This window comes from Syngnathus typhle, linkage group LG17 (genome assembly GCF_033458585.1).
Source record: "Syngnathus typhle isolate RoL2023-S1 ecotype Sweden linkage group LG17, RoL_Styp_1.0, whole genome shotgun sequence".
Lineage (NCBI taxonomy): Eukaryota > Metazoa > Chordata > Actinopteri > Syngnathiformes > Syngnathidae > Syngnathus > Syngnathus typhle.
In genome coordinates, this window is record NC_083754.1 from 9,644,432 (window position 1) to 9,787,409 (window position 142,978).

A 142,978-nucleotide genomic window follows, 5' to 3' on the forward strand; every position below is an offset into this window, starting at 1 on the left:
CCTTTGTCACCGATTCTGTTCATAATTTTTATGGACAGAATTCCTAGGCGCAGCCGAGGCGTTGAGGGGGTCCAGTTTGGCCACCTCAGCATCGCGTCTCTGCTTTTTGCAGACGGCGTGGTGCCGTTAGCTTCTTCAGGCCGTGATCTCCAGCTCTCACTGGAGCGGTTCGCAGCCGAGTGTGAAGCGGTCGGGATGAGGGTCAGCACCTCTAAATCCGAGTCCATGGTCTTCGGTTGGAACAGGGTTGAATGCTCTCTCCGGATCAGGGATGAGACCCTGTCCCAAGTGGAGGAGTTCAAGTATCTTGGGGTCTTGTTCACGAGTGAGGGGAAGATGGAGCGCGAGATCGACAGGCAGATCGGTGCAGCGTCGACAGTAATGCGGACTCTGTACCGGTCCGTCGTGGTAAAGAGAGAGCAGAGCCAAAAGGCAAAGCTCTCAATTTACCGGTCGATTTACGCTCCTATCCTCACCTATGGTCACGAGCTATGGGTCGTAACTGAAAGAACGAGATCCCGTATACAAGCGGCTGAAATGAGTTTTCTCCGCAGGATGTCCGATGTCCGGGCTCTCCCTTAGAGATAGGGTGAGAAGCTCGGTCATCCGGGAGAGACTCGGAGTCGAGTCACTACTCCTCCACGTTGAGAGGAGCCAGATGAGGTGGCTCGGGCATCTCACCAGGATGCCTCCTGGAAGCCTCCCTGGGGAGGTGTTCTGGGCATGTCCCACCGGTAGGAGACCCCTGGGACGACCCAGGTCACGCTGGAGAGACTATGTCTCTCAGCTGGCCTGGGAATGCCTTGGGATCCCCCGGGATGAGCTGGATGAAGTGGCTGGGGAGAGGGAAGTCTGGGAGTCCCTCCTGAAGCTGCTGTCCCCGCAACCTGACCCCGGATAAGCGGAAGAAGACGGATGGATGGATGGATGGATGGATGGATGGATGGATGGATAAAAGTACATCTCAAACCAGCAATCTAATGTGAAACTGCATTCGATATATTAGATAATATTTAGGCATATCTATGCATACACGTTATTTAAAACCTACTATAAATAACTTGTAAATCTACATTCTGGCTTAGGTAGTTCACGCCAGGAAACGCAACATATTCACTGACTAATCCGTTGATGCACGGGAAGGCAGTTTACTCATTGACTCGTTCGCGAACGAGAAAGTCAGGATTCGTTCCCTCACTGATCCGTTCTCACTATGAACTGGAAATGCAAATCACTCACTCACTGGATCGTTCACTCACAGATTCGTTCATTGGTGAACGGGAAATGCAATTCACGACTCGTTCAAGAACGGGAAATCATGTCACTGACTCGTAAAGTCCCTCCTCCATCTAACGCGCGCTGGCGCTGCTGATTGGTCGTTCACGAAGATTCACGAGTGAGTGACAGTTTGGTGAATTCTCTTCAATGTTCTGCTGGTCTCCAAGATCAAACGGTGGATAGGTGGCTGGCTCAGGGAAGGAAAACTTCAGTAACACACGGCTGATTGTGGAAAGATTATATTCAACCAATGTCAGAATCGAAGTGTCTCTCTCTAGCCAAAAAAAGAAGTCGCCCTACCCCGCACCCCCCCCCCCCCCCTTACTCGGGCGCACGCACACGAGGCCTGCTGGATGTCCTCTGACCCCCCAGCCTGCCTTGTTGATTCCTGGTGTCTTCCTTCCTGGCCCAGGCCCCATAAAATCCCATACGTGCATAACCTAGTCACCTCTAAGCTTAGAAAGGAAATATACATTGCATGAGACCTAAATAAAAAAACACGGCATATTCTCCCTGTTAGGCTACGGATTTTAGTTATTGATCTGACTCCAAATTGCGATCAACACTTAACACATGAGTTGCTATGTCCTAATCCACACACCTAACAATTTTGCGAGTTTGTTCTGTAAAAGAGAAGTCCAGTAGATCAATTAGACCGAATTTACCAATTGTTTATTCCTGACAAAGCAAGCTAATACAGGCGCCTGGGTCCCGGGTCCCTCACACTAAAACTCATGTGTTCTTGTGACCATCAAGAGACAACACATTCTTCCAGGTTGCCCAGTTATAAAGAAACACAATATGAATATTCAAGCATGCAAAACATTGTGTGATGATTGGTCGATGGCCATCTCCTCCCCGTCTGGCTGTTATTGCTGAGTGCAGCTGTCCGGCCTCAGCTGTCTGGCGGTTGGGTCCGACCACCAGGACGGGGTGTTATTCTCGTTCCTCACCGGCCTCGAGGTGTCCTCCCTGTCTGGGCCGTTGATACATCCTTGAGGTGTTCTTGTCAGGTGTCCACCCTAACACAAGAGTTCTTGTATCAAGACAATGTTGTTTTACTCAAGTGAAGGTTTATTTGAAAGAATACTGACAATACTTGAAATGTGATGCTTACATAGAGCAAATTAATCACAGGACACAACACACTTGCCAAGTAGATAAACAAGAGGCTATACATTTCAAGAATCGCAAAAAGCAACAACAAAAGAGCACCATTTTTATCAAAAGTAAAATGCAACACTTTTATTTGGAGTATCAACACACACACAGCATAAAAAGACACTTCATGATACAATTGCTGAGTTCCTTCTGGAAGCGCCCCTTTTAGCATAGGCGCATTATACAAGCACTTAAACAAAGACGAGAAAGCCTGAAGCGTAATATCTGGCGGACACACAGCTGCATGCCGTGTGCAAGACACATGCACGCTTCCTAACAACAAGTGAGACAATGTGAGCAACACTATGTACAACAAAACATGGATAAATGCTATAAATATGTCTAAAGGCCACAGACGCTGCTTCGCAATGGCATGACAAAAGCAGTTTGGACACGCGTTTGGGCCGATGCGCTCATCTGCGTGGTGTTGGTCTGCGGGCAGTAGGCCCAGTGCAACCCCCCCTCCTTCACCTCCTTCTCATCTTCTTTCACCCTCCTTCGCCATGCACGCTCTCCCTCATTCCTTCTTCCTTAGCACAATGTAAATGAGGCCGCTGATGAGGCAGAGCGGGAAAGCGACCCAAGACAGCACGTAGGCGTAGCCCAGTTGTGACGCAGGCAAGTCGTCCGCTCTCATCACCGTGTAGATGATGGCCCCGCACATCACAAACAGACCTGATGCAAGGAGACAGGCCATTGCATTTGCATTCATGCGAGCCTTGGTCACAAAGGCCGCACGGTACATCTACGCCAAACGGAGATGACCGAATAGGACAAGCGACAACTCACTGGCTAAGATCTGGAAGATGGCGGTGAAGAAGAAGCGGCCGCCCTTCACCAGTTTGAAGAGCTGGAACACAAAAGCCGCCAGCGAGAAGAAGCAGAAGAGGACGGCCAGGATCATCAGAGCCTGCACCGCCTGGATCCAATCTAGTACACACACAACGCATGTGGCATAATGGCATGTCCACATGGGTGCAATCCTGTTTGCCTTTTCACTTGCAGACCTTCGTTGCTGGCCGGCGTGCACTGGTAGGCGACATCATTGCTCAGGCAGTTGTACCACAGGTCCCGGCTGACGTCGCCACCCACGGTCCAAGCCTGCTCAACATACAGAGGGAGACCGTTTCAAGAAGCAGCAGCGGCGGCGGCAGTAGCAGCGCAAGGAGAACCCCGTCGTGTCGTGTTAGCTGACTCTTGCAAAGGGTGGCGGCGGGGAGGCCAACCTTCTGCCTTTTGGCTACGGGGCAGCGTAGTGCCGCCTAATCAAATCCAATTCCAATAATGCAATATATAGTAGATACTGGTACCATATATGGTATACCAAATATCTTGAATAATCAAGTGTCAATGTTGCATTTTTAGGGATAAAAAAAAATCCTTCGTCCACACAATATGGTAATCTCAAATAATGTATAAAATAATTAAAAATAAGTGTAAATAACATTTTCTTTTTAAATTGGAGGAACTGCGGTGTCATAACATAGCCCATACTGAAATGAGATCATCATTATAATTAAAATGACATATTTAAAGGATTTCTTTAAGCAAACGATTATTTTGAAGGAAATGTGGCACCATAATAAAATATAAGATGCAGTGGAGCATCAATAATAACAAAAAACGGAGAAATATGTAGATAAACAATTCCATTTTAAAATACAGGACACAGAACAGCGGCGCAATATCATCAAATCGATTTACTACTAAGAATGAATTGTATATTTAGTTAATACTTTGATTATAAAAATAACACAATACACAGAAGAGAGTAAATGAACTGTTTCTTTGAGCCATTCAAAATTGTCGACGAAAGACACAGTTACAAACTTACGCTTGCTGCTGTGGACACGATGAGAAGGATGAGGATGATAACGTGCAAGATGAGCACTCCGAGCAGGATGGGCAGCATTTTCAAGTGGTTCTGTTGGGAAACGAAGAGAAAGACAAACTTGGGAAGACATTGAAACAAATACGTACTGTCGGTGGGAAAAAATGTTCAATGCACTGCGGGCCTTCGACGTTAGTCAGCGACATTTCCTCACTTGTGGCCATCAACCGCAATGTTTACGTCTGCAAGTATCCACTTACATTGCCGACGTAAAAATGGCAAACTACGAGGAAATGTTTCAAGCGTTACTTTCCACCCGGACTCGAGCGCCGAGGTGGGGGACATAAGCTGACGTCGTTACTCCCTCAAAAGGGAGATCGAAACCAGAAAAAGTTTAAGTTAGGAAGCGGAAAATAAGTGACGGCGCCCGCCAAAGTGTCTTCTAAAAACCGACGATGCAAACTCTTCACTAACTTGATGAAATATATACTCTACGGTAAAAAAAAAAAAAAAAAGCCCCTTCCATCACCCGTCTAGTTTTTGGACATGTCCAAAACGCTCGAGTTGAAATCCGGAGAGAGGAGGCGAAGTTACTGCTGCATGGTTCCGAGACGACGCGTAGGGGTGGGGGGTGGGGGGTGGGGGGGGGGGGGGGGGGGTATTCGGGGGGCAACAACAAAAGTAACAAATCAACGCAGGAGTTAAAACAGATCCTACAGTCCAAACTTACAAAAGGTTTCCTTAAAAGCGGGAAAAAAAGAGCAAAATAGTTGAAGTCTTGGCTTCTCACGAACTCGAGCGTCTTCCTCGCTCGCTGCGATTCCAGATGTGGCTCTCACGCCCCAGTCGGACTTTTTCTGGGTCGGAGAACACCGCCCCAAACGGGCCCGCACGTCATCATCATGAGCACTCCACTCCAATCCACAAGCCACGGCTTTGCTCTGCTCTCTCTCGCTCTCTCTCTGTTTCTCCCCTTCTCTTCTTTTCTCTCTTTGTGTTTTCTTTTTTAACTCGTGCTACACATCTCAGTGGTAAGCCAATTTGCATGCATGGTGTCGAACTCAAGGCTCGGGGACCAGATTCGTCCCGCCACACCATTTTATGTGGCCCGCAAAATTAAAATCATTAGTGTCAACTCAATGTTTCTTGTTAAAATACCAAAACTCAAAATTGTCTTTCCTTTTAACAACAATGTGTCACGTCTCGTCTTTTGCTATGTGTCTAGGTTACCATAGTTTCTGTTTGTGTCGCCCCTGCGAACAGAATCAGGCTCCTGCAGAACGTGAGGATGAACTGATTATTTGAATCAGCTGTGTTTAACGAGGGAAACTTGGAAAACATGTAGGAATGCGGCCCCCGAAGACTGGAGTTTGAGACCCCTGCCCTACAGTCTTCATTGTTACGCGTGCATTACAAAAAGCATCAGTCATGCAGTAGGTGTGCCTATTTGGCTCCTTGGATCCTCGGTTTTCGAACATCCCAGTTTTCGAACAAATTGGTATTCAAACAAAAAATTCGAGATTTTTTTGCTCCGAATGTCAGACGAAATTTCGGTTGTCGAACCTCGCAGGATGAGCCGAGAGGACCCGCATGCCAACTGACTCCGTTCGTTATTACATTCTCGTTACTCTGAGGATTGCATCAACTCCAATCATGCCTCCAAAGGAAGCAAGTGGGCGCAGTAAAGCGTATGGCGAATCTTTTGAGTGAACTGATTCTAAAGATTCAGTTCACCTAAAAAAACTGGAATGCACATCTCTAAAAAGTACACACTACTTCGTCTTCTTCTTCTTTCAAATTCAAAGTCTGCTTTGTCAATCTCTTCACATGTCAAGACACACAAAAAAAACGAAATTACGTTTCCTCTATCCCACGAGACATAGTACACGATAGACATACAAGTAAACGACACAAACTAAAAAAAGGAAGGCACAAACAATAAATAATAAGTGATGAATAAATAATACCGTTTTTTCCATGTATGATGCGCAAAATGTAACTAATTTATTGTCATAAAATCTGGGGTGCGCATTATACATGTGTACAATTTATTTTTAATTTATTTATTTTTTATTTAAAAAAAAAAGTTTTTTGAAGAAAATCATGGTACAACAATTTTTGAAGAAAATCTTGTCACGGATGGAATGTGGAAAGGAGCAGGGCGACCAAGTGCAGCTTGGACCAGGGTTCATTGGAGGAACTCAAAACACAGACTTGGTAAACTAACATAACTCTCTAACAAAACCAACAACAGGACTGACCGACAAAGACGTGGAACAAAAAGACAGGGTGACCAAAGACAGGAACAGAAACCTGTGTTATTGTCAAATATTGTTTGTTTTTTAATCTCCATTGCGGACTGGACGTCATACGGAGGCAGTATCACTGCGCATGCGCACTATGGATCCGATGCGAATAGTCCTATTCTCTTCTTGACTGACAATGATTGTGATAGTTTAATACAATCAGCAAATAACAAAATGCGTATTACAGGTAATATTTTATTTCACAACACTTTGCCTTGTTCCTTTCGTCTCTGCTGTTCACTTCAAACACGCTCCATACGAACGCAATGCTCTCGTATCAGACGCTTGCTCGATCACCTGCTCGTTTGCTGTCACAATGTACCCTACACAAATCCGAAACATTTGTTGCGAAAAAAAAAAAAAAAAGCCCCTTCCATCACCCGTCTAGTTTTTGGACATGTCCAAAACGCTCGAGTTGAAATCCGGAGAGAGGAGGCGAAGTTACTGCTGCATGGTTCCGAGACGACGCGTAGGGGGTGGGGGGGGGGGGGGTATTCGGGGGGCAACAACAAAAGTAACAAATCAACGCAGGAGTTAAAACAGATCCTACAGTCCAAACTTACAAAAGGTTTCCTTAAAAGCGGGAGAAAAAGAGCAAAATAGTTGAAGTCTTGGCTCCTCACGAACTCGAGCGTCTTCCTCGCTCGCTGCGATTCCAGATGTGGCTCTCACGCCCCAGTCGGACTTTTTCTAAAACCTGTGTTATTGTCAAATATTGTTTGTTTTTTAATCTCCATCGCGGACTGGACGTCATACGGAGGCAGTATCACTGCGCATGCGCACTATGGATCCGATGCGACTAGTCCTCTTCTCTTCTTGACTGACAATGATTGTGATAGTTTAATACAATCAGCAAATAACAAAATGCGTATTACAGGTAATATTTTATTTCACAATACTTTGCCTTGTTCCTTTCGTCTCTGCTGTTCACTTCAAACACGCTCCATACGAACGCAATGCTCTCGTATCAGACGCTTGCTCGATCACCTGCTCGTTTGCTGTCACAATGTACCCTACACAAATCCGAAACATTTGTTGCGGCTCCGAGTCACGACGAGGGGCAAGTTTTGGTTTCCAAGGGTGTTTTTATTCGTCTTCAACTTCTCTCCCATTCAGAGCCGCCTTTTTCACATGTCCGCACTTTTCATTTGAACCAAACTGATCGTGGTGGTGCCTTTACGGGCAGTCGGAGAAATCAACGCCAACAAAAAAAAATACATCCAGCCTAGTTAAGACCATACCAAAGACTATAAAATTGGGACCCATTGCCTCCCTGCTTGGCACTCAGCATTAAGGGTTGGAATTGGGGGGTTAGATCACCAAATGATTCCCGAGCGCGGCGCCGCTGCTGCTCACTGCTCCCCTCTCCCCCAGGGGATGGATCCAAATCACACGGGGATGGGTCAAATGCAGAGGACAAATTTCACCACACCCAGATGCGTGTGTGACGATCATTGGGACTTAAAAATAAATAAATTATACATGGGTACAGGCTTTTTTACAGCATTGACATGCCATTTTTAGGGTGCGTATTATACATGGGGGCGCATTATACATGGAAAAAAACGGTAAATAAACAAATAACACAATAAATAAGAGGAGCAAAACGGAGCAAGTGTGCCTACAGCAGACAGTAAGCATAGCGCAAAAGTACAGGACACTACGCAGAAACGGGGAGAGAGTTCAGGATCCTAACAGCCTGGAGTATGAAGCTGTTGGTGAGTCTGGTGGTGCGGGAGCGCAGGCTCCTGTACCTCTTCTCAGAGGGCAGAAGATCGAACAAAGAGTGAGCGGGGTGACTCACATCACTCACAATCGTGGTCGACTTGCGGGTGAGATGGGAGGTGTAAATGTCCTTCAAGGAGGGGAGTGTAGCACCAATAATCTTACCAGCTGTGTTCACTATGCGCTGCAGGGCATTCATGTTGTAGTCAGTGCAGCTGCCACCCCAAACAGCAATGCAGTTGGAGAGGACGCTCTCAATGGTGCCACTTCTTCTTATTATTATTATTGTTGTTATTTTCACGGTGGCGCACAATTTATGCACGTGTCTGCCCCTAGCGTTTCGAACGAAGCAATACAACATTGCTCGTACAAATTACAGCTGGTTTAGGGTTCATTATTTCATATTTGATGGATTTAATTTTGGCATCTATATGAGGTCTATGGAATAACCTAATATTGTCTTCTATATCAGGTTACAGATATAACCACACTTCACACGGCTCATTGGTTGTTTAAAACAAAGCAATGCAACATCTGTACATTATTTGTACAGCTTATAGCTGGTTTAGGGTTTAATATTTCATATTTGATGGTGGGGACAAGTGGTATAGAAAATGGATGGAGCGATGGAGGATTGATGGATTGATGGCTGGATGGAAGGGTTGATGGCTGTGCGTGTGTCAGAGTTGGCGCGGGAGTTTTGCATGGAAAAATCGACAATAAGCTCGATCCTGAAAAACAAAGACGCTCTTAAAGGAAGTGATGTTGCGAGAGAGGCGACTGTGCTTACCTTTTTGAGATTAAGAAAACGTTTTTGCTGTTTTCTTTCACATGATCTTTAAAATGTTGTCTTTCATTGGTAAAAAAAAAAGAAAATGCTTTGATGTGCTTTCTTCCCCCTCACAATTTAAAAAGATATGTTTTACTATTAGAATGAAACACACAAGCGAGTTGCTACAGATACGGCAATACATTCCCCAGCCTAGCCTACTCTATTAATTCGGTTTATTATTTCTATTATTTATTTATACATTGCCTACTCACTTATTTATGCAGTTTATGGTGTAGAATAATGACAAAAAAAATTTGAAAAGCGTGTTTGGGCTTGGAACGGATTAAATGATTTCCATTATTTGTAATGGGAAAACATGAATGGTTCCGCGCACCCCCACGCGGAAGACCGAAAATGAAGAATCGAAAAAGCTCGATTTTTTTCAACCGGGGCGCAGGGAGTCCTAACTGGGGCGCCTCTGTACCCCCCACCCCCCCAACCCCACTGACTGACAACACAATTGCTCCAAAGCAAAACACATCTAGAATTAACCAAAGTTGGAGTCATTGTACGGCGAAATCTGAAGCGGACACGCCTTAACATCCTGCAGGGGGCAAACTGCTGATTGTGTTGTTCTTTCTCTCGCTCACTCATTTTACTTGTGCTAAATTTGCATTGAAAAGATGACCCCGAGCAAAACAGCTGAGCAAAAAATGTCCAAAGCGTTCTCTGTGAAAGTCCAAATTGGACCGCTGCTCAGTGCCCTTACTGGGAAACGTTGCAACTCCCAATGGTGTCGGACTCTTGCTTGAAGGCACACAAGTTGCGGGTTGAGCCGAGTTTGGCTTTCAGAACATTTAGCACACAAGGAGGCAATGGCAAGACGTTGCGTGTCTATTTGGAGATTGCGCATCTGCATCAGTCAGACGGCTTTTAAAGGAATTGAGTGGACACTTTGGAATTGGGCTGTAATTATCCGAGCAGAACAGCTGGGAATGACGGAATGAGGTGGCCTCCCTTCACCTGCCAGGGCCCCGCCAAAGCCTCCTGCGGTCATTCTCGGGTCATACCGATACGCTGCAGCCATTCGCCATCCAGACGACGTAATAAGTTTTGCATCATCTGGTGGGACTCCACATGACCAACACAGTCAATTGCGCACAGAATCGCCGGGTGTGGGATCCGGATAATCAGACGTCCGTCGCGCCACAAGCGACGTGCGAGAGGCAACAAGTGTTGCGATTACCGGCAGGTACGACAAAAGTCGTTGTAGAACAAGTAGGGCTGTGGACTCGGACTCGGGGACTCGGACTCGGTCGGACTCATTTTTGTCGGACTCGGTGCTGATTTCGACCGAGTCCACCGAGTCCGACAATAAAAAAAATACGTTAAATTTTATTTTCATCATGCTGCTGAGTATGCGCGTAGGAATACTGTCCACAGCCCTGCTTACGATCAATGCGGCCATGTTGAGTTGCACTTAGGCTAATGTTTACATTATGTACCAATGTCAAGGACGATTATGTCACCCAGCTTATATCATTGATGTGTTTCGATAGTTGTGGGGTCGTCACTAATTATTTGTGTTTAGATAAATGTCTGAGCTATAATGGTGTAATTAATGATTAAAAAATATTATCTTACATTTCCTGTGTTTCAGAATGGTTATTTAATTGGGCGAGAGTGTGTTTTTTCAAGCGTTTTGCCTCATGGCAATGGCACTCAGGGCTAAGGGTGGGCTTCAATGACTATTTTTGTAAAGCCACGCATTTAATACCATGTCAAATAATATATTAGAGCAGTGGTCCCCAACCTTTTTTGCGCCACGGACCGGTTACATGTCAGAAATATTTTCGCGGACCGGCATTTATATAAATAAATAATACATTTATATAAATAAATAAATAATACATTTGGAATAAATATATAAATACGAATAAATAAAATGATACAACTGACATAAAAACAAGTACAAATGACAAAAATAAAACTCACCATTACGTTGAATTAGTGGGAGCACTGAGTTTGTTTCTCAGAAACGAGCCGGTCCCATCTAGACGTAATCGGAGACAATGACACCCGAAGTGATTAAGGTTTGTCTTTTATTGCAGAATGCTTGGTCTCCATGTGTTGAAGCAGTTTTGAATGCTTCATTGCCTGGTTAGTTAGCCTGTCGCCACATATTAGCTTTGCGGGCTCGACTGGGGAAACATGTCACGTGACCTTGACCTGAATTAATTGATCGTCGATATTCTTTTTTTTCTGTGCCGCTTGGCGGCCCGGTACCAAGTGACCCACTGACCGGTACCGGTCCGCGGCCCGGTGGTTGGGGACCACTGTATTAGAGTGTAGGTTATGTTCCAATGTATCCACTTCTATCGGTTAAATTGTCAACCGTACATTTATGACTACGCCATGAGTGATCTACGTTATGAACTAGCTGAACTCCGGTAGGGCAGGGAAAATGTTATCGATCCGACGTCCGATTGGAACGTCGCCTCACTTTTACGTCCGCGCTCTCACCAAGGGATCCTATATAAGCCGAACCAGCCAGTGTGAAAGCAGTTGCGTTCGTTCTGCATATATAATTAGCTATTTTGTCCCTCGGATAATCATGGCATCCAGAAAGAGTCATGTGTGGACGTATTTTGATGTGCAAGAAGAGAAGGCCGTGTGCATCGTAAACGATACATATAATGCACAGTTTTCGCTGGGTTCTGCTGGCGCAAATCAGCAGGCCAACCTGAAGCGCCATCTCAAGAGGAAGCACCCAGAGGCATTCGCGAAGGTAAGCTTTTGATAAGTGGATTACAATTGATTTCCGGTATAATACTGTGTTGAGATTACTATAGTCGAACATAACAAAAATTCATGAATTTCAAACTCAAATCTGTCCAAAGGTGGAAGAGGAGAACAAAAAGCCGAAAACGACGGCGACACCTGGTCCATTGGAGTTGTTAGTTGTTAGTTGGCACTTGGTCGAATGAAAGAGAGCCCATTTGTTACAGCTGATCGTTATCAGTCCGGCCTCAAGGCAGCGACTCGGACACTAACAGCAATGCCAATCAGCCAAGTCAGCGTAGAGCGCCTGTTTTCCGGGCTCAAGTATATCATGGCTGATCAGCGTGGCGCGATGAAGGCTGACTTGGTTGAGGCGATTTTGTTCCTAAGAACAAACTCAAGTTGTTGAATTGAAACTTGAAAGTATCGGTTTATTGTATTTGTTTATATGTTTAACAAAGACAAAGCCATCAAAAAACTGTTGTAATTATTTAGATTTTGATCTAAATTAGCCTTGAATAAAGACTAAGCAGTCACATGAATTAACAGAAAAAATGGACAGCCGGACTCGGAGGTCAAGAGGCCGGACTCGGTGCAAAAATCCGACTGAGTCCACAGCCCTGACAAGAAAGAAAAAAAAGCTCAGCTTGGACTGGAAGCTAGCGTCACGCTAACAATGCCATGACCAAATGACAAGCGCCGGCCATTTTGCAAGATCTAAATGGAGATTTCCAAGACCTTTGCCCGGTGTACCTTCATTGATGAAGACAATTGCAGATGTCGTCTTCGCTTTACATCTACTACCTAGGCTCGTGCTGTCTCGCCACGCTACTTTTGGAGTGTTTTGCCATTTTACGGCTATTGGATAACATCCCACAAACCTTCTCTCTCTACAGGGCAGCGGTAGAATTTGTGCTTAAGGGGTCGGACTGCGGCATTGTGAAGCTCATGAACACATGGCGAACAATTAGAGCAGGGGTCCCCCAACTTTTTCCTGTGAGGGCCACATAACTTTTCCCTTCTCTGATGGGGGGCCGGTGTCAGTTTGTAACAGAAAAAGTGTGACGATCGTAGGGGAGCTTAAAAAATTTATTGTTTTCCAGAAAGCCACACATAACCAAATAACGGTTATTTAATAACGCTTTCCAGGTTCTTTACAGAAAAAGTCAGGAAACAAATAATAACACTATTAATGAAATAAATAATAACTAAATAACCCTCTCTGAGTTCTTCACAGAAAAAAAACAGGAAATAAATAATAACTAAATAACTCTCTCTGGGTTCTTCATAGAAAAAAAAGCCATGGAACATTAACTTTCTGTTGTGCCATGCACAATCTTAACAGATAAAAGTTCAGCTCAGTTGCCAGAGCAGAATCTCTCTGAAACATTTGAGCAGTCTCTTAAAGTTCTTGTGTTCCTTCCTTATAATCCTTTTGTAGGTTCCAGTAGGCTTGTAGACACCGCTGTCTTTTTTGTTAAAGTTTGCTAGTGCATCATAGTCTGGAGTAAAATTTGTTGCGGCAATTCTTAGGCGAGATCCGAGGTGTTGGTCCGTTTACCTCGATCTGTGACGGGTTGATGTTGACGTTCATGTGGCTGAATGTAACGTCGCGTACGTCGCGCCAAATTGGCCACTCTCTTTTAAACGCTCGGCACTGTGTCCACCTTGCTTTTCCTTGGGCGACTCATTTTAATGGAAGGATTCCAGGGGAAGGTTTGTGGGTGGCTTAAGCGCAAAACTGCATCTGAAATCTCAGCGCGCAAATTACAAGAATGCTGTCGTCACAGCCCACGCTCTAAATTCGGGACTGATACAAATAGAGCGCGAGTGCGCCCTGTCCGTACTACTGAGTACGTACACGCACTTGTGAGTGTGCACCGAGCTTTCTGACACGGCTTCCGGTAGTAAATGCGCAGGCGAGCGCTTCCCCATCTACTGGGGAAACCCAGTCATTGCAGGCAAAATGACCAGAAAAAAAAGTTTAATAATACAATTTGTTCAGGGTTGGCGGGCCGGATTAAACGGTCCCGTGGGCCGTATCCGGCCCGCGGGCCGTAGTTTGGTGACCACTGAATTAGAGCAACGGCAACGAGAGCTCTCAAGCAGCAATTGAGGATGAGGAGCAGTTTTCATTTTTCTCAGCTGAGCAAAGACGTGCCCTTACCAAGGCACGACAACACAATAAATGAGACACACGCCGCGACCGCGTCTTCGGGCTGATCCGGCACATGTGCCGGCTGTTAGCCGCCAGCTTCCCGTTTGAGGCCGTGTCATCCCGTCAGGGCCGTGAGCTGACAATGCGGTGGCTGCCAAGGAAGGAATCAAAGCGGCGCTCCTCTCTTCTCTCTCCCCTCTCCCATCCTAGCTCTCTTCAACTCCCAGGGAAGAAAAAACAGCTCTTCTTAGCTTGTTCTGTCTTTCTTTGCATTCCAGCAGCCTCTCCCACTCATGCACCTCTTCTTTTGACAGCAAACAGCCGTACACCCATCATTGACATTTATGTGTATTTTGCACAGAAATTGTTCACCAGAGATGTTTGGACACCCTCGAAACTTAAGCAGAACCAATTAAAAGCAGAACTGATTCTCCTCCGATAATTAAGTCAAAGTAAAAAAAAGTCCAGAATGTAGCATGGACTTGGTATCGACAAATGTACTCAGCATTCCTGGTTAAAAAGAAACAAGAATTAAATTTCTCCAGACGAAAACACTAATTTTGGTCCAAATCCAGAATTTCCTTGAAAGGATTTTGCAGCCAAATGTCCTCTTTTGCATGCCAGTGATGGAGTCTTTAACCTGTTGCTGAGACGGCACACGATTCAGTTCAGCATGCCGCCTCCACGTGCGCGCGCGCGCACACACAATAGCAGCCCAGTGTGCGGCCGTGTCCAGCGGCATTGCTGAATTCCGCGGCGGGGGCACAACAAGTGGACGAATGTGTTTCCAAGAGCTAGCACATTGATGGAGCGCTTTTACCGCCTCCTCATCCGGCCTATCGGTACGCACACCCCATTCCTGTGTCCTCGCCGAAATGCAAGTCCCTGACGTGGAAAACAAGAAGCTCCCTCGCTCGTGCGACACATTTTGGGTAATAGTCGCCGGAAGGTCAAAGTAATCTGCGGCGGGCATCAAGTGTCGGTATTCCCTCGTATGAATTTGACAAAGTGTTTGGCACACTGCATGTGTGATAACCGAGACTTTTAAGTGCAAAAATGCTAGTTTGAAGTCAAATACGGTGTGTTGGTGGCAAATTTCCCTAGGCAAGTGTGTGCAATCTGTCAACCCCACCCCTCCCCCGACCACCTCACGGAGGCGTTGTCCATTCCGACAAGCCGCTCAGTCAAGTCAAGTTTTAAGACGACCTTTATTCGATCGCTCTTGTGTTTGGACAGTAAACCTACAAAAATAACACGGCAAAATGGGAAAATGTTGCAGATTGCCTTTCAAGGTTTCAGCATTAACAAAGCAGCTGTTGGCGTTCATCGCTCGAAATGTGTCCAAAAGGGTGTAAAAAAGCAGATGGCGCATATCATCGCCTACAATGCTGACGAAAAAAAAAAAAGAAAATCGTGTCGGCGCCCGCGGGTTGATATGTCCAATGTAAACGCGCGTGTGAAGAAGCAACCGCCGGATGCGTGCATGCACACGGGCTCACCGCGCCCATCCCCGCCGGTCAGCCGGCCTATGCATGACGTTGGGGTGCTTTGCGATGCTTGATGCATTCCAGATGAGACCTGAACGCAATCCCGCCCGCCCCCACCCTGCTACCCCTGTTCCTATTCCCGCCTCCGCCTAACATGTGTCCCGCTTGAGCTCCTCCGAGGAAAAGGGTGTGGCGCTCTCTGACGCGTCATGTTACAAAAATGCGAAGAATTATGGCAATGGACTTGATGTCGATCCCATCAAACTGCCGTACACTTACACTACAACCATCGATGTCCCCAGATTGCATTATTAATCATATAAGGCGTGCACTGTTCTGTTATACTTGTGGAATTGTTCAACTCAAAGATTCTTTTGCTTTCATTGCAACTTGACGACATTCTAGAGTGCGACTGTTCGCCTTGATGACAATCCAAAATGCCACAGGCCCGTTTGGATCGTCATCTCTCGGCATTCGAACAGGCTACGTGTGATACGCCCCAGCTGGTGGAAACAGTAGAGGCTTTGTAACGGATGCGATATAATGTCAGTAAAACAGCCCATGCAGCGCCAAAGAATTCATTGTTACCATGGCAACGTGCCCTCAGATCTGGAGAGCACCTTTTTCAGGGTACAAAGGGCGCTCAGAAAGCCCTTTCGAGCTTACGATCAGACTTGAGGCTAAGCGTTTGCTCCTTCTGCCGCATCCCTGACGTTTATAAAACAGCCCACGTGGACGAGGGACAAACGTGCACATGCAGCAAGATGCACTTTGGCACAGTCTTGAGGCTCTAACGCTGCCTTCCAAATTATGCAGCGTGCATGCATGCGAGGGCTGTGGCTGCATGGCGAAAGAAAACAAGGAGATGGCCCAAGACGCTAAGACTTGAAAACAACGGCCGGCCCGAGTGGAGCTGAGCGGGCGTCGCCCCTCTTTTTTTTTTTTTAATGGCTCCAAGCGGATCAGTCATGGTTCCCCTTAGGCCCAGCTGGACGGGTTGGGAGGGGGTCTGGGGGGCGTGGGCGTTCCGGAAGATCCTTCTAGTTGACGCAAGCCGGTCGGAGCAGGCCCAGTATCGATGGCTGCCATGTGTGTTTGCGCTCGTCGTTGTCCACTCCTTCTTTAGTTGCGTGTCGCTCTCGTTAGGGTTTTAAGGCTTTGCAGGTTGGAGACATCCGATGGAAAAACACATCGGCCGGCCCAGACAAGACTTCTTCGGGTAAACAATAGTCCGCCATAAATAGCCACCCTTTTTTAGGGACTGCGACGAAAGTTTATTCCAGTGGATTCAAAAATATATATTCCTTTACATCCCTTCTTCAAATGTTAGCACGGGAATTACAATCAACAGTGCAAATGCACAAATTCAGTGATTGGTCGGGTTCGCCCCGTAACGTCATGGGAAAAGGGGCAAAGACGTTGACGATGGCTTTTCAAAGTAAGAGCGCAGGTTGGCGAGCGGACGCAAAAATTGTCCGTCTACATCTAAATCCGTCCCTGTGCTGAGTTTCTCAAGATAGCCGACTTCGCTTCACAGATTTTTTTGCTTTGACTTGACAGCAAAAATTAAAACTTTGCAAATATGCTCCATGAAAATGCCCAGTTAGAAAAAACTTTGCCGATGCCCGCATCCAAATCGGGAGGGCCCGATTTGCCATACCCAAAAAGTTTGGTTCCACGGTCCCACGATGTGATTGTGCGAACTAACAAGATTCACATTATGGGTTCCTGATTTGTGGCACACAACGACAAGTCCTGAACACACTGCGTGTGTATGCACATTTTTCTCCCTCAAGAGTGATGAAATCCAGAAAGACACACGCATGCACTCGCGCACGCACGCAAATACAATTTTTTGCCGTTTGTGGACCATTAAAATAAAGGCCTTGCAAAAATGCTGCCGAAAACTGAAAAATAAATTAAATGCTGGAGTTGTCTGGGGAGGGGTCGGCATTTTGTGTGCGCCTGAAGGAGGGACGAGTCACGAAAAAAAAGACAGAGCAAAGCCAGGCAAAAAAGGCGGTATGCAAACAATCCTGGATTGGGTTTCTCCACCGCCCCCTCCCCGAACTTTTTCACTTCCCGTCTCCTTTTCTCTCCGTCATGTTGTACCCACCCCCACTTCCCACCTTCCTCAACACAGCAGGCAGGCAGCCAGGCAGGCAGGCAGCCAGGCAGCCAGGCAGCCAGGCAGGCAGGCAGGCAGGCAGGCAGGCAGGCAGGCAGGCAGGCAGGCAGGCAGGCAGGCAGGCAGGCAGGCAGGCAGGCAGGCAGGCAGGCAGGCAGGCAGGCAAGCAGCGGGCAAGCAGGTTGTTTAATTCTTTCCAGATTGCGCCATGCCAGAGCCGTCGGCCCTCGTTCCAAGGGCTGCCGAAGGAATTTAGCGAAAGAAAGAAAGAAAGAAAGAAAGAAAGAAAGAAAGAAAGAAAGAAAGAAAGAAAGAAAGAAAGAAAGAAAGAAAGAAAGAAAGAAAGAAAGAAAGAAAGAAAGAAAGAAAGAAAGAAAGAAAGAAAGAAAGAAAGAAAGAAAGAAAGAAAATAAGGCTGCTGACCTAATACAGCAGAACCACAGGAAAGTAGGGCCTCCTGTTTGCGGTGCGGGGGAACTACAGCCCAAACTGAACATTTTTTGGTTACTTGAAACAGCTGCACGCTGCGTGTTCTCGGGTTACAATGACTCTTTTCTTCTTTTTTTTAAAGGAAGCACTTGTAAGTGTGAAGAACAAATTGTTGCCTCATACTTGAACTCAACGGCGTCATTTGCGTGTAGACATTTTACCCTGTCAGCCATAGACATCTATTAGACGTCTGGTCTATGTATAGAACTAATTTAGACGTCTACAATTGGTCTCGGTATAGACCTCAAATAGACGTCTAAATAAAAAACATCAAATATGATCATATTTCGAAATTGTAAAGTCTCAACCATGTATAAATAATGTACAGCAGTTGTTTAGATTTGTGTTTAACAAGCATATTGATCCGTACCTGTGAATTGGCTATTTCTGTAACCTGATATAGACGTCTATTTTAGGTTATTTTATAGACCTAAAATAGACGTCTAAATTAGGTCTATATATAGACCTAAATTAGACGTCTAAATTAGGTCTATATATAGACCTAAAATAGACGTCTAAATTAGGTCTATACAGTGGAGCCTCGGTTTTCGAACACAATCCGTTCCAGAAGGCTGTTCGAGAAGTGAATCGTTCGAATTCCAAATCACATTTTTCCATTACAAATAATAGGGAAAAGAAATATCCGTTCCAAGCCGAGGCCTTTTTTTTAGCATTAATTTAATTTGCGGATTTTTGTCCAATCGCGCAACTGCAGCGTACCGCCGAAAGCGCAACCGTAGCGCGTCGCCGACCGCGCAACCGAACCGCGCTGGTCGCATTATTGTGACAGAGCCGTCGCTGAAATTTAGAAAATATTTTTAAAGTCCTAATGTACTTTCCAAAATTTAAATGGACCTCAGTGCGCAGGGAGCTTAATTTGGTCCGATCACGCAACCGCAGCGCGCCGGGCGCTCAGTGTCGCATTGCTTTAGGAGCGTCTTTGTGTTTTAGGAGGGCTTTACTGCTTCCTTTGGAGGCATGAATAGAGTTGATGCAATCCTCAGAGTAACGAGTACGTAATAACGAACGGAGTCAGTTGGCATGCGGGTCCTCTTGGCTCATCTCGCGAGGTTCTACAACCGAATTTCGTCCGACATCAAAAGCAAAAAAATCTTGAATTTTTCTTCGAATACCGATTAGTTCGAGAAACGGGACGTTTGAAAACCGAGGCTCAACTGTATATAGACCTAAAATAGACGACAAATTCAAATCCATTAAATATGAAATATTAAACGCTAAACCAGCTGTAGGTTGTATAAATAATGAACAGAGTATGCATTGCTTTGTTTTAAACAACCATTGATCCGGGTGAAGTATGGTTATTTCTGTAACCTGATCAATGTCTATATTAGGTCTATATAAAGATCTAATTTAGACGTCTTCTTTAGGTCTACACATAGACCTAATTTAGACATCTAAAGTCTATAGATTGACCTCAAATAGACATCTATTTTAGGTCTATACATTGACCTAAAATAGACGACAAAATTAAATCCATCCAATATGAAATATTAAACCTAAAACCATTCTGGAAGTTGTATACTGTTAGGGTGGTGCTCACTCTAACTTATTTTGCAAGAACCACACTGGAGACAAGTTACCGTTTTTTTCCGGGTATAGTGCGCGAAATTTACCTAATTTATTGTCCTAAAATCTGGGGTGCGTATTATACATGGGTACAAAGAAAAAAAAATTTTTTTTTTTTTTTTTTTAATTTTTATTTATTTATTTATTTATTTTTTTAAAGAAAGTCATGGTACAACAAAACCAACAACAGGACTGACCGACAAAGTCGTGGAACAAAAAGACAGGGTGACATTACCAAAGACAGGAACAGAATGACAGTAACACATGCAATGATCCAACGGTGAGCGAGGGGCAGACAGGACTTAGATACAAAACACGTTACATCGATTGAGGTGACACAGGAAGAGAGGGGCGACGCGAACAGAAACTATGGCAACCTAGACACATAGCAAAACTGGGGACGAGACATGACAAATCTCCCCCGAAATAAAACTCACCTTTCTTCTTGTTTGTTGTCAATCGCGCATCGCATTCAGCCATCCTGGCCAACACACTTAGTCAGTAAAATACATAATTGACGACACATCGTTTGATGCGATGGTGCAATCCTTGAGGGTGTGTTATTGTCAAATATTGTTTGTTTTTAATCTCCATCGCGGACCGGACGTCATACGGAGGCCGCCATTACAGACGCGCAGAACAGATGCGCAAGACACGTCAGCTATATTAAGAGCGAGAGTTGTTTTCTTCCTATTAGTTTCAATTCACAGTTTAATTAGCAGTTTCAATCAGCAAATAACAAAATGCGTATTACAGGTAAAATTTTATTTCACAACACTTTGCCTTGTTCCTTTGGTCTCTGCTGTTCATCCTAAAACACAAAGGCGCTCTTTAAGCAATGCGACAGTGAGCGCCCGGCGCGCTGCGGTTGCGCGACCGCACCAAATGAAGCTCCCTGCGCAGTGCGCACTGAGGTCCACTTAAATTTTAGAAAGTACATCAGGACTTTAAAAATATCTTCTAAATTTCAGCGACGGCTCTGTCACAATAATCGACCAGCCCGGTGCAGTTGGGCGGTCGGCGGCGCGCTACGGTTGAGCGTTCTCTCTTGCGCTCTCTCTCTCGCTCTCGCACACACGCGCACACGCGCACACACGCAAACCGGATATCATACGGAGGCCGCCATTACAGATGCGCAGAACGGATGCGCAAGACACGTCAGCTATATAAAGAGTGAGAGTTCAGTTCTCTACCTAAATCCGTATTACAGGTAATATTTTATTTCACAACACTTTGCCTTGTTCCTTTCGTCTCTGCTGTTCACTTCAAACACGCTCCATGCTCGATCACCTGCTCGTTTGCTGTCCCGTGCGCGCACGGAGCGCGGTGGTGCGTTTACGGGCAGTCGGAGAAATCAACGCCAACAAAAAAAATTACATCCAGCCTAGTTAAGACCATACCAAAGACTATAAAAATGGGACCCATTGCCTCCCTGCGTGTGTGACGATCATTGGGACTTAAAAAAAAAAAAAAATAAAATAAAAATTTAAAATTTTTTTTTAAAAAAATTCATAAAAATTGGGTGCGTATTATACATGGGTACAAGCTTTTTTCCAGCATCAGCATGCCATTTTTAGGGGTGCGTACTATACATGGGGGCGCACTATACACGGAAAAAAACGGTAGTCGTTTTAGACACCTGCAGGTGGAGAGTTCACTACTCGTCGCTGTGCTTACAGCGATGGTCGAATGAAGTCTGACTCAGGCCTTTTCAGGTGCATATTTATTGAGAGAAACAGAGTGGGGTTGAAAGTGGGGGTGTGGGAACACACAGGATAGGGTGAAGACGCTCCCCTGCTGATCAAAGCATAGCAAGGGGCCTTTTACGACTTTCTGTAAACAAAGCTAGTCAATCAGTTGAAAAGATCTTAGCACTTTGGTCAACTACTTTTGTCTAGACAGGACAAGCTAGTTAAATTATTACAGGTTACATTCCAACATAATCATACGATGAAGATATTCTGCAAACCCAAACATATCCCTCCTGTTTTATCATATGATTATGTCAACCCCGATCAGGCAAACATAAGTAAGAAAATACAATGAAAGCAATAACTTCCAGTGAAGATGAGGTTTTCCCTCAATACTCCAGTCCAAAGTATGTGTGTAACTTAAAAACCTGCGGCCAGATTAAATGCAGGAAAAGAGTTACACGGTCCCTCTGCCTTAGGCGACCAGAATGTTATCAATCAAGATAAAAATTGCTCGTGATTGTTCAGCCGTTGGGGGCTTGGCACGCCCACTGGTGGAGGGTGAGCACGATTCTCACCCCCTTCGCAGATCTGCTCCGTCCGGGAAGAACTTGGAAATATCTGCTGCGTGGTCGTTGTCTTCAGTGGCTCAGGGTGGACTACCTGGCCACCAAGGGGGAAGAGGATTATTCTGTCTCTGTTTGTACTGGGGGCGGGGACGCTGTTGATGGCGGATTTGGTTCCTTGCAGGAAACCTTTACCGGGGCGCACTGGGACAGATGATACCACGTATCTCCTTTGCCGGACAGCCGGACGGCATGGGAGATGGGCTCATTCGAGATGTTTCTTCTGCTCCTCTCATCACTGTGTGTTGAATTCTTACGTGTCCTGTTAAGACTCCAAAAACAATTACATTTGACAAAACATTGAATCTTACAGTAGATTAAATTATTCTACTCCCCCACCGTTTTGACACATTCACGTAATGCAGTGCTTCTCAATTATTTTCTGTTACGCCCCCCCCAGCAAGAAGAAAACTATTCGCGCCCCCCCTTCCCCACCGTGACTATCCTAACTTGTCTTGTAAGTCGTAAAATGTTGCACTGTCGCAAACGTCACAGAAGTAACAATGAGAGCGCCACTGCCCCCTGCTGTGAAGATTCGCAATTACACTTTATTCTAGTACTGCCAAAAAAAAAGCCTGTTCCCCAGGGTCACACGCGCCCCCCCAGGTATAGCACCGTGCCCCCCACTATTTGAGAAGCACTGACGTAATGTGTCAATAGCGTCGTTGGGGAGCGAAAAGGACCAGCAAGGTGTCCCGGACACATTATCATACCCATCCCAGCTGGACTAGATGGTCCTGTCTTGTCCAGCCACAGGAAACGGGCCTTCTCCATTGAACCATTTGACGTCAATGGTGCCCCTGAGTAATCATCGAATCCTATTCATCTCAATTCGTACTACACTGACAGGCGAGAGGGATCTTATCTTCAATTGTGATCACGTCGCCTCCACATCAACCTACCTAGGCCATTCATATATGCGCGCACACACGTACAAACTAACAGACACAAAGGCACCCATTCATTCACCATCACATCTCAACCCCTGTCCCACAACATTTAACTTTATGATGGCCGTGAGCAGGCAGACATTGAAGTCCACCAGACCTCAGTTACAGCCGTGCACATCCCATGTCGTACATGCATTCCCTGTCTGTCCTCATTCATTCTTCCATCATCCTGCCGTAATCTCACTTGCTATCACGCCCTCAGCACACACCTGGAGTGGGTACGACTCCATTCCGCGCGCAGCCACAGCAAGGGAAGTAAGAGGGGGGCGCCCGGCATTTCCATACTGATTTATCCCAGCCCGGCTAGTACTGGGACAATCAATGCCGTCGTCCCCCACCCGCGCCAACCCAGCAAATAGCTACCCGCAGAGTCCAGAGCCCCACACCTACATCAGTCTCCCCCACAATCAAATTACAATACCAATCACCCCACTCACCTTCCAACTTCCGTGGAGACAATGGAACAGAACGGTCCATGTGCAACACCACAGGAGCCGTCTCCCACAGCCTTTTCACACCACAATACCACACTCCCCCTTCCACAGTCCAGTCTCAGTGGAGACAATGGAAGGCAGGAAGGCACAGGTGAGACACTGGAGGCGCAAGCTCCTGCAATCCTTCCACAAACCAATTACAACAAAAGCCCAAATCATTTATTTCTGTTTGGGAGGATCACAACGGCCAAATTTTACAAATGACAAACCTCAAGACAGGTCTTGGAACCACATCGACAACCGCCAAACGCAAATGCCAGGTCAAGGACTGTTCTTCGCCTGTTCTTTGCAACTCCTGTAGTCAATTTTATTGCCCTTTTGAACTGGGCAGATAGGGGTGTTTGCGAGAAGAGTTTGAGCACTTCCTAATGATTCCCCCTAACCAAAGACCATTTATGACAGGGGCTATCCCATTTATCGCCTCCTGTTTTAGAGGAGATTCTCTGGTCTTTGTCGGATCTGGGCTGGGGGAATGGATGTTAAGTCCTGTAGCAAATGGTTCCTTTGATCAGTCCAACAAATGTTGATTAGCCTAAGCGCGTGCCCTTCCAAACACGTACACCACTTCCTCATAGCTTCTTCAGTCATTTTTCAATCATCTTCCAATTTTCAAAACGCTTCTCAATCTCCCAGTTCACACATCTTCTGCATGTGTTACTGGTTCTCCAGTTTTGTCTCTAGTTAATTATCACTCCAAAAGCAACCTTTAATTTTCTTTTGTCTGTTTTTTTTTTCTTTTCCTCTTTCTAAGCATTTCCTGATAGAACAATCCACCAATCCAAAAAAACTCAACACACACGAAAAAAGAAAAAATTGCTGGCAAATTAATCAGAATTTTTTCTTTGTTTTTAAATTTGAAGAACTCAATCTCTCAGGTTCAGCTCGCATATAGAAGTTTGTATAATCTTATAACACAACCAGTCAACTATTTCTACTAAATGTCAATGTCTTAAATTCACAATTTTGATTCTTCCAATTCCTGAAAGCATGTTCTGTCGTTTCTTACTTAACATGCACTAGTGTGGATCAGTTTCTGCTCGCAAACATATTTCTCTCCTTTCCTCTTATTCTTATCTTTCAATTGTTTCTGTTCTGCGGTGCAAATTGGATAGACCACAGTCTAGCAAATTTCTTTATACTAAAAGTTTAGCCAAATTTCATCATTTTAACACACATGCACAGCTCTCGCGCATGTAAGGTAGATCCCAGCACCAATGATTCGTCACAGGCTGGCCATTTCCTGTGGTCGATCATGAGCTAGTCCCTCCCACGCACGCGAGGACAGCACATTCTAATTTTTCATTTATCTTCTCGAAGCAAGTTGCATTTATTTACCACTTGATTTGCAAATTTTAACTTCAGTGTACACACACAATTTGATCTCTGGTCATTTGTCATTGGGCATACAACAGCATTGCCATACTTCTCGTATGGACAGGAGCTCTAATAATCTAAAAAACTTTCTAATAATCTGACAATGACATGTTCTGCTGTCATATGGACATCTGTTACTTCTTTCTCTGCATGAGCATGAGGGGTCAAAGTGGAGGAAGCTTGTCATGCTGTAAATGTGACTTTTCCTCTGCCCCTTCCCCCACCCTTTGATTGGTTTTGTCTTGCAAAACGACACGCTCTTGCCAAGTGTATAATGACCTCTAACCTTTGCCCAGTCTTTTCCCAAAGAAGACATTGCAGCTTCTCCTGCCTCATGCCCATTCAGTCTATAGGAATGTATGATTCCAGCCATGTCTTCTGCCCATTTATCTGGGTCTTCAGCAACAGGGGTAACACCTTCAACTGCTTTTCTTGCCTCTTCCAAAGTCCATGGCCGAAGAACATACGTATGTGGAGGTTGGCCTTCCCCTACAATAGGGTTTGGCACCTGTATCATTGGGCACACATCAACATTGTCCAAATTTTGGGAAAACCTAGCAGCAGTGGTCAAACTTCTTGTTTGTACAGGACTTCTAGCAATGTGACCCTGGCTTTTTTTTCTGTTATATGGGGGAGGGTGCAGGTCTGTTAAACCTGGATACAAGTTTTGCATACGAGCGGAAGATCCCTCTTGCTGCGCTTGAGCTGCATTCCCAGCTGCGGCTGGAGCCGTGGCCGGGACAGTGCGCCTGCGCACTGTGGCCTCATTGTCTTCCGGCCTGACAAACATAGACGCAGCCTCATCACTTTTCAACTTTCTATCTTTTGTCTTTTGGATTTGTTCTCTTCTCTCTTGCGAAGCATTCAACCACATTCTAGCACAATTCAACTCTCTCTCTTTCCTTTTCTTTTTCTGTCCCTTTGTCGTCCTATCTACACTCTCCTCCAAAACATCAACCACTATCTTCCACACTTAAACTTTCAACTTCCCTTCTACTCCATACTTTTTCTTCCACTTCGGCATGTGGAACATACAATTAACAAATTTACTCACCATGTACTTCTCATCTCCGTCAAGAGCTAGGGATTTACCGTTTTTATTTCCCATCTTATTTGGTATTTTAGGTTTATACAATTTTTTATTTCTTTTTTCTTTTCTTTGAGGATCCTCAATGCAGGTTTAAATCGACCTTCCACCAAATTCTCTTTGCAGTCAATTTATCCTACCAGTCAATTCAACCACACAAATTTCATGCAAACAGCTTGGAAAAACGGACAAAAAAAAAAGAACCTACGCCCTTCCTCAATTAGGAGAAAGAAATTATTTTTATTTTATTTTTCTTAGCCCGTTCCTTCCACTGGGACTAGAATCCCAGCTGTTTCATAGCTTGGAAAACCCAAAGCCGTATCTCATAGCTAGGACAAACCAAAGCCGTATCTCATAGCTTGGACAAACCAAAGCCGTATCTCATAGCTTGGACAAACCAAAGCCGTATCTCATAGCTTGGACAAACCAAAGCCGTATCTCATAGCTAGGACAAACCAAAGCCGTATCTCATAGCTAGGACAAACCAAAGCCGTATCTCATAGCTAGGACAAACCAAAGCCGTATCTCATAGCTTGGACAAACCAAAGCCGTATCTCATAGCTAGGACAAATCAAAGCCGTATCAGCGCTTTTTTCTATGACTTACTTGTCCCCTTGGTCAGCTGCACTGCCGGGTCCCCGTCAATCCACCTCTGACAGACGAAGGCAGACCTAAGATGCTGGCCCAGCGAAGAATTTCCTTCCCAGGTCTTTCTTTACCAGGTCCTCCTAATGGACGCTGGCCCATCGACGGTGTACAGCGTGTCGTCCTCCGTCAGCCAGATGGCGGGTATGAGCGTCCCGGGTTTCGGCACCAAAATGTTAGGGTGGTGCTCACTCTAACTTATTTTAGAAAGAACCACACTGGAGACAAGTTAGTCGTTTTAGACACCTGCAGGCGGAGAGTTCACTCGTCGCTGTGCTTACAGCGATGGTCGAATGAAGTCTGACTCAGGCCTTTTCAGGTGCATATTTATTGAGAGAAACAGAGTGGGGTTGAAAGTGTGGGTGTGGGAACACACTGGATAGGGTGAAGACGCTCCCCTGCTGATCAAAGCATAGCAAGGGGCCTTTTGCGACTTTCTGTAAACAAAGCAACTTTGATTGCTTCCTCTGCGTCTAGTCAATCAGTTGAAAAGATCTTAGCACTTTGGTCAACTACTTTTGTCTAGACAGGACAAGCTAGTTAAATTATTACAGGTTACATTCCGACATAATCATACGATGAAGATATTCTGCAAACCCTAACATATACATAATGCACAGAAGTTGTGATGCTTTGTTTTAAACAACCACCGATCCGTGTGAAGTGTGGTTATTTCTATAACTAATATTAAATCCATCCATCCATCTATCCATCCAGCTATCAATCCTTCCATCCAGCCATCAACCCATCAATCCATCCATCTTTCCATCCATTTTCTATACCACTTGTCCCCACCATCAAATATGAAATATTAAACCCTAAACCAGCTATAAGTTGTACAAATAATGTACAGATGTTGCATTGCTTTGTTTTAAACAACCAAGAGCCGTGTGAAGTGTGGTTATATCTGTAACCTGATATAGAAGACAATATTTAGGTTATTCCATAGACCTTATATAGATGCCAAAATTAAATCCATCAAATATGAAATATTGAACCCTAAACCAGCTGTAATTTGTACGAACAATCTTGTATTGCTTCGTTCGAAACGCTAGGGGCAGACACGTGCATAAATTGTGCGCCACCGTGAAAAAAACAAGAAGAAGCAGAAGACGAAGTAGTGTGTACTTTTTAGTGATGTGCATTCCAGTTTTTTTTAGGTGAACTGAATCTTTAGAATCAGTTCACTCAAAAGATTAATTCAAACGAATCGCTCAATGAATCCCCCCCAAACACACTGATCTAGCTTTTTTACATTTTTTTTACAACATCCAGTGGAAACAACCCATACACATCAAACAGTACAACTACACCCCGCCCCCTAAATTATTATGTATAATAATAATTGGCTCGGGTAATTAACACATTTCTTTCTATAATACAACACTTACACACTGATCCGTTGGCAACAGTCTCTCACCCGGTCGTGAACGGGAAGTTGAAAAAAACCGTTATGCCGACATTTGTTAATTTTGGGGACACCAACTCATATAACAACGTAAAACACATAGCGTTTTTTTCCATGTATAATGCGCCCCCATGTAAAATGGAAAAAAGTTTGTACCCATGTATAATACGCACCCAAATTTTGACTCTTAAGTCCGTAAACGTAAAATTATTTCAGAAAAAAGATCATCTTTGGGAACAACCGGACGTTATTCTGCTGGTCAGTATCACTGCGCATGCGCTAGCAAACTCAATAGCGAAGAAATGTTTCGGATTTGTGTAGGGTACATTGTGACAGCAAACGACCGCAATGCTCTCGTATCAGACGCTTGCTCGATCACCTGCTCGTTTGCTGTCACAATGTACCCTACACAAATCCGAAACATTTGTTGCGGCTCCGAGTCACGACGAGGGGCAAGTTTTGGTTTCCAAGGGTGTTTTTATTCCTCTTCAACGTCTCTCCCATACAGAGCCGCCTTTTTCACGTCCGCACGCCTTTTTCACATGTGCGCACTGAGCGCGGTGGTGCCTTTACGGGCAGTCGGAGAAATCAACGCCAACAAAAAAATTACATCCAGCCTAGTTAAGACCATACCAAAGACTATAAAAATTGGACCCATTGCCTCCCTGCGTGTGTGACGATCATTGGGGAAAAATAAATAAATAAATAAAATAAAAAAAAATAATTCATAAAAATTGGGTGCGTATTATACATGGGTACAGGCTTTTTTCCAGCATCGACATGCCATTTTTAGGGTGCGTATTATACATGGGGGCGCATTATACATGGAAAAAAAACTGTAATAATAATAATAAAAGTACATCTCAAACCACCAATCTAATGTGAAACTGCAGTCGATATATTGGATAACAACATTTAGGCATATATATGCATACACGTTATTTAAAACCTTCTATAAGTAAATCGTAAATCTACGTTGGCGGCTCGGTGGCGCACTGGGTAGCACGTCCGCCTCACAGTTAGGGTTCGATTCTACCTCCAGCCCTTCCTGTGTGGAATTTGCATGTTCTCCCCGCGTGGGTTTCCCCGGGCACTCCGGTTTGCTCCCACATCCCAAAAACATGCTTGGTACGCCGATTGAGTTCTCCAAATTGTCCCTAGGTGTGAGTGCGAGTGCAAATGGTGGTTTGTCTCTGTGTGCCCTGCGACTGGCTGGCAACCGGTTCAGGGTGTCCCCCGCCTACTGCCCGTTGACGGCTGGGATAGGCTCCAGCACACCCGCGAACCCCGTGGGGACTAAGCGGTTCAGAAAAGGGATGGATGGATGGAAAATCTACATTCTGGCTTACATAGTTCACGCCAGGAGACGCAACATATTCACTGACAGATCCGTTGATGTACAGGAAGGCAGTTCACTCATTGACTCGTTCGCGAACGGGAAAGACAGGTATCGTTCCTTCACTGATTCGTTCTCATGGTGAACTGAAAATGCGAATCGCTCAGCGAGTGAGTCGCTCAGCGAGTGAGTCGCTCAGCGAGTGAGTCGCTCAGCGAGCGAGTCGCTCAGCGAGCGAGTCGCTCAGCGAGCGAGTCGCTCAGCGAGCGAGTCGCTCAGTGAGTGAGTCGCACGTTGAGTTGCACTTAGGCTAATGTTTACATTATGTACCAATGTCAAGGACGATTATGTCATCCATCTTATATCATTGATGTGTTTTGATAGTTGTGGGGTCTTTTGGCTCCTCAGAGCTAGCTAGGTAGCTGTGTTGATAACTCAAAGCTAGCTAGCTGTTAAAAAGCTGCATAAATCCTTTTCCAGGTTTCATAAAAAACATCCAGCTATTGCGGTGGCCAATATACTCAATGTAAAAAAAAAATAATCCGAGAAAACCATTCGTCCAGCCATTTGTTATCTGTACTGCTTGTCCCCAGGGGGGTTGCGGGCGTGCTGGAGCCTAGTATATCCCAGTAGTCATCGGGCAGTAGGCGGGGGACACCCTGAACCGGTTGCCAGCCAATTGCAGGACACGCAGAGACGGACAACGCACACGCACTCACACCTACAGGCAATTTGGAGTACTCAATCAACCTACCAGGCACGCCCGGACTGACCATCGGGAGAACCGGGAGTATTCCCGAAGCGCCGGCCTAGGATTGGCCTGAGTCTCTCTGCGTCCCCTTTTTTTTTTTTTTCTAAGTCTGCTGGTGCGGCGTCTCGTCTATTAGAGACACAAGCCAGGCCACTCAGGCCAGGAGCATGTGAGGAGGGAAAGACAATTGGTTTATATCAATTAACACCCACCCCCACAGTCCGTATTTACCACACAGAGCGCGTGTGGAAGAAGGGGTGTGTTACTATGTCAGGTGCCGGCTGCTGTAGCTAGCAAGCGGTGCAAGCAGAGGCGTAGCCAAGCCGGGGCGAGCCGGGGCGGCGCCCCGGTTAGGACTCCCTGCGCCCCGGTTGAAAAAAAATCGAGCTTTTTCGATTCTTCATTTTCATGCCGTTTTTTTCTTTCGGTCTTGCGCGAATGTGCTTGCGCTATTCAATGTGCGCGATGTTATCCATTCACCGTTTGCCTCCCGGACCCGGATGTTGTTTTAGCGATCAGCGAACGCCGTGGGTGATGATAGATTTTTTTTCCTGTGGGCGTGCGCCCCTACTGGAAAAATTCCTGGCTACGCCTCTGGGTGCAAGTGAGAATAATGGACTTCGAACGTGGTAAAAAGAAGAGGGTAGGTGGTGCGGAGAGGCACAAAAAAAGGCACCGGAGGAGGATGCAAATGCCGAAAAGTTACGTATTTGTTGGTCCGTTTACCTCGATCTGTGACGGGTTGATGTTGACATTCATGTGGCTGAACGTCACGTCGCGTACGTCGAGCCAAATTGGCCACTCTCTTTTAAGCGCTCGGCACTGTGTCCACCTTGCTTTTCCTTGGGCGACTCATTTTAATGGAAGGATTCCAGGGGAAGGTTTGTGGGTGGCTTTAACGCAAAACTGCATCTGAAAGCTCAGCGCGCGAATTATAAGAATGCTGTCGTCACAGCCCACGCTCTAAATTCGGGACTGATACAAATAGAGCGCGAGTGCGCCACGTACGTACACGCACTTGTGAGTGTGCACCGAGCTTTCTGACACGGCTTCCGGTAGTAAATGCGCAGGCGAGCGCTTCCCCATCTACTGGGGAAACGCAGTCATTGCAGGCAAAATGACCAAAAAAAAAAGTTTAATAATACAATTTGTTCAGGGTTGGCGGGCCGGATTTAACGGTCCCGTGGGCCGTATCCGGCCCGCGGGCCGTAGTTTGGTGACCACTACTCTAAACTTTGTAACTGGCCCTGGCTAAATTAATATTAAAATATACGTCTATGTTTCCTATGCAAAGGTGGAAATATTGCCAGTTTTGGTGCTTCAGAAAGAAGTCCCAGTACTAGCTCAGAGCAGCTGACAGGTAAAGGACAGTCAGAGGCGTAGCCAGGAATTTAACCCTAAACTAACGTTTCTAATCATGACTGAATGAGTTGGCCGCCACACGTTTTTTGTGACACTGAGGGACTGAGATCACATCAACATAGCAATGGTTAGAAGCTGGATTTTGCTGGGACACAGATAAAAAAAACATATGACTGGAATTAAGGTCGTGCTAAAGAGTAACAAACAATTTGTAAGGATTAGCAGGTGCAACTCACTCTGCGTACACCAGGGGTCACCAACTCCGGTCCTCAAGTGCACCAATCCAGCCTGTTTTAGATGTATCCCCCCTCCAACACACCTGATTCAAATAATCAGGATCGCTATCAGCCTTAATAGAGCTTGCTGATGAGCTGAGCATTTGAATCAGGTGTGTTGTTGTAGGGCTGCACCTAAAACGGGCTGGATTGGCGCCCTTGAGGACTGAAGTTGGTGACCCCTGGCGTACACGAACTCATACTTACTAGCAGGCACATTCGTCAGGAAACTGCAATAACAACAAAAAGCTGCAGTTGCCAAGGCTTCAGACAAATGTCCCGTTTTCACTGAGACAAAATCTTAAAACAACCTGAATGATGTACCAAGTGTTGGGGTGATTTGGCGATGACTCTGTTGAATGTAAAACCTATTTGGAAGGGACGCGCTCCCATTCAATGTTGGTGAAACAACAACATTTGGGCACATTGCATGGCGACGGTAAAAGGAATTGTTGCATTTTTGGAAACATGGCGCGAAATTCAAACTGTGATGACTCCAGCAGTTGCACACCAATGTTTTCTATTGCTGCTTCTGCATAGAGACGAGAGCAAAAGTAACAAAGACAGGTTTGCATTTCATTGGGCCCGCTGGCGAGCCTGAAGCGAGATGATGATGACAACAATGAGAGACAGTGACAAGTCACAGCGAGCAAGTAGCACCAAGTTACACTAACTAAAAGTAGCACCAAGTTATACTAACTAAAAGTAGCACCAAGTTACTGGAAAATGTCTTACGTGGTGCCAGTACCATTGCGGCCGATGTGCCCTTGAACATGACAGCTACAAAGAAGTTGGGCAAATTAACGGGGACACACCCTCATTACCTCATCATCATCCTCATTCAAGACGTTCATTCGCTGGGGACGTGTTTTGGAAGGTGTTGCTGTTTTGGTTAGCAATAGAGTTACTCAATGTCTGTAAAGTTAATAGTTGTGTGTGTCTGCGTGTGTGTGTGGGGGTTCACCGTGACAGAGTCAGGGTGACATTCGGCTCTGATACAGGCACCCCAGTTTTTAATCGTTTGCACGAGCCGCTCAATGGCTATGAAGCGACTTACTAAAATTGGATTGGTAGAAAATGCGTCCAAGCAGAGGTTCGAACATGATACCCAGATGCGCGCTCAACTGTGAGGCACGGTGACATCAAATACTGGCTCGTTTTTTTCCTTTCTGTTCTCGGAGGCCCTCTTCTGGAATGTTCCGTATTCAAAGAGTCCGAGGAGACAAAAAGGTTGCTCGCGACGGCCGCTCTCGAGGGTTGGTCGCATTCCTCATACGCGGATCTCATCATCTTCGTCGTTGAAGAAGGACGAGAAGTGGCTCTCCTCTTCAGGCGGGGCGCTGAAGCTGGTGCTGTCCTTGTCGGCTGAGTACAAGCGGGCCGCCGAGCCCGACACGGAGCGGCTATCCGGGTGCCGTGAGTGTTTGGGGAGGAACTCCGGGGTGCGGCGGCCGCTGTGGGGCGCTCCCATCTCAGTCCTCCAGCACGCTTCCTCCTCTTTCTCCAGCACCGTCATACTCCTCCTGTTGTCTTCATGGTGGGCGCCGAGCAGTGGGGAGGTACGGACCTCGCCACCCTTGTCTTGCTCGACGTCAACGTCCTCCTTCTCCATCACAACCAGGATGTCCCCCAGCATGGACGGGCCCAGGTCCACCTGGAAGGATGTGACCGACTCGGCATGCTTCATTCCGCGCCTTTCAGGGAGTTCCTCAGAACCTGGCTCCACCTGCTCCGGGAAGCGACTCCCGGCGGCCGACGCAGCGGCGGCTCCGCTTCCGCCAAGCCGCTTTAGAGGACCCGGGGACAGAGTCTCGGCCGCCGTGCCATGGCCTCCGTCCTCGTCGTTGAGGAAGGGCAAAGACATGGCGCTCTTGACATGAGGAGACGATCCTTCTGAGAGCAGCAGGGACAGCTCTCGCTGCTGGTCCACGCGGGTGGTGGACTGGGAGCGCTTGCTGCTGCGGAAAGCGCGCGACAGCAATCCCGGACGGGGGGAGCCGGGGAAGGAGGCCGAGTCAGTGGTGGGCTGGCCTGAGCGCGTCCCCAGGAAGGAGGTGTCTCCAAAAGCGTTGCCGCTGCGGCCCACGTGCATGGTGTGGCGGAAGTCACCCAGCGGCGCGCTGATCATCTCCCGGCTCAGGTTGCTGCGGGAGTGCCGCTTCTTCTGGGAGAAGCCAGACGCCGGTTGCTTCAGGATGGGCATGGCGGCCGCGGCTTTGCTGTTGCCCGAAAATCAACGATCCTCAACGCTCACCGCGAGGACCTGAAATGACAACATGACGGGTAACACCAAACACACTCCAGTTTGGGCCATGCTTGGAAGCACATAGGCCACAACTCTCATCTGGACCTGCAATGACAACCAAAGAGTAAACCCTCAAAATGAGGACCGCACTTTACCGCCTTAAGCGCACATCTGTCTCGTGTAGTGTGGGACTTGAGAATTTGGCTGCTTCCAACCAAAATGTCAAAGGCTCACCATTCGCAAATCCTTGCGTCTTGTGTTGCTCCAAAGTCCTATTTGTGAGCAGGACCTATTTTCGTACATATTGACAGAAGGCAGGCCAAATCATTTGAAAAAATGCCTTTTGACTCACACATGCACAAGTCAAAAGCCCGTGGCATGATGGGAAAAATGTTGTCGCATTGAGGTCCAAGTACGTGTGAAGGCGAGTACATCAGAAGGCAGTCAAAAAGTTCACATTGGCAGCTTTACTCTTGCGTCAAGTACCAACACTGGTTTCTACGGTCGGCTCAAATTCCTCTGAATGGATATGCTGCAGAAAACGTCCAAGCAATAGCTTGAATTGCCTATATAATATGGACTTCCTATCGATCCGCTCTCACTGAAAGGTGCCGTCTGGCGTCTCAGTCTCTCAAATCTTACATCGTAGCGTTTTGGTCCCATTCGTATCAGGCGAGCTGGTCTTCTGACATTCCCTCATCAAGCAACGCAAGATGTCTCGCTTTAATTCCGCTGACTACAACTGTGTTGCTTCTGAAAATATCTAAAAACAAAACAAAGTTTCCTTGCACCCGCAAGCTAAACCGTACATGCTCCATGTCTCACATCCCAGGAGGCGCTAACCGTTTATGTTGGTATTTCCCGGAATGCGAAAGAACCGGACGCCACCCACACTCACCGCCTGCAACCAGCACACGAGCGAAAAAAAAGCCAGAAGTGACTCACGTTTACGTACAAGCACCGAGCCGAGGCGATTTGTAGCGGAAGACGAGGAAACCTGCGCAGGCTGGTTCGCAGGCTAAACCCACGGGTCGGCCGAGCCTCATACATTTAAATGCGCGGCGGCCACTGAGAAGTGACGTCAAAGTCTGCTTTATTGTCAATTTCTTCACATGTCAAGACATACAAAGAGATCGAAATTGCGTTTACTACTATCCCACGGTGGAGACAAGACATATTACACCCAATTGGTCCCCAGACAAACGTCCCCAAGTGTGTTCTGAGGACCCAAAGGTAATACGGTAAAGGAGGCCGAGAGCATTGTCTCCCGGTGGCGAGGCGAAGCGTCGACGGAGTGACGAAGCGCATCAGCTGAAACACGGCCGCTCAGACGCAGCGAGAGCTCTCACTCACCAAATGGAAACTTCTCTGCTAGCCAAATAGATTTCCCAAAAGGCCACGTGGGCTACATTTACTTACTCTACTGTAATCACAATAGTGCATTAACGCCTCCCAATTGATAAGAAATTGGCACACATTCCATTTAAACCGACAGACCGACGGAAGGATTTTAAATGTACGACACGACGTGCAAGCATGAAGTGTGCAGGCAGAGGAACAATAAGGGGATCCGCCACTAGGGATGGGCGGATCGATACTAAAATATCGATATATCGATCCAGGCTGCTGATTTTTGAGTATCAATCTCCCTAGCTAAAATATCGATACTTACAATTATTTAATTATATTTTTCCTCCTTTTTTTCTGCTCCAATTTGACAACTTGCACTCATGCTAGCACTACTTTTCCTTCCGCCTGCTGCACCGGCGTGTCCTGCTCTGTTCTGCTCCCGCCCCCTTTTCTCACAAGCCAAGCCCTCCTCCTCCGCCTCCCGTTCCAATCCGAACACAAACAAGCATGGCCACGGCGGCGGCCCAGTCCGAACGTAAGAGAAGTCTGGTTTGGAGGTATTATATTTTAGTTAATGACAACGAGGCAAGATGTGAAATATGTCACAAAACGATTAAATATTGTGGCAACACCACAAACTTAACAAAACATTTAAGTAAAATTCACCCCACGGTTCATGAGGAGCTGCAATTGAAACGTGCCGCAGACACTAAGGCAGCGACGGAAAACCCTGCAGCCACACCGAGGCTAAGGTACCAAAGTACCTTAGAAGCAGCGTTTCAGAAAGGCAAGACATATCCAGTAGGGGTGTAAATCGCGGGTTTTGTCACGATACGATATAATATCGATACAAAGAACTACGATACGATATTTGCCGATATCTTAAAGCCTGCTGCGATTCATTCACGATATATCGCGATATAGTGCTCTACGATCCATTTTTTTTTTTTTAATAAAAAATATAGAACAATATCCTGATTTATAACAATTCATTCGCAAAATCAACAAGGTACTGCAAACTCTTTATTTAGGAAATTACAAGAGTATTGCAGTATACAACGTGCTTATTTTAACACTGAACTTTGATGTCGTGTTTTTTCTTTAAATGTGTGGCGAGATTTGTGGTCCCTGAATATTTGATCACCGCATGGCAGGATTTACAAACTGCACGTGTCTTGCCGGTTGAGCCATCTTTTCTTTGGAATCCAAAGTGCTTCCAAACGAATGACTTGAAGCCTAAAAGGTAGCAAATTTCCTCGTCTTTTTGGACACTAGCCATAGCACCAGCCCAGGAGCCGCGTACTCGTTGTCGACTCCCCTTTCACGGAAGGAGGAAGCAAGCAACAATGAACTGGATTTCAAAATAAAGTCGCGTCTAATGTCCGAAGTCAAACACGGCGATATAAATCGATGTTTACGTTTAGCATCGATGCCAATAAATCGTAGAGCATTATATCGATTAATCGATGTGTATCAATGTATGGTTACACCCCTAATATCCAGGTATCAGGTGCTAACCAAAAATTGTAAGCATTTGTGGTTGATGTGCTATTTGAAGCAATAATTACTGCACTTTAGTCAGTCATTTATAAATAAAGTATTCCCCTTTTCAATTTGTGGTCGAACGCCATACGTTTTATTTGTAACTCCACTTCCTATAAACAACACTAAAGTATTACAATATTAAATGTAAGTATCCAGTGGTTTAACAAATCGATAGTTTTGCTGCTCATGACGATTAAGCCCTGCATCTCTATTGGTACCATGTCTCTTTTTACAATATACTAAAAGACAAAACTTTTTCCCAACAACAGAGAGAGAGTGAGAAAAGTAAAGAATAGCTCCTTTTAATTAGTTATACTATTAATATGCATCTTCCACTAATGTTTTTCTAAAAAGGTTAATAATTAATGTACATGACGTAATACTTTTTTCTACAAAATTCAATAAATGACTCTCCAAGAGCAAGAATGCCACTGCATTTAAATTGTTATATTTTATCCGGGATTTACACTTCCGGTATCGATGTCGGATCGATATCGGGTATTTTTGGGCAGGAAATACTTGGTATTGGATCGAATCCAAATCATTGGTATCGCCCATCCCTATCCCCCACAGACGCATCAGCTGCCACACGCACACGCGCGCACACACAGGCGCGCATCAGCTGCGTATCACCCACGCGCGCACGTGTACGCGCGCGCACACACACACAAAGCCCCTTCTTCAGGACCCAAGCTATCAAACCCAACACTTCACATCATTTTAAAAAAAAACTGTCAAACAGCAGTTTTAATGCTAAAAAATGAACACTTACCTTAGCATCCCATTGCTACGTTGAGGCCCCCAAAAGATTGGAAGGGAGGCTTGCACGCCTCCTGCCTGTCGATCTGTGAAACGAGACGTTAGAAAAAAGAAGCACAAAATGGACACTGGGAAGAGGAAGCGATGCCGCGTGGAACGTAAGTGGCTTTCTTGGCGGAGCTGTCACGTACCCCAGGAAAAGCACCGCCGCGGTAACACCAAGAATTCAAGTCGCGCTTTTGAGTGTGCGTGCGTGTGTGTCGCGCGTGCGTGAGTGTGCGTGCCAATGTGTCGCGCGTACGTGAGTGTGCGTGAGTCAGCATCGCTTGGCCGTGCCCCTCGGACCGCGCCTTAAAGATACAGAGCCCCGGGAATCAAACGACGTCGTATTAAGTAGACAAACGGCACTTGAAGTACGTAATATTGCCACGCAAAGTCAATTTTATGTCGCTCGAATGTAATACACTCACTTGCTGGTGACCAAAAAATATAATTACATTTTTATTGAGTAGTTTTGGAGGGAAAAAATGTGTAACCTTTTGTACCATTTCCTACTATATTCTCACAAGTCCTCCGATACAGTATCTGTAAGTTTGACATGGCCTGCTCTGCCGTGACTTGTGCTTTTACTCTTTCAGTCAGTGTCTGTGATGAATATAACGGCTAAAAGACACACATCTTCCTAAAAAGTTAGAGTTGCTATAACTATCTTCTGCAGCTGCACACAAATCAACACAGATGCCCAGCAGCACCATGTCCCAGAAAAAACAGCAAAAGGCACCACCATGCCTTGATGTGACAAGTCAGCTCAAGGCGTATTCGTATAAACAGGCGCTAAACAATCAGAGACAAGTACATAGCCTAACCACAATGATCAGGCCAAGTGAGAAAACAAGGGGGTCAAGCAGGTCACAGTTTTTGTTTCACACCCTCGTGTGTCCTTTTTATCTTGTGTCCGCAAAGCTCTCTCTGCATTTCAATGGAACCTTCTGGAGTGACAAGTCAAATTCTTTCCATGAACCAAACATCACATTGATGAAGCACAGCACAAACACACACCGAACGCCCGCTTGGCAGAGGAGAAAGACGCCTGCCATGTCAAAGATGAGAAACAAAAGCAAAGAGTGCTTCTTGGGGTGGCATCTTGTCAGACCGCGTCAAACAAAAGAGGAGAAGCCGGCGGAGGGTGGCGGTGGCGAGTTGGCGGCGCAGCCCAGGCTGCTGGGGGGCCGGTAGAGGGCGGTGTGCTGGCTGGGGGCTTCCAAGGACAGCGGGGTGGGAGTTCGGCTTCGTTTGGGCCTGAAGAGGCCGCCCTGGCCCTGAAGCTGCGGGGACGGGAGCGGAGGTGGAAGCGGGGGCACGGGAGGCGGTTGCTGTGGCGACTCCTGCTCCGCCGGGGGAATGGCCCGCGAGTAGCTGTACGCCGGCGGCTGGGACACTCCCTTGGGCTGACGCCGCCACGAATTGTAGTAGGCGGGGTCGCTGATATAGTGGCTGACGAAGGAGTGCGTCTTCTGACGGCTCTGCTCCATCTCGTACTCGCTGTCGCTTCCCTGCAGCGTCGAAAGTACAATGCCCATTTGTGTCTGGTCCTCCAAATTGGTGGGCTTCAACCAACTAACCCAAAAGAGTCGACTCAACCGACACAATAAAAAGTGTTCAGCTCTCGCTGCGTCTGGACCCGATAGTATATGAGTCTATGTTGCTGAGGGCTCTCCCACCCAACCCATGCCATTGCCCGCTCAGTAGGCGTGCTTCCTGTAGCTCACCTGAGAATCTGAGATCTCGGAGGGCTTCTCCGTCAGGCTGCCGCTCTCTGCCGGAACGAGGTCGTTGTATTTGGCGCTCACATCCTCGTCGGAATAGTGCAGACTTCCGGGACTGGGCCTCGGCGGCGACCTGGCGTGCGAGAAGGCGAGTAGGCAGACGGCGGGAAGACCGAGCGGTGCGGCGCGGATATAGTGGCTCATATGTAAAATGGGATCTTGCCATAATCCTCCTATTCCTACTCGAGTAGCACACATATAAGTCGGTTCTGCAAGAGACAGCGCTCACACATGACGGATGAAAGGCAAGATGCATTGTTAAAGCAGAGCGGCTTGACCGCCATGGAAGGCAGGGACTCGACAGTGAGCGTAAGAAGCTGGACACCACAAAGGGACGTCTCCTTTTAGGGCAAAGGGATGACTCGAGTGGGCAGACTGAACACGGCGGAAGATAAGCATATGGCAAGATCATGCCACAATGTGCCACCGGCAAACTCTGAATTATTTAAAAGCTTCGTCTTGGTTGGAGCATGCAGGAGCTCGCGCGTCTGTCCCTCCCCCCTTTCAAGTATCCCGTAGGGAGATCCCCCAACCCACCCCAGGGAGCCCCGCCCCCTCTCTCTCTGTGTCTCTTCCTCATTAGCAAAGAGTACAGCAGCAGGCTGGCGCGCTTTAAAGTGCAGTGAATGAGGAAATAAGTTCAAGCGACTGACCGTGTGTAGATGCCGTTCTTGCGACAAAAGGAGTTTTTGACCGAGAGGCGCCGGTTGTTGCGCTCCAACGAGGGGAAGCGGCGCTCGTCCAGGCGCACCATCTCACCATGGCTCAGTGGCAGCGTCGTGCAGTTGCCTTGAAAAAGAGGAGGAGGGGGGGGTAGCTGGATTGACTGTGTGACTTGAAGAGCGTTCTCTTCCCTGCCTTGTTCACCCTCACGCATACTTTTGGGGACTTGATGAACACCGCACCGCGTCTACTAGAAAGCTCAGAAAGCGGGCGGGCAAACCGGTTCAAAGTGGTTGCCGGGGCAGGGTGGACGGTGGGTTCGAGGTCGGCCATCGTCCCGTCGTGTTTCAAAGCTGCCACCATCGTACCTGTGCCGAAGAAACCCGCTCCGTCCTGCTTCAATGACTACCGCCCCGTGGCACTTACGCCCATCATCATGAAGTGCTTTGAGCGGCTTGTCATGGAGCACATCCGATCCGTTCTCCCCCCCACCACTGACCCCTTCCAGTTTGCGTACCGAGCCAAGCGGTCTTCTGAGGATGCCATCTGCTCTGCCCTCCACTCGGCCCTCACCCACCTGGAGAGGAGGGACTCGTATGTGAGATTGCTGTTTGTGGACTTCAGTTCTGCCTTCAACACCATTGTGCCACAACGCCTCATCAGCAAACTTGACGCGCTGGGCCTCAGTACCTACCTCTGCAACTGGCTACTGGACTTCCTCTGTCAGAGGCCACAGGTAGTACGTGTTGGCGACAAAATCTCCGCCAGCATCACGCTGAGCACGGGGGCCCCCCAAGGCTGCGTGCTCAGTCCGCTGCTCTTCACCCTCCTGACGCATGACTGCACTGCAACCTACAGCGACAACCGTATCGTGAAGTTTGCTGACGACACGACTCTGGTGGGTCTCATCACCAAGGGAGACGAGACTCAATACAGGCTGGAGGTTGACCTTCTGACCACGTGGTGCAGGGACAACAACCTCCTGCTGAACGTCGACAAGACCAAGGAGATTGTTGTGGACTTCCGGAAGGGTCACACCCAACACCTGCCGCTGACCATCGACGGTGCTGTGGTGGAGCGAGTGAGCAGCGGCAAGTTCCTGGAGGTGCACATCAGTGAGGATCTCTCCTGGTCCACCAACACCGCATCACTGGCAAAGAAAGCCCGGCGCCGCCTGTACTTCCTGCGGAAACTCAGGCGAGCGAGCGCTCCTCCGGCCGTCATGACTGCATTTTACCCCGGCACCATTGAGAGCGTCCTCTCCAGCTGTATTGCTGTTTGGGGTGGCGGCTGCAATGACTACAACTTGAAGGCCCTGCAGCGCATAGTGAACACTGCTGGTAAGATTGCTGGTGCTTCGCTCCCCTCCTTGAAGGACATTTACACCTCCCATCTCACCCGCAAGGCGACCACGATTGTGAGTGATGCGAGTCACCCCGCTCACTCTTTGTTCGAGCTTCTGCCCTCTGGGAAGAGGTACAGAAGCCTGCGCTCCCGCACCTCCAGACTCTCAAACAGCTTCATACTCCAGGCTGTTAGGATCCTGAACTCGCTCCCCCGTTCTGCGTAGCGTCCTGTACTTTTACTGTCTGAACTGTCTGAATGCACACTGGCTCTTATTATTTATTATTTGTTATTACTCTTATTTATTGTTTGTGCCTTTTTGTTTATGATGTGTTTTACTTTTGCGCTATGCTTGCTGGCTCCGTTATTTATTGTGTTATCTGTTTATTTATTATTTATTCATCACTCTTACTATTGATTGTTTGAATTTTTGCCGTCTTGTTTTTATATTGTGTCGCGTATATGTATGTCTATCGTGTTATGTGTCTCGTCACCGTGGGATAGAGAAAAACGTAATTTCGGTCTCTTTGTGTCTTGTGACATGTGGAGAGATTGACAATAAAGCTGACTTTGACTTTGTTTGCTAGCGGAAATGTCGAGGAAGGACTATGTTCCCGCCGTTCCGGCCCGCAGTTGATTTCTCTCCAATCCGTCATAAATGGCAGAGATGGGGAAATTGTTGGCAAGTTTGCTTTTCAAGACCATGCATTTATCCGCCGCCACAGCGGCCACTCCGGTGAGCCTCTCCGGCTGACTTTGAGTGAGGCGGACACACACCGCACACGGATGTGCGTGGGCGCTTAGGTTGAGGCTCCGGGGTTACAGCGGATGGTAATTGAGCGACTCCAAAGTTGGAGAAAGGTGAAGAAGCAAGGGCAGAAAGGTGAGTGAATTTTTACCTGAATCAGTCTTCTGACTGTATTTTTGACTCTGTCCGCGGATGATCAGGACAAAAACCAGCAGTAGGATGAAGATGAGGCCCACCAGCGCGATGACCACCAGGAACCACCACTCCTCGTAGAAGGGCGACACTTTGTGGGCTGGAAAACAATCAAGGTCCAACAAGGTTCACGAGATGAGCTGCCTGCCACTCGGGTCATGCGGCTTGCCTGAGACGGAGGGTGAGGGCAGGCTGGGCGAGCCATAGCCGTAGTCATTGACAGCGATGACACGGAAATCGTAGCTGACGCCTTCTCGTAGCAGGTCCAGGTTGAGTGTGTATGATGTGACTTCTTTTGGGATGTCTTTGATGAAGATGTCCCACAAACCTTCATCTTGAACACAACATCCATCATATTTGCTAATGGTCAAACACACGCATGTTGTTGGCTTTTCTAGGGCACAGGGCTTGCCAAGGAACTACGCTGCTGACCAATTAAATTATGGCAAAGCCATTCTTTGGAAGTCCCTTGTCTTACCAGACGGCCTCGATTCAATGACATATCGTGTGATGGGCGCGCGGCCTTGATCGCCACCGCTCCAGTGCATCGTGAGGGCGGAGCCGTAGCGGGTAAGAAAGGGTTCTCCCGGAGGGCCCGGTGCACCTTGGGGAGGAGGGGGGGGGGGGGTTTATTTGAGAACATGCTGGCAAGACCTTTTTGTTTTTTCTCAGAAAAGGCGGGATACCCTCTCCGGGCCCCGTGGTGATGTTGGCCTCCGCCTCGGGCCCGTAGGTGAGCGTTTTGGCGCGGATGCGGAAATTGTAGGTGACGGCGTCAGCCAGGTCCTTGATTTTCAGCCACAGGGGGCCGCCGCCTTTCACGTCCACTGTCACTATCTTACTGACACCTGGAGAGCAAGCAGAGGAGTCTGGAGAGGCTGCGTTCTGCTCAAACGTGCGCAAGTGATAAGCACCCTGTCCGGCGTGCAGCCCAGTCTCAGCTACAGTAGTTGGTCGTCTAAAGAAGATTATCGTCGCCAGCTATGGCTTCAGCGCTGCTCAGCTCAGCATTGCATCTCTGCCCCCAAATGAGTTTGCAATCATTCCTCACCATCAACCGGAGCGCATGGCTCGTAGACCAGGCGGTAGCCCTCCACAACGCCATTGGCCCGCTCGGGCTCGCCCCATGACACGTTGACTGAAGTGGTGGTCAGCTCGCCAAAGTGGATGAAGCTGGGAGGGCCGGGGGCTTGCAGAGGAGACAATCAAAACATGGTGAGCAAATATCAATATTCAACCAAGTGCACCCATGCACAAAACACGTTTTGGTCCATGAGCTTCAAGGAAACGTATGAGAAAAGTCCACGATATTGATCATTGAATCCAGGCGAAAAGTGCAAAAGTGACTTGGCTCTCTGGAGCGTGTGAGCCAGTCAGGCGTGAAAGGACACGAGCAGATCAATCCTGCCACGAGAGTCACCTGCTTGCTGAGTGCGCCCTCTAGTGGGCAGCGAACGGGGCCCATCGCCAGCCGCGTTGAAGGCGGCAACGCTGACCATGTAAGTGGTGTAGCCCGTCAAGTTCTTCAGCTTCACGCCCAGCTCAGGCACAAAGAGTGTGCGCAGGCGCTCGGTCTCGTTCTGCAGCGGAAACTCCCAAAAGTAAATCTGCCGCCCGTCAAAGAGAAGAGGCACAACAGGAATCGGCTGGAAAATTGCTCTTCAATTTCCTTGACAATTTCCAAAGCTTGGCATACAAAGAAACGCTAAATTTTAGCAAACCAAGCTCCAAATCACAGTTCCATTTCAAATGTTGGAAAAGATTTTGCTTCTTACAAACTTCGAGAAGTCTTCATAAGAAGAACCCTGACCTCAGAAGCCAGTGTGTGCCGTTCGCAACAAATGTTGCGAGCCAAGGAGGGAACCATGCAAGATGGCCAATTTGGAGCCGAGCGTGGAGCTGCTACCTTGTAACCTTGTAGGTCGCCATTCTGCGTATCCGCCAGTGGAGGGTCCCACGCCACATCCAGCTGGGTGGCAGCGGTGGACTGGACCACCACGTTCTGGGGCGACGCTGTTGGGACTACAACATTGCGCAGTCACAAATGTGCAAAGGGGAAAAAGCATGATGAGAGAAGACATACCTGCTTCGCCCACAAAGACCTCCTGCGGGGTGCTGCTCGGACCCTCCCCCACTGTGTTGTACACGCTCATTCGGATCTCGTACCGCTTGTGTTGACTCAGATCTATGAGAAGAGCCGAGATTAAAAAGGTTGAGGTAGACTGGCGATATGGGTTAAAAAAATCATTGGAAAATAATGACAGCGCAGATTGTGGAGATTAAAGTCCCGTACATGAATGAGAATCAACAACTGTATAGGCAATGAGATACAGTCGACAGCACGTAAATGGACGGAGGAGGGGGGAGGGGCGGGGATTTCAAACTTACGGTCAAGTTCGTACTGGGTGAGGGAGGATTGGCTCAAGTTCCTGATGCTGTAGGGAGCTGCGGGAAGAAGAAGAGAACAAATATACTTGACCTGCTTGCTCACAAGGTTGTCAAAATGTGGACTTCTTTCCAAAGGAACCACTATGGGCTATTTGGAGTCATTTCACCGCCTTTAGCCTCAGATGGATTCTCTCCAAAAGATGATCCTGTGGTGCGTTACCTCCCCGAATGGCGAAAACCTCCCCCCAAAAAACAACGGGTATGTCCAATGATCACGTTCAAGATTTGCAATTGGAATACCGACGATTGAAGCCAATTTCTCCCTTCGGATCGACGTCAGCAAGAACTTGTGTAAAAGAGCCATGTCAGCTGTGTTCAGAGTGAGTTTCTTCCTCCGTTTCTGCTCAGAAAACCTTCACGTAGCTCAAAGGTGTCATCACAAGTTTTGCATGACTTGATGTTCTTTTGTCCTTGTACCTTTGAAGGCTTGCTCACCGATGAGATGGGCCCAGCTGGGGGATGGGCTGTTGGCGGCGTGCAGCGTGAAGCTTTGCAGGCGCTCGTAGCGCAACTCTCTGTAGCGGAGCCGGAATCCCAGCAGGATGCCGTTGATGTGATCCTCAGAGGGAGACTACGGACACACAGCATCGCCATCACAATCCGAAATTAAGGGCTTAATTACGACTCGCACTACCTGCCAGCGGAGCAGCACGGATGTGGTGCTGTGCGGTGTTACGGACAGAATAGTCGGGGCTTTGTCTGGTGCTGCATGTGTAAACAAAAAGAAAAGAAATGCTTATCACTTTGGGGAACCCTGTTCTGCTTCTTTTGCATGTCATTTGAAATTCATTGGTGCCAGCCAGAACGGCAATCTTTCTCTTGGTGAGGACCACAACGGCAGCGGTCGATGCGGGCTCTCACCATCCTGCAGCGTGGTGACGGCCTCGCTCTCCTGACTGTACTCGCTGTCTCCAATGTCATTGGTGGCCTTGACGCGAAACTGGTACGACGTGAAGGGCTTCAACCTTTCAAGAAGAATTTCATTCAACTCAACTCTACTCGACTCGCATGCAGCAATTTGTCATTAGGAGCAATGCCAAGACAAAAAAGACCTCACACCATGACAGCTTCTTTGAATTTACCGTCCGCCAAATATGAGAACAAAAGACAACGAGGCACCTGTCCACTGAGTAGGCCTTGATCTGGTGGCTGACCGAGGTGGAGTGCATCGTCCAGTTGTTTCCCGGCAGCTCTCGATACTGCACCGTGTAGTAGCGCACTGGGGAAAGCCCGTCGCTGCCCGGCTCCCATGTCAGCAGCACTCGGCGAGCGCACACTTCCCGTTGCGGCGCCACGGGCCGGCCCGTGGGTTGGGGTCGGGCTGACCGGAACACCGGCGTGAGTGAATTGCGCTCTTCCTCTCTTTTGGAAGCTGCAGGAGCTCACCTCGTTTTTCCGTGGTGACCACCAAGGCCTCAGCGGTTTCGCCCCAGCCCTTCCGCGTTTGTGCGCTGAGGCCAAAGATGTACGCCGTTTCGGGCTTGAGGCCCGATGCCACGTACTGCCGCGCGCTCAAGCTCAGTACATTGACGGTGGTGTCGCTGCTCACCGACGAGTTGCCTCTGTATGTGATCTGATAGGCTGCAAGGACCAGCAGAAAGATCCTTGAATAAACATGACTTTGTTCCCTCATTCAACATCAACATCAAAGTCCAACTTCCATCCATCCATTTTCTGAACCGCTTAGTCCCCACGGGGGTCGCGGGCGTGCTGGAGCCTATCCCAGCCGTCATCGGGCAGTAGGCGGGGGACACCCTGAACCGGTTGCCAGCTAATCGCAGGGCACACAGAGACAAACAACCATTTGCACTCGCACTCATACCTAGGGACAATTTGGAGTCTTCAATCGGCCTACCAAGCATGTGTTTGGGATGTGGGAGGAAACCAGAGTGCCCAGAGAAAACCCACGCGGGCCCGGGGAGAACATGCAAACTCCACACAGGGAGGGCCGGAGGTGGAATCGAACCCGCATCCTCCTTGATCTTTGAAATTCTTTGATTCTACTTTATCATTTCTTATAGTTGCCTTGTGTATGAAATGGGCAACATAAAAAGCTGCCTTTCTTCCTGTGAAGATTGCAACTTTTTTTGTTGAAAAGAAATGTGACAAAATTCATTCAAGATGTTATTCTTGTAACACCATGACATTTTCCTCTTTGGCAGCTTTGTAATTCAGGCTGAGGAGACGTCCATCGTTCCTGGACAATATGAAACAGCACACCTTTCAAATAGAATGTAAAAAGGCGAGACCTTTGAGCTCACCCAGGATGATGCCATTGGGTTGGGAAGGGGGTTGCCAGATGAGCCTAACGGAGGTGGTTCTCACTTCGGGGAAGAGGATGCCGACTGGGGGGCCTGGCACTGCAATGCCACAAAGACTCATTGCGGTCATTATGGTCGGACATTCGCAACGAGCGGTCATGAAAACGATGGCCTTCTACGGATGCGCTCAGCAGACATCTTGATTGACATGGCTAACCACATAGTGCGTTTTCAAATGAGGGAGGGGAGCATTTTCAATGACCGTCATCAAGGGTCCTTTCCAAGATGGACGGCGCGCTGCTCCTCCCGTCTCCGATGCGGGTGAAGGCGAGCACCCGTATCTCGTAGAGCACATACTTGCTCAGCCCCGTCAGAAGAAAGCTATGGCTGCCATTGCCCTCCACCGTCCAGAAACTGGGAGCTGAGTCAGAGTCCTTCTCCTTGTAGAGAACCTGCCAGCGAACAGGAGATGCGCTTGGCCAAACACGTGCCAATTTTGGCTGGTCATAGGCCGGGTCAAAGCGGCAATATTAGCTGACCTTGTATCCGAGGATGGGTCCGTTGCGATCCGTCTCGGGGACCTGGCCCCAGCGCACCAAGATCCTGCTGGAGGTGGTGGCAAAGGCCGACACATTGGCGGGACCATTGGAAGGAACTAAAGCCAGAAAAGGGCAACTTTAGAAAGTCCAGTCCAAAACTTGGCGTGCACCACACCGCCCGCTCACTCTTCCTCACCGGACTCCCTGGTTCTCCCGTGGACCGGCGGGCTCCAGGGTCCCGACCCGATCCCATTGACGGCCTGAACCCGGACCTCGTACTCTGTCCACTCCTCCAGGTCCTCAATGGTGAACTCCCTCTCCAGCCGGTCGGCAATCATGTGCAAGAGGACACCTCCTTTGGCGCCAACTTTGGAGTACTGTACACGGTAGGCCACCAAATGGGGATTCCCGTTGTACTCCCACTTGGGAAGCGGCTAAGACGAGGAGCGTTTTCGGCATCATGGCGTACAGAATGTCAGCAAAAAGGATGAGCTGAGCGGTGGCAACTTACCAGCCAGCGGAGCCACAGACTGGTCTCGCTGGCCGTACGCAGGCTGATGTTGGCGGGGGAGACGTCCGGGAGGGCCTGCAAGGTCTGGATCTTTCGAGAAGGCTGGCTGGGGGGGCTGCTGCCCACAATGTTCACCTGCCGCATTCTGAACCTGCGTCCAGGACACCGTGTCATCAGGAGGCACAAGTGGAGGCAAAGCTTCCTGCAAGGTGCAAAAACGCAAAGCACAGCAGCTCTTTTCACCTGTAGAAGGTGTAAGGGTTAAGATCCAGCACCTCCATGGCACGGGCGTCCGGCTCATTCACCAGCTGTTGTACCATCAGCCACTCTTCATCATCACCAATGATGCCGATCTGCAATGCGTGTGGACAAACTTGTTAATGTTGGCAGTTTTCTGTCCATGTGACATCAGCACCGTGCGGGACGGGACAGTGCGGGTCGGAGCGGCCTACCTGAGCTTCCACCTGCCAGCAGGAAATAGATGTCTTGCCGTCGTAGCCCGGCGTGAACTGCAGGCTGACGGAGCGAGCGCCCATGTTGGAGACGGCCAAGTTGGTCGGAGGGCCGGGCAGCTCTGCAGCGGCAAACGACACGGGGGACAGCAGAGGAGGCGGGGAAAAACAAAACACAACTTATCAAGGCTACTGCCTTGAACTGTTCCCGTTTTTGTCTCGGTTCACCTCCATTTAGAAAGTGTCTTAAAGGGGACAGACTTTCTGGCAAGAATAGTCACATAATAAACTTCTCTCATCTGCCCCTTGTTGTCATGGAAACAAAGGCCAGAATTGCCATCTGGCCAACAGTAAACGAGGGTGGGCTTGGAAGGAAGCATGGCATGTGTTCGGTGCGTGCGCTGACCTGGCGGGACACCCGAGGAGATGGTGGAGGCGGACGGCTGGCCTTGTCCCTTGGCAGTCATGGCCGCCACCTGGATGGTGTAGGTGGTGAGTGCGGTCAGGCCCGTGACCTTGTACTCCTGAGTCAGGTTGGGCAGGTAGTGGGTCACACGCGTGTTGGTCCTGTTGAACTCCTCCCACGAGATGCGGTAGCCTCCAAAAACAAACACACCTCGTCTCAGGAATTCAGAGAGCGCTAGAGCGCTTGTCTTCCAACCCGGAAATCGGGGCCCAGTAAGACCGCATGAAAGCTTCCTTGAGTGAGACACTAAGCCCCCGGTTTGTTGCACCTCACGGCGTGTCATCGAGGGAGCGCAGTGAAGTGCTTTGAGTACCAATGGGCTAGACCAGTGGTTCTTAACCTGGGTTCGGTCGAACCCTGGAGGTTCGGTGAGTCGGTTTCAGGGGTTCGGCAGAGCCTCCACTGCAGAGGTCCGAACACACCTGATTTATTCCGTTTTTTTCCATGAATAATACGCCCCCATGTATAATACGCACCCTAAAAATGGCATGTCGATGCTGGAAAAAAGCCTGTACCCATGTATAATACGCACCCAAATTTTGACTCCTACTTAAGTCCGTAAACGTAAAATTATTTCAGAAAAAATATCATCTGTCAGGGTTTTCCAAAACTATCTTGATCATATGATTATGTTGGAATGTATGTAACCAGTAATAAATAACCTTGGTAGATTAGTTTTATGCTTATGTTGGTGTGTAACCAGTAATAAATAACCTAGCTTGTTCCATCCTACACAATGTCGTAAAACATCCCCTGCTCTGCTAATCTAGAGGTCAAGGGCTTTTTAACTTGTCTATTCAGTCTACTGTCACCCCCACCCTTTTTCTCTTAATAAAGATGCTCTTGTGGGAAGCGAGAGTCAGACGTCATTCGATCATTGCTGTACGCACAGTGACGAATGGACTCTCCGCCTGCAGGTGCTCAAAAAGACTTAACTGTCTCCCATGTGGTTCTTGCAAAATAAGTTAGAGTGAGCACCACCCTAACATCATCTTTGGGAACAACCGGATGTTATTCTGCCGGTCAGTATCACTGCGCATGCAGTAGCAAACTCGATAGCGAAGAAATATGTGAGACTCTCAACGGGATCACCAATATTTGAGTGATGTTCCAGTTATTTATCACAATTATTTATTATTATAATAATAATATATATATAATATATATAATATATATAATATATATAATAATTATTTATTTATTATTCACAATTGTCATGGTGATCTTTCTGGTGATTTCTTAACTAGGCTGGATGTATTTTTTTTTGTTGGCGTTGATTTCTCCGACTGTCCAGAAAGGCACCACCGCGATCAGTTGGGTTAAAATGAAAAGAGAGGAAAGTGACGTGCGGACATGTGAAAAAGGCGGCTCTGTATGGAAGTTAGAGGAGAAGTTGAAGAGGAATAAAAACACCCTTGGAAACCAAAACTTGTTTCGGATTTGTGTAGGGTACATTGTGACAGCAAACGAGCAGGTGATCGAGCAAGCGTCTGATACGAGAGCATTGTGTTCGTATGGAGCGTGTTTGAAGTGAACAGCAGAGAAGAAAGGAACAAGGCAAAGTGTTGAGAAATAAAATATTACCTGTAATACGCATTTTGTTATTTGCTGATTGAAACTGCTAATTAAACTGTGAATTGAAACTAATAGGAAGAAAACTGAACTCTCGCTCTTTATATAGCTCACGTGTCTTGCGCATCCGTTCTGCGCACACTGTAATGGCGGCCTCCATATGATATATGGGGTCTGCGATGGATATTAAAAAACAAACAATATTTGACAATAACACACCATCAAGGATTGCATCATCGCATCAAACGATGTGTCGGCAATTATGAATTTTACTGACTAAGTGTGTTGGGCAGGATGGCTGAATGCGATGCGCGATTGACAACAAACAAGAAGAAAGGTGATTTCAAGTTTTATTTCGAGGGAGATTTTCTTCAAAAATTGTTGTACCCATGTATAATGCGCACCCCAGATTTTAGGACAATAAATTACCGTTTTTTTTCATGTATATTGTGCGCAAAATTTAACTACCGTATTTTGCGCCCTATTAGGCGCACCGGGGTATAAGGCGCACCTTCAATGAACGGCCCATTTTAAAACTTTGTCCATATATAAGGCGCACCGGACTATAAGGCGCATAAAATAGAAGCTTTACTGCAACAAACTGAGGTTGACTAGGGTTGCGGTATGCACCCACTAGCCAATAACCAACGAGCCCTCTGTAAACAATTGCGTTTCTCAAACGATCTCCTATAAAATGATTGGAACTGACTAAAGTTCGATCTAACGCATTGGTACTACTTACCTATGTTTCCCTTCCATATCGCTCCGTAGATTTACTCGAAACATTCACAGAGCAGCCTATTTTGACATGAAATAGCCTCGCGCGTATAGCAGCTATCATTATAGCATTAGCCATCCGCAATTTCCTATGAGCCTCAGCTCGCAATCTCCCATGAGCCTCAGCAAAGTGTAAACAATCGGGTTTCTCAAACGATCTCCTATAAAATGATCAGAACTGACTAAAGTTCGATCTAACGCATTGGTACTACTTACCTATGTTTCCCTTCCATATCGATCCGTAGATTTACTCGAAACATGAACAGAGCAGCCTATTTTGACATGAAATAGCCTCGCGCGTATAGCAGCTATCGTCATAGCATTAGCCATCCACAATTTCCTATGAGCCTCAGCTCGCAATCTCCCATGAGCCTCAGCAAAGTGTAAACAATCGCGTTTCTCAAACGATCTCCTATAAAATGATCAGAACTGACTAAAGTTCGATCTAACGCATTGGTACTACTTACCTTTGTTTCCCTTCCATATCGATCCGTAGATTTACTCGAAACATAAACAGAGCAGCCTATTTTGACATGAAATAGCCTCGCGCGTATAGCAGCTATCGTTATAGCATTAGCCATCCGCAATTTCCCGTGAGCCTCAGCTCGCAATCTCCCATGAGCCTCAGCAGAGTGTAAACAATCGCGTTTCTCAAACGATCTCCTATAAAATGATCAGAACTGACTAAAGTTTGATATAATGCATTGGTACTACTTACCTATGTTTCCCTTCCATATCGATCCGTAGATTTACTCGAAACATTAACGGAGCAGCCTAATTTGAAATGAAATAGCCTCGCGGGTACAACAGCTATTCGGTGACGCCCCCTGACTACAGTTACCGTAATGTTGGGAAGCGAACCTTGTAATTTACTAGTCGTACTAAAACGTACTAAAACATTTTGGCAGAGCACTGTGTACAACCAGTATGGATCAACAAATTCATCAATTGATCCATATATAAGGCGCACCGGACTATAAGGCGCAGTGTCAACTTTTGGTAAAAATTTAGGTTTTTAGGTGCGCCTTATAAAGCGGAAAATACGGTACTTTATTTGATTTTTTCTCTCTATTTTTCATGTTTTGAATATGTTCAAGATAAAGATATCAAAGCATGTGAAGTGATCAACTATACTAAAAATAGCATGTGAAGTGGTCAACTATACTTGTAAGTAAGTGATGTGTCAATGATCAAGTAAACATTTATGAAAAAAAACATATATAAGTCGCTCCTGAGTATAAGTCGCCCCCCCACCCAAACTATGAAAAAAAAACGCGACTTATAGTCCAAAAATTACGGTATGTCATTTGTTGTGAATTCATGCATTCTGTTGGTTTTATTCTTTGAACAAGGTGATGTTTATGCACGGCTCATTTTGTGCACCAGTAAAAACATCTCTCTCTTGAAAAAAAAAAAGAATTCACTAAAAAGGGGTTCGGTGAATGCGCATATGAAACTGGTGGGGTTCGGTACCTCCAACAAGGTTAAGAACCACTGGGCTAGACAAATGGAAGCCCATTTACTCTTATTTAAAAAAAATAATAATAAAAAATAAAAAATACTCAATCACCTGTGAGAAGGCCGTTTTTCTCCCGAGGTTCCTTCCAGCTGACTTTGAGGGAGGTATCCAAGATGTCAGTGAAGCTGAGGTGTCCCACAGCACCGGGGGCTGGCGAACATTCAGAAGAGCGATGCCAAAATGACCTGTCAAGTCAGGACGCAAGCGAGCGGGCACCCTTACTGTCCTCGTGGGTGCGTAGCTTCTGAGGCGGGCTGCGCGGGCCGTCCCCCGGCGTGGTGAAGCACAGCACAGACGTGTAGTATTCTGTGAACTTCTTCAGGCCCGAGATATAGCCCACGTGGATGCTGTCTTGGAAGTTAGGGCGCGCCGTCACCACGGTCATCTCGCCGGCCCGCCCAGGTTCCCATGCCAACAGCTGGGGGAAGGGGACGGAGAAGTTTTGAGGTGATAAACCTAGCATCACCAACTCTGGTCATGATCCCTTAGTGCAGTGGTCACCAAACTACGGCCGTTTAATCCGGCCCGCCAACCCTGAACAAATTGTATTATTAAACTTTTTTTTTGGTCATTTTGCCTGCAATGACTGCGTTTCCCCAGTAGATGGGGAAGCGCTCGCCTGCGCATTTACTACCGGAAGCCGTGTCAGAAAGCTCGGTGCACACTCACAAGTGCGTGTACGTACGGACAGGGCGCACTCGCGCTCTATTTGTATCAGTCCCGAATTTAGAGCGTGGGCTGTGACGACAGCATTCTTATAATTCGCGCGCTGAGCTTTCAGATGCAGTTTTGCGTTAAAGCCACCCACAAACCTTCCCCTGGAATCCTTCCATTATAATGAGTCGCCCAAGGAAAAGCAAGGTGGACACAGTGCCGAGCGTTTAAAAGAGAGTGGCCAATTTGGCTCGACGTACGCGACGTGACGTTCAGCCACATGAACGTCAACATCAACCCGTCACAGATCGAGGTAAACGGACCAACACCTCGGATCGCGCCCAAGAATTGCCACAACAAATTTTACTCCAGAATATGACGCACTAGCAAACTTTAACAAAAAAGACAGCGGTGTCTACAAGCCTACTGGAACCTACAAAAGGATTATAAGGAAGGAACACAAGAACTTTAAGAGACTGCTCATATGTGTCAGAGAGATTCTGCTCTGACAACTGAGCTGAACTTTTATCTGTTAAGATTGTGCATGGCACAACAGAAAGTTAATGTTCCATGGCTTTTTTTTTCTATGAAGAACCCAGAGAGAGTTATTTAGTTATTATTTTTTTCCTGTTTTTTCTGTGAAGAACTCAGAGAGGGTTATTTAGTTATTAATTATTTCATTAATAGTGTTATTATTTGTTTCCTGACTTTTTTTCTGTAAAGAACCTGGAAAGGGTTATTAAATAACCGTTATTTGGTTATGTGTGGCTTTCTGGAAAACAATAAATTTTTTAAGCTCCCCTACGATCATCACACTTTTTCTATTACAAACTGACGCCGGCACCCCATCAGAGAAGGGAAAAGTTATGTGGCCCTCACAGGAAAAAGTTTGGGGACCGCTGCCTTAGTGGCTTGCGCCCTAGCTCACCTTGTAACCCTGGTTGATTCCGTTGACAAACTGCGGGCTAGGGGCCCTCCAGGCTAATCGCATGGCGGTGGAGTTGACTGGCTCAGCTCGCACATTTCCCGGCGGCACGGTGGGCACTGAACGGGACCAAAAAAGATGAGGAGGAGACGGAGAAAGCCCATCGTTGACACAATCAGGCCATCGGTGTGCGAGCTGTTGCCTCAGGCGCCTTTCCTGCAAACCCTGTGACACGTCCCTCCTGACGCAAGGCCGCAAAGAAGGTGCTGGCAAAGTCGAGTCACGAATGAAGCCGCTCGGTGCCATCTCCAACCCGGATAAACGTGCATCGCTACTGCATGTTTGATGGCGACAAATGAACCAGAGACCTGCTCCAAAATGTGTCCGTTGCCTTTGGTCGACAGACAACCCACCGGGATGACGAAATGAAAAGTTCGACTTGGCAAGGCAAAGAAGGAGGAAATGGGATGTTGACCTTTTTTGTACTTTTGAGGAATCAAACGATTGGCTTTTGTTCAACAACTGTGGCATAAGAGTGCCACATCAGCGACACCATCCACTTTCATTTGACTCTGAGCGGATTTAGCAGCATCGGCTCCAAAAGCAAAGGTATATGTGCAAACGGGACGGACGGTGTTCCAACTGCGGACGTGGTACTCACCTCCTTGCAGTGTCCATTCGGTCACCTTGTGGCTGTAGGCGCCCCTGCCCGCCCCGTTGTAGGCCGCCACCTCTATCTCGTAGTTGGTCCAGATGATGAGGTCCTCTAGCAGCAGGCTGCTTTGCTCCGGGCTGGTAATGTTCTTTATCTGACAGTCCACGGGAAGCCCAGACAGACAGTATCTGGCCAGGCGGGATCGGGGGCGGGGCAGAGATTGTGAACCAGCCGTCGCAAAAATTGTGCTAAGCGCTAGCTAGCTTTGCTAGCAAGCTATGCTCGCAAGCAGCTGTTTTGTAGATTGTCAACATTTCTTTCCAAAAGTGTCCAAATACTTGTTTCAAGCCGTTTATTGCCATTTAAGTGTTGCCATGCTAGCTCGCTGCTAACACAAGCTAAATTAGCGAGCATGTCGTCATAACTGTGACTCACTAAGCCGCTTGCATTTCAACAAAAGCGGGGTAAGACCATTTGCGATCAGATTCTTTTGACTTGCATAAGTCAAGACGGCGGTGTCATCAAAAGACGATGACAAAGGCACAAGGGGGCTCGGTGACAGGTGGTGACACGAGCATCGACAGGCAAAGGCAAGCCGGCTCCTACCTAATTACGTAGCCCTGGAGCGGTCCGTTCTGGTGGCTCTCGAGGGGCGGCTGCCACTGGATCATGATGGACTGATTGGTACGGCCGCTGGCCATCACCGTCTGCGGGGGCGCGCTGGGGGGCTCCTCTGGAAGGGTGAGGCTGGAGAGAAGCTGCTCAGCTTCGCCCCAATAGCGCTGCCCCATTCCTTCACCTTGGCCAAAACTTACCGCTCGCTCTCTTTGCTGAACTGCCCTCGGCCGACGTCGTTGACTGCGCACAGGCGGAATTGGTAAGAGCGCGCCGGGATGAGGCCGCCCACCACCACCCCGGTTGACTCCGGCTCCTTGTCGGCGATAAGCACCGTCCATGGAGCGTCTGACCAAAAAAAAAAGTGAAAAGTCCTCAAATCACATTGCAACTGTGCTGACATGGCAGACCTTTTTAAATGCCCAAACTAAGTTTGGCTCTTCTAGTAGGCTGGATTTTTAGAGAACCGAATGACGGCTGTAACAACATTTGAGTCTCGCCTATATAAACTCACCAATGCACTTTGCCCCAACGGTGCTTATGGCTAAGTGACACGTTCAAAAAAGTAGATGAATTGCGACATCCTTGCGTGATTTATCTTGCTGTCAGTCACTTTGCCTCACGCATAAGCCAGCCAGTGGCCAAGCCAAAAAGCACATCCACTCACTGTTCTCTGACACTTCCACGACGTAGCAGAGGAGTGGGCTGTTGCCGTCAAAGGCCTGCGCCCACGTTAGGTTGATGGTGCGCTTCTCCGTCTGGCTCAGCACCGCCACGGGGTTTTCGGGCGCGTGAGGTAGTTGCCTGAATCCGTGACAAGACAGGCACACATGAAATTAGTGCGCTGGCCGGCTTGACTGGTGGCCGAGAGGCGTTTGGTGAATTCCAAAAGAGGGACTGGAGCTAAGCAACAACAACTTCAATGAATTCAATAGACAGTGAGTGTGAAGTAGCAAAAAAGACCGCCCAACCCCTCTTTAAGAAGCGATTGATTCTTTTTGTATGAATTGATCTCAGTCAAAGCGTTTTGGAAAACACATCAGCGGGCGGGCGGACAGGCTGCTGGGGACGGATGAACATCTGTGGCACACCTGACTCTGAGGTGGGCGCTGCGGGAGTCGTTGCCACCCACGGAGGTGACGCGGCATGTGTAGGTCCCAATGTCGCCGGACCAGGTCTGGGAAATGTGGAGGGTGCCCTCGCTGTCCAGTCGCAGGCGGGGCGACACCGTCACGTCCAGCGGAGAGCTGCTTTTCTCCCAGGCGTAGCTCGAGCAAAAAAAGTGGCAGAATTTTGAACGGAAGACATCTTTGCTCTGCTGCCACATGTAGCCGCGGCCCGGCCCAGCATGGGCCGGCCCAGCCTGGAGCCGTCGGTGACCGAGTGGTTCGTCAGAGAGCAAAAGTGTTTTGGTCGAAATCCATTATTGTCAGCTGAAACCAATGCTGTCTGGCGGCCCAGCGCCTTGATCAATTTCCACTGTCAAATGGGCATGCACATGCAGTCACGTGCACGCGCACACACACACACACACACACACACACACACACACACCTTCGTTTGTGTGCGAGTGTGTGTGTGCATGACTCCGTGAGCATGTATGTGCAGGGCTCCCGCACACGAGCTAGGGAGATGCAGTAATTAATTGCAACTGTTGGGGCTAATCTCCTTGGCACTGACACACAATCAATGCCACTGGGCCCAGTGCCGACGCACACGCTCATCGCTCTAACTACACATGGCATCATTGGCTGTGACAGTTGGAGAGGAGATTGAGCGCCCATTTGGCAAACTGATTAAATGCAGCTGCGATAAGCCGTGCTTGTTTTCCACACAAACTTTATTCTGGGCTACCTGATGCTGACGCGGGGGTCGTGGGTGACGCCGCAGGCCATGAGCGCCTTGGTCCCCTTAATGACGCTCTGCTCTTGCGGCGGCTTGCTGATGCGGGTGCGGACTACATACACACACACACAAACACACACACGCACAGAGGGAAAAAGAGCGGAGAGGTCACTTCGCCTTTGATCGGATTGCACTGCGATGCAGTCTCATTGAACGCCTGCCTCGGAGCCTGTTTGACGTTTCTTCCTTTTCAAAGACATTCCAAGTCGAAGCCAATGAGTCAAATGAAGCAAACGCCAAAAGTCCACACTTTTAGCAACGTCTGTTTTTGGCATCACAACTAAATTATGTTCTGTGATGGCTGGCAAGAAGGAGCGGTGGATGAAAAAGTTACCGTTTTTTTCCGTGTATAGTGCGCCCCCATGTATAGTACGCACCCCTAAAAATGGCATGCTGATGCTGGAAAAAAGCTTGTACCCATGTATAATACGCACCCAATTTTTATGAATTTTTTAAAAAAAAAAATTAATTTTTTTTTTTTTTTTTTTTTAAGTCCCAATGATCGTCACACACGCAGGGAGGCAATGGGTCCCATTTTTATAGTCTTTGGTATGGTCTTAACTAGGCTGGATGTAATTTTTTTTGTTGGCGTTGATTTCTCCGACTGCCCATAAACGCACCACCGCGCTCCGTGCGCATGGAGCGTGTTTGAAGTGAACAGCAGAGAAGAAAGGAACAAGGCAAAGTGTTGTGAAATAAAATATTACCTGTAATACGGATTTAGGTAGAGAACTGAACTCTCGCTCTTTATATAGCTGACGTGTCTTGCTCATCCGTTCTGCGCATCTGTAATGGCGGCCTCCGTATGATATCCGGTTTGCGTGTGTGCGAGAGCGAGAGAGAGCGAGAGAGAGAGCGCGCGAGAGAACCGTAACCGCTCAACCGTAGCGCGCCGCCGACCGCCCAACTGCACCGGGCTGGTCGATTATTGTGACAGAGCCGTCGCTGAAATTTAGAAGATATTTTTAAAGTCCTGATGTACTTTCTAAAATTTAAGTGGACCTCAGTGCGCACTGCGCAGGGAGCTTAATTTGGTGCGGTCGCGCAACCGCAGCGCGCCGGGCGCTCACTGTCGCATTGCTTAAAGAGCGCCTTTGTGTTTTAGGATGAACAGCAGAGACCAAAGGAACAAGGCAGTGTTGTGAAATAAAATATTACCTGTAATACGCATTTTGTTATTTGCTGATTGAAACTGCTAATTAAACTGTGAATTGAAACTAATAGGAAGAAAACAACTCTCGCTCTTTATATAGCTGACGTGTCTTGCGCATCCGTTCTGTGCATTTTATTTCACAACACTTTGCCTTTCTTCTCTGCTGTTCACTTCAAACACGCTCCATGCGACCGCAATGCTCTCGTATCAGACGCTTGCTCGGTCACCTGCTCGTTTGCTGTCCCGTGCGCGCACGAAGCGCGGTGGTGCGTTTACGGGCAGTCTGAGAAATCAACGCCAACAAAAAAAATTACATCCAGCCTAGTTAAGACCATACCAAAGACTATAAAAATGGGACCCATTGCCTCCCTGCGTGTGTGACGATCATTGGGACTTTAAAAAAAAAAAAAAAAAAAAAAAAAAAAAAAATTAATTTTTTTTTTTTTTTTTTGTACCCATGTATAATGCGCACCCCAGATTTTAGGACAATAAATTAGTTAAATTTTGCGCACTATACACGGAAAAGAACGGTAGCTTCTGTCGCGCCAGCCAACGTCCAGTGTGGTGACAGTTTATTGAAGGAGCATGGCTCCGAGATCCAGACGACTACATTGGCTTCTGGCTAGCCCATGATGGAATGAGCGATGAGTTTCCCGCTCACCCCACACCAGCAGGTCGGCGGAGGCTTCGTCGATGCCTCTGGAGTTGCTGGCCATGCAGGTGTAGGTCCCCGCGTCAAACAGGTGGGCCGGACTGATGAGCAGGCTGCCCGACTCCAGCAGGGCGAACCTGGGCAGCTGCACTGAGCCACTGGCCAGCACGCGCTCGCCTGGGAAACGCAGCGCAGCACAGCGCTGACGAGCGGCCCACTTTTTCACCTCGTGAGTCGCCAATTGTTCCATGTTGGGCTTATTCATGCGAGGCCGTTTTGCAACTTGCGGGCCATTTCAATTCATTTGGACAAAAAGTGACTTGACATCCAGCGTGTAAATGTGCACGAGCGGGATGCGCACCTTTCTGCCAGGTGATGGCCGGCCGCGGCGCTCCGGACGTCAGGCAGTGCAGGATGACTGACATGCCGTCAATCACGGCGCTGTCAGCCGGGCCGGCTGTGATGTTGGGAGCGATGCCTGACGTGAAGCACACACAATAAAATGAGAAAGAGTTGATGAGAATGCAGATGTCAGCTTTAATAGACTTCACAATGACACAAAGGCACCAGCGTCCGTCATGTTTCCGTCGCTCCGAGAAAACCATCCAGAGCACCTCTATGGCAGTGGTACACCTCCGTGTCCATCTTCGAGTAGCTTGATGGTAACATTGATGCTCTTGTGACAGCACGCATCTTGCGTTTAATGTTTGAAAGAAGCGTTTAATGTTTTGGGGACATGACTTGATTGCAATTAAAGACCGACAAATTCAGGGCTACGCAGATCCTGCTCATAAGCCCCGACACCCAAAAAAAAGAAAAACGAATACTGACTGGTGACAGCGAGATAGGTGTTGGTCTGGATCTCGCCGGCCAGATTGCGGGCGAAGCACTGGAACATTCCGGTGTCGTCGGGCAGAAGGCCGTTGATCTGCAGACTGCCTCCCGCCAGGATTTTGTACCTGGGGGTCTTCAAGGGGCTGATGGCTGCCGCGTCCTTGTACCACATGATGTCCGGCTGAGGCGTCCCTGCACCCACACGCACACGCCAACTCGCTTTTCCCGCTTATTGGACTTGACAGCTCGATGAGCCTCGAAAAGACCAGACCTCGAGCCTGACAGGGGATGTCCACCACCTTCTCCATCTCTGCAGCAATGCGGCTCGGCGGCTCTTTCACAAACAAAGGATATTCTGGTAGAGGGAGGAAATCAAATGAGCAAATGTTGAGCCATCCACACAAAGGTCCATTAGCCACATGCTAAAATATCAGGTAACGGCCCGCACAGAAGCAAAAGGAAGTCTAAAGATTCTTCTATTTGAACATGCGCAGTCGCGATACATCCAGACGGCGCATACAACACTGCTCACGGGCATATCTTCTTTATCCTCTGTGGAGAACGATAAATCGCAACTCTTTTGTGACGCTCTTCTGTATCTCATCACCCAATCAATGTGGAATTGATTAATTCTTTACAGTTCATCCGATGATGTCACTCCTATAGGATTTACAACTGTCACGGGAAGCACGGGACGGCACGCGTACCGAGCACGTGCAGAAAGGCACCGGCGGTGGCTGGTGGCACGCCGCCGCCGCCGCGGAGCGTCGCCTCGCACTCGTAGTAGCCTCCGTCGCCGTGTGTCGGCTGGCTGATGACCAGACGACGGCCGAAATCTCGAATTCCCGCGTGGAGCACCGCGCCGTCTTTCTTCCATGTGATGTCCATCTTGACCAGCGGCCTGCCAGGTGAGGAAAAACTTTATTTTTATGGTCCGAATCGATGACGTGGCTCCCAGCAAGCAAAGTGATGCATTGGGCTTTCTCAACGAATGCAGATAATTGTCAGGGAGGTGCGAAATGGAACGAAGTGGAAAACCAACAAAACAAGTGACCCACTTTAGCAAAAGGGGTCTGTGCTCATTGAAATGACAAAAGCATCATTGTGCTTAAAAATGTCCTCAAAATTCAAGGATTAGCAGGGCTGGGGATGAAAATAATACGAATGGGGACAGAAAAACAATCAAGTTCAGCTGTTCAGCGAGATCACTCGCTGCTTGCTTGAATCGACCCTGCAAGTATTTGTATAAGCTCAGCAGTTTGCTGCGAAGAAGCGACTGACATTGTGGAAGGCGTGCGCCTGTGTGCGTGTGCGTGTGCTACCGAGCGTTGGCGACACACTCCAAGATGGCTTCGTTCCTGCCCGCCGTCACGCTGGTGTTCTTTGGCGGGACGAGGATGGAGGGGGCAATGGGGTCCGCGGGGCCTCCCATTTCTATCACACACACATCCATCAAGCACTCAACTGGTGAAATGAAAGGCTGGCAAATAAAATTGGGGTGCGCAGACTTACCCTCCACAACCAGCGTGACAGGCTGACTGGTTTTGTTCTCGCCGTTCTTGTCGTTGACGGCCTGCGCGTAGTAGCGGCCGGCGTCGGGCGCCACCGTGGACAGGACCACCAGGGTGTTGTCCATGGTGATGGCGCTGAGGAACACAAAAGACCAGACAACAACACACAAACGATGTGTGTGTATGTCTTGGATTAAACATGCAAAAAAAGAAGGAAGAAAAAAAGAGTTTACTAAACACACACAGAGGTAAAATCTGAGGTGGCTCACATGCGTCCGCTGGAGGGGATCTTGCGCCCGTCACGGAACCAAGTGATCTGGGGGCTGGGGAAGCTGTGGATGCGGGGCGTCGGGATGAGGGCACCGTCGCCCTGCGACACCGTTTGAGAACGCTGGGCCTCCACGAAGCCGCTCATGTCTACAGGAGGACGTACTCAGGAGCCGCGCCACCTACGTACGCCAAGTGCGTGAAGCGGCCCACTTACACGCCACCCGGACTTCAGTGCTGCACTGCATGACGGCCCCCACTCGGTTCCTGACGATGCAGCGGTAGTGGCCGGCATGGGATCGCTCCAGCGAGGGTATCAGGTACCTGAGGAGAGCCAGAGATCGCACACTTGGGGCAGCTACCAAATGGCCGCCGCTCCTTTTTGGGCTCTGGGATCAGGGCTGGGGAGGAATAGCAAGCAGAGGGAGCAGTGCCAAACGGGAGGGGTGAGGCGCACGTGTGCATCACGACACTACGCCGCTTATTTTTGATTGTCATTCTCAATATTAGCAACATTTCTCTCATAAGATGACAATTTGATTCTCAAAACCTTGGCCCTTTCTGAATATAACAACATTTTTTTTTCATGGAAAAATGCCATTTTGGAACCACACAATGATTTTCCTTTCATCTAATGCAGTGTTTCCTAACCTTTTTTCATTCACGGCACACCTTTTCATTGGAAAAAATCTTGAGGCACACCACCAACAAAAATCTGTTAAGTGTTACACCAGCTTCTATATTAAAGTCAGTTATATTACAACAAAAGATGTAAAGTTCTATTCCTATATATAGAGAGTCGAATAATTGAATAAAAATAAATACTAAGTATTCTCTAAATTGTATTTCTTTTGTAAATAAAAGTGAGAGTTGTTGAAAAAAGATTTTAGACAGTGTAAGGAGTAAACTATTGAAAGTGATTGTGATCATTTGAAAATCAAACATGAGAGTCTCACGAATTGGAGCTCGCAGGAAGCAAATAATAGGAAGTGAAGAACAAAGATTTATTGAGCCTCAGCCGGGTAGTCAGGAGTTGCTCGCCTGTATTCCAAGGAAAAGCGGGTGAGCGCGCTGCCGTTGTAGATCCACTTGAACTCCAGAGGCCAGCTACCCTCCGCCATGCAGGTGAGGACCAGACGGTTGCCCTCCAGCTGAACCTGGACCTGAGGGGGCTCCATCTTGAAATAGGGCGGCACGTCATCTACTGGACACACAGAGTGTACAACACCCACACAATCGCACCAGTTCTCAGGACGCCAGTTCTCCTGGTGAGAACCCACCCTACCTCCCTTCGCCGCACCCATTGAGGAGCACGCTGTCACAGCCTTTTTGGCATGTTTTTTTAAACACATTTCTGCTTCTCGTGGCCAATCGCCACTTGGAGTGGAGTTCATCCACGCCTTCTAATTTCTAGTCTCGTGTGTCGCATTGCGTGTTTTGTTGTCATGGTGTCCGTTAGCGTCTCTGTCCCACATCTGTAGTCTCGCCCCTTCCCGCCTGTGTTCTACCCATCATCATTTTAATCACTGTCACCTGCCCCTAGTTACCCGTCTTGTATTTAGGCCCTGTTCGCGTGTCACCCCCTGTCGGATCATTCTGTTTGTCCCGTTTTCCCTGTTCACTCCGTCTGAGTCTTCCCACGGCTGGTTTGACATTTTTCTTGAAGGCATAGCAAGGTTGGAAGTGGGCCTGGCTTAATTTAGAAAGTGGGGCAAAGACTAATCCAGGAAAATAAACAAAGGCGCCTAAGTGTTAATTCCACAGGGCCCCAGGTCGTTAGCATTAATAGTGCATGCGTGCTATGCCACCTGCCGGGATTGTTTACACTTGGCAGGATAATGAGATCTAATTAGGAGATAGCGTAGCGCAGGGAAACAAGATTTTACAGGAGCTGGGTTGGAGACCATCACCTGCACATCCTCAAGTCTCGCCGGGAGAGGGAGGGAGGAAGGGTGGTAGCGCTAGCGGACGCATTCCTCATCGCCTATGGCTTGCGGCTCTCTCTTCAAGGAGTGCGCCTGTACTCCATAACCCATCCGCTTTTTTCAAATCTCGTCGAACGTCCAAATTGCAGCGCTCTGGCTGGCCAGCATGCTAATGTCCTTTTCTATGCGTGCGCACAAGGTAAGATATGTGTGTGTCAGCGAGGGCTGCCGATTGCGATTCTTATCAGCGTGGCAGAGTGGCAAGCCACAATGCTCCTTGTTTGAGACTTGAAAATCTGGCACCAAGTCAAGCTGGCTCCAACGACGTGATGTTTTTCTAATTAAGTTCTTAAGCCTGCACTCCAGCTAAGGTCGACCATTTTCCGCTGCCTTTCGAGCCGAGGGGAGGAAGATTAAGAAGCCCAAAGCTCAGCGTGTCCAGTCGACAAGTTTTCTTAAGTGCGTCAAAAAGCCAAGGTTAGAGCGTGTTTGGAATTTCACAATGAGAGCCAGCACATTTGTTGACAATGCTAAAGAGCTCACACGTGATTCCGCAGCGGACGTCAACTGCCGTGCATCATTTTGGCCTTGGCGCCTGCTCTGCTAAAATAAAGCACACAGCCTCTCCAGGTTTTTTTCATGGCCATTGTTTCTGCTCCAGCCAGCTTGAAATCAAGAGCACAATGCATTCCCGCACAGCCCGCGCCACACAGCAAGCTCATCAGCGCCTGTTCTCTTCACTTTGGACAGCATGAATAAAACAAGTCTTCAACGATGCAGAGTGCACGGCCACATCGCTGTCATGAAAGCTTCAAAACATCAGCGCCAGCACCCTTGGCGCAGAAAAAAAAAAAGATCTTTTCCTCTCCAAAACTTGTCCACCTCACGTTTGTTGACATTTACGACCGAGGATTCCACCAAGAGCGACCGTCCTCGTCTTTCAGTTTCCCGCAGTCTCGTTTTTTGATTCGAGTCAGACGCAACATCGGACACATATCCCGGCTTTGTTGAAGCAAACGTGTCATTTTTCACTTTGTGGCTCGGGCTGTGGTTCAAATGGGGGGATCGCATATCCACCGTCGTCAGGTCCGGCCGCAACAGGAAAAACGCCAACCTTCACAGCGACTCGAGTGGCATTCTGAAGGCCATCCGTGGGCCACCGCCTGGCAGTGAGCGTCACAGCGGAGGAGGAATTGTTTTGGCACATTTGTCTGCAAAACCTCCTCTAACTGTTCCATATCAACATTTAGACAACACAAAGACAAAAGTCAGATGTCAATTTTTGTGTGCGTGCGTGCGTGGGGGCAGCGTGCGGCTGGGCGTTTACACACAGCTAATCCCATTGATCCCCCGTTTGACTGTCAGCTCTTTCCGAGCTACCGGTCGCCGCGTCCGGGCAGCTTCCCAAACAAAACACAACAATTCCCCCTCCCCCGGGACGCCATTTTCAGGATGCTTTAAAACGGCTTCTTCAAGCGACGAGTCCAGGGAGTCACGTGACATCCAGACGTCAAATAAAATGAACAGTGACGCTTTGCGTAGCAACGGACCTCTCCACTCCTCCACGTCTGAGGGAATCTCGCTCTTGGTCTCGTCATCCTGAGCCGTTGGCCAAAGGGGGACTCTTCAAATTCATTTGAGAACATTTCCGTTGTGCCCTACGAGGTGGACGGTTTTGGCGCTCCACTGAGCCAATCCAAGGCCTGGTGAAGCCAAGAGGTGTTCTTCCGTTATCATTTGTCACCAAGTTGGAAGCGCCGCTTCTTTTCCCAAAAGATGACCCCCTTCTTCTCATTTCTTGATCATCAATGGATTCGGGAATCTGCATTCGATCTCATTTTGCACATGTTGATTATAGTGCGTGTGGATGGATGTGTGTGTGCTTGCACGCAGGCGTGTGTGCGTGTGTGTATTTGCAAGCCCGTCGACGCTTGTCCTCATATAGAAGAATTATGACGGGCCGCCTGCGTTAGAGGCGGGCACTTTTAATCACACGCGGATTGCCGGCCCTTTAAACCGATGCTTTTTATGTGTAAGCGTGGCGGATTAGCGGAAGATTTACAGCTTTGGAAATGGTCAACAGCTGTCGGGCCGCACGGTAGCGCGCGTCCAGAAATTCCCGGCGTCAATGGAGAGGAAAGTCAAAAGACAGGAAGGCAAACGCCATCGTTTTGATTCCGAGGCAAGGAAATGATTGGTAGGCGCACCGCCGAGACTGAGAGTGAGGGACCAAACAACCAGTCGTTCTGAGAAAAGCTGAGGCGAGGTCGGACAGACACGTTGCTGCTCACCGCTGCCTCTGATGAGCATCGCAGCAGATGGAAGACGGACCTCTCCGTTTCCAGCCTCCTTGAATGCTTTACGTGTACGGCTACGCGTATCAACCGAGTACGCCACAACTGTCGACCATTCTCAAAAGTGTCACACCTAAAGCGGGCAAGCCAGCGAGCGGCCAGCTTGCTACCATGTAGTAGTAGAAGTGTCAGGAAGCTAACGCGGCAATCTAAACTTGTCGCACATCCAAAACATACAAAGACGTCGCTCGTCAAGCAAACTCGCAAAGTACGCAAGCACTGAACCTCAACTCCATGCGGCACTTCTTGGCCCACCCGAAAGAAAGATGTTGCCCCTAAAAGCCAAACAATTTAGTTCATCCTTTCAAGGCGGCAAAACCCGCGGCTTGTAACATTTGGAAGAAACCTGCCCGTGAAATTGGAGTTTCCCTCCAAATTTGACGAGCTTTGCCAAGTATTTAGGGACCGCTATTCTCCCGAGCCTCAACAAATGTACGCCAACCTTGCAAGAGCCAACGCCAACGTACGTCATTCTATTCCACCTTGATTTTAATCGCCTTCATTGGGAACAGCTACCTACTCAAATTGTCAATCATTTGATGTTGGTGGTATTATCTCGTCTTCGAAGCTTTTGGCTGATCTGTTGATGGTGACATGGAGGGGCAAAAATGCAATGCAGTGCAATGCGTTTCAAAGCAGCTGGCTGGCATTTGTTGAGCAGTGATTTGCACTCAATCACGTCTCATTACATTGCTCAGCTCTGTCTAATGTTGTCCGAGTAAGAGTGTTTCAGTGGCTTGAAAACAAACCATTGCTAGCTTCATTCAATTCCGCAAAACACTTTCATTTAAATACGAAGAAGGAAGGAAGAAAATGTTAGAGATGTTATGGTGGGTTGTATGACGTCATGAGGGACAGGCGCCAGTTGAACACAGACACAGACTTGAGCACCAGCTGTCGTCCTGGGTCTCATTCATATATACACACAAACATGGTGTCAGAAGCGCCTGGACCCGACCACAGTTTGGCTGGATGGCGCTGTGCTTCACTGTGCGGCCAGTAAAAGAAGGAGAAGAGGGACAGACGGACAGAAACCCTACGGAGAGTAATGGGTAATGAATGTCGTCACATATACAAGCATAACTTGGGACTCACGGCAGACCAAGGGAAGGATGTAAAAGTTATTATTGAAGCTTTGGAGGAGTACCGTTTTTTTCCATGTATAATGCGCCCCCATGTATAATACGGACCCTAAAAATGGCATGTCAATGCTGGAAAAAAGCCTGTACCCATGTATAATACGCACCCAAATTTTGACTTTTTTTTAAGTCCCAATGATCGTCACACACGCATCTGGGTGTGGTGAAATTTGTCCTCTGCATTTGACCCATCCCCTTGTGATTTTTATCCATCCCCTGGGGAGAGGGGAATCATTTGGTGATCTAACCCACCAGTGCACACAATGGATGGCCCGCTGCCACGTCCCCCGCCCAGGCAGGAGCGTCCGGACAGAATTCGAAATCAGACCCCGAACACGTGCAGATTCTGCAGCAACACGCGCAGGCATGGGCGTGATTTTTGCCCAGCCTTTGGAAAAAACTGTAGGAGTTGTGGGACCGCAAATCATTTTGCCAAAGTTTGCATGAAGAGGGGCCAAGCCACAAGACAGCTACACGCGGCAGACGGTGAAGTACCTGAGGACATGGACAGGTCTGACATGGAGGCACACATTTACACAGCAGAGAGTGTAGGGGCAGTTCAGGGGTGAGGGAAGAAATGGTTTGTTAACTTAAAAAGGAATGGTGGGTTTCAGAGGTGCCAGATAGATTCGGGGGCCACATGTAATGTCATGAGCATAAAAGACATGAGGAGACTTGACCCTGGGGCAAAGCTACTACCTATATGATATGAGATGGCGGACAAGATGGCGGCGCACGCAGTTGCAGCGGCTCAGTGCTCTCCCGATCTATGCATTGTTTGTTTTTTGTTAGTGTTTGTACCCACTGTATGTCGATCATACACAACCTACAACCGGCAGGAGCTCCTCAGGATAGGTGTTTGCTGCGAGTTGAGTATCGCGGCGGAGTTTCACCGCTCGCAAAACATACCGGAGGATATCATCAGGCGCCCCGGCTCCCCTTGGATCACCATCCCCGCTGGGAGGAAGCGAAGGCAGCGCAGAGAGAGGAGGCAGAAACGAGGCTGCAGGGCCGGCGCGCTAACCAGGCTACGGAAGCGGCCGTTCAAACCACCGCTCCCTGGCCTGTTTCTTACCAACGCCAGGTCTCTTTCTAACAAGATGGATGAACTAAGGCTACAGATGTCTGCGAACCAGACCGTGAAGGACTGCTGCATGGTACTGATCACCGAAACCTGGCTTCATCCACTCATACCGGACTGTGCTATCGAGCTAGCAGGCTACACCACAGCGTCATGACAGGACTGAGAACTCTGGCAAGAGCACGGGGGGGAGGCTCTGTATGTACGTCAATAACAACTGGTGTACTAATATGGTGACTGTAGACAGTCACTGCTGCCCGGACCTGGAGTATGTGACTATTAAATGCAGGCCCTTTTACCTCCCTCGTGAATTTACCGTAGTCATGACGACTGTTGTTTACATACCTCCGGATTCTAATGCTAAGCTAGCTATTGAACTATTACATGGCAGTATTAGCAGCCAGCTGACCAGTTATCCTGACGCAGTCCACATCATGGCTGGGGACTTTAACCATGTACATTTGAAAGCAGCACTCCCTAGTTTCCACCAGCATGTTAAATGTGCCACTAGAGGAGTTAACACTCTGGACAAGGTCTACTCCAACATTAAGCTAGGCTACAGGGCAAAACAGCTACCTCACCTGGGCCAGTCTGACCATATGTCACTGCTATTAATCCCGGCATATACCACCATCAGGAGATCAGCTCCTGTCATCACTAAAACTGTTAAAACCTGGCCTGATGACGCCTCTCAGCAGTTGCAGGACTGCTTCGACAGGACTAACTGGGACATCTTCGAACACCGGGACTTGAACGTGTTCACAGACAGTGTTCTGTGTTATATCAAGCACTGCACAGACACTGTCACAGTGGACAAGCCTATACGGATATACCCCAATCAGAAGCCCTGGATGACCCGGGAGGTCCTTCGGCTGCTGGAGGAGAGGGACATCGCTCTGTCCCTCAGGTCTGAGGACGGGGCTCTCTACAGCACAGCCAGAGCCAACCTGAGGAGAGGCATCAGAGAGGCCCAGCTTGCCTACAAAAAGAGGATTGAGGATTACCTGGACAGCAACAACAGCAAGCAGGTGCGGCAGGGAGTTCAGCATCTCACCAACTACAGAACCACCATCGGAGCTGCTGAAGGGGACGCCTCACCGGCAGAGGTCCTCAATACCTTCTTTGCCCGGTTCGAGTCCGAGCCACCTGAAGCGGCCACATCACATCCCACAGACCGCAGCAGCTTCACCTTCACAGTGAAGGAGCACGAGGTGAGGCGCACGCTGCGGACCATCAACTCGAGGAAGGCTGCGGGTCCTGACGACGTCACTGGGCGTGTTCTGAAGGATTGCGCAGATCAGCTGGCTGGAGTCTTCAGAAAGATTTTCAACCAGTCCCTTACCGAGTCCACCGTCCCATCCTGTTTAAAATCCTCCACTATAGTCTCCCTGCCCAAGAAACGTCACATCACCAGCCTTAATGACTACCGGACAGTCGCACTCCCCGCGGTGGTCATTAATGCTTTGAAAAGCTGGTACGGGGTCACTTCACAGCACTCCTGTTCAAAGGTTTTGACCCCCACCAGTTTGCCTACAGGGCAAATAGATCCACAGAGGACGCAGTAGCTACGGCCCTCCACGCTGCACTGTCCCACCTGGAGCAGCCGGGGAGCAATGTGCGGATGCTATTCGTGGACTTTAGCTCTGCTTTTAACACCATCCTCCCCCACAGACTGGTGGACATACTGGAGGGCCTGGGACTTCCACACAATACTTGTAGGTGGATTAAGAGCTTCCTGACAGGTCGCAGCCAGAGGGTGAGAGTGGGCCGTCATACATCCACACCTCTCAGTCTTGGTACCGGCTCCCCACAGGGCTGCGTACTGAGCCCACTGCTTTACACGCTCTACACACATGCATGCACCCCCGCCCACCGCAGCAACACCATCGTGAAATTTGCGGATGACACAACCGTGGTGGGGCTCATCTCAAAGGGGGATGAGTCTGCCTACAGGGACAAAGTGGTCCGGCTATCGGAGTGGTGCGGAGAGAACAATCTGCTCCTAAACATGGCTAAAACCCAAGAACTGGTCATTGATTTTAGGAGGAAAAATAAAACGGACATTCCACCACTTATCATCAACGGGGTCTGTGTGGAGAGGGTGTCTATCTATCTATCTATCTATCTATCTATCTATCTATCTATCTATCTATCTATCTATCTATCTATCTATCTATCTATCTATCTATCTATCTATCTATCTATCTATCTATCTATCTATCTATCTATCTATCTATCTAGCCCAGGGGTGGGCAAACTACGGCCCGCGGGCCACATCCAGCACACGGAACCGTTTAATCCGGCCCGCCAACCCTGAATAGATTGTATTATTAAACTTTTTTTTGGGTCATTTTGCCATCAATGACTGCGTTTCCCCAGTAGATGGGGAAGCGCTCGCCTGCGCATTTACTACCGGAAGCCGTGTCAGAAAGCTCCGTGCACACTCACAAGTGCGTGTACGGACTCAGTAGTACGGACATGGCGCACTCGCGCTCTATTTGTATCAGTCCCGAATTTAGAGCGTGGGCTGTGACGACAGCATTCTTGTAATTCGCGCCCTGAGCTTTCAGATACAGTTTTACGCTAAAGCCACCCACAAACTTTCCCCTGGAATCCTTCTATTAAAATGAGTCGCCCAAGGAAAAGCAAGGTGGACACAGTGCCGAGTGTTTAAAAAAAGAGTGGCCAATTTGGCTCGACGTACGCGACGTGACGTTCAGCCACATGAGCATCAACATCAACCCGTCACAGATCGAGGTAAACGGACCAATACCTCGGATCTCTCCTAAGAATTGCCACAACAAATTTTACTCCAGACTATGACGCGCTAGCAAAAAAGGGAGACCAACAACACTGTTCCCACTGAAAATGAAGGGGAGGCTCTCAAGTTTGTTGTAAAAAAATGCATTTTGAATATGATTTGTACACATAGCAGGGATTGAAACTAGCGACCATTCTCATTTTCAAACAATGCAGGATGCTCAAGGACATTGATGCACCACCTGTTTGCGACTAATCTTAACCTGGAAAGTTCTCAAGGCTTACTTTAAGGAAGTGTTTCCCGTTTCCTCACCTCTGTTACCAGGTGTTTGTGAGTTAAAACTCTGCTCTGATTTTCAGATACCCCTCATCGTGTTGCCGTTTTGATTACTTTATTTGGATGTATGCTTTCACCGATTCTTCAAGATGATATACATATTTGTTCAGAATGTTTGCCGTTTGATGTGATCTCATAAGATAAACATCTTTCATTAATCTGACCTGCAGGCACTGAAGTGATGGAGACTGTTATTCATAATAACAGTGTTGTATTTTATGAGAATCACTGATAGCAGTTTTTTAGGGAATTATTATTATTTATTTATTTTAATGCTGTTAACAAATGCATTTGTTTTCAAAAAAATTGTTTGGAATATCCATGCTTTACTACTTACTAAAGGCCAAAATCTTTTATGCAATGACCTTAACAGGTCGCTTACCGTTTTTTTCCGTGTATAATGCGCCCCCATGTATAATACGCACCCTAAAAATGGCATGTTGATGCTGGAAAAAAGCCTGTACCCATGTATAATACGCACCCAGATTTTGACTCCTACTTAAGTCCTTGAACGTAAAATTATTTCAGAAAAAAGATCATCTTTGGGAACAACCGGATGTTCTGCCGGTCAGTATCACCGCGCATGCGCTAGCATACTCAATAGCGAAGAAATGTTTCGGATTTGTGTAGGGTACATTGTGACAGCAAACGAGCAGGTGATCTAGCAAGCGTCTGATACGAGAGCATTGTGTTCGTATGGAGTGTGTTTGAAGTGAACAGCAGAGAAGAAAGCACATCTGTAATGGCGGCCTCCGTATGATATCCGGATTTAAAAAAAATAAAAATAAATAAAAATTTGGAGAACTTTTTTCTTTTTTTTTTGTACCCATGTATAATGCGCACCCCAGATTTTAGGACAATAAATTAGCTAAATTTTGCGCATTATACATGGAAAAAAACGGTAAACGCCGCTGGCGCAGACCCGATTGGCCGTCTGTCCCGAGATGTTGTGTCGCTCTCCGGTCCACGACGATCTGACGTCAGTGGAGAATTCGAGGAAACAGAAGAACCGCTTGTTCGTCGAAGCAGATCGCCGATCCAGCTCCGGCTCTAGCTTCGCCCACCTTACCCCCCACCCGCAATAAACCTCTATCGTCACGCACTTGGCTGTACTCTCCAATCCCTTACAGTACAGACGGACCATCGCTATGCAGCCAGCGGACGATGAGACGGCATTCGCCCGGCTGGAGCGAGCCGAGACCGCCATTGGCAGCCTATCCGCCGACATCCGGAATCTAATCGGGGTGGGCCAACGGCAATAGCAACAGCAGCAGGAGATGGCCCAAGCCCTCCAGAGGTTGTCGGTGGCTGCGCCCTCGGCTGTCGCGGCACCCCCGCCTCGCACTTCGACCGAGGCCGGGAGGCTCGCGGATGTTCCGGAGCCCCGCCTCGGCAACATTGAACGATTCAGCGGAGATCCCAAGCACGTGAGGGCGTTCGTAACTAACTGCCGTATAATGTTTGATCTCCAGCCCGTCACGTTTGCATCGGAGGCTGCAAAAGTCGGGTTCGCCCTAACCCACCTCACGGACAAGGCGCGGCTGTGGGGGCTGGCGGAATACAAGAGGGGGGCCCCGTTCGACGCATTTGCGGAGGAATTGCTCTGCTTGTTCGACCTGGGCTCTGCCGCCGAAGACGCCGCCGAGGAACTGGCGACGCTGCGTCAAGGTAGCCGATCGGTTGCAGATTAGGCCCTCGAGTTCCGAACCCTGGCCGGAAGCAGCGGGTGGAACGAGCCGGTGCTCGTCAGCACATTCCTCCACGGTCTTGCGGAGTACATGAAGGACGAGCTGGTTTCCCGCGATCGGCCGCGAGCCCTGAAGGACGCAATGAACTTGGCGGCCCGAGTAGACCGGCGGATCCGGACGCGGCGGCGCGACCGGGAGCGGAGGTTCCTGCGAAACCCGCCAACCGCTCCACCCGCCGAGCCCATGGATCTGGGTGGGGGGATCCGCGTGAGCTCGACCAGCACAGGCTCTTCCAGTCCCAGTACGCTCACGTTACAGGCACGTGTCCAGCTCGCGGCGGGCGACCGGACTGTGGCGACCCTGGTGGATTCCGGGGCGGAGGGTAACCTCATGGACAGTCGCCTGGCACGCCAGTGGGGGATTAACTTCCTGCCTCTGAGCCCGCCCATTCCCGCATGCGCCATCGACGGCCGTCTGATTGGCGAAGTGGCCTTTGTGACTGAGCCAGTCAAGGTACTGCTCTCCGGCAATCACCACGAGACCATCCAGTTTTTTCTCCTTCGCCTCCCAGGACAGCAGCTCATCCTGGGGCACCCTTGGGTGCGGCAGCACAACCCGGTGCTGGACTGGGAGGTGGGGGTGGTTCGGCAGTGGAGTGAACGCTGCCATCGGACGTGCCTGAGGGCGGCCACCAGCCCGCTCGGTGGAGCCCCGCCCAGGTACAGCCCCGACATCTCCACCGTACCGGTGGTCTATCACGAACTCAAAGAAGTTATTAGTAAGGCCAGGGCCACCTCCCTTCCTCCCCACCGGTCTCACGATTGCGCCATCGACCTGCTGCCCGGCACCTTCCCCCCCCAAGGGACGCGTCTACTCCCTGTCCGCTCCTGAGCGCCGGGCCATGGAGGAATAGATCCGGGAGTCCCTGGCGGCCGGCATCATACGGCCTTCCTCATCACCTGCGGGAGCGGGGTTCTTCTTCGTGGAGAAGAAGGAGGGCACGCTCCGCCCGTGCATCGACTATCGGGGAATAAACGCGGTAACCGTTAAGAACCGATACCCCCTGCCTCTTCTGTCTTCCGCCTTCGAGAGCCTTCAGGGTGCCACCGTCTTCACTAAGCTGGATCTTTGCAACGCCTACCACCTGATCCGCATCCGGGAGGGAGACGAGTGGAAGACGGCCTTCAACACCCCGAGCGGCCACTACGAGTACTTGGTGGTTCCGTTTGGGCTCACCGATGCCCCAGCGGTTTTCCAGTCCTTAATAAACGACGTGCTACGAGACATGCTGGACAAGTTCGTGTTCGTTTATTTGGACGACATCCTCATCTTCTCCCGCTCGCTCCCTGAACACATCAAGCACGTTCGGACGGTGCTACGCCGCCCCCGGGAAAACTCGCTCTACGTGAAGGCAGAGAAGTGCGAGTTCCACGCCTCCTCTGTCAAGTTCCTCGGCTACGTGGTGCGCGAGGGATCAGTCGAGATGGACCCAGAGAAAGTGTAAGCGGTCACGTCATGGCCTGTCCCCGAGACACGCAAGCGGCTGCAACAATTCTTGGGGTTCGCGAACTTCTATCGCCGCTTCATCCGTGGGTACAGCACGGTGGCCGCGCCCCTAACCGCCCTCACCAGCCCCGCCTCCCCGTACAAATGGACGGAACGGGCAGAACAAGCGTTTCAGGAGCTCAAGAGGAGGTTCACGTCCCATCCTCCGAGTCCCCGATCCTGACCGGCAGTTCGTGGTCGAGGTGGACGCCTCGAACGTGGGTGTTGGGGCGGTGCTGTCCCAACGCAGCTGCCAGGACGATCGCCTCCACCCGTGCGCCTTTTTTTCGCGCCGCTTGTCGGCCTCGGAGCGGAACTACGACATCGGCAACCGGGAGGTCCTCGCCATCAAGTTGGCCTTGGAGGAGTGGCGACATTGCCTGGAGGGCGCCACCACGCCGTTCATCGTCTGGACCGACTACCGCAACCTGGAGTACCTGAGATCGGCCAAGAGGCTGAACGCGAGACAAGCAAGGTGGGCTCTGTTCTTTGACCGGTTTGAGTTCTCTCTCTCCTACAGGCCGGGTTCCCGCAACGCGAAGGCGGATGCCCTGTCGCGTTCGTTTCCTGGCGGGGAGGAGGAACAGGGTCCGTCTCCCACTATTCTCCCGAGCTCGGTGCGGGTAGCGGCGCTGTCATGGGAGATTGAACGCCAAGTGGAAGCCGCATCACGTGACCAACCCGGTCCCAGCAACTGCCCGGAAGGTCGCCTGTTCGTCCCTGAGGGCCTGCGCTCGTCCGTGCTGCAATGGGCACACGACTCACGCCTGGCCTGTCATCCCGGAGCTGCGCGCACGAGGTACGTGGTGGCGCAGCGTTTCTGGTGGCCCACTTGGCAGGTGGACACCAGCGATTACGTCAGAGCCTGCTCAATATGTAACCGCTGTAAGACCTCCACCCGTCCTCCGGCCGGGCTACTCCAACCCTTGCCGGTTCCCCGGCGTCCCTGGTCTCACCTGTCCATCGACTTTGTCACGGGCCTTCCACCCTCGGAGGGGAACATGGTGGTCCTCACGGTGGTGGACCGGTTCAGCAAAATGACGCACTTCATTCCCCTGCCTAAGCTTCCGTCCGCGAAGCAGACTGCGTCCATCATGGTGCGGGAGGTGTTTTGTCACCACGGCCTCCCAAAGGACAACGTGTCGGACCGTGGCCCGCAGTTCGCGTCCACCTTCTGGGCGGAGTTCTGCCGACTCCTCGGCGCTACGGCCAGCCTCTCGTCGGGTTTTCACCCTCAGTCCAACGGTCAAGCGGAGCGTCTGAACCAGGAGCTAGGTAGGTCCCTCCGATGCATGGCCGCCGGGGACCAGCGAGGGTGGGTCCAACAGCTGCCTTGGGTGGAGTACGCCCACAACTCCCTCCCCAGCTTGGCTACGGGACTGTCGCCCTTCCACTGCGTCTTCGGGTACCAGCCACCCTTGTTCGCCCACCAGGAATGTGAAGCGGCGTGCCCGTCGGCCTAGGCTTGTGTCCGCCGTTGTCGTCGTGCCTGGGTGAGAGCCCGGACCGCTCTTCTCCGCTCTGTTTCAGGCTACGGCCGCCAGGCAAACAACCGCCGGTCGCCGGCCCCAGAGTACAGAGTGGGACAGCGGGTGTGGCTCTCGACGCAGGATTTGCCGCAGCGAGAGGGGTCCCGCAAGCTGGCACCACGCTTTGTTGGGCCGTTTCCCATCCAGAAAGTGATCAGCCCGTCCGCCGTCCGTCTACTCCTTCCGGAGTCCATGAAGGTACACACCACGATCCACGTGTCCCGTGTGCGGCCCGTTTTTGAGAGCGCATTGGCACTGGCGCCCGTGCCGCCGCTCCAGCTCATCGAGGGGGGCCCGGCTTACACCGTCCGCTCCCTGCTCTGATCGCGGCGGCGCGGTCGTGGCTTCCAATACCTGGTGGATTGGGAGGGCTATGACGACGCTCACCGCTCCTGGGTCCTGAGCCGCTGGATCCTCGACCGTTCGCTCATCGCGGAGTTCCATCGCCGTCACCCGGACCAACCAGGCCCCCGGCGCGGACGGCCGAGGACGGTTGAGGGGCCAAAAGGTAAGCGCCCGAGGCGACCTTGTCCGCCGGTGCCGGAGCCCTCTGCCCCCGCGTCCATCGATCCTGCGTCCGACGAGGAATCGGACGTTTCGACGGAGTACTAACCCCCCGCCTGGTCGTCCGGGGGGGTTGCCTTCCTCTGCCGTCTGATTTTTTTTGTGTTTTAGTGCTCTGGGGACATGCGCACCCCCGATTTTAGGACAATAAATTAGCTAAATTTTGCGCATTATACATGGAAAAAAACGGTATATTACTTCACACAAACACTACGTCCATCTGTCACGTACTGGCGCCACCTGCGACAGGACCACGCCCCCCCCCATCAGCGGAATCCGTCTGTCCCGAGATGTTGTGTCGCTCTCCGGTCCACGACGATCTGACGTCAGTGGAGAATTCGAGGAAACAGAAGAACCGCTTGTTCGTCGAAGCAGATCGCCGATCCAGCTCCGGCTCTAGCTTCGCCCACCTTACCCCCCACCCGCAATAAACCTCTATCGTCACGCACTTGGCTGTACTCTCCAATCCCTTACAGTACAGACGGACCATCGCTATGCAGCCAGCGGACGATGAGACGGCATTCGCCCGGCTGGAGCGAGCCGAGACCGCCATTGGCAGCCTATCCGCCGACATCCGGAATCTAATCGGGGTGGGCCAACGGCAATAGCAACAGCAGCAGGAGATGGCCCAAGCCCTCCAGAGGTTGTCGGTGGCTGCGCCCTCGGCTGTCGCGGCACCCCCGCCTCGCACTTCGACCGAGGCCGGGAGGCTCGCGGATGTTCCGGAGCCCCGCCTCGGCAACATTGAACGATTCAGCGGAGATCCCAAGCACGTGAGGGCGTTCGTAACTAACTGCCGTATAATGTTTGATCTCCAGCCCGTCACGTTTGCATCGGAGGCTGCAAAAGTCGGGTTCGCCCTAACCCACCTCACGGACAAGGCGCGGCTGTGGGGGCTGGCGGAATACAAGAGGGGGGCCCCGTTCGACGCATTTGCGGAGGAATTGCTCTGCTTGTTCGACCTGGGCTCTGCCGCCGAAGACGCCGCCGAGGAACTGGCGACGCTGCGTCAAGGTAGCCGATCGGTTGCAGATTAGGCCCTCGAGTTCCGAACCCTGGCCGGAAGCAGCGGGTGGAACGAGCCGGTGCTCGTCAGCACATTCCTCCACGGTCTTGCGGAGTACATGAAGGACGAGCTGGTTTCCCGCGATCGGCCGCGAGCCCTGAAGGACGCAATGAACTTGGCGGCCCGAGTAGACCGGCGGATCCGGACGCGGCGGCGCGACCGGGAGCGGAGGTTCCTGCGAAACCCGCCAACCGCTCCACCCGCCGAGCCCATGGATCTGGGTGGGGGGATCCGCGTGAGCTCGACCAGCACAGGCTCTTCCAGTCCCAGTACGCTCACGTTACAGGCACGTGTCCAGCTCGCGGCGGGCGACCGGACTGTGGCGACCCTGGTGGATTCCGGGGCGGAGGGTAACCTCATGGACAGTCGCCTGGCACGCCAGTGGGGGATTAACTTCCTGCCTCTGAGCCCGCCCATTCCCGCATGCGCCATCGACGGCCGTCTGATTGGCGAAGTGGCCTTTGTGACTGAGCCAGTCAAGGTACTGCTCTCCGGCAATCACCACGAGACCATCCAGTTTTTTCTCCTTCGCCTCCCAGGACAGCAGCTCATCCTGGGGCACCCTTGGGTGCGGCAGCACAACCCGGTGCTGGACTGGGAGGTGGGGGTGGTTCGGCAGTGGAGTGAACGCTGCCATCGGACGTGCCTGAGGGCGGCCACCAGCCCGCTCGGTGGAGCCCCGCCCAGGTACAGCCCCGACATCTCCACCGTACCGGTGGTCTATCACGAACTCAAAGAAGTTATTAGTAAGGCCAGGGCCACCTCCCTTCCTCCCCACCGGTCTCACGATTGCGCCATCGACCTGCTGCCCGGCACCTTCCCCCCCCAAGGGACGCGTCTACTCCCTGTCCGCTCCTGAGCGCCGGGCCATGGAGGAATAGATCCGGGAGTCCCTGGCGGCCGGCATCATACGGCCTTCCTCATCACCTGCGGGAGCGGGGTTCTTCTTCGTGGAGAAGAAGGAGGGCACGCTCCGCCCGTGCATCGACTATCGGGGAATAAACGCGGTAACCGTTAAGAACCGATACCCCCTGCCTCTTCTGTCTTCCGCCTTCGAGAGCCTTCAGGGTGCCACCGTCTTCACTAAGCTGGATCTTTGCAACGCCTACCACCTGATCCGCATCCGGGAGGGAGACGAGTGGAAGACGGCCTTCAACACCCCGAGCGGCCACTACGAGTACTTGGTGGTTCCGTTTGGGCTCACCGATGCCCCAGCGGTTTTCCAGTCCTTAATAAACGACGTGCTACGAGACATGCTGGACAAGTTCGTGTTCGTTTATTTGGACGACATCCTCATCTTCTCCCGCTCGCTCCCTGAACACATCAAGCACGTTCGGACGGTGCTACGCCGCCCCCGGGAAAACTCGCTCTACGTGAAGGCAGAGAAGTGCGAGTTCCACGCCTCCTCTGTCAAGTTCCTCGGCTACGTGGTGCGCGAGGGATCAGTCGAGATGGACCCAGAGAAAGTGTAAGCGGTCACGTCATGGCCTGTCCCCGAGACACGCAAGCGGCTGCAACAATTCTTGGGGTTCGCGAACTTCTATCGCCGCTTCATCCGTGGGTACAGCACGGTGGCCGCGCCCCTAACCGCCCTCACCAGCCCCGCCTCCCCGTACAAATGGACGGAACGGGCAGAACAAGCGTTTCAGGAGCTCAAGAGGAGGTTCACGTCCCATCCTCCGAGTCCCCGATCCTGACCGGCAGTTCGTGGTCGAGGTGGACGCCTCGAACGTGGGTGTTGGGGCGGTGCTGTCCCAACGCAGCTGCCAGGACGATCGCCTCCACCCGTGCGCCTTTTTTTCGCGCCGCTTGTCGGCCTCGGAGCGGAACTACGACATCGGCAACCGGGAGGTCCTCGCCATCAAGTTGGCCTTGGAGGAGTGGCGACATTGCCTGGAGGGCGCCACCACGCCGTTCATCGTCTGGACCGACTACCGCAACCTGGAGTACCTGAGATCGGCCAAGAGGCTGAACGCGAGACAAGCAAGGTGGGCTCTGTTCTTTGACCGGTTTGAGTTCTCTCTCTCCTACAGGCCGGGTTCCCGCAACGCGAAGGCGGATGCCCTGTCGCGTTCGTTTCCTGGCGGGGAGGAGGAACAGGGTCCGTCTCCCACTATTCTCCCGAGCTCGGTGCGGGTAGCGGCGCTGTCATGGGAGATTGAACGCCAAGTGGAAGCCGCATCACGTGACCAACCCGGTCCCAGCAACTGCCCGGAAGGTCGCCTGTTCGTCCCTGAGGGCCTGCGCTCGTCCGTGCTGCAATGGGCACACGACTCACGCCTGGCCTGTCATCCCGGAGCTGCGCGCACGAGGTACGTGGTGGCGCAGCGTTTCTGGTGGCCCACTTGGCAGGTGGACACCAGCGATTACGTCAGAGCCTGCTCAATATGTAACCGCTGTAAGACCTCCACCCGTCCTCCGGCCGGGCTACTCCAACCCTTGCCGGTTCCCCGGCGTCCCTGGTCTCACCTGTCCATCGACTTTGTCACGGGCCTTCCACCCTCGGAGGGGAACATGGTGGTCCTCACGGTGGTGGACCGGTTCAGCAAAATGACGCACTTCATTCCCCTGCCTAAGCTTCCGTCCGCGAAGCAGACTGCGTCCATCATGGTGCGGGAGGTGTTTTGTCACCACGGCCTCCCAAAGGACAACGTGTCGGACCGTGGCCCGCAGTTCGCGTCCACCTTCTGGGCGGAGTTCTGCCGACTCCTCGGCGCTACGGCCAGCCTCTCGTCGGGTTTTCACCCTCAGTCCAACGGTCAAGCGGAGCGTCTGAACCAGGAGCTAGGTAGGTCCCTCCGATGCATGGCCGCCGGGGACCAGCGAGGGTGGGTCCAACAGCTGCCTTGGGTGGAGTACGCCCACAACTCCCTCCCCAGCTTGGCTACGGGACTGTCGCCCTTCCACTGCGTCTTCGGGTACCAGCCACCCTTGTTCGCCCACCAGGAATGTGAAGCGGCGTGCCCGTCGGCCTAGGCTTGTGTCCGCCGTTGTCGTCGTGCCTGGGTGAGAGCCCGGACCGCTCTTCTCCGCTCTGTTTCAGGCTACGGCCGCCAGGCAAACAACCGCCGGTCGCCGGCCCCAGAGTACAGAGTGGGACAGCGGGTGTGGCTCTCGACGCAGGATTTGCCGCAGCGAGAGGGGTCCCGCAAGCTGGCACCACGCTTTGTTGGGCCGTTTCCCATCCAGAAAGTGATCAGCCCGTCCGCCGTCCGTCTACTCCTTCCGGAGTCCATGAAGGTACACACCACGATCCACGTGTCCCGTGTGCGGCCCGTTTTTGAGAGCGCATTGGCACTGGCGCCCGTGCCGCCGCTCCAGCTCATCGAGGGGGGCCCGGCTTACACCGTCCGCTCCCTGCTCTGATCGCGGCGGCGCGGTCGTGGCTTCCAATACCTGGTGGATTGGGAGGGCTATGACGACGCTCACCGCTCCTGGGTCCTGAGCCGCTGGATCCTCAACCGTTCGCTCATCGCGGAGTTCCATCGCCGTCACCCGGACCAACCAGGCCCCCGGCGCGGACGGCCGAGGACGGTTGAGGGGCCAAAAGGTAAGCGCCCGAGGCGACCTTGTCCGCCGGTGCCGGAGCCCTCTGCCCCCGCGTCCATCGATCCTGCGTCCGACGAGGAATCGGACGTTTCGACGGAGTACTAACCCCCCGCCTGGTCGTCCGGGGGGGTTGCCTTCCTCTGCCGTCTGATTTTTTTTGTGTTTTAGTGCTCTGGGGACATGCGCACCCCCGATTTTAGGACAATAAATTAGCTAAATTTTGCGCATTATACATGGAAAAAAACGGTATATTACTTCACACAAACACTACGTCCATCTGTCACGTACTGGCGCCACCTGCGACAGGACCACGCCCCCCCCCATCAGCGGAATCCGTCTGTCCCGAGATGTTGTGTCGCTCTCCGGTCCACGACGATCTGACGTCAGTGGAGAATTCGAGGAAACAGAAGAACCGCTTGTTCGTCGAAGCAGATCGCCGATCCAGCTCCGGCTCCAGCTTCGCCCACCTTACCCCCCACCCGCAATAAACCTCTTTATCGTCACGCACTTGGCTGTACTCTCCAATCCCTTACACCATCTGCTCCTGGTTTGGCCCTCCGGTCCAAATTTAGAACCCAGTTCGGCCCGCGAGTCAAAAAGTTTGCCCACCCCTGACCTAGCCAGACCAGGCTAGTATTGTATTCAGGCCGATCCATGCAATCCACAGGCATATTCCGCACAAAGTGCGTAGTGAAGGGAAGAGTACACAGGCTACGGTTCGAAATAGTGAGAAGTGGACAGAGACCTCTGTTGTCAGGCGAAATCAGCGAGCGGCTAGGCTTGGTGCACTTCACCATCCCAGAAGAACTTCTTATGGAGGGACACAGCAGCTCAGGGCCATTAACCAGACAACACCTTGTACAGACGTACGCAGATGTCTTCAACAATCCAGTTGAGTCACTCCCAGGGGATGTTCATTTTGAGCTAGATATTAATGTACCCCCAGTGCAGGCTTCCCCACGCAACGTCCCGGTGGCCTTCAGGGAGGCAATCAAGGGCCAGTTAGATAGGTATGAGGCAGATGGCCACCTAACGTCGGTGTCTAAGGCTACTGAGTGGATTAGCAACATGGTCATTGTCAGGCAGGCAGAAAAGTTGAGAATTTGCATAGACCCCAAGTCATTCAATCAGGCTCTAAAGAGGTCCCACTACATAATGCCAACACTTAAAGATGTGTTGCACAAGCTGCCCAGGGCCCGCATCTTTACACTAGTAGATGCAAGAGATGCCTTTCTACAGTGCAGATTAGACAAAGAGAGCAGTTATACCACCACGTTCTGGACACCGTGGGGCAGGAAGCGGTGGTTAAAGCTGCCGTTTGGAGTGTCTGTGGCCCCAGAGATTTACCAGCGAAAGCAGCATGAGCTACTGGCAGAGCTAGATGGGGTGGAACCTATAGCAGATGACATCTTGATTGTGGGGTGTGGGGGGACAGATGAGATAGCCACACGGGACCATGATGCAAAGCTGTTAGCGCTCATGCAAAGATGCAGGGAGGTAAAGCTAAGACTGAGTTTAAAGAAACTACTGTTCAGGGTAAGAGAGATCAAGTTTCACGGACACATCCTATCAGCGGAGGGCCTTAGAGCAGACCCGGAGAAAATCAGAGCGGTCCAGGACATGCCACACCCCGAGGATGCCAAGGCCACTCGTCACGTCGGGCCCGATCCTGCAATACTACGATGTGACCAAGGCACTCACCATACAGCAGGGGTCTCAAACTCCAGTCCTCTGGGGCCGCATTCCTACATGTTTTCCAAGTTTCCCTCGTTAAACCAGTGCTTCTCAAATAGTGGGGCGCGCCCCCCAAGGGGGGCGCGGTGCTATTCCTGGGGGGGGCGCGTGTGACCCTGGGGAACAGGCTTTTTTTTTGGCAGTACTAGAATAAAGTGTAATTGCGCGTTTACTACAGCAGGGGGCAGTGGCGCTCTCATTGTTACTTCTGTCACGTTTGCGACAGTGCAACATTTTACGACTTACAAGACAAGTTAGGATAGTCACGGTGGGGAGGGGGGGCGCGAATAGTTTTCTTCTTGCTAGGGGGGGGGGCGTAACAGAAAATAATTGAGAAGCACTGCGTTAAACACACCTGATTCAATTATCAGGCTCCTGCAGAACGTGAGGATGAACTGATCATTTGAATCAGGTGTGTTTAAGGAGGGAAACTTGGAAAACATGTAAGAATGCGGCCCCCGAGGACTGGAGTTTGAGACCCCTGCCATACAGAGTGACGCGAGTCAGAAGGGACTTGGCTGTTGCCTACTGCAGGAGAATCAGCCGGTAAGCTTTGCTCCGCGGGCACTTACTCAGACGGAGCGGAACTATGCACAAATCAAAAAGAAATGTCTGAGCATAGTGTTCGTGTGTCAGCGATTTCATTACTATTTGTATGGGCGGGATCAGTGCACAGGATGGAGTGCTTTTCAAGAGTCAGCGAGTCATAGTGCCCAAATCATTGTGTGCTGAAATGTTGAAACGCATCCATGCCAGCCATGTAGGAGGAGATGCCTGTTACAGACAGGCCAGAGACATGCTATACTGGGCCAACATGCACGGTGAGATCAAGGACTATGTGAGCCAGTGCTCAGCCTGCAACGAATATGCACACGAGCAGCAGCGGGAGACGATGATGTCCCATGCACTCCCTACATGACCATGGCAGATCCTCAGCATGGATCTTTTCACACAGGCTGGCAAGGACTTTCTGATCATGGTTGATCATTATTCGGATTTCTGGGAAATAGAGTTGCTCCCAGATCTTTCAGCTGAGACCACAGTGCTGAGGTGCAAGGCCCATTTTGCACAGCACGGTCAGCCTGACCGGGTAATTACAGACTATGGTGCCCAGTTCGACTGCAAAACGTTCAGGAGGTTTACGAGAGACTGGGACTTTGGCCATGTCAAACCCAGGTACCCAAAATCGAATGGGAAGGCTGAGTCAGCCGTGAAGATTGTCAAGAGCCTGTGCAAGAGGGCAGCAAGGGCGGGGACTGACCCTTGACTGGCCATCTTGCAGTGGAGGAATACGCCTACGGAAGGCATGCTGAGCAGCCCCGCGCAGAGACTGATGTCTCGCAGACTGAGAACGCCACTCCCGGTTGCTGACACACTCTTGGAGCCGAGTGTGGTGGCGGGGGTTCCAGACAGGCTGCGAGTGAAGCATCAGACAGCCAAACTCTGGTATGACAAATCGGCCAGAGATCTGTCTGAGTTGTGTATTGGATAGGACATAAGGATGAAGCCCCTGCCTGGGGACAGGACAGGCAGGTGGCGAAGAGGAGTGTGCTTATGGCTGGTGGGCGCCAGGTCATACCTGGTGGGTGTTGAAGGGACACTGTACCACCGTAGCAGGGTGGATCTGCAACCTGTGGAGAGTAACGCCGCAATGCCTGGGCAGCACGGAGTGCAGCACAACAGCCCACCAGCTGACCAACCCAGGGATCCACCTGACAATGCGACACTAATGATGTCACTGACACAGTCACCCAGGAGGTCACACTGCAGGGGCAGAGTGACGTCCACCAGCCTTAGAATGGATCGCCTCTACATACACCTGTGCCAAGGCACAGGATGGCCAGTGGCAGGCTTGTAAGAGTGCTGAAGGGACTGGACATGTGAGTTGTGTAGGTACTGTGGGGCCTCGAGATCAATTGGGTTGTTGACGGAAACAAATGTGTGTAAAAAAAAAACCCCAAAAAAACCCCACAAACACATGTACACTGTTCTTTGAAATGTGAGTTAGGAGTTGTTTAAGAATTCGCTGATACGTAAAGAAAAGAGGGGGAGACATATTGTTGGAATTTAAATTTGATTTTCATGTATAAGTTACCATCTATAAAGGGGAGATGTTAGAGATGTTATGCTGGGTTGTGTGACGTCATGAGGGACGGGCGCCAGTTGAATACAGACACAGACTTAAACACCAGCTGTCGTCCTGGGTCTCATTCATATCAGTACATATATTGTTATGTATTGACTTGGAAGTGTTGTTTCTCGTTTGCATATTGCATTGTTTGGTATGCTCTACTTTTTGTTGCCCTTCTCCGTGCGGTGTGGAGGTGTGATTGGTCAGCGGATGAATATCATTGTGATGAGGCTTGTTCAGGAAATAAAAACACGCTAACAAAAGTAACGTGAATCTGTGCTCTTTACAAAGGTTATGTAAGAGAATAAACATAACAAAATTGGCGACGAGACTTAAAAAGGACCCTACAAATGCGGAGGTGGACCGGACACAAGTGAATAGTGCTTCATGGACTTGGTTGTGTGGACGTAAGTTTCGTCTGCTCGCCCCGAATTCTGCTCTGATCAAGCAAGCCGGAGGTGAGGACGGGTGTCGCTCAGGACCAAGGTAAAAGTGAACGGACGCCAAGAAAAGTGAAAAAAAAATAATAAAATGTCCGGAATCTTGGGAAATATGGACATATTTGACAGTTCGGTAGAAGACTGGACAACTTATGTGGAAAGAGTTGAGCAGTACTGCCTAGCTAATGAGATACAGGACGAAAGAAAAGTAGCTGTCCTACTCAGTGTCATGGGCGCCAAAATGTATAACTTACTCCGCAGCCTGGTCGCCCCAGCTAAACCGGCAGACAAAACATTTGATGAAATAATGCAGATAATGAAAAGTCATCTAAACCCAGCTCCATTGGTGATTGCTGAGCGCTTTAGATTTCACAAGAGAAACCAGTCAAGGACGGAGACGGTGTCAGAGTACATCGCAGAACTGAGGAAACTGGCCGAACACTGTCAGTTCAGAGACGGACTTTCAGATGCTCTGAGGGACAGGTTCGTGTGCGGGCTGCACAACGAGAGCATTCAGAAACGGCTTTTGACGGAGGACAAACTCACCTTGCAACGAGCAGTGGAAATAGCTGTTTCAGCGGAGACAGCAGCAAGGGATGCGACGGAGCTTCAAGGTAAAAACGCAGCCACAAGCTCTGTGTTTAAACTGCACACCAAACGGCATAATACCAAAGCAAAGCCCTGTTTCAGATGCGGTAAACAGTCACATGACCCCGCAGAGTGTTGGTTTAAGGATAAAGACTGCCGACAATGTGATAGAAGAGGGCACATACAGAAGATGTGTAAATTAAAGTACAGTAATGCAAAAGATAAACACAATATAAGAAAAGGACAAAAATTGCACAAAGTAGCACAGACAGATTCTGACAGTTCAAGTGAGGAAGAATTGGCTTGTTTAGGGCTGTGTGCTACAGAAGAGAATGACGGTGATGTGATTTGGCTGACACCAAAAATTAATGGAGTGCCATTAAAAATGGAACTGGACACAGGGTCAGCACTGTCGATCATATCATTCAACGACTACAAGAAAATGTTCCCAGACACTAAACTGTCACGCACCAGTGTAAAACTGAAGACATACACAGGAGAAAAGGTTGCACCACTGGGAAAACTCAAAGTGAAAGTGAAATACAGAAACCAAAAGTGCAATCTTGAGCTGTTCGTCCTTAAAGAGGGAGGTGTACCACTATTTGGTCGTAGATGGCTACGACAAATCAAGCTTAACTGGCATGAAATAAAGTCCATGCACATAGCCTCCAAACAGCTCACAGACATGAAGTTAACTGAGATACTGGATAAACATGCACATGTGTTCAGCGAAGGCATAGGAACAATGAAACACATCAAAGCACGTCTCGAGCTGGAAGAAGGTGCAAAAGCAAAGTTTCATAAAGCACGCCCTGTTCCATATGCGCTACGCCCAAAAGTTGAAGCTGAGCTGCAAAATCTCATGGATCAAGGAATAGTATCCAAAGTGGACTGGTCTGAGTGGGCTACACCAATCGTACCTGTTGCCAAGAAATCTTCAGACAAAGTGCGCATTTGTGGTGATTTCAAAGTAACTGTTAACCCTGTCATGCATGCAGACCAGTATCCACTCCCTCGCATCGATGACATTTTTGCATCTCTAGCAAATGGTGAGCACTTCACAAAGATTGACCTCGCACAAGCATATCTACAGATGGAAATGGATGAAAGTTCACGCAAGTACCTCACCATAAATACTCACAAAGGACTATACCAATACAACCGGCTTGTATTTGGTATTACAAGTGCCCCTGCGATATGGCAACGTGCAATGGACCAAGTGCTACAAGGAATCCCAGGTACTCAATGTTACTTGGATGATATTATTGTTACTGGTTGGGACAAAGATTCACACTTGCAAAACTTGAATGCAGTTCTAACAAAACTGGAAGAATATGGTCTAAAAGCAAACAAAAAGAAATGTGAGTTTTTCAAGGAGTCCATTGAGTATTGTGGACACAAAATAGACAAGCACGGACTTCACAAAACGCAAGACAAAATTGAAGCTGTAGTAAAATCTCCACAACCAGAAAATGTCAGCCAGTTACGCTCATTTCTTGGCCTTGTTAACTATTATCACAAGTTTTTGCCAAACCTTTCCACTGTGCTGCACCCACTGAATGCACTACTGCACCAAAAGGCAAAGTGGGACTGGACTAAAGACTGTGAACAGGCATTTACAAAGGCAAAGGAACTCATTATTTCAGACAAGGTGCTCACACACTTTGATCCAAAGCTTCCCCTATGTCTAGCCTGTGACGCTTCACCTTATGGCATTGGTGCAGTTCTATCTCACAAAATGACTGATGGCTCTGAACGCCCCATTGCCTTTGCATCACGCTCTTTATCACCAGCAGAGCGTAATTATGCACAGATTGACAGAGAAGCTTTAAGCTTAGTGTGGGGTGTTAAGAAGTTTAACCAATACCTGTATGGAAAACACTTCATGCTGATTACAGATCACCAGCCTCTTGTTTCCATTTTCAGTCCAAAGAAAGGTGTTCCTGCTATGGCCGCCGCTCGTTTACAACGTTGGGCTCTCTTTCTTGGAGCACACACCTATACCATAGACTATAAAGGGACGAAACTACACGGAAATGCAGATGGTCTCTCTCGCCTTCCTCAACCACTGACAGAGAAGGCTACTGATCCTGCTTTAAATCTTCACATGCTGCAAATGGAACCGCTTCCGGTGACTTGCGCTCAAATAAGCAAAGAAACAAGAAACGACCCTCTGCTATCTCGAGTGTATGACTTAACTGTTAATGGCTGGCCAATGCATGCAGATACTGAACTTAAGGACTATTTCACCAGAAAAGACCAACTTACTGTGTCCCAAGGATGTGTCCTGTGGGGGTCACGCGTTGTTGTACCTCCCAAACTGCGATCCAAAGTTCTAAACTCGCTGCATGATGGGCACATGGGGGTAGTTAAGATGAAGAGTCTTGCTAGAAGTTATGTGTGGTGGCCTGGCCTTGACAACCAAATTGAAACTCTGGTCAAAACATGCAGAGGATGTCACCAGACTCAGCGCTCACCTCAGATTGCCCCTGTCCACACTTGGGAATGGCCTGTTGCCCCATGGCAACGCATTCACATTGACTATGCTGGACCTTTCATGGATCACATGTTCCTTATTGTGGTCGACGCTCATTCAAAATGGCCCGAGGTTTTCACTGTAAAAAAAGCAACTACAACTGTAACAGTGAACCAGTTACAGATGCTTTTTGCACGTACAGGATACCCTCTTCAGCTTGTAAGTGACAATGGTACCCAGTTTACTAGTGAGGAGTTTCAGATCTTCCTGAAAAGCAACGGAATAAAACACCTTACTTCTGCTCCTCACCACCCTGCGACGAATGGACTTGCTGAACGTTTTGTACAAACTTTCAAACAGTCGATGAAAGCCAGTAGGAGGGAGGAAGTTCCACTACAGCAGAAAATCGCCAACTTTCTGCTAGCCTACAGAAACACTCCACATACTACTACTGGACAGTCACCTGCAATGTTGTTCATGGGAAGAAACCTAAGATCTCGTTTAGATCTCCTGAAACCTGACATCCGAGAACATGTTTCAAACAGACAATGTTCACCAACTCAGTTACAAAGGAAACTAAGATCATTTGACATCGGACAAAAAGTATTGGCAAGAGACTATCGTAACCAAGGCGACAAGTGGCAACATGCGGAAATTTTGACACAAACTGGACCACTCTCATATACAGTGAGTGTTGAGCCTAATGTCGTCTGGCGCAGACATGTTGACCAGCTTTTGGACGCATCACCTGGAAATGCCGCTACTCAAACTACGACACCTACTGACCCACAAAACCCTAAGGACAGTACTCCAGCCTCTGACATCACCCCTGAGGAAAACATGTCCACACCGGAGATAATGGACATACACAAACCAATGACAAACCTACCTGATCCTCCTGGACGCAGATATCCTGAGAGGGTTCGCAAACCACCAGACAGACTTGATTTATAAATGTTGAAAAGAAACAAATGTTCTTTAAAAGAAAAAAAAAAAAAAAAAGTTGTTAATATTTGATGTTGAAAATTGTTGTGAATTTTGAAATGCCTCTAAAAAGAAAAGTATACACTTAATAGCACATAGAAACATAGTACTATTATTTTTTTATTTGATGATTATTGGTGCATCAAAGCTGGAAGAGAGGAATTGTTATGTATTGACTTGGAAGTGTTGTTTCTCGTTTGCATATTGCATTGTTTGGTATGCTCTACTTTTTGTTGCCCTTCTCCGTGCGGTGTGGAGGTGTGATTGGTCAGCGGATGAATATCATTGTGATGAGGCTTGTTCAGGAAATAAAAACACGCTAACAAAAGTAACGTGAATCTGTGCTCTTTACAAAGGTTATGTAAGAGAATAAACATAACATATATACACACAAACAGAAAATGCCAAGGGGATAGGGGGAATCAATAGTGGCGCATATTACCTTGAGCCCGGGCGCAGAAGCACGTCGCCGAGAGCAGAACCCAACAGAAGACCCACACCTTCCCGATCCGTCCAGTCACTGCCATGCTCAGGCACCGCTGTTGCTGTCTCACCTCCAGTGCCGCCGACGCTGTCGAGCCCCCGGCGCACTTTTCTCCGCATCGCCTCGCAGGAAACATGTTGCTCCGGTCGCACGCACTCCCAAAAAGCGAGAAAGAGAGACAATTGCGTGTCCTGGCTTCGGCGTTCGGACTTGACGGCGCTGTGCTGCTGCTGATGGTGCTGCTGCCGACGCTCTTGTGCGTCAGACTGGTGATGTGGGAGAGACCGGGCTGGCGCGCACGCGCAAGGTAGGAGAAGAAGCCCAATTGAATTTTTTATGCACTCTTGAACGTCACGTACTGACAGCAGATACTTAAAAAAAAATGATGGTTACTGCAGTGATTCCCAACCACTGTGCTGTGAGGAAAATGATCCACATTCACTTAATATGTCCAAATAAGCATTTAGTACCGACAAATAATGTATCTGTTCATCTCCCTGAACCAGCAACGTACAGCTCTTCCACTCGATGGCATAAGGTAGGATAGATAAGTAACCTGCGTGTCTATTATTTTTCAGAGCGGGGGGGTCTGAATGTAAAATCCCCAAGGTTATCCGTCACAAATATGTGCTTGTTTATCTAACTATGTCGGCGTGATATCGTGACGGGCAACATCAATGGGAAGGTACAATAAAAACGAGTCTCCACCTGTTGCCATTCAAAGAGCACGCATGCAGATTACATCACGGTTTCTTGCTTTGTCCTCATTCCACAAAAACTATTCAGAAAAATTCGGGGCCTGATCATTATTGTTTCGCTAATCCTACTTCATGGGCCCTTTTGGTTTAGCGCTATTCCATGGGATTTTTGCGAAGTAAACGCGGCTGAAGGTTGCGGAAAATCAGGAATCACCGTGGAATGAACTCCTCCTTCGTCATGGCATCGTGCTTTTAAGCATTGCTTTCCCACGCGAAGATTGACGACTTTGCTTGAGTTTCATCATCGTGCACTAAAAAATTGCAATTTACAAGGGAAGGGTTTTATAGCACGTAAACACTGTACGGTGCTGCCACAATGCGGCAGACAAAATCCTCCCTTCTCCTATTGGGATTGCTGTGATTGAGTTTGAGCCCGGATTTTATTAAAACCAAAGTCGATGAACAGGCAAACATATAAAACATGCATTTAAAAATACGACTGCACGTCAATGTGGGAGTGGCCACGAACGCAGTCGGCCACTGCCATAGATCTTCTCGCCGTGGCATCTTCTCGCCATTTATTGTCTCCCTGTTTTAGGAGCTTGTCAAAGTCTCATAACAGGTGTTGTGCTTGATTTGGTTCCCCCGTGAGATTTTGTTCCCCCTGCCGCGGGAGCGCGCACGCCTTATTTGGGAAGCGAAAAACCGATGTCGTACGGCGTCGTGCGGCGTCAGCACTATGTTGTTTTCAATAAAAACAGAACTCACGTTTGCGTCAGTCAATTTTAGTTTTTATAAAGGATTATTCTCATTTGATGTCTTTAAATTCATCCGCGTTCTGCCATTGAAGCGGGGTGCATTCAAAGACCAGTCGTACAGGCGGAATACTCATTCACTTCACCAAAACGCAACAATATAATTACGTGAGCTCTTTGCATAAACCTCGATGCAAAGAAACTCCTCTTTTTGGGTACAGGATACAAGGAGTATATATTACAAAGGAGACTTTATACTTAATTGTGATCATCATTCATCCATCCATCCATTTTATTTTATTACTCAGGTATTTTCAAAGCAAATTAATATTGTTGCATTTATTAATTTGCTTTAACATGACAGCGCAATATAATTAAAAGCTGACACTATAGAAATGTCAAACGTGTTCATTTAAGAAAAAGCCACACACGTTTTGTGATCCCTTCCCATGGGCTCACCACCTGTGGGAGGGGCCAAAGGGGTCGGGTGCAGTGCGAGCTGGGCGGCGGCCAAAGGCAGGGACCTTGGCGGTCTGATCCCCGGCTGCAGAAGCTGGCTCTTGGGACATGGAATGTCACCTCTCTGGCTGGAAAGGAGCCCGAGCTGGTGTGTGAGGCAGAAAAGTTCCAACTAGATATAGTCGGACTTGCCTCCACGCACAGTTTGGGTTCCGGTTCAAGCCCTCTCGAGAGGGGCTGGACTCTCTTCCACTCTGGAGTTGCCCACGGTGAGAGGCGTCGAGCAGGTGTGGGTATACTTATTGCCCCCCGGCTGGGCGCCTGCACATTGGGGTTCACCCCGGTGAACGAGAGGGTAGCCTCCCTCCGCCTTCGGGTGGGGGGACGGGTCCTGACTGTTGTTTGTGTCTATGCACCAAACGGCAGCTCAGAGTACCCACCCTTCTTGGGGTCCCTGGAGGAAGTGCTGGAGAGCGCTCCTTCTGGGGACTCCATCGTTCTACTGGGTGACTTCAATGCTCACGTGGGCAATGACAGTGAGACCTGGAAGGGCGTGATTGGGAGGAACGGCCCCCCCGATCTGAACCCGAGCGGTGTTCTATTGTTGGACTTCTGTGCTCGACACGGATTTTCTATAACGAACACCATGTTCAAACATAAGGGTGTCCATGTGTGCATTTGGCACCAGGACGCCCTAGGCCGCAGTTCGATGAACGACTTTGTAGTCGTGTCATCGGATTTGCGGCCGCATGTTTTGGACACTCGGGGGAAGAGAGGGGCGGAGCTGTCAACTGATCACCACCTGGTGGTGGGTTGGCTCCGATGGTGGGGGAAGATGCCGGTCCGACCTGGCAGACCCAAACGCTCTGTGAGGGTCTGCTGGGAACGTCTGGTGGAATCCCCTGTCAGGAAGAGCTTCAACTCCCACCTCCGGCAGAGCTATTCACACGTCCCGGGGGAAGCGGGGGACATTGAGTCCGAGTGGACCTTGTTCCGCGCCTCCATTGTTGAGGCGGCCGACCGGAGCTGTGGCCGTAAGGTCATTGGTGCCTGTCGTGGCAGCAATCCCCGAACCCGCTGGTGGACACCGGCGGTAAGGGATGCCGTCAAGCTGAAGGAGGAGTCCTATCGGGCCGTTTTGGCCCGCGGGACTCCGGAGGCAGCTGACAGGTACCGGATGGCCAAGCGGAACGCGGCTTCGGCGGTTGCTGAGGCAAAAACCCGGACGTGGGAGGAGTTTGGCGAGGCCATGGAGAATGACTTCCGGACGGCTTCGAGGAAATTCTGGTCCACCATCCGGCGTCTCAGGAGGGGGAAGCAGTGCAACGTCAACACTGTTTACAGTGGAGATGGCGTGCTGCTGACCTCGACTCGGGACGTCGTGTGTCGGTGGGGAGAATACTTCGAAGACCTCCTCAATTCCACCGACACGCCTTCCATTGTGGAAGCGGGGCCTGGGGACTCTGAGGCGGACTCTCCAATCTCTGGGGTCGAAGTCACCGAGGTAGTTAAAAAAACTCCTCGGTGGCGGGGCCCCGGGGGTGGATGAGATCCGCCCGGATTTCTTAAGGGCTCTGGATGTTGTGGGGCTGTCATGGCTGACACGTCTCTACAACATCGCGTGGACATCGGGGACAGTGCCTCTGGATTGGCAGACTGGGGTGGTGGTTCCCCTCTTTAAGAAGGGGGACCGGAGGGTGTGTTCCAATTACAGGGGAATTACACTCCTCAGCCTCCCTGGTAAGGTCTATTCAGGGGTGCTGGAGAGGAGGATCCGTCGGGAGGTCGAACCTCGGATTCAGGAGGAACAGTGTGGCTTTCGTCCTGGCCGTGGAACAGTGGACCAGCTCTTCACCCTCAGCAGGATCCTCGAGGGTGCATGGGAGTTCGCCCAACCAGTCCACATGTGTTTTGTGGACTTGGAGAAGGCGTTCGACCGTGTCTCTCGGGAGGTGCTGTGGGGGGTGCCTCGGGAGTACGGGGTACCGAGCCAACTGATAAGGGCGGTTCGGTCCCTGTATCACCGATGCCAGAGTTTGGTCCGCATTTCCGGCAGTAAGTCGGATTCGTTCTCAGTGAGGGTTGGACTCCGCCAAGGCTGCCCTTTGTCACCGATTCTGTTCATAGTTTTTATGGACAGAATTTCTAGGCGCAGCCGAGGCGTTGAGGGTGTCCGGTTTGGGGACCTCAGCATCGCATCTCTGCTTTTTGCAGACGACGTGGTGCTGTTGGCTTCTTCAGGCCGTGATCTCCAGCTCTCACTGGAGCGGTTCGCAGCTGAGTGTGAAGCGGTCGGGATGAGGGTCAGCACCTCCGAATCCGAGTCCATGGTCCTCGATCGGAAAAGGGTGGAATGCCCTCTCCGGATCGGGGATGAGATCCTGCCCCAAGTGGAGGAGTTTAAGTATCTTGGGGTCTTGTTCACGAGTGAGGCGAGGATGGAGCGCGAGATCGACAGGCGGATCGGTGCAGCGTCGGCAGTAATGCGGACTTTGTACCGGTCCGTCGTGGTAAAGAGAGAGCTGAGCCAAAAGGCAAAGCTCTCAATTTACCGGTCGATTTACGCTCCTACCCTCACCTATGGTCACGAGCTATGGGTCGTGACCGAAAGAACGAGATCCCGGATACAAGCGGCCAAAATGAGTTTTCTCCGCAGGATGTCCGGGCTCTCCCTTAGAGATAGGGTGAGAAGTTCGGTCATCCGGGAGAGACTCGAAGTAGAGTCGCTGCTCCTCCACGTTGAGAGGAGCCAGATGAGGTGGCTCGGGCAACTCATCAGGATGCCTCCTGGACGCCTCCCTGGGGAGGTGTTCCGGGCATGTCCCACCGGTAGGAGACCCCGGGGACGACCCAGGACGCGCTGGAGAGACTATGTCTCTCAGCTGGCCTGGGAACGCCTTGGGATCCCCCGGGATGAGCTAGATGAAGTGGCTGGGGAGAGGGAAGTCTGGGAGTCCCTCCTGAAGCTGCTGCCCCCGCGACCCGACCCCGGATAAGCTTAAGAAGATGGATGGATGGATGGATGGATGGACGTTTTGTGATCAAATCTTTCATAACGAGAACGATTTGAGTGAATTGATTTGAATGAATAATTGAGAAGAAATTTCAGTTCTGAAGGCTCCTTTTGTCCCAAGCAAAGTGACAGATGGTGGGGAGGGGGGGATAAAAATTGTAACAAGAACTCTATAAAAAATGTCAAGCCGTGAGGATATGTTTACCCCCCACCCCCTTTATTTTGAGAACGGTGAGTGCTGGACTCCAGCTGTTTTTTTTCTGTCTCCCTGGGGGTCTGTTCAGGTTGTGTGGAAAATTTGAACAGGTTCCCTCATTCCTAGGCCAAATTACAAGGGGGGAACAAATCCTCACAGCTGGCCCGTGAGAATATGTCCCCCCCCCCCTTATTTTGAGAACCGTGAGTGCTGGACTCCAGCAGTTTTTTTTCTGTCTTCCTGGGGGTCCTTTCAGGTTGTGTGGAAAATTTGAACAGGTTCCCTCATTCCTAGGCCAAATTGTACTCCAGCTCTTTTTTTTCTGATGATTTGTGCAGTGATACCGTTATTACTGCACTTTATCAGTTTATTTATTTATTTATTTATTTACGCGTTGATTGACACCTTGTGTATACCCGCCCATGTTTACTGGCTCCTCTGAACCAACTTGACATGGTCCCGTTCCAAGGCTTCACGCCAACCTCGCAGCAGGGCATCATGCATTTACGACAAGATCAACTTTCTAGTCACATAAGGAATGGGTCCAAGTACTAACGCAGCAGTGTTATATTGATCGGCTTTGCGTATAAAAGGAGTGTGGAGACAACAAAATTTCACAAATGGTTTTCAGTCATGCGACGCGCGGAGGGTGAGCGATAGGGTATACAAAAGTTTACCACTGAAAAGGTGGTACAATTGCACAGCCCCCAGCCAAGAAATATTGTTCTGTTAAGTTTGACATCAGAGCACTCTTTACACAATGTTGACATTCAAAAGTCATTAGAGGCATTTGAATACACGCGCGCTCAATGTTCAAGTTTGACAGCTTCCTCGCGCGAGTATAATTGATGTTGTACTGTGTGACGTTATGTTTGTGTTATACAAGTAAAATTCACCTTTAGTGACTTTACAGTTGCTTGTCTTTATTCATCACATTTTAACGGTCCTTACCAGGGCTGTGGACTCGGTCGGATTTTTGCACCGAGTCCGAGTTCGGCCTCTTGACCACGAGTCCGAGTCCAGCTGTCCATTTTTTTCTGTTAATTCATGTGACTGCTTAGTCTTTATTCAAGGCTAATTTAGATCAAAATCTAAATAATTACAACAGCTTTGTGATGGCTTTGTCTTTATTAAACATATAAACGAATACAATAAACAGATACTTTCAAGTTTTAATCATTAATTACACCATTATAGCTCAGACATTTATCTAAACACAAATAATTAGTGATGACCCCACAACTATCGAAACACATCAATGATATAAGCTGGGTGACATAATCGTCCTTGACAATGGTACATAATGTAAACATTAGCCTAAGTGCAACTCAACGTGGCCGCATTGATCGTAACTTACACTCCGTTTTCCCCCCAAATCTAGAGGCAAAACATTGTTCTCTTGCTGCTCCCGGGTTCTTCCATTTTGGCTGCGCGCGGGGCATTGTGGGTCTTGTACGTGCACGCACGCAGGCAGGCAGGCGCGGACGCAACAACTAAATTTGTCTTCATAACAAGCAAGCAGGGCTGTGGACAGTATTCCTACGCGCATTCTCAGCAGCATGATGAAAATAAAATTGAACGTATTTTTTTTATTGTCGGACTCGGTGGACTCGGTCAAAATCAGCATCGAGTCCGAGTTCGGCAAAAATGACCGAGTCCGACCGAGTCCGAGTCCCCGAGTCTGAGTCCACAGCCCTGGTCCTTACACTATTTCAAAATCCATGCATTGACATCATCCCTGACATGGTGGTGCAAACAAACTTGACTTTTGAATGTTGACGGAATGGGGTCGAAATACAAAAAGTCCTGCCTAGCTACAAAAACAGATATGCTCAAACCTCATTGAATAAAGTACATAAGCAGACAATTATATTCACATATTAAATCAATAAAAGAAACATTTTAAGCATATCATTATACCTGCACACCAAACCAATAAAGACATAGCTAGACATTTTTATATATGGTAATGACATAGGTTTTTATAACTTCATGATCTGACATGTATTTCTGTGCAGTTTGAAATAACCAATTACTTATGGTTCTTCTATATCAAACATTGTTTGATATAGAAGAACCAGAGAAGTAATTGAAAAAGAAAAAACAAGATGAACCTAGTACAACTATTGAAATAACCAATGTTTGTTGATATATTGCCTGAATAGCATAACGATCCTTAAGGAACTATTTAATGCATGATTGATGTTATTCTAAATCACGGACACTGCTCAAGGTGTCTAAGAATGTTCTGTACTTGATTATATCTTATGTTTTGATTAATGCTTGATGTGACGTTGTATTTTGCTTAATGCTGTCACGTCTCATCACCGGGTGCTTTATTATGTCTAGGTTACCATGGTTTCTGTTTGCGTCGCCCCTCCCCTCCTGTGTTGCCTTACAATCAATGTAATCACAGTCACCTGCCTCTTGTTACTTGTAGTGTATTTAAGTCCTGTCTGCCCTGCACTCCCTGTCATCATTGATGACCTTTGTCTCTCGTCTCGGTCGTCTCGGTCGTCTCGGTCGTCTCGGTCGTCTCGGTCGTCTCGGTCGTCTCGGTCGTCTCGGTCGTCTCGGTCGTCCTCGTCCTTGTCGTCGTCCTTGTCTTTTGTTCAGTTATACTCGTCCCTGGTCGAGCTTCTTGTAGTCTGCCTTTTGAGTTCTCCAATAAACCCTGGTCCAAGCTGCATTTGGTCGCCCAACCCCAATTCCTTCATGACAAATGCTAGACGCCAGCCTTGGATTAATATTGAATGTTCTGGACAGAAGGAAAATATTTCGACTAACAATGAAAAGATATGGTTGGAAGCATGATTGAACTAAGAATGTGACAAAGTAAGCAAATACATGGAGTGTCAAAAGAAAAAACAAATGCATGGTAAGTGGTGAGTACCGTTTTTTTCCGTGTATAGTGCGCAATATTTTACTAATTTATTGTCCTAAAATCTGGGGTGCGTATTATACATGGGTACAAAGAAAAAATTTTTTATTTATTTATTTTTTTTTTTAAATAAAGTCATGGTACAACAAAACCAACAACAGGACTGACCGACAAAGTCGTGGAACAAAAAGACAGGGTGACATTACCAAAGACAGGAACAGAATGACAGTAACACATGCAATGATCCAACGGTGAGCGAGGGGCAGACAGGACTTAAATACAAAACACGTTACATCGATTGAGGTGACACAGGAAGAGCGGGGTGACACGAACAGAAACTATGGCAACCTAGACACATAGCAAAACTGGGGACGAGACATGACAAATCTCCCCCGAAATAAAACTCACCTTTCTTCTTGTTTGTTGTCAATCGCGCATCGCATTCAGCCATCCTGCCCAACACACTTAGTAAAATTCATAATTGACGACACATCGTTTGATGCGATGGTGCAATCCTCGATGGTGTGTTATTGTCAAATATTGTTTGTTTTTTAATCTCCATCGCGGACCGGACGTCATACGGAGGCCGCCATTACAGATGCGCAGAACGGTTGCGCAAGACACGTCAGCTATATAAAGAGCGAGAGTTCAGTTCTCCACCTATTAGTTTCAATTCACAGTTTAATTAGCAGTTTCAATCAGCAAATAACAAAATGCGTATTACAGGTAATATTTTATTTCACAACACTTTGCCTTGTTCCTTTCGTCTCTGCTGTTCATTTCAAACGTGCTCCATACGACCGCAATGCTCTTGTATCAGACGATCGCTCGATCACCTGCTAGTTTGCCGTCTGTCACAATGTACCCTACACAAATCCGAAACATTTGTTGCGGCTCCGAGTCACGACGAGGGGCAAGTTTTGGTTTCCAAGGTTGTTTTTATTCCTCTTCAACGTATCTCCCATACAGAGCCGCCTCATTCCCCTGCGCACGGAGCGCGGTGGTGCGTTTAGGGGCAGTCGGAGAAATCAACGCCAACAAAAAAAATGACATCCAGCCTAGTTAAGACCATACCAAAGACTTTAAAAATGGGACCCATTGCCTCCCTGCGTGTGTGACGATCTTTGGGACTTAAAAAAAAAAAAATAAATAAAAAAATTTTAAAAAAAATTAAAAAAATTCATAAAAATTGGGTGCGTATTATACATGGGTACAAGCTTTTTTCCAGCATCAGCATGCCATTGTTAGGGGTGCGTACTATACATGGGGGCGCACTATACACGGAAAAAAACGGTAAGAACTTTGCATAGTCAGGGAACATTAACGAATTGATGATGTTACACACAAAACTTCACATAAGTCCGTACAAAATGACAAAAGTGGAAGGATGATGAATGGACGAGGTGCGACAGTGTATGTGCAAGAATAGAGGAAAATGTTTACAGGTAGGTCACTTGGAGATAAAACCAGCAGAGGTTCCAGAGGGAGAACGCCAGGAGGAAGACAGCCAAGAACCCGGCAAAAGGTGATCGCCAAGGCCAAAAGACAGGAAGGAGAACAACAGCCCCCACCAAGTCAAACACACCGAGGGGGGATTCATTGAATGATTCGTTTGAACGAATCTTTTGAGTGAACTGATTCTTAAGATTCAGTTCACCAAAAATAACTGGAATGCACATCCCTATGTCACATAAGAAAAGGATCATTTTGCCTTCAGCTTGAGTTCCTCTTCCGGAAGAGGAGAAAAAAAAAGACTGCACCGTGATGTTGTATTCTTCGACCAGTTCATCGATTCACCGACGGCACCCGCTGTCCTCTCGCTGGTTTGATCCGTGCTGGGCGAAACAAGGGGTCGCTCAGACGCCCAATCGCACCTCGGTGCGCCTGGCCCGTCGTCCACAAGAGGTCAGACACGAACAGCACAAGTCGTCCATTCACGAGCGGCGCTGAATGCATGAGCTCGAGCCAAAACACTCACGAATGAATAAAAACGATGTGCATAGATGGCGGAAGTGGATAGCTCTACGTGTTGGGGTTGAGTATGTAGCTTGGGCTCGGGAATGTGACGGGAGGCGTGACGTAGGTGGGCCTGGGTGAGCGCCACTCCTTCCCTGTTACGGCGGCCAAGTTGACGCGGTCACTCAAGTCCCGTGCCTCGGATCCGAGCACGGAAAGCCGCATCGTGGAAGCAACCGTGGCTACCACTCTCCTTTGATACGTACCCTCCTACTCGTGGAATCCCGCAACTTTGGCTCTTGCCCCCGCCCTCAGACGTGGATCGTCCTGGGGGGTTGGCTGTGCACCTTCGCCTGCCGTCGCCGCGGGGATGGCCACCGCCAGTCTCAACTATGTGGCTCCATGGTGGATCTACTGGCTGCACAATTTGCCTCACCTTGACTTGTCGCTCAAGCCTGTGGACAGCACCTTTAGACCCGAGCAGGAAGACTACCAGCAGGTCGGTACCACCAGACACTCGCATCGCTTAAAGTCGGGACATTTCGGGAGCGCAAAGTAAGGCTCTCGTTTTGTTTGGCTTCTTTTTATTTGTCTATGGTCCACTTTGAAAAAGCGTCTTTGACCTGACCTGGAAAGTGTAGTGATAAGCCAGCAAGTAGGATTTCGCTGAGCTCCACCGAAGGCGCTCCCAAGAGAAGTGTCCTCAGCCAAGCTAAAATGAAGCAGTAGCGCAGCGGCATCAAAACGACTCCCCGAAAAGAAAAAGCACAATCTGCCAGTTTGTGGTTGTGTTGAATCAACACGAGCGCTAGCTACAGCATCAATGTGTCAATATTGGACGGCTGACTGCACAGGGAGGTTCGCTACCCCAAGTTTTCTTCCGGACTGACAGCACTCAATTCTTAAATATTGGGTTTTACCCCTCGTATTTTTGATACATAATTTTTCAACTAAAGCAGTGACGGGTCATTTTAAAGACAGATCTTTTGCTTATGTCCAGGGATGAGAATTTTCCGCGGATCCCCGTGATTTTTCCGTCTAAACGTATTTTCGTGAATCATGTAAATCCATTGAGAAAATTATTTTTTTAAATATGGGGGGAGCGGCCGGCTAGCTGGCCGGGCAACGTTAGCCTCGGTGACTCTCGCGGGCATACCCCGAGCAACTTTTCCGTGCTTTTTCACATTTGCCATTCTCATCCCTGTATGACTGACTAAAAGCGAAAGAGTCACGCTACAATCCTGCAATAGAGAATTTCATCATCCGTCTGTCCATCTATCCATCCATTATCTGTACTGCTTGTCCCCACGGGGATCGCAGGCATGCTGGAATCTATCCCAGCCGTCAACGGGTAATTGGAAATAAAAGCCATGCACTCAACATATGTTGGTGCCAAAAAACATGCACGCATGCACTACGGATATGGCACCTCAAAGAGAGGAATGACACTGTATCAGTTCTGGTCCATCCCGGGTTCTTAACATGCCTGTGGAGTCCAAAATATTGCATGCAGAATGACAGGCGGCCACTCAGTGAGCCTCGGCTGGCGGCCAAAGTGAATAAGATCCTCAACGAAGCCTCGTCAGGAGATATTTGTGTCTTTTTGCCTCCCTGCGCAGTGCGCACTGGTTTGGTCTCCATCCCCCGGGCTCATGCTCCGTAATCACAAGACCGAATGAAAGCCAATCCGTCACATGACGCCAGCCTCCCGCGCCGTGCCGTGCTCGCCTTCCCTTTTGGCTATGCTCGCCTCGTCAACCTGCCGCCATCGACAACAAAACCTGCATTTTCTCACCCTCGTTACCTTTCCAGAAAGTGTCGAACAAACAAACAAACAAACAAACAAACAAACAAACAAACAAACAAACAAACAAACAAACATCTGTCACTCCTTTGTTGAGCAAATATCTGTCTTTCTTCTTCTGCCTGTTTCTCATTCTGCCAGTCTGTAGTGGTCCTGGCCTGTGTGGGAGCGGTGGGCCTCAGTCTGAGCCTGGTGCTTTTGGTTCTCTTCTTGGTCTGCTCGCGTATCTGCCGCAGGGACGCGCACAAAGACGTCAAAAGGCCCGAGAGGACCCGCTGCGCGACGTGGTCGGCTGTCGTCACCGCTCTCATCGTATGGTCAGTGGCACCCGTGGAAGAATGGAGGAGAGCGATACCCGAGCCAATTCAAAGAAAATCGCGCTCGGTCTGCGTGTGCGTGGCTGCAGTCTCGCATGCCGAGGCAGCTGGCGCCCGCTTCAACTTGTGACGCTAAGTGTCGGCCACTAATGCACTTAGCCCATTTGACGGTTCCAGGGAGAGTGCGTAGACACAAGTCCCGTTGTGATGCTAAGTGAGTGAGCGTGATGCCGTTGAAGGCGGCGTTTGTTACGCACGTTGCATCTGTGCCAGGCGGTCCGCTTTGTTTTTCCCTTTGCTAATGCCTTTATATTGGCCGCAAACGCCCGCATATGACATTCAATTAAATGACGGAATGACGAATTAAATGTTCTGCTGAGGCTTTGATCGCGACATGCCGATGGAACTCGGCCATTCTCAGCGCTCCGTGCTGGCAATTGCAATAGCTAACAAAAATAAGGGACTGCGAGGTAGGCGAGCGGCTTCTGACAGCAGGTGGAGCGGGTTTGGGTCCCAATCTCAACCGAGGTCAAGTAGTGTCGCCGGGAACAATAAGATTAGCGGCCAGTGACGCAGGAGCTGAAAAATCCTGCCCACAGTGTTGTCAGTCGGTCGGTCGCCGTGCTTGACGCGTATTGAGACGCCCATTCATCCAATAACTGATCGCCGGGAGCCAATTTGCCCTTCCGGTTGAGCGCGTGTCTCTGAAAGATGATCCACCTTCATCTTTCCTCTCTCGCCGGTGGTCAGTGGCATTTCTTTCCAGAGGACGGGGCCTTTGGTAGCACGACGAACGGCAAACTATTTCCATTTATTTTCTGTTCATGACCATCACGTCACATTGTCGTTGCGAGCGCCCGTGTTTCCGTTTCGGGCTAACCTCGTGGCGACGAGTGCAGTTCCCAGCATGGGAAAGGGACAGTCTCGTGCCTCTGTGTTTTCTCCCCATTTGCCGAGCGCATCGATGCTCGAGGTATTGCGGTAAGCTGTTGTCACCAAAGGTGCAAGCGGATGGAGAAGTGCCGCCGCTCTTTTGATGCTGTGCCCGCCCCTTCGCATTCGCAGTTGTGCTGTGGCAGTGGGTTTCTATGGAAACAGTGAGACCAACGATGGCGTGCACCGGTTCACCTATTCCATCTCCAACGCCAATCGGACTTTGGGCGGCATCGACAGCCTGGTAAGAGATGATTTCCTCGCTCTTGTTATCTCCAATGGCCTAGCGTCGTTTCGAACTAATCAACGAGTACACGTGGAGACGGTATCAACAATCGTTGTCCTCTTGGACTTGTTCCATGTATTAAGTAGCGACCATTCAGTATGTGTGTGTGATTTAATGATTTAACCAGGCAATGAATATGTCTAAAGTGTGAAACAAAAATTGGTCTTTTCTCAAATGGCTCTCTTCAAGTCTTTTAATGCAACTTTTAGGTGGCAGTGCAGCACAAGCTCCTCATTTGTGAGCTATCTAAACAAAAAACGGCATTCAGCGCACCCCGTGGCGGCGCCTCCCCGGGGGAGGCCGCTTTTTTTTTTTTTTTTGTCCCAGTGATCGTCACACACACATCTGCGTGTGGTGAAATTTGTCCTCTGCATTTAACCCATCCCCATTGATTTTGATTCATCCCCTGGGGGAGAGGGGAGCAGCAGCGGTGCCGCGCTCGGGAATAATTTGGTGATCTAACCCCCCAATTCCAACCCTTAATGCTGAGTGCCAAGCGGGGAGGCAATGGGTCCCATTTTTATAGTCTAACCCACAACCTTCCAGTCTCAGGGCGGACACTCTACCACTAGACCACTGAGCTGGTACTTTTTGTGCCTAATAGGGATGCTCGCTGCGTGCGTGTCGGGCCTGACCTGCATTCGCCAAAGTGAGTCTATGGGGAGGGGGGAGGGAAGGAGGCGCTTGGGTCGATTAAGCCTTTCCTTTGTACTGTGCGACGGGGCGAGATAGCATGAGTGTGTGCGTATCATTTGCAGAACATTGGCAGGAGTGCTTTCAATATGGGCCGCTATCTGTTTGCAAGCTCATCTCTCACCTTCTTTCTTTCTCACGCGCTTGGCCCTCCAAAGCTCAAATGTAATCAAGTGCAAGCTTTGAGGGGAGCGTTTACCGTTTTTTTCCGTGTATAATGCGCCCCCATGTATAATACGCACCCTAAAAATGGCATGTTGATGCTGGAAAAAAGGCTGTACCCATGTATAATACGCACCCAATTTTTTTATTTTATTTTTTTAAATTAAATTGTCGCCCCTCCCTTCCTGTGTCACCTCAATCAATGTAACGTGTTTTGTATTTAAGTCCTGTCTGCCCCTCGCTCACCGTCGGATCATTGCATGTGTTACTGTCATGATGTCTGTTTGGTTCCTGTTCCTGTCTTTGGTAATGTCTTTTTGTTCCACGACTTTGTCGGTCAGTCCTGTTGTTGGTTTTGTTGTACCATGATTTTCTTAAAAAAAAAAAAAAATTAAAAAAAGAAATTAAATTTTTTTATTTATTTTTTTTTAAATTGTACCCATGTATAATGCGCACCCCAGATTTTAGGACAATAAATTAGTTAAATGTTGCGCATTATACACGGAAAAAAACGGTATCTTCTTTGTGGCTCCGGCGTGGGGTCTCAGCCGTGAGCACCAGACGCGGAGGGGTCTCGTAGATGAGCAAAACAACGTCTGTTCAGTGGATCTTTTGACCAAAGAGAACACGACAGAGTCACTGGTGCATGCGCACGTGTTTGTATGAGTACAAGACAAGAGTGAGTCTTTCGTGATGATCCGATCCTAAGTGGTGCTTCCCGGCCTGGCAGCCCACGTAGCGATCGCTGCGGACGAACGCGAGTCTGACCTTTTGAGAAGCGCCATCGTGCCACGGGGGCTCCAGACCCGTGAAAATTGCTGTCGGGCTTCCCGTGAGGTTTCCCGTCCAAATCATGCCGGCCGCGGCTCGACACACAGGTCAATGGAGACAGGCAAAAGCACTCTGTACATGTCTGCGAGCACATTTTGAGGAATGAGCCAACTGGCATCTCTGCCTCCCCATTTAGTCGGCGGGCTCTCTAAGAAGTGCGCAAACGGGCGTCCAGCGGCACCTGGAGCGTCTGGATGAGATCTTGGCCGCACGGGCCGACTACCTTCAGGCTCTGCACTTCGTGCGGCTGATGGTGAACAACGTCATCCGGGAGCTAAATGCCCTGCCCAACGTCGACAAAGCCAACATGGGGCTGACGGCCGCCGCGGCCCACGCCACCTTCGTTGAGTATTACAGGTGCGCACGCCCTTGAGAGCTTGCTTTGCTGTTTTGAACTTTTTGTTCTGGCCCGATTGCTGACTTAATGGTGCTAAAATGAAGTGCCCTTTGTGTTTTGTCTCCGAGCCACTGGAATGCTGCTCTTCTAATTGAGTGCAGTGACTCAAACCGCAAGGAGGGGAAGATGAACAAAAATAAAACAGGAGGCGGACAAATATTTTTAATAAACATGAGGAAAATCTCAAAGTTGGTCACGCAAAAATTTGTGCAAATTAATTGGAAATTTCATATTAATGCAGGGACTTAAAAAAAAAAAAAACTTGCAGAGGTTACAACCTTGCAAAGTGTCTCATGGTTGATATTTGCATCTAAGTCTTGTCTCAATTAGGCTCACAGGTTAGCTTGTAGTTCATCCCGGCTGGCTTTAGGCCAGAGGCGGCCTGGTCGCCGTCAATTGGCAGACTTTCCCACAGATGGCCAAGCATGCTCATCATTAATGAGGGCATTTGATCCGCTCTCCCTCCTTCTCATGGCCTCCTCGTCTGGCCGCTAAGTGCCGTCTTCTCACAGCCGGATTCTAAGCGTCCGTATGCAGAGGCCTCGGCATGCGCTCACGTGCTTCCCGGTGACCTTAATGTCCATATTTATGAAGCGGCCGGCGGATGTCCACTCTTTGAAATTGTGAGCAATCGATATTTCTTTTCTTGCTCCGGTTAGATTGACGCCAGCGGCGGGCCAGCTGAAAAAAAAGAGTATTGGAGTGTTCTGTAGTGGCGCTCCACAAGTGACCAGCGTTTGCTTCCGTGTCGTCTGCTTCTAGATGGCTGACCTACCTGCTCCTGCTGATCTTAGAACTGCTCATCTGTCTGGCCGTCTGTTTGGGGATGACCAAGCAGTCTCGGAGGCTGCTCGTCATGTGAGTTGGAGTCCGCTGCTGCTGCTGTTCTTGCGTGCCCTCGCCTTTGCCCTCGCCTTTGGCATAGATTGAATTCAACTCAGATTTAATTCAGAAGGATTTTCTTTTCTCTCTGCAATTGCTTTTATGATACATTTTCTTACTTTGGCTTGTGGGTCATAGAAGCAGCCCACGTAAAAAAAATTGCAATTGATTGCAGTGTGGTAAAGCCATCAGAACAGGCGCGCAAAGTAGCTCTCGGAGTGGCATTTTTTTGCACAGTGACATCATTTGCTTTTGTTTCGTGGAAAGTGCAAAATTTGGGGACGCGCGCAGCATATTTGGCCGGGTGGAGCTTAGTTGTGCATTCACACGATGGTTAAACAAAAACAGCGTGAATGGGAATAATGGATTGCAGAGCACACGCTCCAGACTTCCTATCACGTTTGGCCAATCCAGCACTGCCCGCGCCTTGGGCGCTAATGGACCAGACGCCACTCCTTCTCCTCCTCATGGCGCTCGCTAATGCCTATTGATCGGCCCCGAGGCCGGATGAGCATGCAGCTCCCTTCGCTAATGATGAAGTGCTCTCAGACTTCTTTATTGCTTTTTGAGCAGGTCCGGCCTCATTAGGTTGAGAAGCAAAGGCTGCCGCTGCAAAGGGTCAAAGTGCACCAACTCCAACAAAAATGCCCCATCCGTGTGTGCGTGCCCATGTCTCAGCCGTCTTGTCTTTGTGTGTGAATATTGCTCACCATGCAGGATGATGGCCTTGGCCGTGCTGTCTGTGATCCTGAGCTGGACCTCACTGGGAGCCAGCTGGGCTACAGCTGTGGTGAGTTGATGCTGGCTACTTTTTTTTGGGTGGGGGGGGGGGGGCTCTTCATCTATTTAGGTTTCTTTCGCTCAATCAGTCACGTCGTAAAGCTGATTATAAACTCAGCAGCCTTTCTGCATAATCATGATTGTAAACAACACTCCCTGCCCGGCGTTAATTACACCCCGGAAGTTAGTTTTGCAATAAATCCTCCTTGTTTTCAAGCTGAGTGTCGTCTCGCACACGTTTGGGCTTAACGTGGTAATGGAGAGTCCACATTTGGGGCACAGTAAGGGGTACTAAGCGATCCCCACCCTGAATCTCCTGGAGGTATTGTGGAATTGAGGATAATCTGACAGATTAGGCGTCTGGACAGATGCGGCGGACTAAGCCCGCGGTGGTGACCGAACCCAAAACGCAGCACAGACATCCGCTGCCATTCACTGCACATATTGCTACACATGACAAACAGGAGCCACGAAATACTTGCCGCACGACATAATATTTGCACACGTCGACCGCTGATTCGAAATTGCAAAGTACAAGGCGTCGATCAAAGGCTGGTGTGCTGACGGGCCTCTCGGCACGTGTGTGTTGTGTCGTCACACAGGGCACCGCCGACTTCTGCGTGTCTCCCGACAAGTTTATCGTCAACCGAAGCAAAGAATTCCTCAGTGCGGGTACGTCGGTGAATGATTGAGCGGCGTTCCACTCTGGCACAAAAACAGAGACTTCTGCAACCTTTCTCACATTTTGCCGACATCACAACTGCCCAGTTGCAAAGTGGCAGGAAATGAAAAGTGCTCCAATGACTCTTCATTTTCCCATCTTCATGAAATATGAGCTCAGACTTACACTGTTTCTTCTCCCCCGGTAGATATTGCTAACTATTATTTGTTCTGCAGTCCGAATCTACCCAACCCCTTCCAACAGGTACGCACACACACACACACACACACACAATTAGTTCAAGCAAGGCGATTCCTCTTTCCCCCGTCGCTTGCTACCTGCCTTCGCAAGCGACACGAGTCATTCCTAGCTCACAGGTTAACGAATAGCAACAGCAACGAGAGCGCCATTCAGATGTGCGCACCTCTTTGAAAGGGAGGCTTGATCAGGACGAGGACTAGCGACGGAAAGGAGTAGACGTTTGATGAGAACTGCTCCAGAAGTGGAGATCCTCTTGGATGCCCTCCTTTCCTTTTTCACTAGTTTTGCGTTTTCAACACCCATGGCGAATCATTGCAGGCCAGCCATGGCGGATCATTGCAGGCTTTAGCGCTCCTGCTCCTCATTTAGGGATTAAGTGCGGCTTGTTAAGGATAATCTAGTCTCCTGATCAACTCCAATGTTTGGGTGGTGTTCCTTTTGAAGAGGCGGAGCCTGAATCAAGCAGGCCTTCTATTGCTTGTCGACAGTCCTTTCGCGCATGATGCTTTTTTGCGTCCACAGTCGCTGACGGTCTCCCAGCGCTCGCTGACCACCATGCAGATCCAGATCCAGGGTTTGCTGCAGTTCTCCATGCCCGCCTTCCCCACCGCCGAGGTACGACGTCGACGAGGCCGCTGTGAAGGCTGTTGGAGGGGACAAACAAGCACAATGATCCCTTTTGCTCCTATTTGTTTTTCAAAATCGTTGAGTCGGCCAGCTGGTGTGCTCACTCCTTAACTTACCTTTGACACAGGGCTCTTTGTTTCACGCAGAGAGACCTGTTAGGCATCCAGCGCTTGTTGAATGCCAGCGAATTCAATCTGCACCAGCTGACAGCCTTGCTCGATTGTCGCGGACTGCACAAGGTGAGCTTTTTGCCTGATGCTGCGCAAATAGTGCTATTTCGATGGACCTCATGAGGCGTCATTTATTTGCTGTGGTCTTCATTAGCACCGAGTGAATTTTGATTTGTGCCGGATAAAGCCTTCGTTATCTGAAAGCCCTCTTATCTCACCCTGTGGCTGGAGTCACAGTGTGTGCTTTGAGTAACACATTTCAGATTTCAGCAGCACACACAGATGCGGTTTACCTGGCTGTGGCTTTGTGGTGCAGGACTACCTGGACGGCCTAATGGGCGTATGCTACGATGGCGTGGAAGGCCTCCTCTACCTGGCTTTGTTCTCCCTGCTGGCGGCGTGCGCGCTCTCTGCCATGCTGTGTGCCATTTGGCAAGTGTGGACGCTAATCGGCAGCAGGTCAGCGTCACCGGGTGATGAGCGACCCCCCACCACAGACACACACACACACACACTGTCCGCACTGCTTATCTCTCGTGCGCTTTGCCGCCGCGTAGAGACAAAGAATATGACGACATAGACGAGGAGGACCCGTTCAACCCTCAAGCGCGCCGCATGTCCTATAACGCCAGGAGGTCCAACATCCACAGCTTCTGCAGCTACACCAGCAGTGCCGGCAGCCAGGCCAGCATCCATCCTTCGCCTCAGGCGGACGCCGCTGTGCCACCCGCCCCAGAATACATGTAAACGAAGGATTTTCAAATCAAATTTTTCCTTTGAGAGCAATGGAAATGTTGTCACTGGGGATCCCAAATTGACCATCCAGCGCAATTAAGTTTTTTTTTGGTAACGTACTCAACTGTGAGTTTAGACAAAACAAAACCATTCAAACTTATAGGATAGAAAAACAAATGTAGTCCTGAAGTTAAACCTTGGGGTACACCGCTTTTAAGGGTGAGTTTGCAACAAACAGGTAGCAAGATTCATATGATCACATAGAATGCACATTTAGCTTCCATCAAATTGCTGCACTAGCAGCGCTAAAATGGCATTAGCTCTGCAAACAAGGTGACATTAGCCACGGCTGCTATGTTGATAGCATTACTTATTTGTTATGTAGCGCGACTACAAGTTAAGGTTAAAAGTTAAAGTCCCAATGATCGTCACACACACATCAGGGTGTGGTGAAATTTGTCCCCTGCATTTAACCCATCCCCATGTGATTTTGATCCATCCTCTGGGGGAGAGGGGAGCAGTGAGCAGCAGCGGTGCCGCGCTCAGGAATCATTTGGTGATCTAACCCCCCAATTCCAACCCTTATTGCTGAGTGCCAAGCAGAGAGGCAATAGGTCCCATTTTTATAGTCTTTGGTATGACCCGGCCGGGGTTTGAACCCACAACCTTCCAGTCTCAGAGCGGACACTCAACCACTAGTCCAGTGAGCTGGTCAAAAGAAAAGAGGGAAGGCCATTTTTTTATTTTGCGGAGGTGCATATTCCACCGTAGTTTCAGCACGTGTGTACAGCAAATAGCAGTCATGCCTTCTTTGTCCAATTGGTAGCTTTTTCCTCGGGTGTGATGGGTTTTCAAAACGCCTGCCAGAGTGAACTGTTATATCCTCACAGATCATTTCCCTCGTGTAATGGCTGGCAGCTTTAACATTTTTTATTTTATTTTGAAAACGCCCCCTGAAAACGACCGTCCAGCACATTGTTTCATTTTTTTTTTTATTTCTTTGCTCATTCCTTTCCTAATATGTCACCATCTTTCCCACTCGTTGCCTCCTAGGAATCAGTCCATGCTGTTTGGCGGGAGCCCTCGGTACGAGAACGTCCCGTTGATATGCAGAGGATCCCCGCCCCCGTCGGTGCGTTGGCCCTACGCCGCCCTGATGTCCCAAGTGTGACCACGACCCCTCCCTGCATGTTCACAACATGAAATGAGGATGAAGTGGTGTAAGACTGCCCTCTGGTGGGTCATTACACGGCTAGCCTTAATTTCCATCGTTTCTTCCAAAAGACAAATGCGTCCAACGTGCAAAAGAACCTCCAAAGGCCGTGACACCAGGCTGCATTGTCGCCTCGCTCGTATGTCATCCTAGAAATGTGCTGTTGAGCTATTGAAGATCATAAACTAGCGGTGTCCAAACTACGGTAATAATATGGTTTTTATTGGCCCGCAGCAAATTCTGAAAACATAATTGAATATGGCCCGCACAAGAAGCTTGAGCTCAACTCTGTTGCACTTCTCAGTTTCCACACTAGATAGAGCCCGCCACACAAAGCGTTTGACGTCCCATACATTCTTGTATTGCCAGCACACATTCACACGGTGCATGAAACTCATTACTGGAGGTTACGCTCAGTGACATGAAGAGGATGAGAGAAACACAACAGTCTGAGTCCAGTGTCATTTTCATGGTTTCTCCCCACAGTACTCACCCGGTACGAGGACAACTTACCTGTCCACAACCGAAGTCCAGATCCGATGACACTTTGGCCCGGACTTCCAGGTGTAGAGGAATCGCCATGACAATTAAGCAGAAATTGTTGCTTTTATCTAGAGAATGTATCCAAACTGTTTGATGCCTTTTTATTGTATGCAAGTAAACTCATGTTTGCCAACCTTGTGTCATTTACATCATTGTGTTGCATCATGACAATTCATGAATTGCTCAAAGGACCAGAAAGATGTGAACATATTCCAGCAATTTCCCAAGGATTTGTGCCAAAGGCCGAACCAGCTGTTCCGTATCGCAAACTTAAACTACCCAACTGATAATCTTCCGGTCTAAAAGCTGTCTATATGGTGCCTAGACGTCTAGGCTAGAATCTGTCTAGAATACGTCTATGTATCAAAGTTTTTTAGACGTCTATTGCTTAGTGATCTAAGCATAGACGTCTATGTATAGATAGACGTCTATTAGACGACTATGCTTAGCTGCGTCTGTAGCATAGCCGTATAATATACGTTCTTGATGTTTTGTTTCGTTTATTTCAAACGTGAAAAAAATAAGATTATTGTACACAATGAAAAGACATGACAAAATACATGCTGTTAGGATACGGATTTTAGCTATTGATCTGACTCCAAATTGTGATCAACACTTAACACAAGAATTGCTATGTTCTAATCCACACACTGGCGCACCTAACAATTTTGCGAGTTCGTTCTGTCAAAGAGAAGACCAGTAGATCAATCAGACCGAATTTACCAATTGTTTAATCTTGACAAAGCAAGCTAATACAGGCGCCTGGGTCTTGGGTCCTTAACACAAAAACTCGTGTGCCTTCGTGACCAGAAAGACGACACATTCTTCCGGGTTGCCCAGTTTTAAAGAAACACAATATGAATATTCAAACATGCAAAAGATTGTGTGGTGATTGGTCGATGGTCGATGGTCATCTCCTCCTCGTTTGGGTTTTTCCCCTGCCCAGCACAGGTGTCTGGACCACAAAGACGAGTTGTTTTTCGCGTTCCCATCGGCCTTGAGATATCCTCCCTTTCTGGACCTCCTGTTCCACAATACTTTGAAGAAAACAAATTCATGTAGCCTGCACATTCCTTTCCACTTATTAAGCGACCACACTACTACTAGAAATTATATTGATATGATTATATGTGTCTAACGGAGCCTTAATCAAATGTGTTTGCAAACTGCCGAAAGTACATTTCCCTTTATTCCCTCTCATGACCTCATTTATGAGGTCATCACCCGTTACTCTAGCAAGCAGCGACCAGCATGCTGTCGGTCCTTTCTTCCCCCCCGTGGCTCATGTTGAGTCACCAGGGTATATTGGCCGTTCGGTGACAACGGGCCAACGGTTTTCTCGATCAACCGGACAGTGAGTGACCTAATACATGAAATACAACAACAAAATCATCACTGCAGTAAAGCCACAGCAACGAGCACAGACATGATGAGGCCTTTCCAGCTTCCGAACGTTTTCATCCAATCAGACCAAATATCGGTGCGTACACCTGAATGATCTTCCATCTTTTTATTCAGTGTCCTTAGTCCTTCCAACGCCTGGGTCAGTCGGCCCCCTGGCGCCGTGTTGTTGGGGATGAAAGTACAACATGCATCACCAAACATTCCGCAATTCTATTTTGGAACGACATCAATGCCAATTGTTCATGGACCGCTGCAAATGATACATTTTTACTGGGGGTGATCCATAGGAAAATGCTTTCGAATCCCGAGGACACTTGATTAACGAGTTCATACTTATCTGGCACACCCCGGGGCACTCCAATGGCGTCAATATATGTTGGATCGTTGTCGCTTAACCATGTGGGCAAAACATCTCTTTTGGCTCGCTTCAGGAGCCCCGCCAGTGGGGACTCCATGTTCCAATTGAGATTCTGTATTTCAATGGGGACAACCACCATAGGCATTATCAAAGACACGAGGGCACAGATACCTGATGCATCCTTCGGCAAGCGATCATATAATTTGTTGTCACCACACCACAACCAGATGTCACTGGTCTTCCTCTGCTCCTTCCATCACTGCTAGTTGAATTCTGGCATGTCCTGTTAAAGCTTAAAAACAAGTGAATTTGGAAAAAAAAACTTTGTATATCACAATTACAAATTGAAACCTACTCACCCATTTCTATTTTACAACATACTCACCCATTTCTATTTTACAACCTACTCCCCCTTTTGACACATTCACCCAATGTGTCATTACGTATCAAAAGGAACCTGCAAAGCATCCCCTCTCATCACCACACTCATTGTAGCCAGGCCCGCGGAACCTCTAGCTCCTCTACCACACGCTCGGCAACACAAACAAAAATCATCGCACTCCTGTCAGTGAGCTTATAGCCCTGCTGACAGCGGACATTTGTACAAAAACAAACAAGTATCAAAATAAAAACAGTCATAAAATGAATCCTGGCACCCGCGGATCATGTCTTGAAAACCAGGTCATCAACAAGTTCATCATAAAAACCAAAAGGGCAAGGGTTAACATATTCTTGTAAATTCAATACAAACGTTCCACGAACGCAATCGACAACCTGCAAGAACGAAAACAAATTACGCAAGCAGCGCGCAATCCGCTCCTTGGCTGGTGGCTGTTGCTGCTGCAAAAAATTAAGTCACACAGAAAAACAAAGCAGAGCGTGCACTTGTCGCAAGCAAGCTCAAGCGTCAAACATTTGGTCACTGTCCACCTAGTCCGTCACCCCGTCGGGTGAGCTCAAAGTCGTCACACGTCAAATCGTCCAAAGTCTTAATGTTCGATACTAGTTCTGTCTTGTCTAACCATATTACTGAAATGGGCCTTCTCCATCGCACTGTTTTGTTGTCGATGGTGCCCCTGAGTAATCCTAAACCCATATGTAGTCCAAAATTAGTCCTGATCAATCGTGCTTTTTCAAATCTGTAGTATCTTTATATTTTTCAGGTGAGAGGAATGTTATCCTCTGCTGTGATCACATCACCCCAACTTTGAATCATGTCAACCATTCACAATACACAAACACCACACCACAAGCACAGACTTGACATTCATACACCAAACAAACTGTCATTCCACAACACACACATAAAACATACAATATTAAATTGTAAAAAGGAACCGTCCCTACGCAGAATATTCTCCTCAATTTAAATTTCCCTTTTTTATTTTAAATCCAAAATTAATATCTAATTGTCTGGTTTCCTGTCCTCTCCTCGTTTGCCAATATGCATAATGCTGGAACATGATTTAACTCCCCATTTAGTTTGCTCACATCTCTCACTTAGACTATTTGACACTTTGTGTTGAGCTGTAACTTCAATATTTCCACATTCCCATATTTTTTCCACTAAACAGTTCCATTTGGCTTTCAGTTTAAAGTCATCCCTCCAAATAACTACCTCTGGCAAAGAACCAACAATTTATAGAGCACTCCCTTTTACTGTTACCTTGTTCCCTCAGTCATCTTCTCACAAGCATAACTGACCCTCCTAAAAAAAATAATGATACCAAAAATAATGTTTAAAAACAATATACACAGCTTCCTCCTGCCACTTACGCTATCACCTTGAAGATTATCGTTCTCATTTTTGTTGATGCCAATTCTTAAAATTAAATGCTTACTTTTGATAATGGAGTCACGCTATATCACAAAGTGTGAAAACCTTCCACGCTCCCCCTTTCTACCTATCAAAATCAATTAGGAATATTTTTGCTGTCATGATCATCATTGTGTCCCTCACACTTATTGTTCCCGTACTTTAAATTGTCAATTTTTGTACCTTTGAAGCCCTTTGAGACTTGCTTGTGGGCTATATAAATAAACTTGACTTGCCTTGACTTTATCATTATTCAACTTCTTCTGCATTCTTCTGCCTCTTTTTATTTATTTATTCATTTTTTAACTTAACTACTTCTACGAATTCATCTGATTCACTTCATTCCACTTTTGACACATTCCAAATATTCATGCCAAATATTCTAAATATTTACGATTTTCGAGAAATTTACAAATTTTAAGCCAATATTTCACCATTCATTCTTCATGGCACATTCAATATTTCTCATTTTCTTCCACATAATTCCTCCAATTAACCTTCTTTCACTTTCCAATTCACCTTCTCTCACTTTCTAGATTAAAATTTCATATTTTCACTTTCAACATTGCGAAATGCGGTAACATTTTGCAAAAAAAATTTTTTTTTTTTTTTTTTTTACTGTTCATCTTATGCCTACCTATTCCAAAACTTCCCACTTGTGAAAAATTTCAAATTTTCAACTTTGAAATTCACGCCCAATTCTTTCTATATTTTCATCCATTTTCTGACCAATTCAACACGTTCCAAATTTAAACATAATCTTGTAGCATTCCCCGAATTTGTATTCAGCCTCTTCGCCTTCACACACAATTTCTCCAAAAATTACAAATTCTAGTTATTATTGTTAATCCTCCGTGACCCTCGTAAGGACAAGCCGCACCAGTAATGGATGGATGGATGGATTGTTAACCCTAACCATAAGTGCCTATCATAAAGTGTCATTTAAATCACTTGTTGCAAGGGTCATGTCACTGTATTTGTTATTTAAAGCCCAACTGTATCCTTTTTAATTAAGTAGCGCCCTGTATTACTATTTTGCTGGCTATCCAAAATTCCCATATCTATGTATTTTGTTGTTATCCCTGTTTCAGTGTCAATAAGCAGCCTTATTATTCCCTCTTTTATCAAAACTCCTCAGATATGTCCGCCCCAGCACCCAAACACACTTCCATCCCTTTTGTCCCACACTCCACCAACTTTGTAATGCTTCAGCAGTCTTTAGCAATGTGTCCAGTTTGACTTCATGTGACTCATGCAAGTCTTTAGCAGCCTCTCCTCTTAGATTCTCATGATGATGATTCAGGGCTGGATCATCCGCCACTCTCAAATGCGTCCATCTTGTCTTTGTTCTTTCAGTCCATTTTCTTTTTGATCTGCAACTGTGTGTATTCCCGCCATGTATAGTTCTTGTCCTGTGAAAAGCTGTGCTTGCCCCCTTCAAGTATGATAGCAGTTCCTGTTGTTCTCCCAAAGGTCAAAGGTGTCTCATGACCAGGGACAGTCCTCTGTTGATTTTGAGACAGCCAGTGGAGTAAGAGGACTCAGTTCAGGAATCGTGCCACGCGCTAGGGAAGAACACACTGGGACACAAATTTGACAAAACTATGTTTGTGTTATCAGTCTTCCTGTGTAGTATTTGTTCCTTACACCCCAAATCTTCCTATTAACATTTTGTAGTCAGTTGCGCACACTCATCATCTTACTATCAAGCCGCCCTTATCAAATGCTTTTTTTTTTTTTCTTCTGAGCAATCCATCCACCCTACCCATTAACACGGCTAAACTCCTCGTTCCAGTGTTTATCATCAAATAAAGTTCCGAAATCATTTGTAATAAACTGTAATGTAATTTAACAATCTACCAACATGGTTGTATATGCGGTGAATGTTATTGTTCAATCTATAGGTCATACAGCCCCTGTGTTCCAACTATGACACTCCTCCTTGATTTACCATCTCATAAGTTATTGTTGTCAGCAGCGCTAAATTATAGTGCTTTAAAGTGAATGTCTTATCGCCCAATTTAAAACACATGCCACATTTGACCTAGTATTTATTCATTTATTTATTTGCCATCCTCATGTTAGCTGGCATATGTCAGAATTAAAATGTAATTTTGCTTTTAATTTTAAGTCTTTCAAAACTGCTATATCCTTACTGCACCGAAATAAACTGTTAAATATATCTTTAAAAACAACCAAAACAATCTATGCTCCTGCACAGACTCTTAAAAGTGGCACCCACAAATCAAACCTCCTCCTTCACTCTCACATTTTTTGATAAAATAGTCTACTTATCTAGACACTGTCATCACCTACTAAATTAATGGCCTGCAAATACAATGTTGTTGCTGTGGTCCCTCAAAACATGTGACTAAAATTTGGATAATTATTAACCCCCATCAATTGAGCAATTATCTCCTCACTATTTACAAGTTAGCCCCCCCTCTCTTCTCTCACTTCTCCTCAACATTGTATCAATGTTGACGTCGCAATCTGGCCAGGCCCGCACGTCCTGCTGGCCCCCACCCTTGCCGGTATGAGCCGAACGGGCCCCCTCCTTTCTTGAACATTCTCTGATCCATCCCATCTTCCTCCTCACACGCCCGCACCCACACGTGCACATAAACGCACACACAGCGAGCGCACACAACCGCACATACACACACGCATCCGCACGGCACGCACGCCAATACACAAAGTGCTCGCACAGAGCTCAGACGAACGACGACAGACTGACACAAACTTATACAGAAATTACGCACATACACAGAACACACAGACAAAGGGATTCGAATCCATCTCTCATGTAGCTCACGATTTGCGCTTCCACATCAGCATACATTCCTCTCAATCTCACTCCATTCATTCTTCTCACCACACACACACTCCCCCCAATTTGGTTGCACATTTTAGATATTTTAGCGGTCTGGTCTCTCACAGGAGGAACTGTTACCACCGGATACTTTTTGAGGAGGCCTCACTTCTCCTCGGGGATCTCACAAGCACCCCAGCTATTTGAATGCGATCGTCACCGCACCCTTGTCCGCCACGACGAAGCGAAACAGAGGAGTCCGCACTCTCACCACGGAATTTAACTGTTTCTAAAAGAACAGAGGAGCCCGCACTCCCACCACGGAATTTAACTGTTTCTAAAAGAACAGAGGAGCCCGCACTCCCACCACGGAATTTAACTGTTTCTAATTGCTTGCACACCTTATTTGATCTGAACGACAGTCTCCTCTTAAATTTCCTCTTTCAATTTGCAGAATTTCGACATATAGTAACAGGTATTCTGCTTACCTTATCGGTTTAGGAGACGTCGTACCAGCTCAACGTTGTGCGCTTATTCTTTATTCCAACGGTACGCCGACCGGGAGACAGCTGTCCCAGACTAACTGTCCGATGACTTGGACACAGACCACGAGTTGTCAATAACCCTTCTCTTGACATCACGTCGGGGTCACCAAGAAACTGTTAGGATACGGATTTTAGCTATTGATCTGACTCCAAATTGTGATCAACACTTAACACAAGAATTGCTATGTTCTAATCCACACACTGGCGCACCTAACAATTTTGCGAGTTCGTTCTGTCAAAGAGAAGACCAGTAGATCAATCAGACCGAATTTACCAATTGTTTAATCTTGACAAAGCAAGCTAATACAGGCTCCTGGGTCTTGGGTCCTTAACACAAAAACTCGTGTGCCTTCGTGACCAGAAAGACGACACATTCTTCCGGGTTGCCCAGTTTTAAAGAAACACAATATGAATATTCAAACATGCAAAAGATTGTGTGGTGATTGGTCGATGGTCGATGGTCATCTCCTCCTCGTTTGGGTTCTTCCCCTGCCCAGCACAGGTGTCTGGACCACAAAGACGAGTTGTTTTTCGCGTTCCCATCGGCCTTGAGATATCCTCCCTTTCTGGACCTCCTGTTCCACAATACTTTGAAGAAAACAAATTCATGTAGCCTGCACATTCCTTTCCACTTATTAAGCGACCACACTACTACTAGAAATTATATTGATATGATTATATGTGTCTAACGGAGCCTTAATCAAATGTGTTTGCAAACTGCCGAAAGTACATTTCCCTTTAATGCATATACATATATACACATACAGACATACCTACATACATACATATATATATACATATAAAAATATACATATATATACATATACACATGCACACATCCATACACACAAACTACAAGCGTAGCAATAAAGATATAACCCCAAAAGAACCATAAGTCACGTTCACATGTCTGAAAAGGAGTAGGAAGAAGTCTAATTTATTTAATCCCACCCCCTTTTAATAATCCCTAAATACCCAGCCATAAATCATTTTGCCTCAGTTATCCCAACAAAATACTAAATTACTAAATTATCTCCCACCTGCTGCTCGCTAGACACTAAACATGTACCTACACACTATTAATACATACGTATATTTCACACACAGACACTTAACATACATACATACCTCAAATACAACACAAAGATACCTGAATGGTAGAAATAAACAAAATAAAGAAACAGCCTGAACAAAACAATGACAAACAGACAAACAAAACCAACAAAGAAACGTAAATCAATAATTACTAAGCACCCCATGATACTCATACACCCTCATTTCTGTACCTTGTAAAAATAATTTCTTCTTTATATCTTTTTTTAAACTGATAGATGTTTGAACATTCCCTGAGCGTTTCCTCCAAAGTATTCCATAACTTAACTCCACATATTGAAATACAGAATGTTTTTTTTGTTGTGCGTGCCTTCCTTATCCTGTAATTAAATGTCCCCCTTAAATTATAACCCCCTTCCCTCCCAATGAAAAGATTCTGAATATTAGTTGGCAACAGATTATTTTTTGCTTTGTAAAGTATTTGTGCTGTCTGGAATTCCACTATATCTTTGAGTTTGATGAGTTTTGACTCTAAGCATAATGAATTTGTATGATCCCTGTATCCTGCCCCATGAATGATCCGTATTGGGTTTTTTTTGTAAAATAATAAGTGGATATATTGTGCTTAAGTAATTATTACCCCAGATGTCTACACAATACATGAAATATGGCAGAACTAGTGTATTATAAAGGATGTGAAGTGTTGTATGATCCAGAGCCTGTTTTGCTCTATTTAATACTGCGATGCACCTTGAGATTTTAGTTTGTACATGTTTAACTTGTGATTTCCAACTGATCTTATCATCTATTATCACCCCTAAAAATTTAATCTCATTCACTCTTTCAATAATAACCCCATCCAGCTTTATCTCTATTTTCAAATTAGTTATGTGATTACCAAAAATTATTACTCTTGTTTTGCTTAGGTTTAAGGATAATTTATTGCTGTCCAACCATACCTTTAATTTGCTTAATTCATTATTTATTAGTGTTGTTAAGGTGTGTAAATCACTACCAGAACAAAAATATTTGTGTCATCTGCAAACAAAACCATCTTCAAAATATGTGATACCTTGCATATATCATTTATATATAATATAAAAAGTTTAGGGCCCAACACTGACCCCTGAGAGACGCCACAACTAATGTCCAAACATGTTGAACAAGTGTCACCCAACTTCACAAACTGTTTCCTTTTTGTTAAATAGCTCTTGATCCATTCTAATGGTTTCCCCCTGATGCCATACCGATGTAATTTATTGAATAATATTTCATGATTTATTGTGTCAAATGCCTTTCTTAGATCAATGAATATCCCAACTGTATATTGTTTTAGGTCTATTGCGTTAGTAATTTCCTCCACTGAGTCAATTAGTGCCAGTGATGTTGCTCTGTTGGATCTAAATCCATATTGACTTTCAGTGAGTACTTTATATTTATCTATAAATTTGTCCAGTCGGTTATTGAGAAGTTTTTCCAGTATTTTAGAAAATTGTGATAGTAATGATACAGGTCTGTAGTTTGTGAAGTGGTGTTTGTTCCCGGTTTTATACTAAGGTATGATTTTTGCTATTTTCATTTTATCTGGAAATATACCGGTCTGAAATGATAGGTTACAGATGTATGTTAATGGTTGAGAGATCCCCTCAGTCACTCGTTTTACGGTAATCATGTCAATGTCATCACAGTCTTTGGATGTCTTGTTTGTGCATTGGGAAACTATCTTTATAATTTCTTTCTCATCCGCTGCTTTGAGGAACATTGAGCTCAGATTACTATCTATTAAACTATTACACTGCTCCTCAGTTGTTACTGAATCTGGGATTTGTTTGGCCAGATCAGGTCCCGTATTTACAAAGAATGTATTAAAGTTATCAGCCACTTCTTGCATATCATACTTCTCAGTATTCCTGCTAATAAAATATTTAGGATAATTAATTTTTTTAGAGCCATTTTTTATTACAGTATTCGTTATATTCCATATTTCTTTGGTGTTATTTTTAATATCATTTAATATTTTACTATAGTATTCTTTTCTAGCAGCTCTTTTAATATTAGTTAGTTTATTCTTATATTGTTTATATTTACTTTCTGCCTCTTTAGTTTTGTCTTATAAATTCTCTGTAAAGTGTATTTTTCTTTTTACAGTTGTATGTTATGTTCTTTTTTTTTTTTTTAAAACAGGTTTCGGTAACAGTCATACTTATGTTAGTTGTGGATATAAATACCATGTTTTTCCATGCATAATGCGCCCCCGTGCATAATACGCACCCTAAAAATGGGATGTCGATGCTGGAAAAAAGCCTGTACCCATGTATAATACGCACCCAAATTTTGACTCTTACTTAAATCCGTAAACATAAAATTATTTCAGAAAAAAGACCATCTTTGGGAACAACCGGATGTTATTCTGCCGGTCAGTATCAATGCACATGCGCTAGCAAACTCGATAGCAAAGAAATGTTTCGGATTTGTGTAGGGTACATTGTGACAGCAAACGAGCAGGTGATCGAGCAAGCGTCTGATACAAGAGCATTGTGTTCGTATGGAGCGTGTTTGAAGTGAACAGCAGAGAAGAAAGGAACAAGGCAAAGTGTTACCTGTAATACGCATTTAGGTAGAGAACTGAACTCTCGCTCTTTATATAGCTGACGTGTCTTGCGCATCCGTTCTGCGCATCTGTAATGGCGGCCTCCGTATGATATACGGTTTGCGATGGAGAAACTAACAATATTTGACAATAACACACTATCAAGGATTGCACCATCGCATCAAACGATGTGTCGTCAATTATGAATTTTACTGACTAAGTGTGTTGGGCAGGTGGGCTGAATGCGATGCGTGATTGACAATAAACAAGAAGAAAGGTGTGATTTCAAGTTTTATTTTGAGGGAGATTTTCTTCAAAAATTGTTGTACCCATGCATAATGCGCACCCCAGATTTTAGGACAATAAATTTGTTAAATTTTGCGCATTATGCATGGGAAAACACGTTACACCTTTTGATGTTAAAATTAACCAAAATGATTATTTGAATCTAAATAAAAGCATTTATCAAACATTATCCAACCATCACAAACATGAATGTGCAATGTTCACGTTTAAAAAATTAAAAAATATACATACAATATTTCAAAGATGGGGGCTATTTTACTAGAGAACAAAACTACTAAATTGCAATATAAATATATAAATACTTTTTATGTAGGACATATCAATTAAACAAAACAACCTGCTCGACAAAACACGGGGTAAACAAAATAAACATCACTCTCTTGTGGGCTTTTGATAGCCCCCTCTGCCACTCAGCACTGGAGCCTGTTTTAATTCTAAAGCCTGTCCTTGTTTTATCATCCGTGGCCTCTTTGTGTGTGTCCCCAACAGCTACAAACAAAGATGAACTCAATGGACATCGGGCACCACCCATTGTAGACTTTGGGGTTGACTACCGTAAATTCCGGACTATAAGCCGTGACTTTTTTCCAAAATTTTGAACCCTGCGGTTTATAGTCAGGCGCGGCTTATATAAGGATTTTTTTCGTGATTTTTCATTTCTATACACTGTGGTATCTTGAAGAAAGAAACAACAACAAAAATACTATTTTGAAACACTACTATGGCTGCTGCTTATTCTGGCTGTGTTGCTTGTGACTATTATGAGCTTTAGTAGGAATGCACGCTAGGTGACCTGCGTCAAAGGGCTCTAAACCCTTCGTCACAGGCAATGTTGAGAAAGACATGTTAAAGTATGTTATAAAAACTTTAAAAAGGCTTTCTGTGAACGGTCTTTCTTTGTAAAAAAACGCGTGTGCACGTGCGGCTTATAGTCCGGTGCGGCTTATATAAGAAAAAAACTCAAATATCCCCCAATTTTAGCTGGTGCGTCTTATAGTCCGGTGCGTTTTATAGTCCGGAATTTACGGTAATCTGTAAAGAAGTATGAATGAAAAAACCCGACTACCTTTAAAATTGTTTTTCCTTGATATGTCATGTCAGTTGCACATTCCGAACATGAAGCAATCGCACAGGAACAAGCAGACAGTTTTTATTTTTTTATTTTTTTATTTACCAGTCTTCTTGAGAGTGTCACGGTGCGGAGTAGAGAAATGGAGCAGGGCGACCAAGTGCAGCTTGGACCAGGGTTTATTGCAGCAAACTCAAAAGACTCGGCAAACTGACGTGACTAAACAACCAACTAACAAGACTAACAGACCAAAGCGTGAAACAAAAGACAGGAACCAACCAAACCGTGACCGTGACCGTGACCGTGACCGTGACCGTGACCGTGACCGTGACCGTGACCGTGACCGTGACCGTGACCGTGACCGTGACCGTGACCGTGAGACATGCATTGTCCACATCTTACGCACAATGCGCCGACAGGGAGTGACCCGCAAACAGAACTTAAATACAGCACAGGTAACGAGAGGCAGGTGCGTGTGGTTACATTAATCAAGGGCACACAGGAAGGGAGGGGCGAGCACACAGACACATAACCAAAACTGGAGACGAGGCATGACAGAGAGCCTTCTTTGCACGACTCCCACCACGCCTATTGAACATATTGATCATTGTCATTTGTGTAGAGTCTACAATAGAAAAAATGTCAACAGTGAGAGCGGTATTACACCACCACATTGTAAGCCTTCACTGTTGTCTTTTGTAATCTACAGCACAGGTGTCAAACTCAAGGCAGATACGGCCCGCCACATCATTTTATGTGGCCCGCGAAGACAAATTGTGCATCAAATTTGTGTGTCATTACTAGAATTGCAAATTGTCTTCACTTTTTAAAAAATATGTTTTTTAAATATTTTACCAGTTTTTACTAGTCTGATTTGAAAACGAGTTATTTGTCAGTTTGTTTTGTAGTTTATACTGTACATAATATGAGTTGCTTATACATTTATTTGGGTTGGCAGTCATAATGGCCCTCCAAAAGAAACAGACTACAATGCGGCCCGCAAAAAAAATGAGTTTGTCACCCCTGATCTACAGTATACTAGATGTCAAACTAATCATGCATGGTCTTCTTGGAAACATGCATGTCTTCAAATCAGCCCCTCCTGACACAAGACTGCTTTGCAATGTGCATATAACAAATTATGAACAGTGTCTCAGAAGAGTGGAATTACTTAGGGACATAATTGAATTGAGGACTTTTTTTCTCATACATCGAGCAGAAATAACTGAAATGTCAATAACTTTGATAGTACAGCAATTTAACCAAACAGAGACCTACAGGTTAAGATAAGATAAGATAAGATAAGAGGAACTTTATTAATCTCACGTGTGAGAAACTCCATGTAACAACAGCTCGATTTACAGGAAGGTACAAGTTGGGGGATAAAGGTGCAAAAAGAGACTTCTGGACCGTAGTCCTCCGGCATAAAAAATAGAATACAATATAAAAAGAAAAATATGGAAAAATAACAGCAATTGTAGTAAAACTAAAAATATAAGCTATGAATATTTACAAAAAGAAGATAAAATAGTGGTAAAGTGTCGTAAAGTGTATGAAGTGTATGAAGTTTAGTAATGCTAATAATAAAAAGAAATAGTGCACGGGTTATAGAAGTGAAATAGATCTATGCATTGTGTGGCAGAGGATATTACACATTGGGCTTAAATTGCACATTGGGGTTAAGAATTGCACGTTACGGGGAAAAGTATTGCACAGAAGGATGTGTTTACAGGTTGTCATTGTACAACCTGATTGCGGTGGGGATGAAGGAGCTGCGGTAGCGTCCCTTCTTACACGGAGGGAGTCTGAGTCTCTGACTGAAGGAGCTGCTCAAGTTCTCCAAGGTCAGATGCAGTGGGTGAGAGGGGTTGTTCCTGATGGATGCTAGCCTGGCTAGCACCCTCCTCTCGCCCACCTCCTCAACAGTGTCAAGAGGGCAGCCCACCACAGAGCTGGCCCTCTTAACCAGTTTGTTGAGCCTCTTCCTATCCCTCTCTGTGCTGCTCGGAGCCCAACAGACCACAGCGTAGAGGATAGCAGAGGCTACCACTGAGTCATAAAAGGTTTTTAGCAGAGGCCTGCTCACTCCAAAGGAGCTGAGTCTCCTCAGGAGGTGGAAGCGGCTCTGTCCCTTCTTGTAGACGGCGTTCATGTGATCAGTCCAGTTCAGTTTATTGTTGAGGTGAACACCCAGGTACCTGAAACTGTCCACGACCTCAATGTCCTGACCCTGGATGTTCACCGGTGAGTGGGGAGGTGCTCCTCTCCTAAAGTCAATCACCAGCTCCTTCGTCTTACTGGTGTTCAAGCACAGGTGATTGTGCTCACACCAGTCCACAAAGGCGCTGATGGTCGACAGGTACTCCAGCTCGCCCCCCTTAGACATACAGCCAACAATAGTTGAGTCATCGGAGAACTTCTGGAGATGGCAGATGTCAGTGTTATACGTGAAGTCCAAGGTGTACAGTGTGAAAAGAAATGGGGACAGGACTGTGCCCTGAGGTGCTCCAGTGCTGCAGACTACCACCTCTGATCGGCAGCCATGCAGTTGCACGTACTGCGGCCGGTTAGTGAGGTAGTCAATGGTCCAGTCAGTGGGGTGATGGTCCACTCCAGTGTCTAGCAGCTTCACTCGTAGCAGGGCCGGCGAGATGGTGTTGAAGGCACTGGAGAAGTCAAAGAACATGACCCTCACAGCGCTGCCGGCGGACTCCAGGTGGGTGAGCGTCCGCTGCAGCAGGTAGATGACCGCGTCTTCCACCCCAATGCCGATCTTGTAGGCAAACTGCAGCGGATGCAGAGTGGGGCTCACCACGGAGCGGAGGTGGCTGAGGACCAGGCGTTCCATCACCTTCATGATGTGGGAAGTGAGGGCAACGGGTCTGAAGTGGGACGGTTCCTTGGCGTGCGGTGTTTTGGGAACTGGGACGATGGAGGATGTCTTCCATGCGCTAGGCACCTTCGCCAGGCTGAGGCTCAGGTTGAGGAGGTGGCACAGAACATGGCAGAGATCATCAGCACATGTCCGTAGCAGCCTGGGGGAGATGCCATCCGGTCCCGGGGCCTTTCTTTGTTTCAGCTTCCCCAGCTCTCTCCTCACCTGAGCAGGAGTGAAGGAGAGGGGAGGGGGCTGAGATGAGGTTGAAGGCCGTGGTGAGTCATTGAGGGAGACGGGTGATTGTCCATGTGGTGGGCGGGAGGGTGTTAAGTGGCCATGAAGCGGGGGGAGTGGGTTGATTGTCCATGAGGCAGGCAGGGGGGTGGATCCAGGTATCCAGGCAGTGGGAGGCTGGGGGGGGGGGGCAGCGGACAGGGGGGTGAGAGGGAGTGGGGACAGGCCAAACGGGTTGAAGTGCTGGTTAAGCTCATCCGCCCAGCGTTGATCCCCGTCAATGCTGCCACTCGCTCTCCGTCCAGAACCAGACATAGTCCTCAGGCCACGCCACACATCCCGCACGTTCCTCTGTGCGAGTTCCTCCTCCATCTTCCTGGCGTACTCCCGCTTTTCTTCGCGGATCGTCCTCTGGAGCAGATGCTGCAGGCTCTTCTGCTCCTCTCTGTCCCTGCGTCTAAAAGCCCACCACTTCTTGTTGATAAGGGCTTTCAGATGCGGGGTCATCCAGGGGTGGTTATTTGAGTAGGTATTGTGCTCTCAACGCAGAAATTAATGTAATCCGTGATGCAGTCAGTGAGGGCGTCAATGTCCTCGCCATGATCACTGTAGAAAACTTCCCAGTCGGTAGACTCAAGGCAGCTTCTCAGATGCTCGATGGCTTCCTCGCTCCACACCCTCACTTCCTTTACCTGTCTCTTCTCACCTTGGGTGAGTATTGGGAGGTGAGTAGTACCAGGTTGTGGTCTGAACGGCCCAGTGGGAAGAGGCCAGAGGCTGTGAATGCTCCCTCAGCATTGCAATAGAAGTGGTCCAGTATCTTATTGTCCCTGGTAGCACAGTTTACGTACTGAGTGAAGGTGGGCAGCGTGGAAGACAGAGAGGCATGATTGAAATCACCGGTAATGGCAATGAAGGCCAGTGGATGGTCTGTCTGCAGCTTGCACACGGCGCTGTGAATGACGTCACGCGCGCGCCCCCCATTTGCAGACGGGGGAATGTATGTCCAAATTCCCTCAGGTAGTAAGGTCTCATGCTTATAGTCAGAAACTCGATGTCCTCGGAGCAGTGTTTCTCTCTGACGTAAACATGAGACTGCTTGCACCACGCTTCATTTATGTAAACCGCGATTCCACCGCCTCTCGTCTTACCGGTCTGAGCTGCACTCCTATCCGCTCTCTCCAGTCTGAACCCGGGTAGAGAAACAGCGGAGTCCGGGATGGTGTCAGTCAGCCACGATTCAGAAAAACACAGCAGACTCGCGTCCCTGTATAGTCCGTAGAATCGCGTCAGAGCCGCGAGTTCATCCATCTTCCCGTGTAGCGAGCGGACATTTCCCGTTACAACGGTGGGTAAACACGGCTGCTTTTTCCTCTTTCCCGATCCTCTACAGCCTCTCCTCCGTCTTCTTAGTTCCTCCGGAACCTTAGGTTTCGTGGCGAAGTAGTAGGATCCGGGTCGTGCGGCAAGCAGCTGGTCTCGGCTGTAAACAATGAGACTCGCGGCGACTCCACTGAATGCACCACCACGTGCCGGTTGAAAAAGTAACAAAAAAAGGAGGACTACGGCCAAAAAAGCTCCCGAACTAGGTTTAACATGTGCAGGCTCGCACAAAGTTCCCCCTAGTAGAGAGAAAAACTTAGAAAGAAAACTAGAAATAATAAATAAAAGTGAAAAAGGGGGGAAAGAGGGGAGAGCTGTTGCAACAGGCTGCACGCAGGGCGGCGCCATTTTGGAATGATGATGGTTCCTTTTGTAAGCTGCCAAGAGTGAAGGGGGGACCACAACATCCAATATTTTGACAAACCGATTCCACGCTTAATCATTCTGTTGTCATTCAGTCTTACATCCTGTTTGTCATTCATTACCTTGGACATCATGTGAAAGGTCTTCAGATCAGTCATGGGCAACTGTTCACTCTCCGCGTCACATTATGAACAAGAGTTGAGGCTCCTCACCCTAGGGATTGCCAGAAGGGTCTTTACGATGACCTTCAGAAACTCTGAGAATAAACAGAAATAGAAATAAAATACTCCCTTTGTCATGGAGTGTGGGGGGGAACAAATGGGGCAAAAAGTGAGTATGGATTGCTCCCAGGAATAAACTGGCGAGGCTGACATTCCAAATTTTAGCAGCAGATGGTGAAAAATCTGAGTTGAGAATTATTGAATAAATTGGCAAAGCTGAAATTCTAAAATTTTCCAAGAGATGGTGCCAAACCGTTACAGGAGACCAAAGATGGGCAAGACCAGCTGAACTAGCAAAAATAGAATGACACGGGGTCGGTTTTTTTGGGTCACGCACGGAAGCACAAATGTGGTTTTTATTTTATTTTATTTTATTTGCTTGGGTAAAATATATTCTGTAACCCCTTAAAGCAATATTATCACACAATTAGACTAAGGTGCCCAACACTATAAAGATAGTGATGTGTTAAAAATTATTTGAAAGATTGATACAAATGTGGTTTTATTTTATTTTATTTGCTTGGCTGAAATATATTCTGTAACAGTTTATAGCAATATTATCACACAATTAGACCAAAGTGCCCACCAATATAAGAATAGTGGTGTGTTAAAAAATGTTCAAAAGATTAATTCAAGGGTTTTGATTTTTACGGTTGATTGAAGGGTAACTTTGAAGTATTATTTTTATAAAAAGAGAAGCGAAGAAAAGAGGAAGTAAGGTGCTGGCCAAGGTTTCGGCCGAATTTTGGTGGAAGATAAAGAGTGGGGCGGAAACAGCTGCCCGAAAACAGCAGGTGTATGAGCGTGGGAAACTGGACAGTATAGAGGCCAGCGAAAAGGGGGGAGAGAAGTCTATAAAAAGGTCGCCATGGACATCTATGGGGCTCTCTCCCGGACCGCGTTCGTACGTGAAGAAGCCCGTATGACAGGGGTCACCAAACTACGGCCCGCGGGCCGGATACGGCCCACGGGACCGTTTAATCCGGCCCGCCAACCCTGAACAAATTGTATTATTAAACTTTTTTTAGGTCATTTTGCCTGCAATGACTGCGTTTCCCCAGTAGATGGGGAAGCGCTCGCCTGCGCATTTACTACCGGAAGCCGTGTTAGAAAGCTCGGTGCACACTCACAAGTGCGTGTATGGACATGGCGCACTCGCGCTCTATTTGTATCAGTCCCGAATTTAGAGCGTGGGCTGTGACGACAGCATTCTTGTAATTCGCGCGCTGAGCTTTCAGATGCAGTTTTGCGCTAAAGCCACCCACAAACCTTCCCCTGGAATCCTTCCATTAAAATGAGTCGCCCAAGGAAAAGCAAGGTGGACACAGTGGCGAGCGTTTAAAAGAGAGTGGCCAATTTGGCTCGACGTACGCGACGTGACGTTCAGCCACATGAACGTCAACATCAACCCGTCACAGATCGAGGTAAACGGACCAACACCTCGGATCTCGCCTAAGAATTGCCACAACAAATTTTACTCAAGACTATGACGCACTAGCAAACTTTAACAAAAAAGACAGCGGTGTCTACAAGCCTACTGGAATTTACAAAAGGATTATAAGGAAGGAACACAAGAACTTTAAGAGACTGCTCATATACGTCAGAGAGATTCTGCTCTGACACCTGAGCTGAACTTTTATCTGTTAAGATTGTGCATGGCACAACAGAAAATTAATGTTCCATGTTTTTTTTTCTATGAAGAACCCAGAGAGTGTTATTTAGTTATTATTTATTTCCTGTTTTTTCTGTGAAGAACTCAGAGAGGGTTATTTAGTTATTATTTATTTCATTTATAGTGTTATTATTTGTTTCCTGACTTTTTTTCTGTAAAGAACCTGGAAAGGGTTATTAAATAACCGTTATTTGGTTATGTGTGGCTTTCTGGAAAACAATAAATTTTTTAAGCTCCCCTACGATCGTCACACTTTTTCTGTTACAAACTGACACCGGCCCCCCATCAGAGAAGGGAAAGGTTATGTGGCCCTCACAGGAAAAAGTTTGGGGACCCCTGCCGTATGAGTTTCAAGACTTTTTCTAAAGCCTTCGAGATCTTTGTGTGAGACGCAAGATCGCTGGCCTGGATTAATTTAGATTTACTCAAAAGAATTGGACTGGACAACTTTGCGTGAGGAGCTACGTGAGGGGAACGACTCTTTCTGTATTTCCGCGAGGGGGGGGGAGGAGACAGTAATCGGGTAGTCGGTCCTCTCGAGGCCAATCTAGCTTCCAAATTGGATTTTTAGAAATAAGATCGAACTGATCACTCGACTTTATTTCCACCAAAAAATAACACCCAATTGGTAGCTACCTTTTCCTTCTTTTCTGATTTATTTTTTACAGATTAAAAATACTCTGCGATTGAATGATTCTATTTGCAAGTGTATCAGTGAGTGAGATTGTTGTTTTTGGAGGATGGAGATTTGTAATTCTATTTCATGGTTCTTCAATAAATGTGTTTTGTATACTCATTTAATTCGTTGTGCGCTAATTTGTATGATATATGCAATCGATTGTTTGTGGTTGGTTTGATAATTCGATTTATTAACAGGAGATAATTATGGTATGCAATCATTTCGTAATAAATAAAAAGAACGAAGGTGTTTAAATTAGATATATTTAATTTGAGAGTAGAAATAAAAGTAATTTAATTGTCCGTCGAAGCGCGGGCCTGTTCCTATTTTGTCGGGCCGAGTTAAAAGCCTTACCGGACAATTTTGGGGAGTAAATTGCCTTCACAGTTATTTGAGGGAAGAGCGCATCTCGTTAAACATTGAATTCGTTTGAATATTTGTGTCATTTGAGTAAAATAACGAAGGTGTTTAAATTTGACTATTTGGATTAGTTGTAGAATTATAATTAGTGAATGTCCGTCGGGCACGGGCACGTTCTTAACTTTATCGGGCCGCGTCGAAAGCTACTTTGGATGATTTTTAGGGATTAATTTGCCTTCAAAATTAATTATAATTCGATTCAATCATTTTGATTCGTATTAAGTAAAATATTATTTCTTTTAAGAACGATCGAGTTGGTGGAAGCATTCCCACGGTTAAGTGTTTATATATATATAATGTTAGAATTAATGATTTAATGCATTAAATTCATTCTCAAATACTATTGAGGTAAATTTTGGATTCTATGCGTCACTGTATGTCACCTTAAATGGCGACCTTGCAGCAGTGAGAAGACCCTAAGCTATTTTTGCGGTACAGAGAAGCTCTAGTTTCAGTAATGTGTAGGTACTTAGAATATGGAAGGGCCATTCGTCCGTGACCAGGAATACCTTTGTCCATGCACTTTTAAGGGCATCGGAAGTAACCAATAGAGTGAGACTCGGACCGCAGCTGTTGTCTTACGAGGTACAAATGATGGGGGAGAACAGAAAGAAGAAGGAATGAGAGCGCGAAGAGCAAGGGGCGCGCAAGGCGCAGGGGCGCAAGGGGCAAGAGCAAGAAGCGCGAGGGCCTTTTTGGGGCGAACATCTGTGCTGTCAAGAGCTGAAACATCTTTGCTCTTGGGGCCACCCTAACTTTTGGAGAGACATCACTTTGACATCGGTTGAATAAATCTTTTCCCAATCAGCCGTGTGTCACCGAAGTGCTTCCTTACCCGGACCAGCCATCGTCCACTGAGTGTTTTTTTGGAGACCAGCGAAACAACAAAGACCATTCACCACACTATCATTGACATACTTCTACTACTTTGATTTTTCTTCGAAAAAAGGGAAGTAGGCTCGCTACTTCCTCAACCCAGTAGAGCTGGGCCATATCGAGAGTTACTTCTGCAAAACTAGTGCTAGGATGCGCTAGACCAGGGGTGGGCAAACTACGGCCCGCGGGCCACATCCGGCCCACGGGACCGTTTAATCCGGCCCGCCAACCCTGAACAAATTGTATTATTAAACTTTTTTTTTTTTTTGTCATTTTGCCTGCAATGACTGCGTTTTCCCAGTAGATGGCGAAGCGCTCGCCTGCGCATTTACTACCGGAAGCCGTGTCACAAAGCTCGGTGCACACTCACAAGTGCGTGTACGTACTCAGTAGTACGGACTTGGCGCACTCTCGCTCTATTCGTATCAGTCCCGAATTTAGAGCGTGGGCTTTGACGACAGCATTCTTATAATTCGCGCGCTGAGCTTTCAGATGCAGTTTTGCGCTAAAGCCACCCACAAACCTTCCCCTGGAATCCTTCCATTAAAATGAGTGGCCCGAAAAAAAGAAGTGAGTGCCGAGTGTTTAAAAAAGAGTGGCCAATTTGGCTCGACGTACGCGACGTGACGTTCAGCCACATCAACATCAACCCGTCACAGATCAAGGTAAACGGACCAACACCTCGGATCTCGCCAAAGAATTGCCACAACAAATTTTACTCCAGACTATGACGCACTAGCAAAAAAGGGACACCAACAACACTGTTCCCACTGAAAATGAACGGGAGGCTCTCAAGTTTATTGTAAAAAAATGCATTTTGAATATGATTTGTACACATAGCAGGGATTGAAGCTAGCGACCATTCTCATTTTCAAACAATGCAGGATGCTCAAGGACATTGATGCACCACCTATTTGCGACTAATCTTAACCTGTAAAGTTCTTAAGGCTTACTTTAAGGAAGTGTTTCCCGTTTCCTCACCTCTGTTACCAGGTGTTTGCGAGTTAAAACTCTGCTCTGATTTTCAGATACCCCTCACCGTGTTGCTGTTTTGATTACTTTATTTGGATGTATGCTTTCACCGATTCTTCAAGATGATATATTTGGTCAGAATGTTTGCCGTTTGATGTGATCTCATAAGATAAACATCTTTCATTAATCTGACCTGCAGGCATTGAAGTGATGGAGATTGTTATTCATAATAACAGTGTCGTATTTTATGAGAATCACTGATAGCAGTTTTTTAGTGAATTATTTTTTTTTAATGCTGTTAATAAATGCATTTGTTTTCAAAAAACTTGTTTGGAATATCCATGCTTTACTACCTACTAAAGGCCAAGATCTTTTATGCAATGACCTTTACAGGTCGCTTATATGACTTCACACAACGCCTACGTCCATCTGCTCCTGGTCCGGCCCTCCGGTCCAAATTTAGAACCCAGTTCGGCCCGCGAGTCAAAAAGTTTGCCCACCCCTGCGCTAGACCAACGAATCCCTGAGGCCTTAACAAAGGCATCTAAAAATATCTGTAACGTAATACCAGCATCAGACAACCGAAGGGAGCCATCATTATGGCGCGGTCATTTTGACGATTCGCGTCGAATTGAGTTACTCGGCTCGCACGTCGGATGACTTGAGAGGGATTGGCGTCGTAAAGAAATTAGATTGATTATGATAGAATTAATTTAACTCGGGTGGTCAGCTACGGACTAGTCCCTTCACCCCCGGCTTATTGAACCCGTTACCGGGGAGCCGGTGCCACTTTAATAAAAAGTGCGCGTTTGACAACTTAAATTACTGTAGATATGACCTCTTTTTAAATGACTGTTATGTCAATTAAAAAAAAAAAAAACTTTTCCCTGTCATAGGCGTTTTCAAAGTCAAAAGTCAAAGTCAAAGTGTGCTTTATTGTCAATCCCTTCATATGTCAAGACACACAAAGAAACCGAAATTCCGTTTCCTCTATCCCACGGTGACGAGACATAGTACACGATAGACATACAAGTAGACGACACAAAATAAAAACAAGAAAGCACAAACAATAAATAATAAATACCGTTTTTTTCCATGTATAATGCGAAAAATGTAACTAATTTATTGTCATAAAATCTGGGGTGCGCATTATACATGGGTACAACATGGTCGCCTTGCGGGTGAGATGGGAGATGTAAATGTCTTTCAAGGAGGGGAGTGAAGCACCAATAATCTTACCAGCCGTGTTCACTATGCGCTGCAGGGCCTTCAAGTTGTAGTCAGTGCAGCTGCCACCCCAAACAACAATACAGCTGGAGAGGACGCTCTCAATGGTGCCGCGGTAAAATGTAGTCATGACGGCCGGAGGAGCGCTCGCTCGCCTGAGTTCCCGCAGGAAGTACAGGCGGCGCTGGGCCTTCTTCGCCAGTGATGCGGTATTGGTGGACCAGGAGAGATCCTCACTGATGTGCACTGTCAGGTTTATTTCAATGACTGAATAACTATTAAGAGAAGAGCAACAGCAAACAAACCACAAGTGAGACAGAATATTAAGTCTTTTCTCGCGAGGAGTGCAGTACAGATAGCTTAATACAATCTCTACACACACTAAATATCTGTAGGCACTCCCGCTCTTTTTATTTGGATTTGCCCTACCCACAGTGTGAGACAAGCCCCTAAAGAAAGGAGGGGGAAAGCATGTGGGCTTTGCCTCGTAAGGAAAAATCACTAGGTGTTTACATACTAATAAAGACATCTGGGAAGAGGAGTTTGAGTGGACTGGATACGGAAGAGAAAACCTTTGACCTCAAGTAAAAACATAGCAAGGGAAGTTTTACGACATTGTGTAGGATGCAACAAACTAAGTTATTTATTACTGGTTATATACATTCCAACCTAATCCTACGATCAAGATAGTTAGGAAACCCTGACTTTAATGGTCACTTGGAGGTTCATCTGGGGTGCAAGACAGCAATGAGGCATGTTGTCTAACAAAGTGGTCTTTGTTAGAAAGGAACTGTCCTTCCGTGGTACATCATAAAAACAGCAAGGCCAAACAGCAAGCATATAATGCAGTAGTATTGCGGTAAGGCATTGATTAGAGAACGCATGATAACATATATATACATTTTTCTAACAATCCCCTCCTGTTTATCATAAGTTCTCAGAGACCATCTTATCACCTAAAAGCGGCCATTTCAAAAAAGATTTTCAGCCGTAAGAACACAATTCATAAGAACAAATTTACACCCGGGAGGAGATTGAGCCTTAATAATCAATGTCAGAGTCGGGAAACAAACCGGACAGGTTTACCAGAGGAGCCTCAAAGATGGAGCCATCGCTAGAGCGACAACCCTCGTCAGTCGCAAAGTCGTCCCCTTGGAGCAACGAAAAAGTCTCAGCTGCTGGAGAGATAGCAGTTGTAATTAACCTGTTAATTAGAGACCGGAGACACGGAATACAACATCATCCACACAAGGTCAAAACAGCAGAAAAAACGGCAAGGGAGACTAGGACCGAGGAAACCAGGGTACGGTACTGTCTGAACACGTTTAGCCAGTCGTTCCAAACCTCCGTGTTCACTCCACTGCGTTCCTTCATTTTCCCATTCAAGGTCCTCAGGCCCTCAAGGGCCTGGGACAGGCTTCCATCAGCGGCAGTATTATTTGGAATGAATGTGCAGCATTGCTCACCAAACATGGCGCAGACACCACCCTCTTTTGAGAGTAGCATATCAAGGGCCATTCGGTTCTGGAAAGCCATGAGGGAAGTCGCGGCCAGTTGGGAGTAGACCGCCCTGAAACCCGCCTCGGTCCAATTTCCAAGCCTCTGCACGTTGTAATGGATGTAGTTGATCCTGTCGACATTTTTGTTAAGAGTACACCACCAACACAGGGTGGATTCAAAACCAGCTGCTATCTGATTCACCAGCTTACACTTATCCGGTACTCCTCTGGGAACACCAATTGCATCAATTTCGGTCAGATCATCGTCGGCTGTCAAATTCAAAGATATTTTGGTTTTTACCAGCTTTTTCTTTTTTCAGATCTTGGGATGTTGATACATATACAATTTAGCTTGACTACATTCTCTGAAAGCAATGGCTTCTTTTTTCTTTCTTCAATGGATATTACTATAAAGAATGCTCTGTCACACATTTCATAATCCAATATACGTGATAGATTTCACACAATCTTTGATCAATGGTGACGGTACAACATAAGGCAATGGTCACAGACCCATACATATGACATATTAAATTTTGTTTGTCTTTACAGCTTGTTTTGCCATTAGCAATCAATTGCTTCGTTTAGCAGTTTACTCTAATACTAGTTACCTGAAACAAATTATCCACATTCACTTTAGATATATTCATCCCATTCTTTAACATCTACAGCGGTTGTTGACAAAGTACACATATAAACATCATACTTTCATGGCAGTCCAGATCTGACACAGCAGATCATCCTGCAAAGGTCAAATTGATCTTTTAAATCGCTACAATGCAGCATAATTTTTTTGGAGTGATCAATATAAGTTGTTCACTCATCTCTCCCCTACTCATTATGACTTAGTTCCCACAAATACCATATTGCTGAAGTTAACAAAGTGGCAACAAAGATAGCCACCTTACATGCAATAACGTCATTGTTCCATTTTCTTGTTCCCGGCATTTCTCTAAGAGGTAAGGCTCCCTTTGGGTCACTTTTTCCCGATTGAACGTTACCTCAAAAGAAATTACCCTTTTGTAATTTGCAAGGACCACCTCAACTGACCTTTCTGCTATTTTAATGGGAGTTGATGTAATTATCAATATTCAATGTGGCCCTTCCCCCGTGGAAGAACACCAGCGTTTTGTTTTCAATGCTCTTAATGAGAACGTGCTTTGTTCTTTTTGCCTTTAAAATATTAATTATAAATATAAAATGTAAATGCCAAATTTGAATCATCCTTAGTTTCCCACTTGGTTTTAAAACATGGTACCGTTTTTTTCCGTGTATAGTGCGCCCCCATGTATAGTACGCACCCCTAACAATGGCATGCTGATGCTGGAAAAAAGCTTGTACCCATGTATAATACGCACCCAATTTTTATGAATTTTTTTAAATTTTATTTTTTATTTTTTTATTTTTTTATTTTTTTTTAAGTCCCAAAGATCGTCACACACGCAGGGAGGCAATGGGTCCCATTTTTAAAGTCTTTGGTATGGTCTTAACTAGGCTGGATGTCATTTTTTTTGTTGGCGTTGATTTCTCCGACTGCCCCTAAACGCACCACCGCGCTCCGTGCGCACACGGCGGCTCTGTATGGGAGAGACGTTGAAGAGGAATAAAAACACCCTTGGAAACCAAAACTTGCCCCTCGTCGTGACTCGGAGCCGCAACAAATGTTTCGGATTTGTGTAGGGTACATTGTGACAGACGGCAAACTAGCAGGTGATCGAGCGAGCGTCTGATACAAGAGCATTGCGGTCGTATGGAGCGTGTTTGAAATGAACAGCAGAGACGAAAGGAACAAGGCAACGCATTTTGTTATTTGCTGATTGAAACTGCTAATTAAACTGTGAATTGAAACTAATAGGAAGAAAACAACTCTCGCTCTTAATATAGCTGACGTGTCTTGCGCAACCGTTCTGCGCATCTGTAATGGCGGCCTCCGTATGACGTCCGGTCCGCGATGGAGATTAAAAAACAAACAATATTTGACAATAACACACCATCGAGGATTGCACCATCGCATCAAACGATGTGTCGTCAATTATGAATTTTACTAAGTGTGTTGGGCAGGATGGCTGAATGCGATGCGCGATTGACAACAAACAAGAAGAAAGGTGAGTTTTATTTCGGGGGAGATTTGTCATGTCTCGTCCCCAGTTTTGCTATGTGTCTAGGTTGCCATAGTTTCTGTTCGTGTCACCCCGCTCTTCCTGTGTCACCTCAATCGATGTAACGTGTTTTGTATTTAAGTCCTGTCTGCCCCTCGCTCACCGTTGGATCATTGCATGTGTTACTGTCATTCTGTTCCTGTCTTTGGTAATGTCACCCTGTCTTTTTGTTCCACGACTTTGTCGGTCAGTCCTGTTGTTGGTTTTGTTGTACCATGACTTTATTTAAAAAAAAAAAAAAAAAAAAAATTAAAAAAAAAAAAAAAAATTTTTTTTCTTTGTACCCATGTATAATACGCACCCCAGATTTTAGGACAATAAATTAGTAAAATATTGCGCACTATACACGGAAAAAAACGGTAATCTATATTGTCGCCCAAACAATTTTTCATACGGGGTTAAACCCACAGTACTTGTAATATTTAGTACAGTTTGACCAGGTCTAAACATTTTGTCCATGATCTTCCATTTTTCCCATGCACATTTTCACACTTTATACCAGTTCTGTCACGAGAATTAATTTCCGAAATCCCATATCTCGGTATTATTTCTTTACATAACGTTTTTGCCACTGTTAAGGCATTCAGTGTTTTTGTTGAAGCCAATTCAAACCATTTTGAGAATGCATCTTTAATGACCAGGCAGTATAACCCTGTGGATTGCATGTTAAACAAGCTCTTCAAAAAAAAATTTTTATAACTGTTTTGAATATGAATCAAATTCACATGATGTATAAAGCTGACTGAACTGCCCCATTATCCCTCCTCTTGAGCCATGCGACACACAACCATGGCTCAATATTGCTGCCCGCTTGTATAGGTTTTTTGGAGGATAGGTCAGTCTTCTGGTCATTTATAGATGCCATTCTCTACTCTTGCCCCTCTCTTTGTCCATGATTGAATTTCAATCTATGGACTTTGTCGCTGCACATCTTTAAAAATGTTTCAGTAATTCAATCCGCTTCTTGTGTGTATAAAATTTGAAGCGTCTTTTGCACTGCAGCTATGCGGTTCCGTCCGCAAGCTTGTTACCTCTTGACACCTTATCAGTCTCGTGCGTGCCCTGCACACGTGCACATAGCTATTTGTCGTGGCAATTGGACTGCTTCCACAACTAGCTTAGTTGTAGTTTCTTGTAGTTTCTTTTCAATCAGTTTCTCATCGTTTATCACAAGAATCTTAGTAATTTGAACAAAAGTCAAAAAGTATGTTTTATTTTACTCAATTGTACGATTTAGAGAATCCATATGTAGTAAAGCGTTGTATTACTACATATGATTTCATCTTCATTTAATTTTGACACACCTTTCAAAATGCTTCTCAGTGTCCCAGTGCACACATGCTTTGCGTGTGTAACTGGTTGTCTCAACCCGTGTTCCACATCCTAATCTTTCCTTCCTCAAGGTGTCAAACCAATCCACTAATTGGAAAAGATAAAAGTCAACAAATTAACCATCAGTAAATTAATATAATAGTTAATTGTTGTTGTTTCTTAACTGTAACTAACTCAATCACTCTCTTATCCTCAAATGTAAAAACTTGTGTAGTCCTTACACAACCAATCGACTATTTCTTCTAAATTTAGCTTTGAAATGTTGTTATTTAATCATTTTGCTTCATCCAATCCCAGAAAGCAAGTTCCTTCCATCTCTCAAATTTGGTTTCATCAGGGATAGGCATTAATGCAGTGTGGACCAGTTCCTGCCCACAAAAAATTGCTTGCCTTTCTTTTCTTCTTATTTTCTTTTCAAAATTGCTTTTGTTTTGCGGTGCAAATCAATTCTTTTGTGCACCTACATTAGCCAATTTCAACACATAACACTGACAGTACACAGACAACACAAAAACTTACAGCAGAGACACAGCTCACAAACGATACAAACAAACAACGCTGCGCAAACGTCATCCCCTGTTTTGACGTTTTGGTTATACTTTTGTTTTCCCATCAGTGCCTTTTATCCTTCATGCAAATATTGTCACATCTTCCTTAAGCATCACTCTCTGAGAAAATCACACTGTCCCTGTTTCGCCTGCAGCCACAGCACCCCTCGTGCAAAGGGGGGCGGGGGGGGGGGGGGGCGCAGCATCAATGTTGATTGGTCACAGGCTGGCCATTTCCTGCAACAACCATGATGCCGGCCCACTGCCCACACGAGCATAGCAAAGGCCCACGCGGACAGCCCCGCGACAACGCGTGAGCGCAGGCACGCTTATCAGTTTCACCTTCTCAAAGGGCAGGCCAACTCTGCTGTTGCCCTCCCCTATCATGTTCACCTTCAACATCTTTCAGTCTTCTACACAACATTTGCTGTCTCATTCTCGTCCTATCAAGCCACCATTCTAGCCACTTTCTGCCACACACGTCTTATTTTCTCTACTGCCACACACTGCTCATCTTAGTTTCTCCAACAAACTTAAACACATCATCGTCCACTTCTCAATTTCCCTATTATTGCTCAACAGCCTCCAGAACATTCTCCATTACTGATTTCTTCCACAGAACACACATCTCACTCGCACTCATACACACACCCATTCATGAGGATCCTCCGCGCGCACACGCACACACACACCAGCACAAAAGGATGACGCACAACATATAAGAACACATAGAAGCACTAAGAACATCTTTTTGCTCGTATTACTTGTCTGATTTATTCTCTATTTCACTTTTAGAAACTACGTGTAATTCTTTTCTATTTATTTAGCAAATTTTAACTTCAATGTTTCTTTATCTTACTTTATCCTTTTAACATAAATATCTCCTTATATTTAAGCTAATTTTCTCCTTAATTTTGGCAGCCAGGTTCCCACTTCATTACATGGAAACCTGATCTGATTTGATTTTGGCCTAGTCATAGTGTTTCTGTTAATTTGTGCAGTCACGTGCCATGTGACCGTTTTCTCCGCAATTCCAGCATTTTATTGGAGGTTGCACAACTCCTCTTCCTCGGCCTCTAAAGCCTCCTTTAGACATTGCTCGCCCTCTCTGGCCTTTCTGTCCTCTGCCTGCATTTTGGTAAAAAGTGTCACTATCCTGATCTACCAGAAAAGTGTGTTTTGAAGCTTTCATTTGTTTTCGTTTTTGTTTGTCTATTACTACTTTTTCCGCATGGAGGGCATGATTTATGTATTCCTCCCGCTATGATCTTTAGTTTTGAATTTGTAGCATGTGTTTTCTCTACGTGCTTCTCTACTTTCTCTAGACCTCCCTTCTTCTCTAACTCTGTAAATTTTGGTTTTCTCTTGCCTGCCTACTGTTAGGCCCAGTCTCATCATCTTCCTACCTGCAATACAGTGCTTTCTGAGCTCTCTCTCTTTCCCTCTCTTTCTCTCTCTCTCTTTCTCTCTTCCTTTCTCTCTCTCCCAAAACACTACATCATCAGATGCCTTCTTTAATTTCTTTAAGATTTATTTATGTTGTTTCGTTTATGGCACCTCTAAGTCCAGAAAATTTGGTTGTCCCTCAAATTTATATTTTTTAACCCATTTATCGAAATCTTTTTTTTTAATCGGTTGGGATCCTGCCTTTCAATTATTTTCCAATCTTTGCATTTTAGTTCATGTCGGGGTAGGGACTTTCGCTTACTATTTAAGAGGAGCGCTCAAATGAGATCACTCTCAGTCAAACCGTTCACAAGCATACCACGCGCGTTTTTTTTTTAAGAACAGAGGAGTCTGCCCCTCCTGCTGCGGAATTTAACTAACATAAAACGTTAGGGGGCTCCACATCCGCCCCTGCAGAATTTAACTGTTTCTAGTTGTACTTGATAGGATCTAGAATTCTCAAGGTTTTTTAGTTTTGTTTTTTTAATAACAGAGGAGTCCGCCCCTCCTGCTGCAGAATTTAACTAGCTTGAAAGCTAGGGGGCTCCACATCCGCCCCTGCGGAATTTAACTGTTTCTATTTAGTAGAATTAATATTCCTACTCACGGTCTGCTGATTCTCTTCCTCGGAAGATCTCGTCAACCCTCCCGGTGTCCAGCCGGACTGATCGAGACAGTCCCGTCAAAGGGCTTTTGTTTTACCTCGGCCGAGGATTGTCACCTGCGTCGAAGAGCCCGCTGGAACCGTTCAAGGCGTGTCGAGATCCCGGAACGAGCCCCCAATTTCTGTCAGGTTTATTTCAATGACTGAATAACTATTAAGAGAAGAGCGAAGTGAGACAGAATATTAAGTCTTTTCTCGCGAGGAGTGCAGTACAGATAGCTTAATACAATCTCTACACACACTAAATATCTGTAGGCACTCCCGCTCTTTTTATTTGGATTTGCCCTACCCACAGTGTGAGACAAGCCCCTAAAGAAAGGAGGGGGAAAGCATGTGGGCTTTGCCTCGTAAGGAAAAATCACTAGGTGTTTACATACTAATAAAGACATCTGGGAAGAGGAGTTTGAGTGGACTGGATACAGAAGAGAAAACCTTTGACCTCAAGTAAAAACATAGCAAGGGAAGTTTTACGACATTGTGTAGGATGCAACAAACTAAGTTATTTATTACTGGTTATATACATTCCAACCTAATCCTACGATCAAGATAGTTAGGAAACCCTGACTTTAATGGTCACTTGGAGGTTCATCTGGGGTGCAAGACAGCAATGAGGCATGTTGTCTAACAAAGTGGTCTTTGTTAGAAAGGAACTGTCCTTCCGTGGTACATCATAAAAACAGCAAGGCCAAACAGCAAGCATATAATGCAGTAATATTGCGGTAAGGCATTGATTAG

The 142,978-nt window shown here is 47.6% G+C and overlaps 5 protein-coding genes across 17 annotated transcripts; 2 read left to right on the plus strand and 3 right to left on the minus strand.

Moving 5' to 3' along the window:
- Positions 1 to 2,331: 2,331 nt before the first annotated feature.
- On the minus strand, positions 2,332 to 5,223 carry LOC133170791 (peripheral myelin protein 22-like). The gene is made up of 5 exons (XM_061303932.1): positions 5,001 to 5,223; positions 4,274 to 4,363; positions 3,447 to 3,540; positions 3,229 to 3,369; positions 2,332 to 3,114 (listed from the first exon to the last, which is right to left on the minus strand). The coding sequence occupies exons 2-5, from the start codon at positions 4,349 to 4,351 to the stop codon at positions 2,957 to 2,959; spliced, it is 471 nt and encodes a 156-aa protein (XP_061159916.1). The 5' UTR covers positions 4,352 to 4,363; positions 5,001 to 5,223; the 3' UTR covers positions 2,332 to 2,956.
- A 16,188-nt stretch (positions 5,224 to 21,411) lies between these two features.
- LOC133170530 (cdc42 effector protein 4-like) lies at positions 21,412 to 37,937 on the minus strand. 3 transcript variants are annotated; one of them, XM_061303518.1, is made up of 3 exons: positions 37,793 to 37,937; positions 37,615 to 37,687; positions 21,412 to 33,965 (listed from the first exon to the last, which is right to left on the minus strand). In XM_061303518.1, exon 3 carries the CDS (start codon positions 33,903 to 33,905, stop codon positions 32,973 to 32,975), a length of 933 nt encoding a protein of 310 aa, XP_061159502.1. In that variant the 5' UTR covers positions 33,906 to 33,965; positions 37,615 to 37,687; positions 37,793 to 37,937; the 3' UTR covers positions 21,412 to 32,972. The 3 variants fall into 3 exon arrangements, with proteins under 3 accessions (XP_061159502.1, XP_061159503.1, XP_061159504.1); XM_061303519.1 differs by lacking the exon at positions 37,793 to 37,937 and having other exon boundaries at positions 37,615 to 37,786; XM_061303520.1 differs by lacking the exons at positions 37,615 to 37,687; positions 37,793 to 37,937 and adding an exon at positions 34,182 to 37,580.
- Positions 37,938 to 38,089: 152 nt separating this feature from the next.
- Positions 38,090 to 90,721, minus strand: LOC133170860 (protein sidekick-2-like). Of its 2 annotated transcripts, XM_061304042.1 has the most exons (45): positions 90,423 to 90,721; positions 63,132 to 63,294; positions 62,308 to 62,414; positions 62,093 to 62,240; positions 61,825 to 61,958; positions 61,635 to 61,746; positions 61,020 to 61,213; positions 60,584 to 60,667; positions 60,310 to 60,504; positions 59,840 to 59,956; positions 59,488 to 59,655; positions 57,623 to 57,725; positions 56,860 to 57,036; positions 56,436 to 56,572; positions 55,969 to 56,116; positions 55,760 to 55,900; positions 55,160 to 55,341; positions 54,502 to 54,617; positions 53,142 to 53,337; positions 52,971 to 53,069; positions 48,992 to 49,183; positions 48,586 to 48,707; positions 48,377 to 48,486; positions 48,134 to 48,284; positions 47,819 to 48,056; positions 47,623 to 47,738; positions 47,346 to 47,535; positions 47,084 to 47,182; positions 46,209 to 46,403; positions 45,942 to 46,143; positions 45,684 to 45,787; positions 45,457 to 45,527; positions 45,258 to 45,393; positions 44,763 to 44,819; positions 44,458 to 44,559; positions 44,281 to 44,396; positions 43,795 to 43,981; positions 43,426 to 43,563; positions 43,061 to 43,222; positions 42,853 to 42,978; positions 42,544 to 42,708; positions 42,334 to 42,474; positions 40,081 to 40,216; positions 39,371 to 39,500; positions 38,090 to 39,154 (listed from the first exon to the last, which is right to left on the minus strand). In XM_061304042.1, exons 1-45 carry the CDS (start codon positions 90,598 to 90,600, stop codon positions 38,759 to 38,761), a joined length of 6,681 nt encoding a protein of 2,226 aa, XP_061160026.1. In that variant the 5' UTR covers positions 90,601 to 90,721; the 3' UTR covers positions 38,090 to 38,758. The 2 variants fall into 2 exon arrangements, with proteins under 2 accessions (XP_061160026.1, XP_061160025.1); XM_061304041.1 differs by lacking the exons at positions 63,132 to 63,294; positions 90,423 to 90,721 and having other exon boundaries at positions 62,308 to 62,832.
- LOC133170366 (uncharacterized protein K02A2.6-like) lies at positions 85,746 to 90,308 on the plus strand. The gene is made up of 2 exons (XM_061303224.1): positions 85,746 to 85,978; positions 86,299 to 90,308. The coding sequence occupies exon 2, from the start codon at positions 86,711 to 86,713 to the stop codon at positions 89,948 to 89,950; it is 3,240 nt and encodes a 1,079-aa protein (XP_061159208.1). The 5' UTR covers positions 85,746 to 85,978; positions 86,299 to 86,710; the 3' UTR covers positions 89,951 to 90,308.
- Positions 90,722 to 100,136: 9,415 nt separating the features above from the next.
- On the plus strand, positions 100,137 to 111,850 carry LOC133170367 (protein tweety homolog 2-like). Of its 10 annotated transcripts, XM_061303225.1 has the most exons (15): positions 100,140 to 100,371; positions 100,738 to 100,921; positions 102,368 to 102,543; positions 103,609 to 103,720; positions 105,585 to 105,805; positions 106,608 to 106,703; positions 107,445 to 107,517; positions 108,110 to 108,179; positions 108,377 to 108,432; positions 108,952 to 109,044; positions 109,184 to 109,295; positions 109,543 to 109,699; positions 109,784 to 109,969; positions 111,015 to 111,093; positions 111,661 to 111,850. In XM_061303225.1, exons 2-15 carry the CDS (start codon positions 100,793 to 100,795, stop codon positions 111,715 to 111,717), a joined length of 1,617 nt encoding a protein of 538 aa, XP_061159209.1. In that variant the 5' UTR covers positions 100,140 to 100,371; positions 100,738 to 100,792; the 3' UTR covers positions 111,718 to 111,850. The 10 variants fall into 10 exon arrangements, 9 of the variants coding, with proteins under 9 accessions (XP_061159213.1, XP_061159212.1, XP_061159216.1 ...); XM_061303228.1 differs by lacking the exon at positions 102,368 to 102,543 and having other exon boundaries at positions 100,138 to 100,371; XR_009718569.1 differs by having other exon boundaries at positions 100,140 to 100,921; positions 111,015 to 111,197.
- Positions 111,851 to 142,978: the final 31,128 nt, after the last annotated feature.

Bases quoted from the DNA above. Each gene is read 5' to 3' on its own strand.
- LOC133170791 (XM_061303932.1), bottom strand. From the start codon at position 4,351: ATGCTGCCCATCCTGCTCGGAGTGCTCATCTTGCACGTTATCATCCTC. The intron at 3,370-3,446 runs GTCTGCAAGTGA...TGTGTGTACTAG, and splicing joins CACGCCGGCCAGCAACGAAG to ATTGGATCCAGGCGGTGCAG. The intron at 3,115-3,228 runs GTGAGTTGTCGC...TCCTTGCATCAG, and splicing joins CATCTTCCAGATCTTAGCCA to GTCTGTTTGTGATGTGCGGG.
- LOC133170530 (XM_061303518.1), bottom strand. From the start codon at position 33,905: ATGCCCATCCTGAAGCAACCGGCGTCTGGCTTCTCCCAGAAGAAGCGG.
- LOC133170366 (XM_061303224.1), top strand. From the start codon at position 86,711: ATGTGTAAATTAAAGTACAGTAATGCAAAAGATAAACACAATATAAGA.
- LOC133170860 (XM_061304042.1), bottom strand. From the start codon at position 90,600: ATGTTTCCTGCGAGGCGATGCGGAGAAAAGTGCGCCGGGGGCTCGACA. The intron at 59,957-60,309 runs GTCAGTATTCGT...GCTTCACGTCAG, and splicing joins CACCTATCTCGCTGTCACCA to GCATCGCTCCCAACATCACA. The intron at 40,217-42,333 runs GTAAAAATTCAC...CTCTTTTTCAAG, and splicing joins CAGTCAGAAGACTGATTCAG to GCAACTGCACGACGCTGCCA.
- LOC133170367 (XM_061303225.1), top strand. From the start codon at position 100,793: ATGGCCACCGCCAGTCTCAACTATGTGGCTCCATGGTGGATCTACTGG. The intron at 105,806-106,607 runs GTGCGCACGCCC...GTCTGCTTCTAG, and splicing joins ACCTTCGTTGAGTATTACAG to ATGGCTGACCTACCTGCTCC. The intron at 109,296-109,542 runs GTGAGCTTTTTG...TTTGTGGTGCAG, and splicing joins ATTGTCGCGGACTGCACAAG to GACTACCTGGACGGCCTAAT.